This window comes from Nymphaea colorata, chromosome 6 (genome assembly GCF_008831285.2).
Source record: "Nymphaea colorata isolate Beijing-Zhang1983 chromosome 6, ASM883128v2, whole genome shotgun sequence".
NCBI lineage: Eukaryota > Viridiplantae > Streptophyta > Magnoliopsida > Nymphaeales > Nymphaeaceae > Nymphaea > Nymphaea colorata.
The window spans coordinates 18,280,270-18,424,448 of record NC_045143.1 but is presented as its reverse complement, the minus strand read 5'-3'; the positions used below and the strand labels follow the sequence as shown (position 1 = coordinate 18,424,448).

The following is a 144,179-nucleotide window of genomic DNA, read 5'->3' as shown; positions in this document are numbered from 1 at the left end:
TTTGAGATGTTTTTCAGCCATCAAAATCAACAATAAGGAGGGCACGAAAGGTTGAAGATTTCCAAATTCATTTACTAGAAAAAAGAAAAAAAGAAAAAAAAAACATTTGATAAAAGGAAGTTTACGCAATGTCATTACAGTTTACTCTTGGGGGTTGTTAGAATTGAGATTGTAAATGAGTTGAGTTTGAGTTCCACCAACTGAATGACTTCGTGTATAGCTAAGGGTTTTCAATGAATCAAGCCAACTGGACTCGTAAAGATGGACCATGATCTAGTTTGGTTTTTGTAGAGCCGGATCCAAGTCCAATTGACTTGACTTTTATAACCTTGTTATCAAGCTCGAGTCATGGTAAAGTACTATCAAACTTGAGCACTTAAGTTTTAGTTAGTTCACTTGAGTTTAATGCAAGTAATTTATCGAGTCGAGCTCAAGCTCTGGCACAATTTACTGAGTCTAGACAGCTCAATCGCGACTCAGCTCTGGGACAACCCTAAACTCACTTTGCTGAAAAACAAAACCTGACACCATCCGGTCTCTTTCGATGGCCCATATTATTCACACCTGGTCTAGTATGTGTTTATATATATATATATGTATAATTTTACATGAAATAGTTTGGAAGGTCTTCCGTACTCTAAGTTCACCATTTGTAGTGCTCTTAGAGTTTGGCCTGCTAAAGAGCTTTGAGCATTAGTCCACTCAAGATGTGGATCAAGTTCATGCTTTTCACTAGCTCTTTTTGAATGCCAGAGCTTGTGCATTCACTCATTATGCCCAACTCTAACTATTAGAGGTATATCTAAAATTCAACTGTTATATATTTCTTTCTTAATCCCTTATGGAATATGTATGACATGCCTTAATTATCAGAAGTTCATGAGGTTCATTTCGTTTGAAGATAAAATTTGTATTTTCTAAAATTCCATGTCCATTGTAGTTACAAATACTTTAATTGCTGAATAACTACGTACAAGACCAATTAATGTAACAAGTATGATGTTTTATTGTGATCCATATTTAATATGCATTAACCATATGTACCTGAAAAACCACTAATTTCAACTGGTAATTAAATACTATCTTCAGGCCGTTCTACGGTTCTCCACAAGTGACCTACTGTGCATGGATCAGCATCAGTTGACTTAAAGGTATTGAAGGAGAATTATGAGTCCTGGGAGTTTCTGTTTTGTAATATAAATTGAGTCCACATTTTCTCCCCTTCCTTTAAATTTGGAAACTTGTGGCCTCTCCTTTCAAAGACGGAAACACATGTAGCTAGTCCTGCTTACATTTGAAAATTGATAGAGAAAACAAAATGTCATTTAGGTAGTGCTTGATAGCTGCTAATCCTAGATTTGACCACGGATTCAGATCTGTCATAAGATTCACGGCGCTACCAAACCAAGAAACAGAAATCCATAGATTTGAAATCCTTGACAGGCTTGAAAGGGGTCCAACCTTTTGAGCGGATCTCAGTTCTGCAGGAGGATGCCGAGGCCGGAATAACCTACCATGCCTGCTCAGCTCCTTCTACTGCACGACCCTCTCCCTGTGACAAACCCTTGGCCATAGCAGCCAAGCAGTGGTGGAGCCAAAGAGGGGTATAGGGGCCCCCCTCTCTCTCAATTTTTTTAAAAAATTTACATGTAAATTTTGGAGAATTTTACTTATTCTGTATAAAAATTTTGAAAAATGATATCTCAACTCAACTCCTGTCAAAATTTTAAAACTTTAGTTCGGCTCTCATCATAAAAAAAATTTTAGCTCTGCTTCTTCAGCAGTGGGTTTAGTTTTTTTCCCTCTCATGACTAAATTGGAGGGGCCAAAACCTTGTTTCACCGGAAATGGGAGGACTTTGAAAGGGTTCTTTTTCCTGTGAAAGTAAGGGCTTCTCGTCCTTTGTTTCACCCGAAAAAAAGGCGTTGTAGAGCGCTCTATTTTGCCAGCAAATTGAGGGCTTTTACTGGCAGTACAAGGACTTTGAAGCCCTCTCCGGTTGGGTGGAAAGGAGGCTGTAGGCGAAAAAAGGGGGAGACTGGCCAAAGGGCCACTGGAGGCCACCCAGTGACTTCTGGCCATCGTGAACATGGTGAGTGCATCTACAAAGAAGAAAAGACAAAATGAAAATGAAAACCTCGACGACCATGGCAGTGAAGGGTGGAGAGACAGAGCCTGTAGGTTTTAATACCCTTGGTTCTCAAATCCAAAGATCTTAGATCCGTGGATCTCAGAACCCGTTGAATCTCAATCCAAGGGTTATCAAACACGGCCTTAGTGAGTTCTCGAATTCTCAGCATCCATATCTTCATGGTGACTTGATGGTGAGCTAGACTCCTTGACTTGACTTGACTTGCTTTTCAGTCGTTGACAAGCACTCTTGCTCGATCGATTTATCCATCATTCACAAGACATTCTTGCTTATATTGATGAAAGCAGCCAAATAAGGCTTGCAGACTTGTCCTCTGCTCGATTCCGTAAAAAATCTAATGTACTAATAATTTCCTTAAACAAACATGAAATGACAGACTGATGGGTCGTGAAACACCTTTTGCAGTTCAACTTTATCTAGAGTGCAAGCTATAATGAGTGCACACAACAAATATATACCAAAAACAGAAGGAAGGGACGTAGAGATATTTTAGATTTTTTTAATAAAGTTATGTACATTTTAGTCTTAATATTTTTGTAATTCCCTTTTTGTCTTTTTAAAAATTTCTATTTTTACTTTAATGGGAGCACCTTAATCATTACACACCCCCATGCATGCACAAGAATGTGCGTGTAATGCTTTGATAATAGCACACTAACGGTAGAACATGATATATGTTAGGCTCCTAAAATGAGACTGTGTGTTACAAACCCTAAATGACACAAATACGATTGATTGTAAAACAGAATACGTCCCCATTATGAGGGTAAAAACGAAATTCAAAACAATGAATTTTTATGGAAAAAAAGAAAAATAGCCCTCTAGTGAAATGATAGAACACAGGTTCCTGTGATAACTACCTGCCTGTGTTAACTACCTGACGCAGGAATTGACCTCCTATAGGATTAAGGTGTTGGAACCAGTCTGGAGTTGTCCCAAAACATTGGTAATAAACCCTTCTATATCTCTCTCTCTATAGCTGTCTGGGCCAATATTGGAAACTCAAAGTTTGTCAATTGAATATGATCAATGTAGATGATGGCGAGACCACCAATATTTTTTTAGGTTAATTTCGTGCTTTGTTCCATTGTACTTTTGTTGGTCAAGGCCTGTGTACTGTTATTTTTTTCCAAAAAAGCTATTTATTGTCTTGCGTGTATTCCCATGCACAGGCATATTAACAAAGTCCGTCCTGATATTCATCTTAATTTAACCAAACCATTTTCTACTGGACTGCTGGAGGGGATCACATGACTTCTCCATCCCAGTTCTACTATCACCTAAGCACACCTAGACTTCAGAATTCTAATGAGATCTGGTGCATTAGTGCTGGTGCGTTACTTCAAAGATAGTACCAACCAACCACAAGATGTTAAATCGCTTCAGCAACAGTTTCAGCACCACCTGTCTATGTATGATGAGAGCAAAAGCGATTGTCAAAGTAAATAATGAGGCTGTTAAGGATATATATATATATATAGTCAAGTTGGAAACACTTCCACTATATATATATATATGTGTGTATTTGACAGCAACGTACTTGTCCCAGCTCCGATAAGGGTTATTTTGTCCATCGATCAACAATGGGCAAATATTTTCCATTAGAAGCAAAATAAAAATCTTATTGCAGCATCATTTCATAGACTAATAGTCACCTGCTTTTTGTGTGTGTGTGTGTATTTGACAGCAACGTACTTGTCCCAGCTCCGATAAGGGTTAGTTTGTCCATCGATCAACAATGGGCAAATATTTTCCATTAGAAGCAAAATAAAAATCTTATTGCAGCATCATTTCATCAACTAATAGTCACCTGCTTCATCATGATCTCAAGATATAATGCCCCTTTATCTAACAATTTTTTAAATGACCACATTCTCTCTCCCCAAAGGAGGGAAGCAGCAATCAACTAAAATTGGTCAGGCTTCGACAATTGCTCCGTCACAATCTATTAACCAAACGTTTACAAATTATTCCACGAATCATACACTGCTTCCTCTACCACAAGTATGATAAAGTGCATTAAGCACCTATTTATTAAGTGGGTTGGATGAAATTGGGAAGCCAGTAGATGCAGTACTAGTCTACCACCATGACGTTTATAGGCTCAATTTCCAACCTTCGCTAGTGATATTTCACCCGAGTTGCATCTTCTACATATGCATCACTTAGAACTAGATGTGTCTCACGAGCAACATTTTAATTTTCCACCTAAAAGTAGAGAAAGCAGCTTAATTCTAGTTTTACAAGGGTGTGCAAGGTCGTCGTTTTAATTATAAAATAAAAAATGTCATTCATATACATAAGTGATGGGATTAATTTGACATGTAGTCCGATTGATATGAAGCAAGGAATCTGCTTCAATAAGTTAACCCATGCATAAGTTTAGAATAGGTCTAAATCAAGTGCAGGCTGATGCTGGTTCTACCCAGTACTTATCAGGCTGCAAGCTACCACGGGGATCTCAAAGTGCCTATGATATTTGAAGAAGGGCAACAGTTCACCTAGCCGCTTTGCCATATTCTGAAGTAAGAAATATTTCTTCATCTTCTCTTGTGCCCTTAAGATTTGAACACAAGCCAACAGCCACTTGGAAAATTCGAATATTTCGTTCTGCCCCGTTTCTACTTTTTTGTGAAGTTATAGACTGTTCTTTAATGCCCATTCTTCTCTTGTAAAACATCATGTTCTTAATTTATAATTTTTTCCCTTTTCTTTAGTCTGGTGATTTGTCTTTCTAACCTTCCATGATCAATCAACGTTCATAACTATATGTATCATATCCACTTCATTCACCAAATAATGAAGACCTCCAAAGAGAGGTACTTGATTAATCAAGGTTTTGTTTTGTTTTATTCGATCTACCAAATTTCCATTACAAAAATAAAAGTGAGCACTAATTCAGATATTTTATTAAAAGAAGGTTTTCAAGATATGGATAAAAACAAAAGAAAGGGAATTATAAAAAGTTATATCACTTGGGTTTTGGCTAAATGACCTTAATAAGCACGTAAAGAAAGTTGGTTTTCCTACGAAACAAGAAATGGTGCTCCGGATTGGTCCTTTCGCTGACAACCCTTGGCGGGGGGGGATTGCCTCCATCATTTATTAACAGAAAAATGAAGAGATATATGATAAGCTTACAAAAAGGAAACATGGTAGAAAGGTGCCCAAGCAATCAGGATGGGCATCCCAAACTGCCATGTATCAAAAGAACAAGGGAACCATGTTAGCTGCAGGATTATTGATGTCACAATGCCATTAAGAACTACACTCATTAACAAATTATAGTGCAACAGATGTGAATCATACATAGTACACAAATTTGCCTTCACAATTAGTGAAAAGGATGACATGTTCTATGACATAGTATAATAACTTCCAGCATAATTGGCATATAGCTCAACTTGTCCTAAGCATATATGTACTTTATTTTATAGTAATGGTGCATAGGTGAGTGCACATCATAACTAATGGGTAATGCCCCATATATATATATACATATATATATATATATATATATATATATATATATATATATATATATATGTGTGTGTGTGTGTGTGTATGACACACACGCAGTATCTACACAAACAAGCATTGGCTTACATAATCAAAATATATTGAAACTAGGCCCTGGCAAGAATGACTTAAATCATGGTGCCCAGCAATTACCCACTATCTTGATAGCATCTAAATTGATAAACATTACCTTCAGCTGAGCAAGTACAAGAAAACAAACATCAACACGCCTGATATAAACTCTGAGTATGGCATACCTTGGGCATGCAATGCGTAATCCAAACAAACCATAACACACAAATAACATGTGTTAACACACAATATATGAACACATTAATTTTTTCAAAAATATCTGAATAGGAAAAAGTACAGAGGGCCAAAATTATGGAGATAATATGATGAGTTCGCCGAGGTCTATGGCGAATCTCATACAACTAGGAAAGACGCAGTCACATTGAACCGCACGCTACATGATGACACTAAACCACTATCTACACTTGCATCTCAGTCGACTCCTTTGTACATGCAACCTGATAGTGAACAATCATTCACACATATTCTTAATGATGATAGTCCCCTACAATCGTCAGTACCTCCAACTCCTACAACTGAAAATCCGACAAACAATACAACTACACGTAGGTCAAAAAGGAACAGGTCAACCAATGATAACATATATTACAATTTGTTGAACAGTATAGCTCAGAATGTGGACACCCTCACCCATATTTGTAGAGGGTTTCAATATGTCAAATGTTGTGAAATTTTTCAAGAGATGGTGGACACTGGGCTCCTAGATAGTCATACGCGACTGATGAGTATGGACCTGTTAGCGAAGGGCACCAATTCCATAATCTTTGTCAACATTCCACCTTCAGACCGGGTGACATGGTTGACGCGTAGACTTGCTGATTTGTAGGTAAGAGTTGATTGTTATACATTCAATTATTTGTATAATTCATGTCATGCAAAACATTTCTTGTGTGTTATTAGTATAATTCCATGATCTTTGATGTTGTTTAAAATTGTTGTTGTTCATGTACAATTAACTGTTCTTGTTCTTGTACTGAACACATGTTCAAAATTATGTTATTCAATAAATTACCTTAGATGTACATGCAGTTTAGACGAAATGATTGATCTTGACATGTTCGATGATGATGATGAACGAGTGGTTTTCATCATTCGGCTAGTTTTCGTCTTCATCTTCTTTTGGTTAAGACGCCAACCATCATATAAGAGGATTGTTCATCCATTTAGAGATGTTGGTACATATTTTGTTCAACTTATGCTTCAAGGTCATCCTAGAAATTGTTTGGACTTACTCCGTATGAATGGGCATACATCTATGAGATTGTGTAACATTCTAAAAAATAGAAATTTTTTGGAGGATGCTCCTGACATCACCATAGTTCAAAATACGTTTCAACATTATGGACAAACAAGTAAATATGTCAGCCTTGTCCTATGAACGATATGTATACTGGGTAGAGATTACGTTCGGCAGCCCGATGATGAGATGCCAGCACATATTCAACAACCTAAACGATTTTTTCCATATTTTCAGGTAATTTCATCATCGTAAACTCAACATGACACGTACAACATGACTAACTTGTATATATGCATTAAGAATTGTTTAGGAGCAATAGATGGAACCCATGTACCTGCATGGGTCCCAGCTTCAGATCAAGCAAAGTTTCGTAATAGAAAAGGATTTGTTTCTCAAAACGTCATGGCTGTAGTTGGATTCGACACTCGATTCCACTATGTTTTGGCTGGATGGGAAGGAAGTGCAACAGGCTCAAGAGTATTGTACAATGCACTTGATCATCGAATAGACCCGTTTGTTGTCCCAGAAGGTACGTAGTTCCACTAACCAATGCACTCTTTTAACAAGCATGTAACAGTGTATAAATAAATTGTGTTCAATTGTAGGCAAATATTATCTTGCTGATTGAGGATATCCAAACATTGTCGGTTTGCTAACACCTTATCGAAGGCATCGTTATCATATGTCTGAGTTTAACACTCGGGGAGCACGCTCACCTAGAACTGAAGAAGAATTATTCAACCATAGGCATTCATCACTCCAAAATACAGTTGAAAGAACTTTAGGCTTGTTGAAGGGTCGTTTTCCAATATTGAAAATGCAAGTGCAGTATCTATTCCAAAAACAAGCTCAAATTGTTCTTGCTACATGCGTATTGCACAACTTCATAATTGAACACAATCCAAATGCCGATCAATTTGATGATGAAGATGCACATTCAAATGACAACTTTGTCTTAAGCAAACCGGAAAATGCAAGCCAAACACATCAGCAAGGAAGCAACAATTCTTTGAGAGCAGCTATATCATCTCAAATGTTTACAGATTATCAATTGAATAGTAAGTTTGTTTATGAATTTTGACTATTGTTTCATTTGATTATTTGACATTTGTTTTGTTTTGAATAGGACAAGGAAAATGATGTCTCGCCAAAAGTACTATGTGATTTCGAAGGTCGTGAGCGAGGCATATATAACAGTTGGGAGCGGTGCCCACCATTAGTCTATCGGTACAAGAGTGGCCTCCTCAGATCATTTGGTCCATTCGAAGTAGCTGAGTATCACATGCATGAGTATGTCCACAACAAGTATGGTGTTCTAGTACGTAGGCCTCCACTCATTGAAGATGTCATGGCAAAGCAAGATATAGAAGACACGAAGTTTGTTGAACAGAAGTGCAGCCACAAATGTTGGATTATTTGTTTTGTGATTACATGTTTTCTTTGTTGGATATGTACTCATTAAACTTCTTCTTTTCTGGATAGTAGGGAATACACCCTTTTATGGATTTATACTCATTAAACTTTTGTAGACATGTACTCATTACATAGTTAAACCTGTATGGGTTAGCTAACTTTGTTATCGTTATAAATTTTATTTCTCAACTGTATTGCACTGTTGGATGTTATGGTTTTAACTATGTTCTTTTTTTTTTACATAAAACTGTTGTTGTACCCTGTGCATCTTGTTGTTTTTTGGATAGTAGGGAATACACCCTCAACATTTTGTTGTTTTGGAAGATCATCTTCCAATTTATTCCCACGTCAAATTGGGGAGGAGAAGAAAAAAAAAAACAACTACTAACAGAAATAAAAAAAGCCTCTTCATTTTTCTACCCTATGCATCAAACAGGGTTAAATTTACCACATTAAATTTTTCATGTGCATCAAACAGGTTTAAATTTACTACGTTAAATTCTTCTTGTGCATCAAACAGGGCCTCAGGTTGGAAGAGAGAGAAATTTCATCCTGTAAATTTTTTCAAAAAAATTTACCATAGTAAATTTACCACGTTAAATTCTTTCTGTGCATCAAACTGACCCTAAAGGTGTTTTTTAATCCTAACAATAGACAAAGAATGTACTCTATAAAAGTTGTGGTACTGGCTTGTCATTGAGAGTGAAATCCCTTTGCTTTCTTGTAAAAACGGCATCCCATCTCTCCCTATATGTGGCGAAGCACTTTGGCATGAGTATAAAGATGTGCTCCCGTGCCCTGATAGTTAAAGGAAGTATTTGGTGTAGATTAAGGAAAAGGAATTAGAAGAAAATTACATGGAAAGACTTGTCTACATCTTCCAAATTTAGGTGGCACCACCCATTCCAGTGGTTGAGAATGCGACACCAATTCCTTTCAGTAGTTGCGAAAGCAGGAAGGACTTGTTCAAGCTTTCAAGAATTAGATTTCTATCACACATTTGAAACCAGTTAGAGAAGGCGTCATGTGCACCAGATAGGGATGCCGAAATTGGAGATCTTGGTGACGAATCACGCATGAACTGATGTTGAAGCTCGCCAAAGTCAAGAATGATTTAAGTACTTCCATCAAGTGCTGCCTTTCTTGTGATTATTCATTATGCACATGTATACGTATGTGTGGGTTAGGGGAAGCTGTCGTTTAAAACAGCGGCTAGGTGAAAGCATAAGGTGAAATTCTCAAGCGTCTTGCCATCACATTTTACTTCATATGAAGAAATGTTTTTCATATCTTTCCTTCCCATGTGCCCCACCTATCAATAAGTGGCGACGCGTTGCCTAGTGACTCGATGTGACTCACTAGCAATTTATTAATTTTCCCAATTCCCAGTAAAAGTAGAGGCAAAATGTGATGGCAAGGCCTTATGTTTTAATTATAAAATCAAAAGTATCGTCGATATGAATGATGGGATTCGTTTGATATTTAGTCTGATTGATATGAAGCAAGAAATCTGCTTGAATATTTCAGCCTGCTCCGTTTCTACTCCCTTTTCGCTGTTACAAGTACTTTAAAGTAACTTCAATAAAGAATCTCTTTTACTGCCCATTGTTCTCTTGTAAACCATCATGTTCTAAGTTTATAATTTATCTTTCTTTTCTTTAGCCTGGTGATTGGTTTTTCTCACCTTCCATTATCAATCAACTGCCATGCATAACTATATATATTAATCCACTTCATTGACCAAATAATGAAGACCTCCAAGAGAGGTACTTAATTAATCAACGTTTTGTCTTATTCAACCTACCAAATTTCTACAAGAATAAAAGCGAGCATTATTTGAGATATTTATTAAAAGGATGTTTTGGAGATACGGATCAACACTAAAGAAAGGGAAGCATAAAAAACATTACGTCACTTGGGTTGGGCTAAGTGTGCTTTATAAGTACGTAAAGCAAGTTGGTTTTCCTACCTAGGTGGGAAAGATGCTCTGAATTGGTTCTTGAGTGCTTCCATCAACAAAACGGCACTTCTAAATATTATGCAAGCAACATGCATAAACAAAAAAAAATGACAACTGCAACGGTAATAATAAAAAACTGATATGCCCAATACACCTATGATATGCACATAAAAAGTGTATCTTAGGCACATATTACAGGTCACCTTAACAGACATGATATGTATTCTACGATGTGAGAGGAACAAGAAAAAGGAAAAGAAGTAGAAAAAATAATCATGGCCTCCTTTCCATATTTAGTTTTCTTATTCTTATTCTTAATTGATGACTCTATCTGTCCTTACCATGGATTCCTTTTTAAAAATATCGCTGGTTATTAGATAATTCAGTTTGCCATGTATGCAAAATAAACTATGACAGAAAAATAAATTGTTTCTATTTTGTCTTCATACTACAGAACCCACATTTCTCTCAAAAACCAACAAAAACCACCACCCAAAACTCTTAGAAACACTAGAAATTGTGTGTGTGTGTGTGTTTTGGGAGTGGGTGGGGGTGGTGCGGGAAAGGTGAGGAAGCAGTTTTCAAATGAAATGTCGAAAGAAAGATCCAAAGTGTTTGATTTTTAACCCATAACCCTATATCGTAAAACGAGTTGTGGCATTCTTTGATTTTTTTAACATCCTCTTACATGTATTTTGCAAGGATGACCAAGTGTAGCAGTGCTCTCCAAGCACAAGCATGGTGACACAAGAATTCATGTCAAGACTTGAGTGAGCAATCGATTAGCAATTAAGAATGACAAAAAAACCATGGAAAGGAAGATGATAGTAATCTATCTCATTTTCTTGTTTTTCATCTTACATTGGCCATTATTTAAAAAACCTATACCAGTGAGTCACCGGTATATGCAAGATATACGGTGGTCAAAATCATAGCTGAAGTCAGTGCTATAGATAACATTGCAATAACCTATAGTGGTGATTTGATATCATGCATAGCTAACAACGGTCATACCGGTGAATTGATTTCCATTTCTATTATCACCTGTACAAGCCTCACCATCAACTGTTACAACGGAAAAGGAAGCCGTCGATACATAGATTTATACTGGTGGTTGTTTTCATTGTCATTGTGACCAGTTTAATTTACCATTGATGTAGTGACAACTGAGTTCGTCTAATGTGGTGAAACTGGACACCATTATGTCCATCATTTACGAAAAAATACCATTTTCAATGTGAACTTTTATAGAGGTATTACATAAAAAACTGCAAAAATCTTATCAAAGTACTAAAGCAAAAAAAACAAATAGTTAGTTGTTGATATTAACCAATTAAAAATATTAAATTCAACTGCAATGAAGGAAATGCGAGAAAATAAGGGCTGAAAATAAATACAAGAAAGGAAAGCTATAAATAAAGTAGGAAGCAAAGGAGATAACTAAGAAAATTTCTCATTTCAAACTTCTTATACTCCCTTAAAATGAGCCCAAGTGTTTTTAAATAGAAAAAAAAAATCTCTAGATGTGTTCTATAAATGTGTACGTACATCTTAGAGTTTGCTTACCTAAAGGAACAAGGTACCCCATGAGTCATTACCTCCATTTACACAAGTTTTTCCCTAGGTATCAAGTTTTCCTTACATCCATTCCCAATCACCATGAGCCGTCAACTTTCCAAGCAGCAATGCAACATCAAGAATAGAGAGACGGTATGGCTATTGAACTTTGGGCATTAGAAGCAAACTTAACTTGGGATGTGGTTTCTCTCCTACCAGGAAAACACCCTATTGCTTGCCCGATGAGTATATAAAATCAAATATCATGTAGATGGTACCATCGAGCGTTATAAGGCTCGCCTTGTTGCTAAGGGGTATACTCAAACAGAAGGCATTGATTAAACAGAAACCTTCTCTTTGGTCGCTAAATTACCACCATTCGATGTCTTTTATCTGTTGCAGCCATCAAAGGTTGGAGTCTTTTTCAAATTGATGTCAACAATGCATTTCTCCATGGTGATCTACATGAAGAAGTCTACATGGCGCTTCCTCCTAGATTTACCCGATAGGAGGAGAATAAGGTGTGTCGGCTAGACAAATCCTTATATGGTTTCAAACAGTCATCTCACAACTGGTTTTTTAAATTAACAGAGACCCTCAAACAACTTGGCTTCTCTCAACTGGTTTTTTAAATAACAGAGACCCTCAAACAACTTGGTTTCTCTCAATCTAAGGCAGATTATTCATTGTTTTCCAATATCAATAAACAAGGCAGTGTTTTCATCATTGTGTATGTTGAGGACATAATCATCATGGGAGATAATTGTGATGCTGTCGAGAAAATGAAAGTCATTCCCAATAGTAAATTTCAGTTGAAAGATTTAGGAGAATTAAAATATTTTTTGGGCATTGAAATAGCTCGATCCAAGAAAATGATATTTTTATCCCAAAAGAAGTACATGCTGGATGTCTTACATGAAGCTGGATACAGTGGTGCAAAACCTAGTGAAACACCCATAGAGCAGCATTTAAAATTGGATGATGAAAGAGGGCAACCATTAGAAGATCCCACTTTTTTTGAGAAAATAATTGGTCGTTTGGTCTATCTAACCATTACACGATCCGATATTTTGCACAGTATTCACATGTTGAGACAGTCCATGTCGCAGCCAAGAACAACATACTTAGGGGCAGCTTTCAAGATCCGTTGATACATCAAGTTTATAGCAAGTTATGGGGTTCTGTTGTCATTCCCTAGTGACATGATAATCAAAGCCTTTTGCAATTTGAATTGGGCATCTTGCACAATGATAAGGAGATCTACTTCAGGTTTTTTCATTTTCATTGGAGAAAGTCCAATATCTTGGAAAGTTAAGAAACAAACAACTGTTTCGAGGTCTTCAGCGGAAGCCGAATATAGAGCAATGACATTGATGTCTTGCGAGATGACTTGGATAAGGCATATTTTTAACGATATTGGAATTACTCATCACCAAACAAATGGAATTGCATTGTGACAATCAAGCAGCAATCCACATTTCTGCAAGTCCGGTGTTTCACGAAAGAACGAAAAATATTGAAATTGACTACCATGTTGTTCGAGAGAAGATCCAAAGAAAGGAGATTTGTACTAAGCAAATCGACACTGAAAATCAAATTGCAGACATATGTACTACGGCGCTGCGAAAGGACTCATTTGTAAAATTCAGATGCAAGTTGGGTCTCATCGATCCTACAGCACCAACTTGAGGGGGAGTATTGGACGTTACAATATGTAACAGATCAGGAGATCACACCAAATTAGGAACGATGAGGTGTTGGACGTTACAGATTAGGAGATCGCACAAAATTAGGAACGATGAGTTTATTTCTGGTATGATGTTTTAATAGCAAAAAATCAGGGATATGAACATTGCTGGTTCTTATCCATCGACTCTATATATTACCTTGTAAATCATTCATAGAATAAAAAAAAAGCATAATACTCTTTTCTTCCATATTCCTCTCGTTGTCCCTGTTCCTCTCGTTACATTTTATCAAAAAATCAATGTGCTATGATCCAAGGTAGATCTCGGAAGCACATACACTGAAAAGGAGCACCCTGAATCCTGTAACCACCTTCGATGTACTATGGTTCAATTGAGTTTGCATTCCACCCTATCTTCCCCATATTTTTTTTGCATCTTGTAAATTTGTCGGTGGATCAATAATCATAAGGTCGTTGCCATGGATGAACCCACTGAAGTCAAGCAGGAGGACATATTAGGGGCATGGATTGTTTTGTCTTGCGGCCCTCTAAGAGAGTTGAAATCGTCAATGATAGTGGTAGGTGGACTGCCAACCTGCAAGTTGTTCAAAATAGCTTGGAACGACTGTCTAAGGATCAGGCTTTTTGGATACAGGTAAACCCCAATGACCGAGTGGTTAGAGCTATTACCTCTGGGAGAGTAGTTTGCTTTGATCCTGTAAAGGTCCGAGGAGGTCACTGTGAGGCTTATGTTGGACAGGTTCCACCCCATATGATCCTAACATGCTCATCTCAGCTATTTGTATTAGGAAAATAGCATAACCTTTAAGTTTGAATGGGATCATCAGCAGATTGCCTCGTGATCATGGGGTCCAAAATGAAGAAGATCTCTGGTCTTTGTTCCTGAATAGTCAGCAACAGGTCTCTCTAGGCTGCTTCACGGGTAGAGAAAGTGACTTTAAAAGAAAATTGTATATATATATATATATATATATATATATATATATTAAGATCGAGAGATAATTTTGAAGATTTTTTACTTCAATTTTAGTGTTGGCCAGAGAGGAACTTGGGCTGAAATTCTTTTCTAAAAAAAAGAAACAAAGACAATAGTCATTTTTACTTGCTTTTTTTACTATAATAAAATTTATTTCTCGCATCATTGGGTATGAGAGAAAACGCTACAACGAACATTACTTTTGGCAATGACTCTTGCCCTGGAAATGGCCACAAAGCCGTTGTCGATGTTCACCCTAAGGGATAAACCAGGATGCCCTTGCCCTTTGTGATGTTGGGAAAGGCCACTCCTTAGGGTGTCAGCTGTTGCCATTAATCTTATTGGCAATGCCTCCCCCATTATTGGCAATGATGGAAGTTATTGCCAATATGGTCTATAGACTATAGTAGCGGAAGCATCATCTTTAGTAGTGATTGTTGTCACTACTAGCGTCATCTTTAGTAGTGATTGTTGTCACTGCTAGGCCCTTCCATTTTAAAAAATGTTGTTTATTCAGTAGGTACACCTCTTTTTTGCATTTAAACATACAAGAATTTACATAAGAATTTACACAGGTTAATATCTAAATTGCAATAACGAAATAAATGCATCCCACAAGCAAAAACTAGACAATGATCAGTTTAAAGAAAATGTCACTTCATGACAATCTCACAAGTCAAAGCAGTTCGAATCAAGTAAACCATTGACAATATGAAGCAGCATGTGTGCATCAAGAAAAATAAGAATAAGTTTCCATCAACGAGAATGATTATGCAACTTACATGGTAACATTTCGTAAATCGCTCGTGGAGGTTCCCATCCAGCAACTTTTGCCTTGAAAAAACATGATCAGTCTTTCATTAAATCAAAAATTCATTCACTCCACAAGGAAACCCAACTAAACTGAAACATACATATCTCACTTATGAGCCTTATATGCATATATATGTAACAATTAACAAGCAGAAGAGACTTGCATAGACATGTAGCACACATAAAAATGATTAAGAGATAATCTAATTGATGCTCACAACAATTCTATTTATGTTGGTGTACCATTGATTTAGGGAATCCTGACGAATTTTGTTCAACATATCCTGGAGTCACAAGTCAATGATTGGTCCACCCTAGGACAGGAGGACTTCTAGGTGATGAAGCTTTACACACTTGAACAGATAATACGAGGAGCGTGATGTATCGATTGGCTAAAGAAATATACAGGCATGTGATCGTTATAGAAAGTTCATTGGCCCCTGCTCCAGAATTTGTGAAGAAAAGGACCTGCAGAACAGCACATTGCATCACTGATATGCAAGAGGAAGCAAGACAGCTGCTCAAGCATGGCAATGGTGTAAGCCAATGAAAAACTAGACAGCTGCTCAAGCATGGCATGGTACAACGAATGGAACTAGTCAGCTAGTCCAAGGGAAGAAAATTAGAGTAGAAGGACACCCAAAGAAGCTTTTGTTATGTTGACTGTTTTATGAAAGATTGGAACTGGTTCTTTTGGATCTGCTCTATGGAAGAAAACCCTAAAGCTATAGTTGACAAATCTTTTTGGAACTTGGCTGAGGGCTTGAAAAGACGTCCCAACTCAATTTTATTGAATCCCAGTAAAAGGTGCATCCAAAGATTAGAATTCTCATGTCGGTCATTAGACCAGCAAAAGGAAATTTGGCAAAATTAGAGACTCGTGATTGTGAAGGCAAGAGTTTGAAGACCAAAAAAAAAAAGACTCATCACAAGAGGCTCTTTAATAAACCCGACCAAATGAAAATACTCAAAATTTAAAATTTTCATTTTGGTTTTCAAAAAATTCTAATAAAAAATTTGTAAGAAACAAGGACTGGTGAAAGATCTAGTCCATGTTGTCTCCCTAAATTCCAAAAACAAAAAAAAGAGAATGAATGATTTACAAATCTTGAAAGATCCATTCCATGATGTCTCACCAAATTCCAAAAAAAAAGCTTACAAGTCTTTCAAGCACAGTATTTCTGGTTATTTCTTCCATTAAAAACTGATTTTGCCTAAGATGATACCAAAAAATCCTAGATGAAAAAAAAAGGGTTGACTGAATGATCAAAAGCAAAGAGGAGGCTCAAAATCCAACAGCTACTAAAGGGTTCAAGAGATTTGAACGTTATAGCAGAAAAAAAAAAAAATTTGATTAAAAAACTGAAACTAGATGAAATGAGTAAACTAGCAGAGAAGATAAGTAAAATGCAAAAGGAATGAATTCAGATGGAGACACAAATTCAAGACATCATGGTCGAGAATTGGCCAGAATAGACATTTTCTCCATTATGAAATGCAAGACAAAAATTGATAATGTCAACTGAGGTTAAATTTGCATTGATACACTCCGCTTCCTCCAGGAAATTAAGAAAATACAAACATAAAATTGTGGAAATTAAGAAAATGCAACCTAAAACCAGCGAAGAAGAGACATATGAACATCAGTTATTTTCAAACCCTAGTTTTGATATAACATTCCTAGAGCCTTAAACCCATAGTTTTTTGGCAAGTGTTCTTATGAAGACATCAAATTAAAACACCATCCTTTTTAAGGAGATCATATTTGAACCCCCGTTTTGAGTTAGAGATCATCACGACCATATGAAAAACAAAATCAAAGGTTCGTCTAGGCTTTCTTACAAGGAAATTCCAACTTAAACCCTTATATTAAGCTTACATTCATCACCGCAGCATCAAATTAAAATTCCTCGACTCCTCCCAGTACAGCAGATAACATTTTTGGCAACAGCTCATACCTTAGTGATTGCTATAGGCTGCCCTTTCCAAAGGCCTTCAAATTAAAGGAAAAGAAAAAGGAAGAAATACAGCTGAACACATGCCAAAGTTAGGTTGTTTTAGCAACTGGATAAGACCAGCAACACCAGCAAAATACAAGGAGATGATATTCAGAACTATGATAGTAAACTATTAAGGAAAACATATTCATTCCCTGAGTTTACACCAATGTAACTAGGCAAGGAATCAAAATCAATTTTGCAAGTAAAACGAAAAAAATTAGGGAATATGTGCCAAAAGATGAAGAAATAGCTTAAGGTTATTTTTTACCTGTATAAATAAGTATCTTTTACACTGAACAACTTGTGCCGGAGTCCAAGGAGATATATACACACCACCAACCAAATTCACAGAAATCTTTACTGGCTACCATCTGCATAACTATCAAACTCAAAAGATCAGATTAGGAAACAGTAAAAAAAAAAATCTCAAATTCAAACATGAGTAAATTCGAATTCAAACAAGAACAGAGAAACAGAAAATTTTAAATGCAAAATAGTTAAACCCTGGCCCATGTGCTGTTTTAAGTATGCTTATATTCCTGGGATACTCTGTTGCCTCAATCACACTGCATGAATCATGTGTATTATCTATTTATTTATTTTGTTTGTTTAATTATATTGTTATTAGTCTACCTACTTAAAAACTCTTATTTTGCATGGGAAATAATTTAAAGTTCCTTTTAAAGGTGTGTACGTGAACATAGAGAAGACCAGTCTAAACAGTGTACTTGTGTATGCATCCATATATACAGGGTGTTCATCTGAGACCAAGATTTGTCCACCAAGATAGGTTCCTATAAGGCCATCCACTAGTATAGAGTTAATGGAGAATCTCCCATGGATAAGAACTTTTAAATGTCAAGTGATCCATGAGAGATCCAATCCATGAAAGAAAAAATTGAGATTAAGGATTGATCAAAAGATCATAACAAGAAAAATCTTGAAGGAAATCAAGAACATGGAAAGCCAAGACCTGATGGATGATCAGCTTGTACTCCATGATCATCTGCTTGTCAATGATATTCAATGCAATTCCAACTTGCTGTCGGTTCTATACGTACCTGCGATTTTGTGAAATAAAAACTTGGTTCTTAAGTTTGTGAAATCATGTGCAAGGTCTGAATCATTGTCACAAAAAACACGTTTTATTCAAAAAAAAATGTATGAAAAACATCAGTCGTATAAAACTTGAAAAAAATGTATTTTTTATAAAAGGCACAAAAAATAAAAAAAAAGGGTATAATACGCGTATAATATGTGTATTATACATGTTTTTCTCATTTTTTTGTATTTTTTATTTTTTATAATTTTCAAGATTTATTAAATGTTTTAAATTTTTAAAAATTCACCAAGATTTTCCCAAGATATTCCTGAGATATATAACTTTCTCGTATTATACCCGAGAAATTCTTTGCTGTATAATACTTGTACATGTTTTTTGTGACAATGCTGAATATATTTTATAATTCGCTTTCTTGAAAAGACACAGAAGCATTCATACAATATTCCAACTTTTTTGAAAGACTACCAGCTACAAATAAAAAAACAGAACCAGATTTTTGACAAACTTATCTTGCAAACATAAAGCAAATCATATCACCATTAGTGGTGATGGAGGCTCATACCTGTGGAATGGCCAGTCTCTAGGTTGGCTGCAGTAGGCATGGGTACATCAACTCCACACACTTTGTATACCATTGCATTGGGGTAATTGAAATACTCCTCCATCATTGATTGACTGTTTGAGAGAAATGGGAGTTATAACAGTCACTACATCGAAGAATCGTATCAATTAATTTTCAAAAAGGAACAAGTCAACAAGTACATAGATAATGTATACCAGCATGGGCATATCTCTCCCTCACAGAGTTTTGCTGGTGAAAAATCAAGAAACAATTAAAATTCATTGGACAATGTCACTTTTGAACAAATGCAAAATGGTAAAACAAATTTATTCTGAATTGCAAGAATTAGGAAAATATCTGCTGGGATTGAAGATGGCTAAAGACTGGATCTCCCTTTTGGCAACAGAAAGTTTTGACAAATATTACAAGCTTGGATGAAACTACTAGAGGCATCTTATCAGTTTGATGCTGCATTGTTAACACCCCAAATTTTTTTAAATGTTTTTCAATGGCAATTTAGGAAATTTTGTCAACACATTGTCCCTCAATTCAATCCTAAACTTGAGTGAATCAATTACAATCTGGGTTCTAAATTAACTTAGAATTGTAAATCACAAAATCAAAACTCCTATTCAATTTGATACAAGATTTAAAATTCAATTTCAACCCAACCTAAAATAGAACTCTACAAATCAATTGGGACCAAAACCAATGAGTTAAATCTAAATTCAATTTCAGTTAAGATTTAAAATCCTAATGTCAACTAAGTTAAGAATTTAAAATGTTAATTCATAGTACGTGATTGTATGATTTGATTCATACAAGCCAAAAGAATTTAATTTATTAGGCAATTGAGTTACTGTAATGACCCTACCCACTCCTGAGCTCAGACACCTAGTATGGGAAATTCTAACACACCGTTTAGTACTTTTGGTTTCAGCCCTCAAAAGGCTAGAAACTTAGACAACCAACTAGTTTACAACTCTCTTTATAACCTCTTGAAGATCCTTCATAATCTTCAATACGAGACTAAAATTTTGGGATGTTACAATTCAATCCTCTGAAGGCACACGCATCTGCACATGTGGGGCCCAAGGTCCGAGTGTTGAACTATGCTTAAATACTACTGTAACAACTTGATCTACTTTCTGACTCGGGCCCCTGGTCCGTCTATTCCCAACCAACCCTTTAGCAGTTTTGGTTCCAGCCCCAAAAAGGTAAAGACCAGGACAATCAACTATTTAACAACCAAAGCTCTTGAAAATCGCTCACAATCTTTAATAAGGGACTAAATTTTTGAGATGTTACAACTATGCTCTATAAAAATTCAGTTAGATTGATGCATCGTTCATCAAAAGAGTGTTCAAAATCGGTAAAATACTAAGAATGTGATTCAAACTAAGATCAAATAGAAATCTATGTTCTGGAATGAAAACTATAAAAAATTGAAATCTAGTCAAAGCCATGGTGGACTTTGACTGATGCCAAACTCAACTAGCTCATGTGTGACTAGGAAGGTCAATGAATTTCAAAATTTTAAGGAGAATCTAATTCTCTTGCTATGTCATTAATCAAGAAATTTCAAGGTGGAAATTAGAATTTTCCTTAGTATGATCAAATTCCAACTAGGAAAATAATTAAGAGAGAAGTTAAAGTTGATTCTCTAAAAAGGGTTTCACTTAAAATGAAGCCAATTCAATTGGAGAGGACATCACTTGGGCATCTCTCTCTCTCTCCATTAGGATAATTTTAAGTGATTAACCAATGCAATTTAAAATAGAATCCAAATTTTGTGTGTGGCTCTCTCTTGCATTTCTTTAAAACCAATTTGAATGATTTTGATTCAAACACAAAACCAATCTAGTTAAAGTTGAAATGTTTCAAAATTCATTCAAGGATAGCTCACTTGGCTATATTTCTATTCATCTCATTTTCCAAATCATTTTGAAAATTATCGAAATCCCAAAACCGGCTTCATTATGTTGTAATATTTTCAAAATACTGAAGAGAGCAGCTTCCTTTTGGATGCATCCCTCTTTTCAAATCATTCACAATGATTTCCAAACCAGCTTAGTTAATGCTGGCATTTTCTCCAAAAAAGAAAAAAAAGAAAGACTAGAAGCCCATTTAGACGTGCTCTCTTTTATCATTTCAAATAATTTTCAAAGGTTGCAAATTAAAAACATGATCAGTTGAATTAAAGCTCATCTATTTTCAAACTGCAGTGAAGGAGCAGTCGATTTCAGCATTCTCTCCTTTGCTCTCCCTTGTGAAAATACTCTTGAATAAATTAAACGACAAATCAAAGGAAACTCAATTTCGAAAAACACTTGCGGAGGGTTAGGCCCTCAACCTTTATTGATAAGAAATGATATATTTACAGCAAAAATTATAGGATCCCAAGAAGGGGATGGAGACTCATTAAACATTTGCAACTGCAATTACATCCCAATCTGTTGGGAGGTCCTTCCACTCTTGAAAGTGGTTACCTTCATCTGCCAAGAAAAATAGACCAATTGTGCCACTGGCTGGGTACATGTTGTCAATCTGTAAAGATTCATGATTATGTCCAATCATGATCTATTTAGCAATAAACCTAGGGTATCTTCTTGCAGCTCTGTTGATCCATTGCAGCCATCACTTGTTATTGGCTTGGAGAACAATCGGCTTATGCTCTTGAGTGGCCACCTCTAGACAAAAATTCAACAGCCAATTTTCACCCATAGAGGTTGAGGGCTTGAACCACTTGACTACTGTAAGAGGAATGGAAACATTTCTCAATTTAACCATAGCAGCAAACTCCATATTGTTTTTCCTCTCCCATGTGATAATCTGAATTATCACACGACTATCCCTCTTCTGGCTCCAACCTTCCATCCATATTCTTGTAAGAGACCACATTCTCAGACATTTCATAAATCCATGCACCTTTCTCATACCCATTTTGCAATAGATTCTCTGATTCTTTGGGTGTCATGCCTTAACTGGTTTCTCAGTTGTCACACACACCAAACCAAAATGTGGAAGACAATTAATCTGCATTTATGTAGTTGCTTGTAACATTTCCTCTTCTTCCCCCAAGACTAGAAGGATTCTTTAGTGGATCCTCTAGGGAGAGGCCATGACCCACATTGGAAAGCCAAAAACTTATATACACTCTTCACCACTTTGCAACCAGTAATCGAATGGGTGATTGATTCCCTTGCATCTCAACAGAGGGAGCACATGGATGCCAAAGTAATTCCCCTCTTCTGCAGGTTATCATCTGTCAGCAACTTCTCTTCGCATGCTAGATATAGCGACCAACTCTTGGAGGCCCAAACCCGACCCAAATGGTCTTCCTCCAATGTTCAACCTGACCTTTGGAGCGTAGATATTGCCAGATTTCATGCCTAAAAGTAACGACCTTTCCTTGCCCTTCCCAAACATAATTATGTACTAGTACTACGTAGATTGTTCTACTTAAATGAATACTCATAGGAGCTATAAAGCAAGATACCTGGTAAGCAACGGTACCCTTTGGTAGCAGACAAACAAAGCAAGAGTAGAATAACCCCTTGGAGGCCTTCTCTCCCAGCAACAAATGTTGACTGAACATGCAATTAAACAGCTGCATACAACTGCTTCTCAACAATAAACTTCTTTAATTCATTAATTCCACACAAAAAAAAAAAGACAAGGAAATCATAAGAAATACATGCAACTTACCTTCAAAACATTCTCTGTTTGATCTAGAAGAGAGATGAATAGATCTGTACCACAGCTGAAGCAATTGCTTATTTCTAGACCCTAGAGGCTTCTTTGCTTCAGCAAAACAATAGTCTTTGTTATTTAGTTGCTCACAATTCATGCGTTGGTTTAAAATGTCCAAGGCCATCATTTGGGAGTCAACTTTAACATGTGAAAAAAGTAAACTTATCATGCTAAAAAAAGGATGTCAATCTTGACCCTTTTTGCTTAGAGAATAGACCCACACATATCAACAGTGCATCACAAGAAGTTATAATGACTCTATAGAACAGATTCAACTAACCACCGAATGTTGACCGCAGTTATATGTCATATGTTATTACCATGATTTATTCAGCATGCTATCAAGTTCCATCACCTCCCATGTGGCATGAGTTTCAACACTCGAGTGAACACCTGATCCTTCACAATTCACAAATATGAAGATGGTTTAAGTATGCCTAAAACACATGCGTTGAAACCATTTAAAACCTAGTAATTTTAATGCTAAACATGATCTGAAGGCTACTATTTTACCTTCAGAGTTTAAACGTATGCGATCATACCTTCCACCACCAAAAGTGAAGAAGCTTAGTGACATACTAGTACCCTAAGTTTGTATACGTGCCTAAATGTGCATATATTTTTAAGAACAGTATCTCACCAAAGGCAAACTGAACTGATACATAAGATATTTATCTTGTAGAAATCTCAGAACATAGTATTTAACACACACACACACACATATATATATATATATACATATCTTTTTTTTTTTAAATGAGAAAGAATTTGAGGTTTAGGAAACAACAACATTATTTTACAAAAACTTGACCTAGATCTTCTTCAATAGCCCTTTGAGGTATGCCCTTTACCATGAATGTTGCTGAAGAAGCCTGCTAGGAATAGAACCATGGCATCGATTTCTTCCAAAAAATGCAAGAGAAAAAAAAAATACAAGATCATGGAAAATACAAAAGGTCAAGATCTGATAATGACTCTCAGGTGCATAACTTCCAGTTCCTATCCATAGAAACCAAGAACTTTTTCAAAAGAAAATGTTTGTTTTTTTTTTTTTTGCCCGTAAAACCAGATTATTGGATGCTGCAAATTTATTCTAATACCAAAAATAAATTTTGTGACCAGCCAGGTAGAATGGAACTCAATATAAATAATAGTCAATTTTAAACTCTACTGAGCAAGCAAAAAAAACACTATGCATCATGTAGTCGAACAATGTAAATTGATATGAGAGAGATGATATTTACCTGATTTAGTTGGAATTTTGCTTGAGCAGTTTGAAGAGAGATTGAAATTACTTGACCTATGGTTCTGAAGTTGACCAGAACGAGAACATAATCTAGCTAGTTAGTGCAGGCAAAAAGGATGAGAGACATCCTTTTGCTCGATTGCTTCTCTAACACCTAATGAAGCGTATACAGACACTTTAGTGCCTATGGCAGTCTGTGCGTCCCTGCAGCAGCAAGTCATAAGCAGGCAAGGCGCAATCAATGGCTTCACCAATCAATCGATGTTGAGCAAGAGAGATTGACAAAGATCTACAAAAAGGGGTAAGGAAAAGAATGTGAGACCAAGAAAGAGAGAGGCAACGGGAGAACACGAGGGAAGTGTAGAGGAGGTCATAGATTCAATGACTGAGGGATTTGTTTTTATAAGTTTTAGGGGAGGAAGGCATATAGGAAAACTTGAAATGTAGGAACTGTTTGCCAAACTAGGGCTAGGAGCCGATTTCTAAATCAAGGTATCGTTGTAGTGACAATATGACTACAGTAATGAGTTTGAAAGGAAACTAATACTAACTTTTTTATTTTTTATTCAAAATTATAATTCTGCTTTCATCAAACACGTTATTGTTAATTCTAGAATTAAAATTCTATGCTATCATATGACCAAAGACACTCATAAAGTGAAATTTTCATTTCAATTCCAGTTTGAAGTGCAACTTTCGTTCAAGAATGAGAATCAAAATTCTCTCACTTCAATTCCCTTTAGTTTTAACCAATTTCTCTTATGACCCAATCATCAACTCTAGTTGTGACATATTTGGATCTAATTTCAAACTTTGGATGCAAAGCCGAACCCCAATTTAGACTTATTTTATAATTCAAGTCTGGATCCAGACAAAAACTCATAAAAACACCTAAAACAAATAACAATATCTAAATATGGATCCAAGTCCCAGATCCATATCCACAAATAGATCCCTAGATCCATGTCCAAGTCCACATTCCAGCTCTAGAACCAAAACAGATATGTAGATCTATATCTGAATTCAAATTCCAGATGTATAACCAAAACAGATCCTTAGATCCATATCTGAATCCAAATCTAAGCTCTAGATCCAAAAAAGATCCCTAGATCCATATCTAAATCCCAGATCTCAAGATCCAAAACAGATCCCTTGTTCCATATCCCAACTTAAATGCCAGCTCTAGATCCAAAACATATCCCCAACTCCATCCTTGAATCCAAATCCCAACTCAGATCCAAAACGAAGACCGAGATCTACTATTAGATCCAAATTGCAATTGTGATCCAAAACAGGTTTTTGAATCCAAAACCAGACCCAAAACTGAACTTCAGATCCAGATATAGATCCAGATTTCAATTTTAACTCATTTGATCGAAATTTGAGCCTTGGGTCTAATTTAGATCCAATCCAGATCCAAGATCTAAAATTTAGACCGTATCCTTTCTTGTTTCCATATTCTTAATTCAAATCCAAATTTGAATCCAATTCCATGTTTCTATCACAATCTAGATCCAAATCTAAGATTCGGATCCAAATTTAAATTTGAGATCCAAATCTAAATATATTATTCTAGATGCATTCCAAGTTTTTTATCTAGATCTACCTCCAAAATTGAGACTTGGATCCATTTTTAGATCAAAATCCATGTTCAAGTTCCAAATCAATACTTGTATCAACTTTTGGCTTAAAATTCAACTTGCCTTGGTATGTGGACTTGGTTTCAAATCCAAATCCAAGTCACAAACCCTTTCCAGTTGATTGATATAATGTGTTCTGATCATTTTCCAAATTACCGTTGATTTCTTGTTCAAAATTTCCAGATATCTTTGAATTTTCCAAAATGGCCATCGTATTATCTAAAGATCGCTCAATTTCCCAAAAATGGCATCATTTTTTCCAAAAATATCAAAAATACCCTCCATAAGCCTTTGAGGCTGCTGACCAGGCATGACCACTGGTCGACCAGCTATGTTCCTGGCAGGTTAGGCATATTGCCTGCTTGTAGCTGGTCAAGCCCAAGCTGACATCTAGGACAGGGTAGAATAGGCATGTAGCCGACCAACAGGACCCTTTTAGGCCTACCCTTTGAGGGGCAAACTGTCCCTTGGCTTGGTCAAACCAACAAGGTTCTCATTTTTGGACTGATTTGCCCCTCTTTTTAAGCCAATAATGACTAATTATACTTAAAAAATGACCTAACCTTAGACGTCTTCCCTCTATAAACATTCCACCACTTCTAGCTTACCTCATCCACAAACACTTGAGTCTTCTCTCTCCTCTTCAAGTCTTCTTCCTTTTCTTGTTCAACCTTTTTCTTTTATTTGCTCTTTTTTTCTTCATTTTCTTCCGCTCCAAGCCAACAATTCTAGCAAATGGAGACTAGGAAGGGGCTAATGATAAACTTTTGAAGAGAATTTCAACCCATTTGAATCACCATCAATGAGGTCTTTTTGCCCAGAAGAGCCATGGAGCCATCTCACTTTTAATCTTTTCTAATGTAAATTTTGTAGTTTCTAAATTTTTCTTCTCTCTCTATTCTATGGCAAATCAATGAAGGTCTAGGATTCTCTTTAAAGCTAAGTATCTTCCTTAATGCTTTGGGAGCGTGACCAAGGCAAGCATTGTCCTTTTATATCTCTTTCTTTAAGCTTCTAACATGTATCTTTTTTTTTAATTTCACTCTCTTCTTCATTTTCTTTACCTTATTATTTTTTCTTTATCTTGTACATATATAATCTATAACTATATAACATATATACAAACACATAATATAGTTTGTAGGTATGTATATATTACATATAGTGCATTGTATGTATATGTATTATGTAACATATATACGTTGATTATATGCATATGTGTACATGTATATGACATAAGTGTATAACTATATAACATATATGTGTGATATAAAATATGTATGTGTATATATATGTAGACATATTGTTATATATACTATATACATATACAACATATGTGTATATTATATACAAGTATAACATATAATATACAATATTACATATATAATATTTATATTATAATACCAGATATGTCTGTGTTTATATACATATATACAGAGAACATAATAGATAGCTTATATACATTATATGTATATATACATAGTATATATATATGTATTGTAATATATATGTTGTAATACATGAAGTTATGTTGTAACACAACGTTATATATGTTATGTTATTCATGGAACATATAGCATAATGAATAATAACATATATACATATATTATAGACACGTTATATACATAATATTATATGTTATACATATCACATATTATATGTATATTCTACATATATATACATGTATTGTAATATTGTATGATATATGTATTACTATACATATATGTATAGTAATATATATGTATGCATTAATAAATGTATATCATACAATGTGTAACATGTAATATATATACATATATCACATAAATTGTATATATACATTATATGTATAAATGTGATACATTATGCACAGATATATATACTGTATTAACACACACACACACACACACACACACACACACACATATATATATATATATATATATATATATATATATATGTATGTATGTATGTCTGTATACTATACAAGTACATAATATATTATATGTACTTATATTAATACCATTTGTTCCTTTAATTTCTGTCTCTTTTAAAAGACTTTTTCTCTTGAACTCCCTCTCTTTTCATTCTCTCCCTTTTTTATTTACTTTTCTCTCTTTTAAATCTTTCTCGATCTATTATTAATCTCTCTCTCTCTCGCCCTTGTTTTCTTTTTCCCTTTCTATCTACTTTTCCCTCTTTATATCTCTCTTTGGCTCATTTCTTTTTAATTTCTTTCTGCCTCTATCTCTTTCCATTTCTCCTTTAAAGTCTCTTCTCTCTCTTTTATTAATCTTATTCTCTCTTCGATTTCTCTTTAAAATCTCTACTTTTTTATTTTCAATTCTCTTTTTCTTTCTCCTTCAATTCTCTCTCTTTTTAATTTCTCTTTCTTTTTTGCTAATTTATCTCTTTATTTTTCTACTTTACATTCTCTATGTGTCTCTCTTTAAATCTTTCTTTTAAATTCCTTCATCTCTCTCCTTTTCTCTTTCATTTTACTCTTCCTTTTACTCGTGACTATTTTCTTTATCATTTTTTTCTCTCTGTTTATTGGTCAACATCTCTTGCTTTTTCATCTCCATTTTTTTGCACTTTATTTCTATGATTCTATCTCTCTTTCTCTCTTTTGTTCTCTCTGTATCTATTTCTGACTCTTGTCATACACTTATCTTTTCCTCTCTCTTTTTACTCTCTTTATTTATCTCTTTCTCTCTATTGTAATGGCTTGTGAATGAGGATTACAAGGGTTTGAGAATGAAAATTTTCTTTCTTTATATTTTGTTGAAGTTGAGACATATCCAATTCAAGAAAACATTAAACATAGACTTGATGTACATATTAATTTGCTATAAGCATGTCATTTTTTATTTTTCAAAGTGCAAATCTATCCTCTAACATATTTCAATCCTTCATTTCTTTATAGTCATCATGTGGCCTATCTATATTTTTAATATATCTTTGGATGATTCGCTACATGAAGATTTACACAATTATTTTTCAACAAGTTTTTCTTTCTCCTCGCTCTGTAGATGTATATTATGGTAGCAATGGTTTATCTCTTTGTTAAGCATATTGAAAAATCAGTTTAGCATGCACACACAATGCATTTTTGTATTTTACATTCACAAGCACACATTTTAGAAGTTTAAGACAAGATGAAGTCAACCTTAGTTGATAATCTAATTAAGGCAAAATCTTGAAAACTTCCTTAAGTTTCTAAGAGAAACTCTCACAAATCATAAGATTTTGTCTTTTGAATATCAAACCATTACTCTTTTCCAATATATTAATTAATTTTCAAACTTTTTGCAGTATTGCAATATCTGATTCTTTTGGCTCTATGATGAATTAAACTATAGTCATCACCCTCTAATGCAATATTTTAATTTCCAAAGCAAAGCAGAGAAAACTTATTTTTTATAAAGCATGACAAGTTGAGCCTATGTTGTGCAAAACAAGTAATTTACAAATATGTTTCAATCTCAATTTTCTAAAGTTACTATCATTTGAAGTTCATTAAATACCCCTAACACCAAAGTTCTATCTTGAGGGTGTTGTATTTTAAAGCAAACCCTATTTAAATTTCTTCAAAATCTCTGTCAATTCTTAAAATTTTAACTTAACTTGAACATATGCATATAGAATTTTAGGATGACACTTTAAAATATTGAAATGTGCAAAGCAAAGGGTTAGTTCTTAATCGAGTTATTTCCAATAAATGCATTGAAATCGACTAGACCTCGTACTGATAGGATATGAATTAAAATCACACTCTAGGGTTTTATGCAAAGGTGGAAGAGGGGGTTGGCGAGGATAATGTCTCCCTCAAATTTTGAGCAAATAAAATTTGACAGTTAAAATTTAAAAAATTTTCATTTGGCCCTTGTAAAATTTTTTAAAAACGTAATTCGGCCCCATAAAAGTTTTAAGAATATAATTTGACGTCTCTCAAACAAAATTTTTTGCTCTAACTATCCTTACAAGCTGGAGCATTTTACCAAGCTAAAACTGTACGATCTCCACATAGGCCTCGAAGTAATCCTAGACCTAGGTAGGAGGATCAGGACAAAAATGTATATCCTTGTATATACTTTGTACTTTGTACCATAAGAAATGTCAAACCCATATTTATTTGAGTGCCTCCAGTATGAATACATTTCCAGTATTGTTTAGTGGATGATATCACCACAAATCTTATTATGGTATTTGTGCATTAATAGATAGAGAGTATCAACACTTTTGTTATAGTTATACAAGTCGCCAATAGCTAGGCAGGAACTCTCAGTCTCAGTACCAGTAGGAAAAAAACCTTGAGATACCACTTGAGTCCATCTCGTAATCAATTGACAACAAACCTTATTATGACATTACTGCTGTAACAATTATAAGGACTTGCACCATCGTTATAACTAGGAATGAAGAAACTTCTGCAACCAGTAGGCAGAATGCTTGGGATGTCTTTGCAGTCCATTGTTATAGTCAATGAAGACGAGTCCAAACCTAATGGAGTAGCCATCTGCCCACTCAAAATTGTCAAGGAGTGACCATGCAAAATATCCCCTCACATCAACTCCTTCCCTGCCAAAGTAGAAGTAGATTACGCTGGTAGTGTTGACCAATGTTTACATATTGAGAGAGTAATATTTAGGCATGAAAGAATTAGTTGTTGTTGAGCAAAAGAAAAAAGCTAATAGGCCTCAACATGGCATAACTCAATAAGAACAATGTACCTAATTAGTTTAGCATGCTTATTGTGTTGCAACATCAACAAGAAGAGTTTGAGTACTTCAAGAAAATTGATGAACAAAGTACTTAAAGAAAGCCACACGTGGCAGCTAGGATTGTTATATCCTACATTTCTTTGAAGCCTGCCAACTTTAATTTGAGAAATAGAATTCATTAATCCGCGTGTTTCTGCTCTAGTTTTCTAATTCATTAATCCACTAATGTAAATTAAAGTATTGACTTGTTGGTTTAACTTTCCTTCTTTTTTTACTATAATTAGCTACCTCTCTAATTAACCAACTTACTGAACTTGACATTATTATTTACTTCATCAACAAAATATGAAAAATATACTTAGAAAGTGGTCCATAATCAATGAAGCTTTTGTTTATTAATGTTGCCAATTGCCCAATTTTTTTATTAGGAAAAAAAGGATAGTGTTGAATCAAAATAAAAGGAAGCATTGGAAATTAACCGAATGAGTGTCCATGCAAAGATACTTGGTATGGTTTTTTCTGCTTTGTAAGCAAATAAAAGGAGTTGGCTTTGGTACCGTATAGCCTCATGTAGGTAGTAAAGATGCCCAGAATAGTACTTCATTCTCCATGGATCCTTAAGTGCTTCCACTAATGAAAGTGTACTATTGATGGACTCTGAATATCCTGTAACAATGCATCCAGAAATTTCAAAATCAATAATTGGCATGAGCTACACATTCTCAAATTCACATAACTTGAGCACTAGAGATTAGAGAAAGAAGAGGCACCATTTTCTGTAATAAATATTTTTGGATTATTATATTTCTCCTTGATGTACAGCAACAGATCCTTTATTCCCTTAGGGTACATATATAACCAAGATGAAGCTGCCTGTGGATCAACAATTAAATTGTCATAAAAACTTGTGAAATTGAACCTCAAAAACATAAGAATACTTCAATTTATTGGCTAATTCCATGTCAAATCCTAAAAATATTGCACAAATTAAATTATAGTGGAATGTTGTTTGTGAATGAACCAAGCTGGTCATACTCAAGACTCAAGACTCAGGTGGTAGTAAATTAGAGGAATATTGTTTCCACTTTGGTGCAGGATTGAACCCTAAAGGGATGGCGAAGGGGGCTCAACTTTCATCAAGACAATTGGTTTCCTCCCACTCATGACTCCCAAAAATGTTCAAGATTCAAGTGGTTGCACTAACAAACCTTCAACTGAGAAATTTAATGTGGTCTTATTAAGAAATCTAGTGAATTATAGAGAAGAAAATTTTGGGACATCATCAAAATGTCAACCAATTAATATAAGGGGCCATTTGGCAAAATTAATAAACTATTACTGTCTCGTGAACCTACCCAAAAAATTGAGGTGGATTCATAGAGCATGCTTCAATAGTGTTCGATGAACTTGCTCCAATTTTTGTGGCATGTTCATGGGACAATAACAATTTGTTATTGTTACCAAACTGGCCTTAGGAGTCAATTCCCAATATTGTATGATCACTAGTTAACAGGATGTATATTTATCCGACATTCACTCGGTTAAGATAAGGGGAAATTATCAATATGATGGGTCCACATGTTGGCATAATCTTGTCCAAATCTAAGTAAACCCAGCATGACTCTAAAAGAAGTGTTTTCTCCACATATATTCAAGTTAAAGCAGTCAAACATTGACCTTGTGAATGTACGTTGAGCCATTTGCTAAACAAAATCAAGCCAACATGAAATTATAGACTTGAGAGCTTGCTTTCATTTTTTTTCTTCAATTAACATTCATGGTAAAAAATGTGGTGCTGGATTGGCATGAAATAGAAACATTTGAACTCACCATGCGACCAATAAGCTTGCCATTCCTTTTTCCTGCCATTGAAATTAATGCAAAGTTGGCGCGTATTAGTAGAAGATACATATAAAATATTTCTAGCTAGCTACCATTCAAATAGTAACTTCTCAACTTTAAAATTAAAATGACATATGCTTCCTACGTGGCACATCTTCAAGAGATATTATATGAAGAATACATTGGCTCAAATCTCTCTCATTCATATGGATGGCAAGGACATGTCACTTGGTCAAAAGAACTCATAAGGATATACATGTAGTCTATCAATGATGATAAACTATGATATGGGTTGAGAACCACACTATGGCAAAGCCCCTAGCTAACTGGCACAACAAGGCAGACTTTGCTCCAACAATTTCATTAAATTGAGTATGTTTGAATGTATAATAGCATCCTACTCAAATCAATAACTAGAACTACAATTATAGTTGAAGCAATCGTAGAAAGCCGAAAGACTATACTAGAATAGAGTTATGCACATTTTCATTATGTTATAAGAGGGAGTCATTTAACATGGTTTGACATGAGACTCGAGTTCATTTAATTTTTATTTAAAAACATGCAAGCCAATGCAGGTGGCTGTGCCCATGGGTCCACATGTAAATCTACCAATAGTACCACAACAATTTTAGGAAAGATGCATATATATGTGTGTGAGAGTTAAGTGAACGCTAAGATTAACTATTAATTACCTCACTAATTTGATTAAGAATTTTAAAGGTGTTGCATGCAAGTTATCAATTCAAAGTCAAATTATGATTTGTCGTTCTATCTTCTTAAAAAAGTGATTTTACAGATAGCACATTACAAATGGCCACCCATCAAATTCATTTGATCTACATGCTCAAGTAATGTACCATCAATGTCCTCCATCTTAGTTTCTAGTGAAAATGATGTCAAGGAGTTCAAGGCTGTTAAGGGTGAAATGGAAATGATCACTTTGAAGGATAATTAAGACCTTTGATATTTCAAACTATTGTATTCATTATTCATACAAAGAACTATTATATATATCTAATGAGGTCTGCTCAATCCCCTAAGACAAGTGGCCTCTATCTAGTGGATGTTTGAGGAAATAAGACCATCATTTTTTCTACGAATTGAGACATGTTTGAAAAGTAATTTTTTGCTCTAAAAAGTCTCCAAATGCCTAAATATTATCAATAATACATCATGCACTAAACAAATCAAGATCAAACACGAAATGCCATGAAACACCTTTGCAGATGACTAAAGCACTCTATCTTCTTTTTCTCATGAACAATTTAAAGAAAGAGGAGAAAAGGTTATGCATTAATGTTAGATAACTAAAATGCCCTATCTTCTTTTTCATATGGATGACAGTGAAAAAAGCAATAAAAGATTGTCAGTAACACCAAGATGACTAAAATGACTTATCTTTCTTTTCTCACTTTTTTTCTTCCAACTGTCTATGAGAACTAAATGAACAGCTAAAGAATATATATATATATATATAATGCATCTGTACACAAGAAGATATATTCTTGCAGCATGATCTATGTTAGGAATGAAAAAATCTAAAATTAAATAAAAATTATGAAAAACTAGAGTAGTTCACAAGAAAATCAATTGACCAAGCAAAATAAGAGATGAAAGATAGAAAAGTAGAATGTATAATTTAATATTCATCAAGATGAAATGTCAAAGTATATAGAAAAGGTACAGGAGTTCTGGTCAAATCAAACTCAATACGAGCAGTACCTTGTACTTCAAAAGTACTCCTAGCCAAAGCTAGAAGTTGTTTGCCATGATTAAGGGAAAAAAAAAAAAAACCATATATCTTGTGTTGGCAAGTTTATAGTTTATGCCAAGTAAGTCATGAACCTAAAGCAATTTTGAGCTCACACCTCTGCCAATTGGTTGAATGCCTTAGGGCATATTTGCTAATAGTAATAGTATATAACTGTTCTATTAATATATCTTACAGATTGAGGCAAATTCATGTGACACTATAATACAATGTTTCATAAATCTGTCTTAATTTGTACGGCAGATTCTTGGAATGTTAACAAAATATTCTCATTGCCAAACTGCCTCTTGGGTATGACCTTAACAACTGTGTAGGTAGAAGCCATCTAAGCTGGCTAAGGTAATTTATTTCTACACAAAACTTTACCTATCACCGTTGCTTTGGCACCCCTATTGTTGATTATAGTTATATCCAATATTGAACATTTGTAGCTATCCATGATGAGTGGTGATGTCGAAAGACATGGAAATTGTGCTTACTTGGTGTATGACTTCCTCAAGGGAAGCGATACTTGAGAAATTGAATACCTGAAGTGTTAGCCCTGGAATCTGTGGCATAGCTGGGAGCAATGACTTTGTAGCCTGCAGGATAATTTGATGCATAGTAGGTAGTGTAGTAGTTGAGTCCAAGAAAATCGAAGGACCCTTTTACAAGCTGTGTTTCCACCTTTGTGAATCTTGGGAGGCGGCTCCCCACAAGTGATCTCATGCTTGGTGGATAATTACCCTTTGTCAACGGATCCATGAACCTGCATACGTATATGAAGGCATTTTCATCCTTAAGAAAAAACAGAGGAACCTAATTTCCCTTTTTCTGTTTCCATTTCGTCCTTACAATTACAAAAGAGAGATCTAGCTTTTCCTAATGAAAGGTGTTCCGTCATTCGGGACCCCAGGCAACAATTCACATGTTCGGGCCCGAACAGACGACTGCTTCAACATTGATTATGTTTTCTCTATTGCAGACGCTGGATGGGCTTTTTTCCTTTTTTTTCAAGGGTATTTATTTTTTCTTGAGGTTATTTTCATCGTTTTAAAATGTATTTTTTAACTTTAGGTTTTTGTCTTTACAAGGGAGGCACCTTTTTGTTTTCCCCTTTTTGAGGGGTATTTCGGTCTTTTGTCTTCAAGCATTCGCTTCAATGTGTGTAGCCCGCATGACTTCTCGGCCTATTTGCATGGAAAAGGACAGAAGGAAAAAGAGAGCATGATAAAGTTAATTACCATCCGAACATGAAATCAAGTGCCCGTTGTGCTGCCATGTGGTTGGATTCCGACGCTGTGTATGGAATGAACCAGTGGGTCACCAATGTTATGCCTATTTCTCCCTTCTGTTCTCCCTGCTTGTGGCCATGTACATACATCAAATTTGAATCTGATTTTAAGATTAATGTAAACCATATTATAAAAATTGAGTATAGAATATTTATTTAAAACTCTATTCAGTCTGAATCCAAATCCATTAATATTTACTTAAGTCTGAAACTAGAATCTGAGTCCGATCCTGGGTCATTACTTATAACCCAATCCAATTTGAATTCTTAATAGGATGTCAAAATATTTTCCACATCCTATTTTTTTAATTGTAGTTCAATCAGATATTGGACCTAAATTAGATTTATTGACATCTCTAAAGACCACAGCCAGCCAGCCCTAGCAAGGTGATGTGACGGCTTATGAGTGGGCGAACACATCAATATAGTATTTAACCCCTAACACTAATCACCATCCCCTACACTTAAATAGGCACTCCTTAATTCCTAATTGACCCCATGTTGCTCTCCCATTCTTTTATTTTCTGTACGTTCATTCTTTATCTCTTTAGTGGAAAGAAATCCCCAGCCTGACTTGATCGGCATGGACAATTTATTATACGTACAAATCCATTGTTCTAGAAACAAGTTATATTTTTCCTTTTCATATTGAAAAACCTTATAAAAATAAATTACTTATACATTTAATCTTCAAGTTATAATTGCAGAAATATAGATATGTAAGGAAGTTTAGGCGAATGAATAAGTGACATGGAAGGACCGTGAAATTAATTACCTGGTATTTCTCCTTGTACAACTTGACTGCACTAGCATGGGAAAGCAGAAGGTTATGGGCAACAACATAGGGCTCCGTCCCTGAATTTCCGGCAGTGCAGTTCCCCAAAACCTTGGTGCACCGGCCAGGTGCAAAAATGCCCAGCGCGTATCCGGCGTCAGCGTATGAGTAAGGCTCGTTGAGTGTAATCCAATGTTTCACTCTATCTCCAAATTCCTTGAAACACACATCCGCAAAATTTGTGAAATCTTCGCTGCAAATTATCACGATAGAATTCTGTTACATACAATTTATTTTCACAAATTCACAAAGCTGTTAGGAGTGTCTTCTTTTCTTTGTTGGGGAATAGTAGGAGCATTTCATCCTAAGCCGAAGCTCTTTTCCTTCTCCCAAACTCTTAGGGTACCAGGTTGGCAAGGGTCTTCCTTCTTTTATTAACAAAAAAAAAAAAAAAACAACTAACTGTATAAATTTTCAACATAAGTATGATACAGTTATTTTCTCTAGCTGTTCAAGGTAATCAAATCGCCCTTAATCGTTATCGGGTGGGTGTGAGCAAATCGGGTTCAGTTGCAGCTACCATCTCCATATCAGAATAGCACACTTACATGATTTGTTTGCTCAGAAATCCGTCGTACTCGCTTTCTAGGGCTTGAGGAAGATCCCAGTGAAAAAGAGTGACGAATGGCTTCAAACCTGTTCATACACAAGAGCATTTTCATACACAGGTACACACACACACATGCAGACACAGCCAAAACCAAGGTCTGTGAGGAGAAAGCAGTTCAAGAAATGCTGATGTGTATTTGTATAATGGAACCAAATTTGAGTAATATTGTTATTACAAGTTATTCCTTATAATATTGGTATTAGAATTTATAGAAATTAAAAAGAAACTTGATTTTTGGTTGATTAAATAGTTGATAGTCTTATATTTAATTAATTTTTTTATTAATCATATCTGTAAAAGGGGCCTGCATTTCAAAACATATGACTAAAACAAAAGGTTTTTTTTGTATAAGTATGTCAATATAATTTCATTGGTGATATCTAAAAATCATGGTTTTATATCTAAAACAATGCTAATTTTTCCTTAGCATTCCCAGTGCATCTTTGGTTATATTTGTTTTAAATAAATAAAAGACAAAAAAAAAAACCAAGAATGCCAAAGAGAGAGAGAGAGAGAGAGAGACCTTTGGACAGAAGTTCGTTGATGAGATTGTTGTAGTAGGCGACTCCCACTTTGTTGATTCCTCCACTTACTTTGCCAGCTTTGTACAAGAAAACAACAATGGAAGCAAATAAGCAGCCAAACATCAAGCTAGCAGCAGTAATACATTGTTACCAGCCCATGAAATTGCCATAAAAAATGACTCAGATTGATCAAACACTATCATTAATGTTTCGTTAATCTACGCCACTTTTTAGGGCAGATTGATGGGACAGGAACAATGTATTAGGCTTCTTACCAAATGTATCCTATAAAACTCACTAAACAAATTCATAAATCCAGGTTTTCTTCAAGGCTGAAGATAACATCTAGGAAAAAAATAGATAGAGCAAGATCAAGATATCAAGCAGTGGGCCCTAGCGACATCAGAACATGGTATGTATAACACTGACCTACTATCATAAATGTGATGTACAAATGACTTCAAGCAGTAGGATATCCCTATTCATAAAGAGCGCAAAACTTGTGATTGAAGATTATATTGCATATAATATTCCTGAAAATTTGGGATCATATTATTTCATTTTCAGGCAAGGTAAAAGTAGTGAACGTCACATCTTATCCTCGGCTGAAACTAAAAATCAGAAGGAGAAGTCCAAAGCAGCTCCCTTAAAATATTAGCTGGCGTCCTTATCTGCTTCCATTTAAATAAGATGAAAATGAAAAGTAAGTTTTTGTGAAATTAAAATTTTGTATAAACGTAATTAAAAGTGTAATGGGATATGTACAAGCCTACGAAGTATTTGACCGACGAATCCATTTTGAAGGCGAAACTCAACCTTTTATAAGGATTTTAAGCCCAATATAAGATCGTTAGTTTGATGAATGATAGGTTTTACGATGGAAAATTTGAAATATTAAAATATTAGCAAAAACATGCTAAAGTGTGAATCCGATGCATGTATTTGAAAATTGAAATTTCAAGTAATGATGTAACTCAAGGAAAGGAGAAGCCACCAAAAGTGGTGCATCGGCTTCCAAGTTTACTGAAATACCCTCTCTTTCTCTTTCTCTTCCCTGTGAGTCCTGGCAAGTATCGGTGGTTGATTGTGTGGGAATTATGCGTCATGCACCTTGAAAGGCCGCACATGGTGATGGGCGAGACAACTAAAAAAATGAATATATATATTGATTGGTAGGAACCAAACCAATAGATCAAGGATAAAAACTAGACTCTTTAAATATGATATTTAAAGTGTTTTTTTTTTTTAATCTAAACCCACCAATATGAATTAATGACAGATTCATGCCAAATATATATTTAAGTTTATCATTTTTGGGGTTTTAATAATGTTTTTATGGTAAGCAAAGATGAATGGCTCTCGTAGCATCAACATTTTTATAATAGGAAAATCATCTTTTACATAAACACAACAGGATTCAAAACAGGTTTTATATCAAAATAGTTTTTATAAATATATTAGAATGTTTATGTTTCATTTAAAATAATTTTCCAAGTTTCATTCACAACCTCAAATTTGAAGTTTCATACAAGGATTCATCATTTACACAGCGGTAAATCTGGTATTTGGATCTCACACAGTAAAGCCTAAAGGGGACGTTTGATTCCCTTGAATTCAAGAATGAAATCAAATCATTATTCTCATGCTTTACATTTGAGAATTGTATCAGTAAATAAAGAATTTTGGTTCTATTATTGATAAACTTATGACCTCGGGTGATTTAGAATTCTAAAGTTTTTGTTGTCTCTCTTTAAAGCAAAAGACATGAAGTCTTTAAATATTCATGCACTCTAAAATTTTAATTTTCCTTCGGTCAACTAGGTCATTTTAAATTTTAAGTCAAATTTACATATTATCATAATTAAAGGAAAAATGAAAGTAAAATTTTCGTGAAAATTTTGATCCATTTTAAGCCATCGAAACTGACCACTCCAAGTCGGCCATGGAAAGTAGACATCTTTTTTGACTTGACCAACTGAAACTATAGATTCGAGCGACACAGCTTTGGCGCTATCTTATTGCTTCAACATTCTATTCATTCATTTAATTGGGCCTATGTACAGACAGGAGGCGCGCCAGTAAAAAAAAAAAAAGTAATATTTGGGAAAAAATCACCAAACGGTGAATATGTGAAGAATATATAACCTGCAAAAAGCTGGACTTTATTTTTTTAATTTGTTCATCTCTCTCTTCCAAGCCGGTAGCCGGTAGAAGTGACGTTCACAAACAAACATATTTTGTATTTCTTTATTTAAATACAAAATAATAACTTTTAAATATAAAATATATTTTTTAATAATAAAATACATATCATTATTAAATAAAAATATTATAAAAAATAAACCACACCGAATCTAGCTTTGTGTCGGGTACCTAAGCCCAATGCTCAGGTCTATTGCCCAATGCATGTCACCAGTCCAATACACTGCAACTTTTTTTACATGTGTGAGGCTGTGGTGTGGTGCACACCATATAGATGGACATTTTATATGTTAATATACAAAAAATTCAACGTTAACCAATAAATTTTTTTTATCGAGATGTATGTACGTGTAGATGTGCCCCATGGCCCACACTAGTGGAAGGTTTTGTGAAGCGAGTACGATTACCTTATGGTAAATGACAAAAAATGAAAAGCTATAATAAAAACAAAAATACCATCGTCACAAGTGGTAGCTTCTAAAGGAGGACTTGACGCTAACTCGCTCGGTTGCGTTTCACTCGAGACCGACTCGTTACACTAAGTTTGTGAATGAGTTGAGTTTGGGTTCCACCAACTGAATAGGTACGCATACAGCTAAGGGCCAACTAGACTCGTACAGATCTAGTTTGGCCTTTATAGAGCTGGATCCGAGTCCAATGGACTTGACTTTCATAAGCTTGTTATCACGCTCGAGTCGTGATAAAGTATTACCAAACTTGTGTACTTCAAGTTTAAGCGAGCTCGGTTTGGTTTCATGCAAACAACTTTAGCAAGTCGAGCTCAAGCTCGGACCCAATCTGCTAATAGAAGCCCATAGTATTCATTTAAAGGAAACTGAATTCGTTCTGCCCAAATTGCCAAGAAAGATAGAACACTGTGTGTTTTTTCATAGTTATCGGACCAATGTTTGTCAATTTTGTCGGTGATTTTTGTTTGGTTACGACGGATTCACCAACATTTAATTTAAAACTGAGCGCTTTTGTTTGTGTCGCTTCATGTAATAAATGTTTTTGCCTAGAGATTCTGACATGAGACACTGGCAACACGGATTCAAAGGGGATAAAAAGAAGGAAATCAAAAATAAATCTCACACTGACAATACTGATTCGAAAAGGACCTGTAATAACAATTTAAGAAAAAAAAAAAGACGCTTGGGTTGTGAAAGCGACAATGGAGACAGAAGGAATCCGAGAAAACCAATAATACTGACAACACATGGGTAGCCCAAAATTTTTAATAAATCACGCCAAAATCCATTGGTTCGCAGTCAGCCGGCGGGTTTAGAAAACAATGAAACGGCTCGTTTTTCCGGCGCTGTATTGTTTATAAATTAAAAGGAAATGGCACAAACTTAAACCGATGGAAGCGGCTTTCTTGGGATCATCACAAAGAATTAATTATTTAAAGATAGGATACGTACTAGGCAGAATTCTGCTCCAAGATATGGAAAAGCGGTAGGCGTCCAATCCCAAGTCTCTCATGAGCCTTACGTCCTCCTGAAAACCCACATGAAGCATTCAGAAGACAAAGTTGATTGCGAAATTCCTTTAAACATCACCCAACTTACTACTTTTTCATTAAGTAACAAGTCACGGCAAAAGGATGGCGACTGCTCGTTCATCAGAATTTCGAGAACTCTGGTTAATTACGCAGTTGATCAATCAATCATGTGGGCGTGGTATATAAATTAGTGCCGTGAAACCAATAATACTTGCAACTAAAAAAAAAACATTAAAAGCAAGCCAGCCAGCCAAATAAAACGGGAAAAATATATTTTTCTGAAATTTTCTTTAAAAACATTTGTTATATTTTTTTTCGTATTTTGTGTCTTTTTTACGTCTTTTCATGTTTTTCATATCATTGTTTAATTTCTTTTTTAAAGTTTGCAAAGATTTTCCAAAAGAAGAAAAAACACTTTACCATATTATATAAAGAAAACTTGACTGTTTCATGCCAAAAAACTGTGCGTGTGATAATGCCTAGCAGATAACAACACCAGGCATTTGGTTTATAATTCTGTGAAGTTGACGACTAGGAAACTAAGGCTAAAATTAAGTTAAGATCTATTTCTTGTATACACCACGAACCTTGTAACGATGATATTGATCTACAGCTACATCACCATTCGCTCCTCCTTTGATTTTGTCTGCGGCAAGCACACGAGTTAGCTTCTTTATGATCATAGAAATAATCTATCAACCGGGAAAAGGAATTTATAAGAAGGAAGAAGCACGCAGCAGCATAATCTGAGATACTGTGAGGATCGATGCGTGTGGGAATACTGCTCTTACTTGGATGCTGATGAGTAAAGGTGTCCCAAATGCTAGGCCCTCTCCCACCTTCTTTTGCAGCACCTTCGTACTGCAGAACCAACCATTGATTTTCTTTCGTTTAGTAGCATAAACGGTGTACTTATAATTTCAACGAGAAGAAGGTTAACCTGGTAGGATGCAGAGGCGGTGCCAAAAACGAAGCCATGGGGGAAGCTCTTCCTGCCAAGTGAAGAAACGACTGCTGCGTCCTCTTGTGAAACGGGATCCGCGCATAGGAAGGAAAAGAAGCAGCAGCAGAAGAAGAAGAGAAAGAAGTTGGTAGCCATTTTTAGGAACGTATTGTAGAAAAATGGTGCTTCGTATTGATTTATAGCCTTCTCCGGTAGATGGTAGCAGTAGATGGTTACGCCACAAATTTGAAGTCAGAGAACTGTTACGGTCAAAACACCCCTCGGACAACCCTTAGGCCTGAACCTATCCTTTCTTCTCTTTTTTTTTTTTTTTTTTTTTTTTTTTTTTTTTTTTTTTCCGCTGAAGAACAACTTAAAAATCTAAAATGTGGGAAAAAATCAAAGCAATCTTGCTCGCATCCCGACAAACTTAATTATCGCAGCGCAATCCAAAAGAAATTCAACATTCGGAATTCATGTCCTTTGTATGAATCGGAACATGAAAGAAGTTGACACACTAATAGCATTATATATTCTTCCCACTAATTAATACGGCTCTTACACATATGGCTCGTGTGAAAATGGGTTCATCGAGTGAGAACAACAATGAAAAAACTTGTGAGAACAGCAAGTGTATCAAAAATCGTATTGAAAAACTTCTATTTAAGCATTTTCCAAATACCTCCACGAGTCACAATCTTATTCAAGGAAGAGAGTACTCTCCTTTCATCCATGAACATCAATAATCCATCAGAACACCCTCTCGTCATCTACAAGGAACGGCAGTGAAATTTGCTGTCTGTGGTCGTGAATGTTGATATCTTCCTAGGGACTAAACCAGAGGCGGAACAAGGTGGTGAGAGTCCAGCAGAGGACACGGCCCCCTCTCCCTTAAGTTTCAAAAAATAAAAATTTACCATAAAAGTTTTAACAAAGTTTTCATTTGTTCTTGATCAAGACAACCAAACATAACCGTTAATCTTCAATATTATTTCTTTGGCACCTAGGCGTCCAGCTTCTATTGAGCTGAATCTTGTCGTCTCTTTTTAAATCATTTCATAGTTTGGTGGTGGGCCATAAAACGTGTTTCATCTCGTAATCTTTGTGCTACAAGTCTCGTTCTGCTCACTCTTGTGCACTAATAATTCAATTGAAAGGAAAGCTGCAACGAAGATGCAACGATATTGTCTGCCACCTTGTATGGCACCTTCGTATGAAAGCATTCCATCATATGAAATCATATGGCCGCAGACTTTAAGGAGATTGGATGGTTTAAAAAGAATGGAAACCAAACTGTATTTTCAAGAAAGACTAAATACCCGGAAAAAAGACAAGGGATCTTAATTAAGAAAACTTATTTATTTCCTCATATGTGGGGTATTGGAATCATTTGAAAATACAGCCTGCTTTCTACCCTTTTAGGGATGTTTTCCATTATCCAATCTCCCTAAAATCGATACACCATATTATTCCCAGCCACTCTAGCATATAAGAGTTTGATTTCTACTAATTTTCCATATGGATATAATTATAATAACGATGGTAATTAATCATAATAATTGCATTTTCATTTCCTTATAGGAAATAGTTTGGAAGCACTTGAATCTAAGTTCACCATTTATTATGCTGCTACATTGGTCTGCTAAAGAAGTTTGAGCGTTAATCCACTCAAGGGGTGGATCATGTTCATGCTTTTCACTGTTAAAGTTCAACTGCTAAATATATTTATTTCTTAATCTCTTTTGAGATAGGTGTGAAATGTCTTATCAGAAGTTCATGCGGTTCATTTCGTTTGAAGGTAAAATTTGTATTTTCTAAATTTCCAGGCGATGCTAGTTACAAATACTTTAATCGCTGAGAATAACTACGTACAAGACCAATTAATGTAACAAGTATGATGTTTTATTCTGATCCATATTTAGTATGCATTAGCCATATGTACCCAAGAAAAAGCCGTTTTTTAACTACTGGTAGTTAAATACTATTTTCAGGCCGTTCTACTTGCTGAACTATGGTTCCCCACAAGTTATCATAGTGGGCATGGATAAGCATCAATTGACTTAAAGGTATGGAAGAAGAATTGCAAGTCCTAGTATTTTTTTTTTTTTTGGATAAGTCCTCAAATTATCTCCTTCCTAGTCATGAGGGCGAGCTTCCCTTTGAATTTGGGAACTTGTGGCCTTCCTTTTCAAAGACGGAAACTGTAGCTCGTCCTCCATTTATTTGAAAATTTATGCGTATAAAAAAATGTCATTTAATGAGTCCTCAAATTCTCAGCATCCATGCATTGATGGTGAGATGGTGCTTGACTTGACTTGCTTGCTTTTCAGTCGTTACAAGGCACCCGGGCTATATTTCTCATGAAAGCCGCCAAATAATGACTTGGAGAGTTGTCGTTTGCTTCATTCTATTTTTTTTTTTAAAAAAAAAAATTAACGTACTAATAATTTCCTTAAACAAGCGTGAAGTGGTAAATGTTGAAGGAACATGAAACGTTCAACTCTCTGCCTAGAAAAGTAGAGTGCGGACTTTAATAAGACACGATATATGTTAGCCTCCTAAATTAATGAGACATTGTGTTGGGGACCCTAAATGACAAAAACACCGTTGATTGTTAAAAAGAAGACTCCCCTCTACAAGGATAAAAATGAAATTCAAAAGAGCTACTTCTCCTAGTTCTTATACGAAAAAAAAAATTCCCCTCTATTGAAATAGCAAAACCTGTGAGTTCAGGTACCCTATTATTAATATGCATATTTTTTTATGCCCAAATATTGCATATGCATGTGCATGAGATAACAAATAAGTATGAAATAACAAATAAGTATGAGATAATAATAGATTTATGAGATAATGAGATAACAAACAGATATATGAGATAATGCTAAACATAAGTACAAGATAATGAGGTAATGGACTGATGTATGAGGTAATGTTTATGATATAATAAAGTATTTATGAATAGTGAGTTAACGGATGGACGTATGAGATAATGCTAAACATAAGATAATGTTTATGAAATAATAAAATATTTATGAACAATGAGTTAACAGGTGGATGTATGAGATAACTCTAAACATAAGATAATGTTTATGAGATAATAAAATATGTATGAAATAATGAGATAACGTTATGAGCAAAATAAAAAAAATGAAAACATTTTTTTACTGTATATTAAATATAACGATAGGTATAATTTTACTTTTATCGATTCTTTTTGTCATTTTATTCTTTTTGTATTAATCATGAGCATTTTTTGTCATTATTAAAATGGTGAATGAAATTTCGTACATGAATGAGCATTTTTGGTTATTATTAAAATGGTGCATGAAATTTCGTACATGAATGAACATTTTATTTTTTGTTATTATTAAAATGGTGCATGAAATTTCGTGCATGAGGATGACGTATATAACCAGCTTCACTCATGTCCCTCTATTGACCACGTCACCCAGAAATCGGCCTCTCTCTCTCTCTCAAGCTGGCATCATTAGAAACTTTAAGTTGTCAACTGGATATGACCAATGTAGGACGTGACGAAACCCAACCAATGTATGTTTTAGTTTAATTGGAATGAGTGCTTTGTTCCATTTTACTTTTGTTGGCCACGGCCGTCCACATTTTTTTTTTTTTTTCAAGCAAGCTAATAATTTCTTGTCTTGCTTGTGCGCCCACAAGTGTATTAACAATGTCAGTCCTGACGAGGACGATATTGATCTTAATTTTAACTACAATGAAACAACCATTTATTGGGTGTAAATTAACTTCTGGCGGATCATAAGACTTCCAAAAAGGTCACCCCACTCCAGCTGTTCTCACTACATGCTTATCTTGGGAGTTCTAATGAGATCTAGTGCACTTGTCATGGTGCTCTGCTTCAACATTAATAGTACCAACCAACAATTGTTGTCAAATCGCTTCAGCAACAGTTTCAGCACTACATGCATATATATATATGTATTTGAAAAACAGGACTGCATGGACTAAGGGTAATATGATTGGGGTTATATAATTGCCAGCAACGTACCTGTTCCAGCAGTCTTCCCATAAGGATTAGTTTGTCAATCCATCTCCAATGGGACAAACACGTTCCATAAGAAGCCAAGAAAAAAAAAAAAAATCTTATTGCAACACCTTTTCATCAACTAATAGTAACCTGCTTCATGAACAGATTGGCAGGATAATCCTCAAATTGATGGATTATGTTCCCGAGATATAATGCCCCTTTATCCTGTTGCTTGGTAATGGTTATTGCGCTTCCTTTGTCCAGTGCTTCCTTCACTCTGGGTAGATCAAAATTGCGAATTTCTTGTTCAATTTCTTTGATTGATGTCCCTCCTAAAAAGTGAAGTTTCGCAAAAAACTTGATCTGGTTCTAGTGCTGGAGCTCTTGCAATTGTTCCTTTAAATATTGGGTGACACGATCACCTGACGGAGTGCAACATGGTTTTTCCTTTTTCTTCAAATTCATGGTCATCATTGTCTCTCCCCCCAGAAGCGGGAAGCAGCAATCACTTGCAATAGGTCAGACTTCCACAATTGCTCCGTCACAATCTATTAACCAAACGTTTTCAAATTATTCCACGAATCAAACACTGTTTCCTCTACCACAAGCATAAAGTGTTTGGTAGCTAGAGAGTGATGTAGGTGGGAGCCATTAAGCACCTATTTAATAAGTGGGTTGGATGAAGTTGGGAAGCCAGTAGATGTAATACCACCATGACGTTTATAGATCAATTAGGTGGGTCCAACAAACTGGGCTCAATTTCCAACCTTGGCTAGTGATATTTCACCCCAGTTGCATCATCTAGCTTGTCATTGAGGGCGAAAGTTATGAAACTTTTTAATTTGCCACTTAAAAGTAGTGAAAATAGTTTATTGTGAAATTGTCATTAACCTTTTTATTGTGAAATTGTCGTGGATTTTGACCGTATCATTTTTTGCAAGCAATCAAATAAATAATATCAATTATATTCAAGACCAAAATGGGAAGAGTTATCACCAGACTTAATCAATTATTAACTGCTAATTGAGGAACATTTAATCTTGAACTTCTTTATTCTATCATTCTTTGTAGTTAAATGACCGTTGATCCAGTTTAGTTTCATTAGCAAACTACTAGTCTACCTTGACTTTATAATTAAATTTCTCCCACGTCCTCCACCTTATTACACTTTTGGCCTCAGTCTTTGGGGGATTACCAAATAGAGCCTCCTTTTTTACTTTATTCATACTTTTTTTTTTTACAAAAAAGGATTCCACTGCAATGCACTGTATATAGTATCTTTATAGATCAAATCAATCAAATCAATCACTTTTTTTCCCAAAATAATTTTGCCTTCCTTTTTGCTCATCGTGTCATCTGATTAATAAAGTTTCATCTTCAACTACCAATATATTTCTTTCCTTCTTATTCTTCTTCTTTTTTTCTCTTTCTTTTTACTGTCATGGAGACCACGAATTCACAAGGTGCAGAATGATATGGACGGTTACCGTTTTTAGCCACTTTGAAGGCGTTTTCTTGTTTCTAACAATAGACAAAGAAGGCTAAAATTGTGAAAGTTATGGTACTGGCTTGTCATTGAGGGCGAAATCCCTTTGCTTTCTTGTGAAAACGGCATCCCATCTCTCCCTATATGTGGCGAAGCACTTTGGCATGAGTATAAAGATGTGCTCCCGTGGCCTGACATCCTAACATCTGTGAAAGGAAAAAGGAATTGGAAGAAAATTACACGGAAAAATGCGTCCTAACATCCAAAAAGAAAAGGGGAGATCATTCTTGCTTGCATAATTAATACGAGCCAAACACTTTGATAAAACTGCCAATCCAGCGGCCTTGAAGCACATGTATACATACGTCTGTGTGGAAGCATAAGGTGAAATTCTCAAACATATTGCCATCACATCTTACTTCATATGAAGAAATGTTTTTCATAGCTTTCCTTCCCACGTGCCCCACCTATTAATAAGGGGTGACGCGTTGTTATAATTATCTTCCTTTTCTTTAGTCTGGTGTTTGGTTTTTTCTCACCTTCCTTGATCAATCAAATGCCATGCATAACTATATATATCGTATCCACTTCATTGTCCAAATAATGAAGACCTCCAAAGAGAGGCACTTAATTAATCAAGGTTTTGTTTTGTTTTATTCAACCTACCAAATTTCTACAAGAATAAAAGCGAGCATTATTTGAGATATTTTATTAAAAGGATGTTTTGGAGATACGGATGACCACTAAAGAAAGGGAATTATAAAAAACATTACATCACTTGGGTTGGGCTAATTGTCCTTTATAAGTACGTAAAGCAAGTTGGTTTTCCTACCTAGGTAGCAAAGATGCTCTGAATTGGTCCTTGAGTGCTTCCATCAACAGAAACGCACTTCTAGATATCATGCAAGCAACATGCATAAACCAAAAAAAAAAAAGACAACTGCAACGGTAATAATAAAAAACTGATATGCCCAATACACTTATGATATGCACATAAAAAGTGTATCTTAGGCATATATTATAGGTCACCTTAACATACATGATATGTATTATACGATGTGAGAGGAACAAGAAAAAGGAAAAGAAGTAGAAAAAATAATCATGGCCCTCCTTCCCATATTTAGTTTTCTTATTCTTATTCTTAATTGACGACTCTATCTGTTCTTACGATAAATTCCTTTTTAACAATATCGCTGGTTATTGGATAATTCTGTTTTGCCATGTATGCAAAATAAACTGTGAAAGAAAAATAAATTGTTTCTATTTTGTCTTCATACTACAGAACCCACATTTCTCTCAAAAACCAACAAAAACCCTCATCAAAAGCTCTTAGAAATACTAGAAATTGTGTGTGTGTGTGTGTTTTTTTTAGGAGGGGGTGGGGGTGGTGCGGGGAAGGTGGGGAAGCAGTTTTCAAATGAAACGTCCAAAGAAAGATGCGTCACACCCTTTTTAACCCATAACCCTGTTCCGTAAAATGAGCTGTGGTATTCTTTGATTTTTTAACATCCTCTTACATGTATTTTGCAAGGATGACAAAGTGCAGCAGTGCCCTCCAAGTAAAAACAAGGTGACACAAGAATTCATGTCAAGACTAGAGTGAGCAATCGATTAACAATTAAGAATTGCAAAAAAACCATGGATAGGAAGACGATAATAATCTATCTCGTTTTCTTGTTTTTCATCTTACATTGGCCATTATTTAAAGAACCTATACCGGTGATCGATTTTCACCGGTATACGCAAGATATACAGTGGTGTGAAATCATTGCTGAAGTCACTGCTATAGATAATATTGCAAGAACCTATAGTGGTGATTTGATATCATGTATAGCTAACAGCGGTCGTACCGGTGAATTAATTTCCATTGCTATTTTCACCTGTACAAGCCTCACCTACTGTTAAATCGGAGAAGGAAGCCGTCGATATAAACTGGTGGTCGTTTTCACTGTCATTGAGACCAGTTTAATTTACCAGTTCATCTAATGTGGTGAAACTGGTCACCATTATGTCCGTCATTTATGAAAAAAGACCATTTTCAATGTGAACTTTTATAGAGGTATTTACATAAAAAACTGCAAAAATCTAATCAAAGTACTGAAACAAAAAGTTTGTTGTTGATATTAACTAATTAAAAATATTAAATTCAACTGCAATGAAGGAAAAGCGAGAAAATAAGGGCTGAAAATAAGTGACAAGAAACGAAAGCTATAAATAAAGCAGGAAACAAAGGAAATAAGTAAGAAAATATCTCATTTCAAACTTCTTATACTCCCTTAAAATGAGCCCAAGTGTTTTTAAATAGCAAAAAAGCTAATATTCTCTAGATATGTTCTATAAACGTGTATGCACATCTTAGAGTCTGCTGGTACTTAAATCAATTCTTACAAGCCGCACTCTACAAATAACTTCAGGGACTAAATGCCAAAAAACAGTTTTACCATCTAAAGACACAGAATAAAAAGTTCTTTGATGAGTGTTAAGTGATATCTTAGAGAAATGCCAAAAAGACAAACAAGTTGAACCAATTATCATTGTCAAACTCATATCCTCAATATTTCCCACTTGATCTTACCCAAAAGACAGAGAGATGTACATAGACAGTTTTATAATTCCCAAACAAGGATGTGACTAATGAACTATTATAAAAGAATAGAATGAAAATTATCATATTTATTTTACACATCTGACCATTTTTGTTTGTCAATGTTTCTATGCAACTTTTCTCATATTAGTCCATTGAATCATCACATGATTCAACCAAATTGAATTTAAACTTACATTCTAGCAACATAGGGATTCAATGTCAATAATGAGATTGGCACATGATAGCCGTGACATTGAACATCTGAACAATGAAACATATCACTAAAAATTCTACTGACCACTAGGGAAACCATACTACTTTGCTGAATCAATAGAGGCATCTTATCAGTTTGATGCTACATTGTTAACACCCCAAACTTTTTTAAAAAAATTTCAATGGCAATTTAGGAAATTTTGCAGCACAATGTCCCTCAATTCAATCCTGAACTTGAGTGAATCAATTACGATTACAAGAGTTAAAATTCAATTTCAACCCAAGCTAAAATAGAACTCTAAAAATCAATTGGGACCAAAACCAAGGAGTTAAATCTAAATTCAATTTCAGTTGAGATTTAAAATCCTAATCTCAACTAAGTTAAGAATTTAAAACGTTAATTCATAGTACGTGATTGCATTATCTGATTCATACAAGCCAAAAGAATTGGATTTATTAAGCAAATGAACTATTGTAATGACCTGACCCACTCCTAAGCTTGGACCCTTGGTCCGACAGATCCCAATCCACCCTCTAACAGTTTCACTTCTAGCCCCAAAAAGGTTAGAAACTAAGGCAACCAACTATTTAACAACTCCCTTTATAAGCTCTTGAAGATCTCTCATAATCTTCAATATGAAACCAAATTTTTGAGATGTTACAGTCTACTCATCTGAAGGCACACACGTTCGGGCGTGTGAGACCCAAGGTTTGAGTGTTGAACCATGTTCTGATATCACTGTAACGACCGAACCCACTCTCTGACTAAGGCCCTTGGTCTAGTAGATCTGAACCCAACCTCTCGTAGTTGCAGCTCCAGCTCCAAGAAGGCTAAATACCAGGACAATCAACTATTTAATAACCTCATTTATAAGTCTTCAAAGATCCCTCACAATCTTTAATAAGGGGATAATTTTTTAGATGTTACAACTACGCTCTATAAAAAGTCAACTAGATTAATGCACATCCATCAAAGGAGTATTCAAAATTGGAAAAATACCAAGAATGCGATTCCAACTATAATTAAATAGAAATCTATGTTCTAGAATGAAAATTATAAAAAATTGAAATCTAGTCAAAGCCATGGGGGACTTTGACTGATGCCAAACTCAACTAGCTCATGTGTGACTAGGAAGGTCAATGAATTTCAAAATTTTAAAGAGAATCTAATTCTCTTGCTAAATCATTAATCAAGAAATTTCAAGGTGGAAATTAGAATTTTATTTAGTATGATCAAATTCCAACTAAGAAAATAATTAAGAGAGAAGCTAAAGTTGAGTCTACAAAAAGGGTTTCACTTAAAAATGAAGCCAATTCAATTAGAGAGGACATCACTTGGGCATCTATCTCTCTCTCTTCTTTAGAATCATTTTAAGTGATTATAATTAAGAACCAAAGCAATTTAAAAGAGAAACCACATTTTATGTGTGGCTCTCTCTTGCTTTCCTTTAAAACCAATTTGAATGATTTTAATTGAAACACAGAACCAATATAGTTAAAGTTGAAATGTTTTCAAAATTCAATCAAGGAGTAGCTCACTTGCCTCTAACTCTATTCATCTCATTTTCAAAATCATTTGTGAAAATTATCAAAATCCCAAAACCAGCTTCATTAAGCTGTAATATTTTCAAAATACTAAAGAGAGCAGCTTCCTTTTGGATGCAGCCCTCTTTTCAAATAATTCACAATGATTTCCAAACGAGCTTGGTTAATGCTGCATTTTCTCAAAAAAAGAAAAAGAAAAAAAGATTAGAGCAGCACATTTAGGCGTGCTTTCTTTGATCATTTCAAATAATTTTCAAAGATTGCAAATTAAAACAAGATCAGTTGAATTAAAGTTAATCTATTTTTAAAATGCAGTTAAGGAGCATTCCATTTTAGCATTCTCTCCTTTGCTCCACCTCCTGAAAATACTCTTGAATAAATTCAAGAATAAATCAAAGGTAACTCAATTCCGGAAAGTGCATGCAGAGGGTTAGGCCCTCAACCTTTATTGATAAGAAATGATATATTTACAGCAAAAATTATAGTATCCCAAGAAGGGGATGGAGACTCATTAAACATTTGCAAACTGCAACTACATCCCAATCTGCAGGGAGGTCCTTCCACTCTTGAAAGTGGTTACCTTCATCTGCCAAGAAAAATGGGCCAACCCAATTGGCTGGGTACATGTTGTCAATCTGTAATGATTCAAGATTATGTCCAATCATGTTGTATTTAGCAATCAACCTAAGGTATCTTCTTGCAGCTCTGTTGATCCCTTGCAGCCATCGCATGTTATTGGCCTGGACAACAGTCGGCTTATGCTCTTGAGTGACCACCTCAAGACAAAAATTCAACAGCCAAGTTTCACCCATAGAGGTTGAGGGCTTGGACCACTTGACTACTGCAAGAGGAATGGAACCATTTCTCAATTTAACCATAGCAGCTAACCCCATAGTGTTGTTCCTCTCCCACATGATAATCAGAATTATCGCACAACTGTCCCTCTTATGGCTCGAACCTTCCATCCATATTCCTATAAGAGACCACATTTTCTAACATTTCATAGAGTGACCATCTACCTCCATGTTGAAAACAAAATCCATGCACCGTTCCCATACCCATTTTGCAATAGATCCTCTGATTGTTTGGTGTCATGCCTTAACTGCTTTCTCAGTTGCCACATACACCAAACCAAAATATGGAAGACAATTAATCTGCATTTATGTAGAAGCTTGTAACATTTCTTCTTCTTCCCCCAAACCTTGAAGGCTTCTTGAGTGGATCCTCTAGGGAGAGGCCATGAGCCACATCGAGAAGCCAAAACCTTACACACACTCTTCACCACTTCGCAACCAGTAATCAAATGGGTGACTGATTCCCCTGCATCTTGACAAAGGGAGCACATGGATGCCAAAGTAATTCCCCTCTTCTGCAGGTTATTATCTGTTAGCAACTTCTCTTTGATGCTAGATATAGCGAGGAGGCCCAAACCCGACCCAAATGGTCTTCCTCGAATGGTCAACCTGACTTTTGGAGTATAGATATTGCTAGATTTCGTGCCTAGAAGCAACAACATTTCCTTTCCCTTTCCAAACAATTTCATCTGCTACTTCTTCAACCAAAGATTCAGGGGAAGGAAAGTGTGTGTCGGGAAACATACACTGTATTAAAGCTTCCACTTGATTGTACAATGTGGTCACCATTTGGTAGACCATAACATTAGGCCGAGCCACTTGCATGTTCACCGCAAGTAAATTAGGACTTCTGTTAAGTGGGCGTTCCAACCATTGGTCTTTCCAAAACTTGACTATTGATCCACTCTTGACTTTTCAGCCAACATCCTCCCTAATGAGTTTTCATACTCTAAACATACCCTTCCAACAATTAGATACAAAGCGTTTGTGTTTATGTCCCATAAAATTGAGTTGTTAAGATACTTACCCTTGACATAAGTACCCCATGCCAAATCAGTAGATAGATAGCGCTCGAACAACTGTGAATGCTAAAAGGCCACATAATTGACTTTCCTGTGGCATCTAATGGCCAAGCCACCTTCAGATTTCGTAAAGCAAGCTTTGGACCATCAGATTAGATGGAAGTGTCTCTTCTGAACATCATCACCCACAAAAATTTGGAGCATAAGCATTCAATCTGTTTGATAGTGCTACTAAATATTCGGAGAACCATACTCTAGTAGTTGCAAATCATAGACAAGATGCTTTTAACAATGCACAATCAACCCGAATAAGATAAGATTTTTTGCTTCCAGGCAGCTAGTTTGCTTTCCATCTTAATCAGCAAGACATGACACTGGCTAGTGGAAAGATTCTCCACTTGATGTGGTAAACCCAACTACTTGAGCTGCGTAGGTCCAACTGCTCACTGTAACTCATTTGGCACTTGTTGGGTCTCTAATTTACTAACATTAAACCCCACCATCTGGCTTTTTTCTGGGCTAACTACCAACCCCAAATTAACTTCGGTCTCCCAAGGCAGCTTTTTGAATTTACGGATGGCCAATGATATGCTGAAAAAAACAAGAAGTCAACAACAAACATGATAGATGAAATGGGGTTTCTCAATTTTCCTGCTTGTGGCAATCTAACTTGCTTACATAGGACAGCTTACTTGAAGCTCCTACTAATCATCTTTGCTAACACTAAAAAAAAGTATGGAGAGAGCGGGACACCCTGTCGAAGCTCCCTTTTCACTTGAAACCAGGGTCCTTCCCTACCATTAACCAATACTGCCATGGACACAAAACTAACAATATTCATAATCCTGTCAATCTACTTGTTGTCAAACCCAAGTTGGTGAAGAGCTAATTCTAGGAAATTCAAACTAACTTTATCATAAGCTTCACTTAGATCAAGATTATAACACAAAGCCTTTCCTTCCCTAGTGGCAAGGGAATGAATGACTTCATTGGCCCAATAAAAAACATTCTTGAATGTTGCAACCTTTAAGGAATGCATGTTGGTCGGCTGAAATCATCCTCCCAAGGATCAGTTGTATCTTGTTGACCGTCACCCTATTAATAATTTTAACCAAGCAATTACTCAAAAAGAAATAGGCTTGAAATTTGAAATATGGGAATTTCTTGGCGTCGTGGGGACGAGTACCAAGTGCGTCTGGTTAGCTTTATGGACCAGCCTGCGTTTTACAATGAAATCCCTAACAACATTTCAAATGTCTCCTTTGACCACTTCCTAGTTAGACTGGTAAAATCTGAAATTAAAGCCATCCGGCCTTGGAGCCGAATCACCATCAGCACCCATGACAGCTTCTTTAATTTCATCCTCTATTATAGACTCCAATAGACCTTTGTTTTCATCTTCCATAACCATAGGTCCATCAATATGGATACATGGTGCAAAAACTTGTACTAGAATAGAGAAGGCAAGATTTAACATGGTTCAACCTTTAGGTCTATATCCACAGAAGAATTTGTTCTCTTGCTTGTTATTTTCACAAGTCAGGAGATTTCATTATATACTCAGTTTACACATTTATTAACACCCCAATTCTTGGGATTCACTTGATTTACACAATCGTGGGTTTCCTCATTTTGTGGAATAATTACGAAACTGAGATTGTTTTTATCATCGTCAATCTTTCCTTCAATGGCACGAACGTTATCTTCAACGACACTGTTGGATCTGATTTTGTTGTCGCCGAGTTAGTTGTTGTGTGTCTTATTATCCCCCTGCAAGATGAACGCTCGAGAGAGAGTGTTTAGTTTGAAGCGGAGGCTTTCAAAAGCAATTTGAGTGAGAGGCTTTGTAAGAATGTCAACCAATTGATCAGTGCCAGGAATATAGTGAACTTCAAGATGATTCTTCGCAATATGATCCAAAAAAAAATGGACGTCGATCTCAATGTGCTTGCTTCTATTATGAAACATAGGATTAGCAGAGAGGGTGGATGCACTTATATTATCACACCATAAATGTGGAACATGCGGCATGGTGATGTGCAATTCCTGAAGTAAATAGGTGAGCATTACACCTCAAAGGAACAAGAAGCTAAAGCACGATATTCTGCCTCGATACTAGATCGAGCAATAGTAGGCTGTTTGTGAGCAGACCATGAGATAAGAGACGAACCCATGAAGATAGCAAATCCTCTAGTAGACTTTCGATCATCAACATCCCAATCTGCATTAGTGTAAGCATGAATTTGAAAATTGGTGGCTGGTTGTAAGAAAAGACCAGAGGATAATGTTTCCTTAACATAACGTAAAATACGTTTGACCATAGTCATGTGGACTATAGTGGGATGCTGCACATATTGACAAACTTTGTTAACAGCAAAGGAGAGCTCAGGTCGTGTAAGAGTGAGATACTGTAATGCACCACCAAGTTCCTAATAGGGAGTAGGATCTAGTAAGGGTTCCCCAGCATGTTTGGACAGTTTGAAGGAAGTCGACGTACGCGTCAAGTGTGGCTTTGCATCAACCATGTTAGCTTTCCTGAGGAGATCAAGAATGTATTTTTCTAGAGAAGGAAACAACCTTTGGAAGAGAACAACACCTGTATACCCAAAAAATAGTGAAGGAGTCCAAGATCTTTGATGCCGAATTCTTGATCTAGAATATGAATAATGGACTCAATCATAGTAGCATGGTTGCACGTAATAATGATGTCATCAATGTAAATCAAAATATGTAGCATAGAATCTTGCCAAAACCGCATAAAGAGAGAAGGATCAACCTTAGACCCAACGAAACCCAAAGAGACCAAAAAAGTGGTGAGGCGATGGAACCAGACACAAGGAGACTGTTTTAAACCATAAATGGCCTTATGCAACTGACAAACGTGGTGGGGAAATTTGTCATTAATGAAGTCAGGGGGTTGAGCCATATATACCTTCTCAATGAGAACTCCATGAAGGAATGCACTGTAAACATCAAGTTGACGAACAGTCCATCCATAGGTGATGACAATCGTGAGGAGGGCTCGTATAGATGTGTGTTTGACTACTAGACTGAAGGTTTTGAAGTAGTCAATACCATGCTCTTGGGTGTAGCCCTTGGCGACTAAGCGAGCCTTGTACCGTTCAAGTGTGCCATTAGCTTTCCTCTTAATACGAAAGACACATTTGGAACCAATGATGTTAGCAGAGGACGGCTTCAGGACAAGAGTCCATGTTTTATTGTTGGTGAGAGTTACAAGTTCTGTTTTCATGGCGTTGACCCACTGAATATGTTTCAAAGCTTGAGACACACTATGAGGTTCGGTTTCAAGGTTTAGATGAGTGAGATGGATTTCAGGAATAGGATATTTGGAGATGGTATATGTTTTGGGCTTCAGAGAACCAGTTTGGGAACGAGTGAGCATGGTGTGGGAGCGGTGTGGTTGTGAAGGGACGATAGAAGGGTCAGGTGCTATTGGTAGTGTAGGTTCTATTGGTGGATCATGGGTACAGGGGAAGGTGGGATATGAGGAAGGAATGGGAGAAGTTGGTTGGGTTGAAAGACGAGTCAAGTTGGGTGGATCTGGCACGGCTTGGGTTGGCATAGTTATGACCAAGGGTAGTCTAGGTGTAAGTTCATTGTGGGTGGGTTTGGCTATTGATGTCGTGGTTTTGAAGGGATATAAATTTTCATCAAATACCACAAGTTTACTAATAGGAAGTTTGCTTGTGCCCAGATCAAAGAAAATATACCCTTTGTGCTGGTTGCTGTACCCAAAAAAGACATATTGCTTGCTGCAAAACTGCAATTTATGAGAGTTGAAATCACGTAGACATGGACAGCAGGCACATCCAAAGACCTTTAAAAATTTATAATATGGGGATTTGTTGAACATGACTTGATATGGTGACTTCATATGAAGAACCCAAGTTGGCATTCTCTTAATCAGGAACACAACAATTTTAAAAGCAAAATCCTGATATGTATAAGGTAAATTAGCATATGTGACAAGCACCAGCCCTGTGTCAACTATGTGCCTATTTTTGCTTTCTATGATACCATTTTGTTGATTAGCAGGTGGACAAATAACTCTATGAACAATGCCAATCTGTTTGAGATAGTTAGAAACAATTTCATACTCTCCTCCCCAATCACCTGAACGGCCTTAATTTTTCTATCAAATTGCCCGCTCTACCATGACTTGAAAAGTTTTAAAAATAGAGAGCACGTCTGATCTATTTTTGATAATATATATCCAAGAAAATCAAGAGAATGCAACTATAAAATTGACATAGTAACTATAACCATGTAAAGATGAAGTAGTTGATGGTCCCCAAACATCAGTAAAAATGAAATCAAGTAGAGCATCAATCTTATTTTGTGTCGGTGCAAAAGTAAGAGCATGCTTTTCCTTTTTTGACATGCATCGCATATCTTATTGCAAGCCTTGCTGCCAATGGTAAGTCAAATTTATTTAACACATGCATCACAATTCTAAAGTCAAGTTGTCTCATCAGGTTATGCCAATCATCAACTGAGGCCCATTCTCCTATAAGTGCTGCTTTCTGACGAGTTTCATCACACTGCTTAACTTGTTGTAACTTTAGGTGATATAAACGTTCTTTATTTGCTCCTTCCAGAAGTTTCTCTCTTGTTGTTCGATTCTTAACATAGCAACGATTTGCATCAAATTCAAAGACAACATTATTATCATGGGCAAATTTATGCACAGATAGTAGATTCTTGGAAATAGTAGGAACATGCAGCACATTATTTATAAAATTTTTTGAGTCTGAGCTATAGATAAAAAAATTACCAACATTCTTGATTTGAAGGCCAACACCATTTCCAACTCTCAACTGATCTTACCCATGATATTCTGAGTGCATGGATAAATTGTTTAGGTCTGTAGTCACATGATGGGTAGAACCGGTGTCTAGACACCAAAATCCTTCATCAGTTTGAGGCATATTCCATGTGATAAGCCTCTGGAGAAGATGGTTCCTTTTGACATTTGTATATTTTGTAGTTCAATGCACCATATCGTGTTTTCCTACAAGCTTGACATACAGTTCGACATTGAGAAGCAAAGTGTCAACGATTGTCACAAGCATGACAAGTAAGCATTTTATCCTGAAGACGGCTTCCTAAATGCCCTCTTTGCTGCTCAATGTTTCCCTGGTAGTTGTGATCTCGAAATTCTGTTGATGCACTATATTGGCTGATGGATCTTCTAAACTTTCAGATTTTTATCATCACATTGTTGCAGCCACTATGTCCTTAATGTTTACAGTCATATACAAATTACTCGATTTGTTTCCTCTTGTTATAATAATCGTACCTATAGATATCATTCAACATCCTCCAGGAAACGTGGTGACATACCCCTCATCATCAACCTGACCTACAGAAATCAGATTTCTTCTCAAAACCAATCCCGAGTCCGGGTACCCGTCGACCTGGGCCCGATGCCCAGGCTTAGTGGCAGTTAAGGGTGGGCATTGGGCTGGGCCAGGTAGGGATGGTCTAATTTGAAGTCAGGCCCAGGCCAGCCACGAAGCCCATTTTGGTGGCCTAGGCTCGGCCCCGGCCCCAACCCCAGCTTGGCTCCAACTCGGCCTGATTCTACCTACGGTAGGCCTGGGCCAGCGTGAGGTGATTCAACCTAGGCCAGGGCCCAGCTGGATGGGCGCCCAGCCCTAGATCCACCCTTAGTCACAAGTTCACCCCAACTCTCAGGCAATGATGACAAAAGAACCAAGGCTCTAACTTCATCATCAAATATAATGTTCACAGGACTCAATTAAGATGTAATATAATTAAACTCATTTATATGATCAGTAGAAGAAGCCCCTTCAGCCATTTTCAAATTAAATAAACACCACATCAAATAAACTTTATTTGAGGTGGAGTGTCTTTCATATATATCTTTTAGTGCCTTCATCAGGTTTGTAGTTTTCTTATCATTGACGAGAAGGGATGTTCTTGACTAGTGTCAAAACAACAACTCTGAGTGCCTGTCCATCTAGCAACTGCCAATCTTTTGCTGTTAGCTTCACTCCAATCTAGGGTTGATGCAGTTTCTTCTTATGCATATAGTCTTCGATCTGCATCCTTCAAAATCCAAAAAGCATTGCCATCGGACTTCTTGATCAAACATTTCCTTTTTCCATTGTCATTGCTCCCATTGTTCCTCTCGAGCATAAACTAAACTCTGATACCAATTGTAAGGAATGTGATTCTTTCACATTCTTTTAATGCACTAAGAGAATAAGAAAACAAAAGAAGAAAAAGATGAAGAACACACAAAGATTTAATTGGTCTAGAAACAATGTTCTCCTATGTCCATGGGCTGCTACACAAAGCACTGTTTCACTATCACATTAGAATTCATAATACAAGCTAAAATAGCGCCTCATAAACATGAGATTAGGATAAAACCAGAAAAATATCATAAATGCCCTTATAGAAAATGACCTCGAAAATTAGGGTTGAGTAGGAAGTATGGATTAGGCTCCACACTCCAACACCTTCAACTGAAGCAGCTCTAATCTATGGTTCTTCATCAACCAGCATTTGGTCCAGTCACTTTCCTACTCAGGTTAGCCCTCCTTTCCTAGCCACAATATTTATTTTTAATAGATTGTCATTTTCATGACAACAACCCAAGTTGCTCATTCTTTGTTTCATAAGCCTTGCTGCTTCTAGTCGATGGCTATCTATCGTCAATTCTTAGAACAACAATCATGTCATTTCCCTAATTCTAGACACAATGGCCTATGGTACTGGTTATCCCTAACTGTAGCTTCAATGTTTAACTGGTCGTTAATGGCTTGAGTAAACTTGGTAACAGAAATAACTGTTGTTCCCTGCCAATTCAAAAGGGTTCGTCCCTACAATTTTGTGTCAAAGAAAATAGTGGCCCTGCTGCCAGTACAATGGGGATGACATTTAGTGGCACAAATGGTGAGTGACTAAAACTTTTCATTGAAAAAATTGGTGCACCACTAAGCAAGTTATTGCAGGTCCTGCCATTGAAAAAAAAAGTGACAGAAAGTTTATGTGTCATCTACAGTTATTAGTGATGTTACATATGTGCTGTTGAATATTTTTTGTAGCGCTCTAGTTTCGTCACTGAAAATCTTTCAGTCAAGTTCTTTTGCACTGTGGAAGATCATAATCTCACCACTAAAGTGGTCAAGGAACCAGACATAACTGTTAAAATATAAATCCTTCACCAGCACGTTGAAGAGGAGTCTCTTAGGATTCCACCTCCTTGTAGAATGTGTTAAGATATTTAATGTCTTTGTAACATGTGAAGAGTCTCCTAGGATTCTATGTTGTAGTTAATATCTTTGTTATATGAGAAGTCTCCTAGGATTTTATGTTGTAGTTAATATCCTTGTAATATGTGAAGTCTCTTAGGTTTCTATGATGTAATTAATGTCCTTGGAGCTTGTGAAATCTCTTAGGATTCTACGATTGGAGACTCTTAGAATTCTGGAAATGGGATTATAAATAGAGGCCGTGCAAACCATTTTGGCTACGGCTTCTTCTCCTCACTTTCTTCTTGTTTTTATTTTTTTTTTCTCTCTCTCTTTCTCTCTCTATCTTCCTGCGTGAGTGCTGTTTTCTGGTTATAGATATTGGTGCTAGATTTCTATCATGGTATCAGAGCACCAGGTTACGTTATCTCTACCAAACGAAATGCCCAAACAGGTCTGATCTGGTTAGAACTCTTTTCTCATCTTGTCTCTATCCTGAATTTACTTTTCTCTTGCGCAATTCTTGTTCCTTTTTCTTCTTGCTTACCCAAGGACACATCTTGTTATATCGTGTCTTCTTTCCCTCTCATCTTCTACCTATATACCATTCCTTTCTGCTATCATGGAAAACCTTTCGCATTCTGGCATGTCCTCAAGTTTTCTTCCTCACCTTATTACCGAAAAACTCAACCATGAGAATTATCTGATCTGGAAAAGGCAAATCATGCCTTTCATAAGAAGTCAAGGCCTCTTTGGACATCTCGATGGTTCAACAAAGGCTCCACCAATATCCGTCTTACAGGAAATAAAAAATGAGGCAGGAGAAGTTACTGCTGTTCATGAAGACAACAATCCTGAACATGCTATGTGGATGAGACGTGATCAAAGTCTGGTTGCATATATTTTGTCAATTTTATCTCAACAAGTGTTACTTTCAGTTTCTGATGATTGTACTGCAGAAGAATTATGGGAAACCCTTGCTGATACCTTTTCCCAAATATCAGAAGCTCGAATTATGTACTTAAAGAAAGAATTTCAGAATTTGAACAAAGGTTCAACGTCTATCATGGATTATTTGGGGCGTATTAAGGCCGTCGCAGACCAACTTGCAGCCTCATGGAATAACATTTCTGATAAGGAAAAGGTGCAGCAAACCTTGAATGGACTTGGGCATGATTATCATGCTTTTATTACAGCTCTTGAGGTCCTTCCTGTTCTGCCTTCCTTCAACGAACTACAAGGTAAACTTCTCCAACATGAAATGAATATGAAAAGAGTCATTGAAATGACTGATCAAGGGAACTCCCAAAATGTGTTGGCTATGAATGCAAAGTTTGGTAAGAGCCATGGGAACTCCAACCATGGTGGTCGTGGCATTCTACCAACACCACATAACCAAGGTATGTCTCCTTTGGATACTTCAAGAAAAATACCAATTTGTTTTCAGTGCAACATGAAAGGACACATGAAGGCACAATGTTGGTTTAATCCTCAAAATAAAAACAAAGGGGTAAGACATGATTATAAACAAGGAGGACAAAGTTCTAAATCCACCGCTGAAGATATGCAACAGCTATTGATGACCGCATTCTCAAAGATGACTATAAAGCAAAATGAGCAGGGAGAATGGTTCTTGGATTCAGGTGCAGCTACCCATGTGACAGGAAATGCAGGTAAATTGACTAACTTATCCCCTCATTACGGTAGAAGTTGCATTATAACAGGTGATGGAAAATCTCATCCTATTACACATATTGGAAATGCACATATTCCATTGTCATCCTCGTCTCTATCGCTGTCTAATGTTGTTCTTGCTCCCAATATCAAAAAGAACATCATATCCATTTCTAAACTCATTGATGATACAAGCTCTTCTGTTGAATTCACACTTATTCTGTCTATGCCAAGGATCTCCAAACGAAGAAAATGTTCGCTAGAGAGGAGCGTCAAGGGAATATGTATTTCCTCAAGAAATGTCTACCCAAGAATTCATCCACTTTTGATATAGGATTGAAGACATTTTATCTTTCTCATAATGCGTCATCAGTGCCAAGTTCTTGCCATTTTCAATCAAAAGTAAGGGGCCCTAACCAATTTTTGGAGTCTGATTTGTGTCATAGTTGGCTAGGACACTGTGGTCGACATTTCATTGAAAAACTTGTCACAGATAGTCTCATTCCAAGATCAAGTTTACCTCTTACTTCAAGTGTCAAAAAATGTTCAAGTTGTGGACTTTGTAAGAGTCATGTTTTACCTTTCCATAATATAAATCAAAGGGCTTCCAAACCTTTTGAAACTATTTTTTCTGATGTATGGGGGCCAGCCCCTATTGATTCCATGTCTGGGTCAAGATATTATGTCTTATTCATTGACTCTTACTCACGTTTCACCTGGATTTACTTCATGAAACACAAATCAGAAGTACCTCACATATTTCGAAACTTCTATGCCATGATTCAAACTAAATTTTCATTCAATGTGGTGTATTTTCAATGTGATGGAGGGGGAGAATATTCCTCGCTTGATTTTATTGAATTTCTACGTGAAAAAGGGATAACTAGACAAATTTCCTGCCCTTACACACCACAACAAAATGGTGTAGTTGAGCGGAAACATCGACATATAGTTGAAAGCGCCATGAGCATGATGCATGATACTAATGTGCCCATTTCCTTGTGGACTGAAGCCTTCCATACTGCTGTATACATAATAAATTGTTTGCCTATGACACTCTTGATGTCTAAATCGCCATATTTTACACTCTTAGGCAAACAACCTGATTACAAGAACTTGAAGGTTTTTGGTTATGTATGCTATGTTCACGTTGATGCTGCCTTGAGGAACAAGTTTCAAGACAAAGCTATTCAATGTAGATTCGTTGGATATGTTGATGAATATAAAGGTTTTTGATGCTATGATCCAACAACTAAACGTATCAAAACTTCAAGAAATGTCATTTTTGATGAACATAGTTTTGATAATACAAATGAAATGCCTATGACCATTGAATCTTATGATCCCTGGACCAGTACACAGTTATTCAATGCAGATCCTGTTATAGAAAATGATGTGCCTCAAAGTGAAGACTCAGAGAGAGCAATACAACCGTCAGATATGGCTCAAAGTGAAAATCAAGAAGATCCAACACAGTCATCAAGTCATCACGAAAACAATAATGAAGAACAGAGCAACGATGCACATCGGTATTCGGGTCTTATCTACAGTCGACGACTAAGGGACAAAGATGCTCACAGTGAAGAAGACAACATGCCCCACCTTAGAAGATCCCAACGCATTCGTCATCCCATTCACAGGTGGGTTAGCTATGATTCTTTATCACTTGATTTTCAGTTATTCATGGCAAAAGTTGGCAAGGAGGAAGAACCTACTTCATTTGATCAAGCATCAAAATCACATCATTGGAGAAAGGCTATGAAAGAAGAAATGGATGCCTTGCATGAATGTGGAACATGGGAGATCGTTCCGAGGCCACACGAAAAGAACGTAGTGGGCTCCAAATGGGTATACAAAATTAAATACAAACCTGACGGCAGCATAGAAAGACACAAAGCAAGGTTAGTAGCAAAAGGGTTTACACAACAATATGGAGAAGATTATGATGAGACATTCAGCCCTGTGATCAAAATGGGAACAATTTGCGTGATTATATCATTGGCAGTTGAATATGGATGGAGACTACATCAAATGGACGTGAAGAATGCTTTTCTTCATGGTGATTTAAGGGAGGAAGTATATATGGAACAACCTCCAAGATACACGAAAGGAGACTCTCATGCATGGGTTTGCAAACTAATAAAATCTATTTATGGACTTAAACAGGCCTCACGTTCATGGTTTGACAGTTTCTCTTGCAAGATTCAAGAATGTGGTTTTCGGAGATGTCCTCTAGATCACTCCCTTTTCATTTATCGAAAGGAAAATATATTTACTTTACTTCTTATATATGTTGATGATATTGTTATCACAGGCAATTCAGAAAAACATATAGAAGAAGCTAAAGTTTTGATGATGCAAAACTTCAAAATGAAAGAGCTTGGTGATTTACGATTCTTTCTTGGAGTGGAGATTGATAGGCACAATAATCGCCTCACATTGACACAACAGAAATACACGTTGGATCTGCTGAAAAAGTCAGGTATGTCTGATTGTAAGCCTGTTGGAACTCCTAGTGTTCTAAATCAAAGACTAAGTGCTCAAGATGGGGAGTTATATGAAGATCCTACGCAATATCGAAGTATTGTTGGGGCACTTCAATATCTTACATTTACTAGACCATATATTATATATGCTGTGAATCAAGTATCTCAATTTATGTATGCACCTAGAGATACTCACATGGATGCTGTTAAAAGAATATTAAGATATCTCAAAGGGACAGCAGGAGATGGCTTAGTTTATGGTAAGAGTAAAAATATAACTACTGGACATCAACTTATGACATTCACAGATGCAGATTGGGCTGGAGATCCCGATCAAAGAAAGTCCATTTCTGGTTTTTGTATTTTCATTGGACGTAATCTTGTGTCTTGGAGTTGTCGAAAGCAAAAGGGAGTAGCAAGATCCAGCACTGAAGCTGAATACAGATGCATGGCTGCAGGTACTGCTGAAGTTACATGGGTTAGATATTTGCTAGAAGACATTGGAGAAAAGATTAAAACATCAATGTTAATGTGCGATAATCAAAGCGCTATTAACATTGCCTTTAATCCCGTACAACGTGGTCGAACAAAGCACATTGAGATTGATCAACACTTTGTTAGACAAAAGGTGGAAGACAAGGAGATTCAGCCTATTTATGTTCGTACAGATAACAAGTTGCAAACTTATTTACAAAAGGATTAACAAAGAAACGATTCTGGTTTCTAAAAGGCAAGTTGTACATGGTGCAAAACCATGCACAACTTGAGGGAGGGTGTTAAAATATAAATCCTTCACCAACACGTTGAAGAGGAGTCTCTTAGGATTCCACCTCCTTGTAAAATGTGTTAAGATATTTAATGTCCTTGTAACATGTGAAGAGTCTCCTAGGATTCTATATTGTAGTTAATATCCTTGTTATATGAGAAGTCTCATAGGATTCTATGTTGTAGTTAATATCCTTGTAATATGTGAAGTCTCTTAGGTTTCTATGATGTAATTAATGTCCTTGGAGCTTGTGAAATCTCCTAGGATTCTACGATTGGAGACTCTTAGAATTCCGGAAATGGGATTATAAATAGAGGCCGTGCAAAGCATTTTGGCTACGGCTTCTTCTCCTCAGTTTCTTCTTGTTTTCATTCTCTCTCTCCCTCTCTCTCTCTCTCTATCTCTATCTTCCTGTGTGAGTGCTGTTTTCTGGTTACAGATATTGGTGCTAGATTTTTATCAATAACCAGTTTAATAGTGACCAAAGACGGGCACTACTAATTGCTTCGGTATCAGTAGTGCAATATTTACACCATTGACTCTGTTTTTTTTTAATTACACTAAAATTATTTGCAGCTAAATATTTTTATAAAGACTCAACTTTAATAATATGCCAAATAAAGACTATCGACTTTATAAAGAAAAACACACAAGGAGATAGTTCTGTTTGTCCTTTACATGAGTAAAACAGATGACTAGCACCTAGTTTCAGAAATGACAGTAACCTATAACTCAGAAGTGACCATGAACAAGAAATCAAGCTCCAAGTGCACTTTCCATTTACAGTTCTCATTACAGGACAATAAGTCTCTGTGCGTCACAACTGGTGATGCCAATACTCTACAAAGAGCGGTAAATGCATGATCAGGTCAACGTAGGTACATTCCGATGTGTGTCAGCAAGGTTTTTGATTATATGCTTTAGTCTTTTTCCTCCTTTACCTTGTTTGTGCCCATGGATTTTTTTCCCGGCAAAAGAGGTTATATTCTAAATATAGTCTGATGCTGCACTTGCAAGAGCATTCAACCACGAAGGCACCAAAATTTCTACTTCCCCTGGCTTCAAGTATTCAAATGGCAAAGCTTGCACCTAAATTTGCAAAGGCATCTAATATAACTTTACTGTAGAAACATCACTACACACACGTGCAGATGAGCATAGAGAGAGAGAGAGAGAGAGAGAGAGAGAGAGAGAGACCATGCTGGATAAGAGAAATGAGTCCAAAATTTTGATCATATCAGATAACAACCTAACATAAGTGCAAAGGAACTAAACATGGTATTCATCTGCTTCTTAAGGCAATCAAAGCACCAATACATCAACTTTATTGTTTCAACATTATGGAAGCAAGCAACAGGTGACATACTAATGATTTTCCATAATGCCGTCAATATTTACTTCATTCACAACTCTTTTTTTGCAGAAACAGAACTACATGAATTTATGTTGACATATGAAAAGTTATTAAGTTAAAGTAAACTAGCATTTAACATGCTATGTTGTGCACTATAAAACTCCACAGCATGTAATAGACCTGTAAAAAAGTTTCCGTTTGGACCACCTATGAAATAGCCATGCCAAATAAACACTATCAACTTTATAAAGAAAAACACACAAGGAGATGGTTCTAAGCTACAACAAGATGAAAAATCCAAATTCATTTGCTTGAGAACAAGATGTATTCCGTCAACACACTCTGCAAACTTCCTTTCATTAAGAAAAAAAAATCTTCCAAGGATTGACAAGTAATTGCCACTATATTCTAAAGTAGCTGGTAAAAACTGGCGGAGAGTATTTGCTCTTGAGGCAGACTTGGCAAATTTTTCTGCATCTGCATAGCAAATGACAATACATGTCCTCTAATGGGATTCTTTTTCCCTGAAAACTATAATCAATCTGTCTGCATATTGTCATTTTAATTTTGTGTTCTCTTGAGCAGCATGAATTCTGTTATGAATCAGCTAGAAAAGGGGTTTTACTTCCTCAGTCATGGGTTTTAGCATTTGCAACATGTCATATCATTGCTCGAAGGAAAAACACACAACAAAATGGCTTATCCGCAAGGTACCCTGTCTGTGGCATGGGTTGTTGCGGATGATGAATCGACTAGCGCGCGAAATTTGTTTCGCCGCAAAATTTAAAACGCGCGAAAGCTATTTCCTCAATATAACTTTGAGAAGCGTTTGGACCTCTCAAAGAGTCTCGAAGCCTCAATCGACGCTGTTGGAAGCATCTGATTGAGACGGAAAGGCTCTCAAAGCTTCAATCAATGCCACTGTGAGCATCTGATAGAGGCAGAGAGTGTAGCGGCATCTCACTGTTGGAAGCATCTGATTGAGATCGCTACAGGGAGTATAGAGGCGGAGAAGCGTGATTTCTTCGGTCGATTTGTGAAAGTGGAGAAGCATCTGCTTGATCAGGATAATTGAAGACATGGCTGATTCCGCTCGATCTGGACAAAATCAATTGTAGGGGCCTTGGTTTGAGAAGATTTGTTCTCAAAAATAAAATGGGGTGGAATCTCCATTCATTGCTACCGTTGTAGACAGGAAGAGGCACTACCTAATCCTCTTCCTTGATCCTCCTACTCACCAATTATTCTCAATCCTCTTTCCATTTATGTAAGTGTTCTCTTTCTCTCTCTCTCTTCTGTGTGGTCCTTTTCCTTTTGATCGGTTTCTGAGAAGCATTCAAGGGACGGTCGATTTTATCGTTTCTATTCTTTGTGTCTAGGGCTTCAGAGTGCCTAGGTAGAAGAAGCATACAAGCGAGCTGCACATTTGGTGAACTCAGAGTAGGGGTTTTAGATATAACGTGGTTTTCTATTCTATTTTATATGGATACATAAGGATACCTGATATCAAATGTGTTGCTTGTCATCTTTATGAATATTACTTGCCAACGATTGATATATATTAAGATTATCAGGAAGAGCAGGAAAAAGAAGATTGCAGCTATTGCTTTGTTTCTACAGTCATTTATTTATTTCTCCAAAATTTTCAGGTTAGATTTAGGCAGAACAACCCTTTTTCTTTCTTGGAGTGGTTCTTCTACATCTTGTACAACATTTCTCCTGCAATTAACACCATTGTGAATATGTAATTCTTTTCACTGCTTCTATGCAATTTCATCAGCGGCTTTTCTTGTGCATCTGAATTAACTGATGCATATCGTTGATTATCTATGATAGAGAGACGTAATGATTCCAGCAACTGCCCGACACTGATTATCTGTGATAGAGATGCCGAAGGTGATTTTGCAACAGAGCGAGGAAGCTCACATGTAGATGATTCACTTACAACATGATCCTCAATCAATGCATGTGTAGGCAAGTACTGCAAAGAACACGTACTCAACTAAAAGGGACTAAAATCTTTCTGTATAATTGAGGATGCATAAAGAATTATGCTTACATGTCCAAGGCACATAATTCAACGAAGAACAACAGCTATACACATAAGACCACGGGAAGCAATTATTGTTCCATGTACACGCATAACCACAGGAAGCAGGGACATTACTTGACCAAAAATCTAGACTTATTGCTGGAATTTCTGCTTAAATTCGAGGCCCTGGTTGCTTAGAGCATGCTAACATGCTTGGTGACCATTGCTAATAGGAAATTTTAGTCCCACAATATGCTAAAAATTGTTGCCAAGCATATATCATTATAATTTTATTGGATGTCTCCGAAGAGACACTGCCATAGCATGTAATGCACACCTCGTTTAGCTTGTACATAGTGCACATTTAGATGAATTGTAGAGCTGCAACTTTAGAAAAGGTTACTGCTTTTTCATCGCTTCATGTTTGAGTTTCCAAAGAGATGCCGGCTTCTTGTTTAAACGGAAAGCTATTTGTCCCAGTTCAAGTAAGAGAGGTTCTTTCTGACAGTCCCTTGCAAAAGCCAAAAAAAGGCTGGTTTCTATTCTTTTTGTTGCATTTGATGTGCCTAAAACCACGGTTTTGTGGGCAATAGTTGGCAATGTAGCTAACTTGAGATTGTTTGAAACCACGTTCTATCAAAAGTTGCACAGACGTGCATTGAATTAACCAGGTCCATCGACTTGTTTGTGGTGGGATAAGTTCTGAATCATGGAGTCATGGTACCATGTTGCTTTTTCCTATGGTTAGGTAGAGCCAGAAACTATGGAAGAAAGCAAAGATTGACCAAACGAGGCTTTTCTACCTTTCACAATGTTGATTTTCGTCCAGTTTTCCAGCTGGACTATGTCTTTAGTACCTTAAAGCGCTTTGGATCATTTTGTTGATCCTGGCTCTTCTCAAAACCAACTATGCAGGTCAATGAGGTGGTTTTCTGGATGCTTGCTGAACCTGCACCTACATGACGCAGTCATATTCTGTTCATTACTCTACCAGAAGCGGTTTTTCCTATGCAGAAGTTCCTTGCGGTAAGATAAATAAATTCAGTTCAGACTGATCAGTATGGATGGAACAAACCCAAGTCATGCATTCAATAGACTTGAGAGTGCGAATATATTGGAAAGTTACCTTTAGTTTCAATTAGGCATTTGACCTTTTAGTTAATGATCTTGGTTTGCAGCTTTCTTTATTAGTTAAGGTTGTCTTTTGTGCTAGTCTTTTTAATTCTGTAGAAGTCTGATTTGGAGCATGTACACAATCTTATTCCAAAAAATTTTTATGTAGTCCGTTTTTGTTACATAATATGCCATTTTCTTCGAGGAATATTTCAGATGCCTTTATTACGATCTGCAACTTAATTATCTAACAGAAATTTGCATGAAAACATATTAGTGAGGCAAATCTCTTGGAGACAAGGTGACTTCATTCAATAATTTCTGTTGAATTTGAAATAATAAGAAATTTCTTACTATTTCTTCCTTTGGAACCTTTTGATACATCACATTGCTTAATGAATGATGTTCACGTAAGCATTGGTTGAAGAAGTGTACATGAAGATGGTTCATGTTGTTGTGGGAACTCTAGCATGTGGCATATGTTGCGTAAGTAATCTCTTTGACCTAATAAGGTCAGAATTTTTTTATTTGATGAAGCTGATGAAATACTTTCTCATAGCTTTAGAGACACACGTGCAGAAATGGATATTTGACAAGAAAGGCAAACTATGGTTCTTGGGCTCATCACCTATGAATGAAATCCAAGGGATGAAATTACTCTAAATATCTGAGCAGCTGATCAGAACAATCAAAGTTAAAATTGTTACTCCTTGTTCCTGTCTGAGCTCTGGCGTGGGCACTGTATGTGGCTGAACCTCGGTCCAACTTCATCATGGTGAATGTGTGATGTCCTAGCGAAAGCCCTGGTTTCTTTTTAATAGCAAGCATTTTGTTTTGTATGTCTGAACTATGATTTTGATAAAGCACATTGATTATACATGTGATTTGTTTACTTTCCTTGGCTTAAAGGTTTTTATGCATTTTTTTACTTCTATGGACGGGAAATAACTGTGGATGCTGGTTTTCTACTTTTGAGGATAGTTTGGTTGGGTATCCCCACCCTGAAGAGTGTCCAAGTGTTAATTTTTATTACCGTTAACTTTTATTATTTTAATCATTTTCACACGTTTAACCATGGTACAACCTGTACTATCTAGGATCTTAGTTCTAAACTTTGTTGACCTTTATCTCTTGAGTGTGTTTGCACTGTTCTATTGTTCTAAACGAAGAACGTTAGTCTAGGCAGTGTTGTATCTATCATATGATATGGTACGTATCGTATCATTTACAAAATACGATATGAGACACCACTTGTATCATAAACAGGTGATATATTGTGCCTGTATCACACGTATACTGTGATACATGCCCCGTACCATACGATACGGTGGGATATGCCCCGTATCACATGATACTGGCTGATTTCAAAAAAGGGAGTTATGAACCCCCTTTTCCACGTTCCCTTTATAAAAACCACCCCTTCTTCGTTTCTAACCCTAGACATTGTGCCGCCTTGGAGGGAAATCATCGACCTTCACCATGAAATCATCGATTTTCATCGTGATATCTCGATTAAACCATGGATTTGTGGGTGGGTGGATAATTCAACATAGGCAAGAAAGGGGCTTTTTTGATTTCTTCTCTATAAGGTATAAAATCTATTGTTTTTACCATACATTCATATATGTTTACTGTAAATTGAAAGATTTCGATTGTTTTTTGTTTACTGTAGGTTTTTGTTTTTGTGTGAAGATATGGCTTTGTCTGATCATACATGGCAATGGTTGGAAAGGGTGAAGGAGAATGACCGGATAAGAAACAAATGTAGCTTTTGTGGGAACACATTTTTAGAAGGGATTATTAGCATGAAACACTATTTCGTAGGGACACGTTCTGATGTAGCTCCATGCAGTGCTAGGAATTGGAGTGTTTTCCAACATATCCACAATAATAAAGGAATAGGCTCGAACATAAAAGGTTGAAGCAAAGGTAACACAACTTAATATTTACATTTGTTTTATAATATATTTATATATAATTATCTATTAACAAGCTTTTTCTTATTTAACATAGACAATTACAAAAAAATAAGCAAGAAAGCACACATCTCAGTTTGATCCTATCAGCTTAGAAAACTTTGAAGATCTAGAACCATGGATTGAAGAAGAACTAACTATAATATTTGATCATGATGATCTTCAATGCTTCAACCTTGAAGCTGAAGCAACAGAAAGCACTGATGAAGGAGAGCATGCAGGGTATGTTGGTGAGGATCTTCAAATTCATGAAGATGAAGATGAAGAAGAAGATGGAGATGAGGATGAGAATTAAGATGATGAAGACTATGAATGAGAGTCGAGAGTGCTTTCATTATATATATATATATATATATGAAGATGAAGAAGAAGATGGAGATGAGGATGAGAATTAAGATGATGAAGACTATGAATGAGAATCGAGAGTGCTTTCATTATATATATATATATATATATATATATATATATATATAGAGAGAGAGAGAGAGAGAGAGAGATTAATGTCAGTGCCCATGTGATTTCTTAGTGCAGATATCTGACTGTGGGCAAGCAAAATAGCTACCTCATCAAGGGACACATCATATAATATCACATGTTGAAGGCACATTTGGTTTGTATCTCATTTCCCATTTGATTTCCCCTTAGCTACACTAGTTGAGTAATATTTGAAAGTTGAAATCTCACTTGTTCTCCCATATAAGACTAAGGGCACCTGATATAGGTAATTGGCACCAGAGTACTTCACGAATGTTATCACTAATGATTAAATTGATGTGTTTGCTTTTGGAGTTCTGCTCTTTTGTCCTACAGATAAGATAGGTAACATGAAAGCCAATCAATTTTACCAGCTTCTTAATAATTCAATAAGCTGCTTCATCCATTAATACTTATTACGCATGTTGCGTCCAATAAACCTTGTGGTTTGTTGCTTTAAGGTAGACCAAATTTTAGAGAAGCTTCAATCCTAAAAGTTCACTTGCCAGTTTTTTTTATGCTCTCTGATAAGCCAGCTCCATAACTGAGTGACTGGTGGTTGGAACAAATTTCATTGTAAAAGTAGAATATACATGTGAATATTTTTTTATTGCACATTAATCCATGTTTTGGTTAAAAATTTGATCTTGGGGTGCCAAATGCCCATATTAGTTGATCATATTACAGTGTTACGAATCCCCACCTTGATTCTTTTAAGCAGCTTTTGCCTCCCCAAACTTCTTCTTCATGTGTTCAGGGCACAGTTCTGTGATTCATTGCTCTGCGTTAGATTCTTTTTAAGATATCAAACAAAATACTGAAGAGAACAAAGTGTGTTTGATCTTGGGGTCTTACTATTATACATAACCAAGAGATCTTTAGGTTTGGATTACAAAGTCATCTCAAAGAAAAAAGAAAATGTATCTGGTCGATTGATTTGAAGTTTCAAACAGTTGCCTGGACTGCAATGCAGGTTTGTATCACACAAAGCATAAATATCAGGGAATAGAAGAACTCGATGGAGCTACCACCAATCAAGTTGAAGAAGGAATGGCTGTTTTAGGAGTTTTAATGAATCCCGCATGTCAAGTTATTAATCGTTCTTGGTAATTTAAATTGAACATAAAGTAGTGTAGAATTTAGATTATTGTTTAGCAACTGAATGTTACCTTTCATTGTTATGATAAAGTTTGGTGGCCTGACCTTGTTTTCTTTTTGTCTTTTAATATTGCAAGATGTCCATGGCAGAGAATTAGAAATAAAACAGTTCAAGAACCATGTTTTGAGTGTACTGTTCCTGCAAATTTTTTGTCAAGAAAAGGTCGAAAAAAGGAAATTCGAGACAGTGTATATTTTATTGTTGTGGTTTGAGGTGTACTTGAAACTTAGAAATGATGTCAATGTCGATCTTTGTCTGTCAATGTATTTCTGAAAAATTGTGTACAACGTTTGTCTCCTTATGTGATTTTGTTTATTTGCGATATGATCAAACACAATCTATTTTTTCCAAGTCTTTAACAATGAAATTTTGGTTGTGAGTATTTTTTATTCAATTAAATATATATATATATATATATATATATATATATATATATATATATATATATATATATATATAGAGAGAGAGAGAGAGAGAGAGAGAGAGAGAGAGAGAGAGATAGAGAGGTCTCTTCAGCTATTGGCAACGGTAATAGCGGTTGCCAATAGCATCATTGGGAACAAGCATTACCGTTCCCACTGGTAGTAGCCAATCCAAGCTTGCATCTCTCTATCTCTATCTCTCTCTCACCGTTCCCACTGGTAGTAGCCAATCCAAGCTTGCATCTCTCTATCTCTATCTCTCTCTGAGAGAGAGATAGAGATAGAGAGATGCAAGCTTGGATTGGCTACTACCAGTGGGAACGGTAATGCTTGTTCCCAATGATGCTATTGGCAACCGCTATTACCGTTGCCAATAGCTGAAGAGACCATAGCTAATGAAGCAATTGGTAATGGTCCTCACCCTCGCATCAAGTCAATACGGACACTGCAAAAGGCAACGGCTGGCCCAATCTATCCACTAGGGTGGAGGGCGTTGCCAGTAGCATCATTAGCAACGGCTGAACCTTTTGTTGGCAATGGGAAAGGCCGTTGTTAATAATACATTTTGTTGTTGTGACATGCGAATGATATATGGTTATATGACAAATACATGCATATAAAGCTAGGCAAACCATCAGAAAAATCTATATTCTCCAGTGAAGCAATTGAAGGGAACTAAATTAAATCAAAGATTAATATCATACCACAAATGGGGGTGAACCTAAACGAAGTCTGTATTCAAGCTGCTACGCGTGTCATACATCTTCCATGAGGTCAGTGAGGTGTTTGACATGTTAATGGCTTTACATTTTTCATAAAAGTATCTAAAGCAACACTCTCAACACTCTCATCTGAACTTAGAATGCTTCCTTTGGACAAAGGCCTCTCAGGGCCACTGAATCTTGTTTAGATGGAGCCAGTAGCGCAGGTGCAGCCATTTTAGTGCTTTCTAGCTCAAACTTCTCCAACCAAGATATTTGAATTATAATCAGCACAAATTATAGAAATTGGAGAGGTAATAAAAAGTAAAAATAAACAACTAACATCACTGATTAGCTATGGCAAACCTCATACATAATTGAGCCAATTCCTTTTCAGTACAAGCTGGACCTAGATTTGCAACAAAGAGAGTTGGGCAAGGTGGGTTATCAGCTGCCCTTTGCCTCTTGCACATATACAAGTAATTTTGTGTACCCATCGGATGACAGCCCTTTCGTTTACCAACGAAAGAATTATTCAGTAGGTCTAGAATGAATGGTGTACAAAGAAAGCTTTTACACAAATAACAATACCATTATAACAAAAATTAATAAGATCACTTATCTTAACAGCAGATATTATATCGTAGTTAGCATCTTTAACATAAAGTCCTTCCATATCATATATGGAAGCAACCATCCTCATCAACAGCTATAACGAGTTCCTCATTAAATAAACAACTTATAAATGAAGTAAATATATATAATTATTTCAAATTAAAGATTACATTAAATTGGTATCTTACTAAAGATATGGTGCCACTAAGGTCTGGCAGAACAAAATATATGTAGGTACTTATTGGAGCTTTTGGTTGTCTAAAGTAATCAATTCATATGCTCCCAAAATACGACTTCTCTGCAAGAATGTGAAATATTGTTATGACATCTTCATAACTTTTTTCATGCCTATTGAAGTGTGTTTCTATACTGCTCAAGTTCTTGGAGCAAAAAGTTAGACTTTCATATGCTAAATACCTTTTGGCTATACTCCATTCTAGTTGACTTTTATTACATGCATATGATTTTACATGTCCTAAATTGAAATAACATAAATTATTGTTTGTGCTCACCTTTCAATTGGATACATCTAATGATACTTTACATGTCCACCAGTAGAACTTTGTGAGCCAAGTGAACGGTTAGATGAAGCATGATGTTGAATAATGTTGGAGGAAATTTTTTTGCAAGCAACATAGAGTCAATACAAATTTTTCTTGTAAATTCTTCAATACATCATGTTTTCCAACTTTAGTACATAATGCTTTGAAGAAGATATACAACTTAATCAACACTGCACTTATTTTTTTTAGTAAAGATCTTCGTACAGCCCTCTCAATGCATATGGCTTGAGATATTTGATGCATAACCATATGGAACCTTTAAATTCTTTAAAATTTTACAGAATATGGTTTTTTCTTTTTTGCTCATGGTAAAACATATTGTAGGTAATAATATCTTACCGGTTCTATTTCATTCTACGGATGAAGTCCTTGCCTTATATTCATTGATTCCAATTCTATACGAGAATGATAGTAATCTATTTTCTTTCCTTCCAGTTCAACAATGTATCAATCATGTTGTAACACAATTTTTTCTATATGCTTTACATCAAGGTTGTGATGTAATATGTTGTGCTTTTGGTATGGCAAAGTGAAAAATATGTTTTTTTTCCAATTTTATGGTAGTTATCATTGTTCCATTTCTTCCATTACATTGACTCCAAAAAGAGGTGTTGGAGCACTTCTCATTTCTTCAGTTCCATGAAATGAATGTTATCCAGTCTATATGTATGATTAATGGGCAAAAATCTTCACAGACCCATGTAACATTCTTCACTATTATTTTTTAGTTGACAAGAACATGTATCCATATGACATGTGAGACATGCTAACTTCTCTTTTGACTCCATTCTGATAAGTCACCATATGCCAGAAAATCATTAATTGTCAACAACAATGCAGAATGCGTTTGAAAACACTGATTTCTATTTGCATTCTAGGTTTTTATACCAACATCTTGCAATAACTTCAATTTATCAATTAGCAGCTGCAAATAGTCATCTATTTTTTTCAAAGAGAATTTGGCCCAAAAATTAAGAACAACAAGATCATATAGGGTTGGTTCGTACACATTCATGGTGGTAGGTTATATATAACAATCACAACTGGTCATATATTGTACGACGTATTTAAAGTACAAAAAGGGTTGAACCCATCGCTTCCCAAACCATGACAACATTACAATTATCTAATGAAAAAATTGAATGTAATTTATCAAATGATCTCTAAGCCAGTGAATCAGTAGGTTGCCTTAGTATACTATCTTTAATGCACCCTTCATCATGCCATCTCATGTCTGAAGCAATCTTCGAAGATAAGTATATTCCCTGAAGTCTTGGTATTACTGAAAAGTGGCGCACAATCCTGGCAGGATTCTTTCGAGTTTTTCCACATTTCTCCATCTTGAACCACCACAAATATGACATTGTTCTTTATCAAAAGATTCCTTCCAAAATAACATGCAATTATGAGGACATGCGTCTATCTTATCATAAGTCATACCCAATTTAGCAACAACTTTCTTTGTCTCATAAAATGACTTTAGGATCTATACACCCTCAAGAAATGCTTCATGTAATAATTCCAATAGCATATTAAATGATTTGTTGCTCCATCCACACATGCACTTTATACAAAATTAGCTTTGAGAATTTGAGATTTCCAGGATATAGTTCTTATGCAGCTTTTTTTTTAGCAACTTCATGCATTCATTACTTCATCTTCATGTGGCACATCTTCTGAATGTACTTCAAATGCATCTCTAAGTAACTCATACATATCACCTTCATCATCTTCTATAACTTCATCGTCATCACTTTGTTATGGCGATAATGGCTCACCATGGTAATGCCAATGAGTATAATTTTGGACGGAACCAAAGCATACACAGTTATCTGAAACATCTTTGGTTGGTTAAAATACATAGTTGTTGCACTTTACGCAAGTGCACATTATTTTCCCATTGATTACCACACTATTTGACATGGCAAAAATCTCTTGTCACATATTCGACACTTATAAAAATAATAACAATAAATTATCAAGAATATTAAATCTAATTACATAGTACCATACTGTAGTAAGATGAAGGAAAAGGTTACCTATCTTTATTTGTCCAATTTTGATCTTCTATAGTCAACAATAATTTTTCTTTTTTATATATTATCTAACTAATAAAATTAAACATATTAATATACAAAGCACCATACATAAATAATTTCTGAAAAAAGTTGAGAGGCTCATACCACACATAACAATGAAAACATCAAAATTTATCACTAAAGCCAAATCAATCATACTGAGCAGTATCCTTTTGTGTTAAATGTGTGTGTGTGTGTGCATGTGTGTGTAATCAAACCCACTGCTAGCAAAGTAAAATCAAATCAAGATGATTAGCTGATATATATGTGAATGTCATCCTGATACGTAAAGTGAGAGACAATCCTAAATAGTTTGCATATGTAGAAGTACAAATCTTTTACAATGGATTAAAGAGACAACCACTCTCAACTTGTGTTCTTCCCAATTTCATAGTGCAAATCTACGAAATCACTTTTCTTTCATCTGAAAATTGTTTAATTCCAGCAACTCTTACGTAAAGTGTATGCAAGTTGCTGAAATTAGATCATACTTTGCAAGAGATAATTTAAGAATTTCAAAGTTTACAAGATTTACTAATGTTCAGCCATAAAGTGGCTATGTCTTGTAGAACAAAAAAAAAAATTCTAATCCTACCTAATCAGCTCTCTAAAAGCCTTTTAGAAATTTTTGATTTCATTCATCAATTTTTAGATTCACAAAAGTCTCAAGAACAATTTAAGATCATACTTAAGACCCTAATCTTTGTATCCCCTAAAAAAACAAGATCAAAAGTGTTTTAATAGTCCAAGAAATAAATGGATCTTTTAGCACAAGAATCTGGAATTTAGTTTGATTTTGAAGAGAAAGAAAGGTTCTTAGAACTCTATGACATGAATGAGAGCACATAACACATTCTTTTTTCCGATTTAGGTGTTATGTAGACAAACCATGACATGAATGAAAGTATATGGCACATGCTTTTTGCCGACTTGGATATTTAGTTCATATGGAGTCAAACCAAATGTCATCATTTTCTAAGAGTCAAACACTCTTAGAATCAATATTTTAATTTTAAACCATTAAATCAGAATAAAATCGATTTTTATGGTAATTTTGAGACAAAAGTGGATGTCATCCACGTCTCCCATCTATTTTAAAACTGATTTTGACATCATTTATATATTTTTCATCATTTTGATAATTTTATGTTAAGTCTCAAGCTTATGGACCGCATCTCTAATTCATGTGCTTAATAGTATGCTACGGACATTTAGAGAAAGTCCTACATTTTAATTAAAATCAATCTTTATGTATAGTTTCTATGATGTGTAATGAACTTTGAGAGATCATAAGAGAGTTAAGCATAAATGTTCCAAGTGAATGAATTTGAGAGACTATGAGAGAGTGAAGCATGTATGTATCGTCTAGTTTTCTTTCTCACTTCATACATTCACACTCACTCAAAGCCAATAGCACCACATGCACTTTCTCAAGAAATTAAGTGATCTAAATTTGAGTTGCAAAAAGTAAGTCATATTTCAACAAGAATTTATAAACTTCACTTAACTTCCAAAGAAAAAACAAACAATGCACTCATAATCATCGCCAAAATATGTTTAGAAAACAACATATTTTCTAACAATTTGAAAAAAATGTTTCATGAAAAGAATGAACTCTACTTAATCAAATCTCAAGTTTATAATATCTTAGACCAAATCATATGATTTGGCAAAGGAGAATTCAAAATCAATTTTGCTTGCTAAGGTAACTTAGCCATTTTCCAAAAAATTGATCATCACCATTTTAACTCAAAAATCATCTTGAGTTGACAACAAAAAACTCAATTTCAATCTTCAAAATTCCTAATCATGGATTTCAAAACAAGTGACAAAACAAAGGTTTTCAAATCAATTTGAAAACCCTCCAATCTTCAAATAACTTTTCAAATCATTTTCCAAGGAATTTATTTTCAAGAACAAGTCACTTATTCAAGATGAAATGTGATTCTTGAATCCAAAACCTCAATGCACAAGCATATAGGATTTGCATCAATAACTCGTACATGATCCAAATGATCCTTAGTCATTGGTCCAATTACTCCTGTTAATGGTGGCATGAATGGTTGGTCCTCGTACCGACGGGTGGATCCCTTTCTCTTGAAAATTTTCCTCAAAATCCTAATTTAAAAAAATCTTTTACTTATTCGCATTCGACGCCCCCGAGGACGGGGTGGGGTGCAAACATAAAGGTTGCATTTCTTATACTGTGTTCCTATTATGGCTGTCCAAAGCTACTTTGGGTCCACAGCCAAGTTCTTTCCAACCCACGGCTACTTGACCAACTGCTCCTATTGTTGTAGCCGATTTGCTCGTCTTAACCCATAGCAGCTGATCTGCTGCCCATTTCATCCGTGGCACTCAAATTAGATGTTCCTAGCATGCAGCCACCTGTGCTAACCCCAATGAGTATCCATAGCTGCCAGTCACAACCAGCTGCTCTTATTGCAGCACTCGACCAGCTGTTCTTAGATTGTGGCTGCCAGGGTTGCTTCCAATCCATAGCAGCTTGCGGCCTATGGCTGCAGTATCTAGCCACATCCATTTGGATCAAAGCAGTGACTTTACTACTCACTGTTATAATAGCCTTCCCACTCACAGATTATAGCAGTTAGAACCACAAAAACAGTGGTCTCACAGCAACCAATTGGTAGTTACCACCCAATCAAACTATGTATCTACCTTGGATTCACTTAGTTATCTTTGCTCGAGTGACCGTTCATGGCAGTTTCATGGATTGTGCATTAATGTTGTCACCCAGCTTGCTTGACTTCACGTAGAGTAGGCACTACAATCAATTTTATGTCATTCCTTTCATGAGATGAATATGAATAGAAGAGCCCACGCAGGGGTGGAATTTTAAATTATTTTATTAATGCTGAGAATGATGTCCAACCTGGTTGCTGACATGAAAATATACATGTTAAGGCCTTGATGTATGCATGTAAGTGATTTCAGCACAACACCCATCCAAAGCTCATTTTTTAAACAAGAAAAATGGCATTTTTCAAATGGCCTATCTACGGACTCAAAAAATATATTTTAAAAAGTCATAAATTGTGTGAAACCATGGTGAGAGAATCTCTATATCAAGAGAGAATGTTTTGTACAATTACATAAGTGCAAATATTCTCTCTTCAATTTTATATTGATGTGATGCATAGGGGAGGGGGTGAGAGATGAATGCCTGATATTCCCGCCCCAATGGTGTCGCGAGCCAAATGGAATATTCAATCAACTAATTTTGGTCCACCCAAGATTGGATTTGCTCAAACAAGGAGCCCAGTCCATCTTGTATGTGGCTAAAAAAAAATCAAACTAAGGTTGCTTTAAATTCCCATTCTTTTTGAATTTTTTAGAAATTACTCCAATTTTGCAAAATAAATTTGCTGAAATGAATAGCCAAATGTGTTCAAAATTACACTTTCAAAATCACAATAAGCCGCTTCAAGAAAAGGCAAGACCACCAAAGCTTGGATGCTGGAACACCGGATCATCTAAAATGAGATTTGTCAAGAAATTTTTCAAAAACAATGAAATCTAAAAATCCAGATTTCAAACTCATGTCTTCAAGTTCAAAATATTCAAATGAAGTATTCAACCACTTAGTACAAACCCAAAGTGCCCAAAACACTTCAAAGTTTTCAAAACTTAGCTTTAAGCAATATTAATGTTTAGTTCAACTGAAATCCGGCAACCTTTCAGCTTAAAAATCTGAAATAAACTTTTCTGGACAAACAAAAAGCTTGTCAAATCAACCAGATTTTCAATATCAAAACATCAACTTGATCAAGTCAATCCCAAGAGTTTTAAACTGTGCAAATTATTTCAAGTTAAAGATTTCAAAATGTCAAACACTTTGATCTCCAAAATCAAACCAAGTTCATGGATTGTGCTTCTTGATCCAGAATATCAAGAGTGAGCCTAGAAGTTGTCCTACTTTATAAAACCATTCCACCATGACTTCATGAACGACATACAATAAATTACACATGGTGAGGTGAAAGTAGTTTGCTTTCGTCAAACATGCATTCACTCCCTACAAGAAACACACAAAAACAATAACTGCTAAGATCAAGGTAAATCAATTCAAAGTAGCAATCAGGACCAAGCCATATTGCAACGAAGATTTGGGTCATTCACTTATGTCAAAGTGATAAACATTCAATCATATTTCAAAATGATCTTCAAGACTTGAAATTCTCAAATCCAAGATTTTACAAAGGGCTTGAATTTTATTTTTTTGAGTCTCTTCTTTTGAAAGTTGCTCAGTATTTCATGTCATTCAACAATAGCTCGCCATTGACTTACATTTCTGTAACACAATACCATTGTCAAAGACATTATCATACATGCTCTAGTACAATAGATGCATTATATTCAATGTCACATATTATCAAACACAGAACTTTTGTACGTTATATCAAAACGTATTATCGTCTATGCTCTTTTCATAATGACAAACTATTGAATAAACATCCATTATCGAACAACAAGGAAAACATCATAAATTACTTACCTCGATGTCACACATTTGCTGCCATTTCTTCCCACCTTCGTCACCCACTTCATTAATGGGCTGCTTCATTTTCCTTTGCCTGACACCTCTAATTTTTTGTGCAAATGGCTTTTGGACATCTCTGTCATGTTGCTCTCCCGCAACTTCTTCTCCATCTACTCCCTCTCTCCTCACGATTGCATTGCTAAGGAGAGGAGGATATCCTCCACCCCTTCCCCCTCCGGCTGGATATTTTCTTCATCTTCTACCTCTGACGACCCTCTGTTCTCATTGCTATGACTCCTCCTTGCATTTTATCTTCCCCTTCTTCCAACTCTTCAAACAATCACTTGTCCTCTACGATTTCATGTTCTGCCTCCTCCTCCATACCTTCTCGATTGCTTCCATGATTTGCTTCTTCTCATTTTTCATTATTCTCCTTCCCACCTCTACCGCAACAGTAGGTTTACCTATCCTACCCACTATCAGTTCTCCTGACTGATTGTGGACAGTTATCAATACATCTCTTACCAGGCTCTCTCTATTTGGTCCTAGTAGTATTCAACTTCACACCAATAAGTGTGGTACAACAAATGCTTGGTGTGATACTTTGCCATATGGCTTGATGAAGTAGACATGGTTGACTTGCAGCAAGCAAAAGAATCATGCTATAATATCTAATTGTCTTCAATAATGGGTGATATAGCTGTAAGATAATGAAAGGGGCGAAAAAACCTAACTTGCTGAAATTGCCTGCTATACCATCTTTGATCATGGGTGTTGTAGTGTGTAAGATAACAAAATGGATAGAAAATCTACCTTGCTGAAACCGTGTATACTGTATTCGATAATGGATGATATACTGCGTAAGATAATGAAGGGGTGGAAAACCAACCTGGTTGAAACCGCATTACAATATTTCATGCTATACCATGTTGGATAACATGTGTTATACCATGATAATAAAAGGGGCAGAACACGAATCTAACTTAAACCGCCTTAATCTATCACAATCAATGCTTTTTCCAGTTGGTGGACTCCACCTATCCACACTTTTAACTGATTACCTTCACTAGCACCGCGTCCACTCTTTTTTCTAAGATGATGTCATTGATGAATCCATTCGCCTTGCCCAAACTGACAACCTTTACCACCTCCACTCCCTCTTTTCTGACTAATGATGTCTGTATCAACTCGCTCTCCCTATTCTCCAATGGATTACTTTCACAGTGCGTCTATTTGAAATCCAACAGATGCTTCTTTACCACTCAGAGGGGTATATTAGTTATAATGACCTTCCACATGGACTGGCACCAATAGTCTCACCTTTCTTTTTAGGGCATTCTTGTTTATCAACTCTGAACACTGATTCGGCTTTCACATGATTGACCCAGACTTCTATGTCGATTGGACACGTGATAGATAGGTGGCCAACATGTATTTCTTTTTCCTGCACTAAGGGTGTGTATATAACCAGCTTCAGATTATAGAAATGCCTATGCAACATAAGAACATTTATCCAACAACCATAATTACGTACTACTACCTAGATTGTACTATGTTTAAATGTTTACTCATAAAAGCTATAAAGCAAGATGCCTGTAAGTGAACGAACGCTTTTGTGAAAAACAACCAAAGCAAGAGTGGAATAACCCCTTGGAGGCATTCTCTCTCAAACATCAACGTTGACTGCACAAGCAATTAAACAGCTGTAGACAACTGCTTTTCACCAATAAACTTTTGTTTTTGAGAAGAACCCTAACACAAATAACCAACCAGAAATTCCTTAATTCAGCATAAAAGACAAAAGGAAAGCATAAGAAATATATGCAACTTACCTTCGAAACATTCCTTATTTGATCTACAAGAGAAAATTAATATACCATAGCTGATGTAATTGCTTGTTTTGAGATCCTAGAGACTTCTTCGCTTCAGCCAAATCAACTTTTAAGTATTAAAAGTGTGTAACATTCAAGAATAGTCTATGTTACTTCGTACCTCACAACTCATGAATTGGTTAAACATGGCCCAGGCCATCATTGGGGAGTCAAACATGTAAAATAGTAAACTTATCATGCTAAAAAATTATATCAACCTTGACCCTTTCTGGTTGTTGAATAAACACATGCATGTCATAGTGCATCACTAGAAGTTATAATGGCTCTCTATAACGGATTCAATTAAGCACCAAAAGTTGACCCCAGTTCTATGTCATATTTGATTAATATGATTTACTCTGCATGTTAGCTAGTTTCACCACCTCCCATGTGTCATGAGTTTCAACATTCAAGATAGTGAACATTTGGTCCTTCATAGTTCATAAATATGAAGATGGTTTAAATATGCCTAAAACATCTATGTGGAGACCTTTAAAACATAATAACATTAATGCTAAACTATGATATGAAGCCATTTTACCTTTGGAGTTTAAACTTACATGATCAAGCTTCCACCAATAAAAGTTAAGAAGCTTAGTGACATACTAGTTACCTTAAGTTTGTATGCATGAAATATAGTTTTAAGAATAGTCTCTGACCTGATACAGAGGATATTTAACATATGTGTGTGTGTGTGTGTATTCAAGTTATATTTGCTGTTGAGAAAAACACAATTAGAAACTTTAAAACATAAAAAACAATATTTTCACATTGCAGGTTTCAAATGAGAAAGAAATTGAGGTTTAGGAAACAAAAAGATTTTTACAAAAATCTTATCTATATCTTCTTCAGTGGCCTTCCAAGGTAAGCCCTTCACATGGAATGTTGCTAAAGGAAACTTCTAGAAATAGCACCATAGCAACAACTTCTTCTAAAAACTGCAAGAATAAAAAAAAAAGAATAGAAGATCATGGAGAATACAAAAGGTTAAGATCTGTTGATGACTCTTAGGTAACTTCTAGTTCCTGTGCATAGAAACTAAGAAGTACCTTTTCAAAAGAAATGTTTGTCCTTTTTTGTTTGCCCTTAGAACCAGACTGTTACCCTAGAAACCTCTCTTATCCTTTTTCAAAAGGAAATTTTTGCTTGTAGAACCAGATTGATGAATGCTGAAAATTTATTGTAAGACCACAAATAAATCTTGTGACCAGCCAAGTAGAAAAGAAACCAACATAAATAATAAACAAATTTAACTTTACTAAGCAAGTAAAAAAAGCAGTAAGTGTCATGTGGTTCAATAGTGTAAACTGAGTTGAGGGAGAGAATATTTACCTAATTTAGTTAGAATTTTGCTTGAGTAGTTTGAAGAGAGACTAAATTTCCTTGACCTACACTTCTATAGTTGGTCGAATGGAGAACATACTCTAGTTAGGGCAAGCAACAACAAGAACGAGAGAGACTTTTTGCTCAATCTCTTCTCCATCACCTGATGAGGTGGAGATAGACACTTTAGTGCCTATGGCTGAGTGTGAGTGCCTACAACAGCAAGTTATAAACAAGTAAGGCATGGGGCAATGACTTAACCAATGTATCAGGATGAGGAAGAGAGCCATAAAGAGACTGATACAGATCAACAGAAATGGGTAAAGGGAAAGAGAGACCGAGAAAGACAGAGGTAGCAAGAGAATGCAATGGAAGTGAAGAGAGAGCAGCCTGAAGGTGGAGGTCATAGAGCCGATGACTGGGGGATGCTTGATGGTGGTTGGTGCCAGAGACATCAGTCGACGATGGTCGCTGTTGTCTAGTATTTATGCAGAAAGAAAGAAGAGGGATAGTCAGATAGAGGGTTTGATGGTTGCTTTTCAAAGAAGAAATTCGCTCAAGTTTGTGTTTGTAAGTTTCAGGGAGAAGAAGGTATATAGGAAAACCGGAAGTAGGATTAGTTCGACAAACCAGGGGACCATTTCCTAAACAAGATATTGTTGTAGTGACAGCAAGGCTATAGTTATGAGTTTGAAAGGAATCTAATAGTAACTTTATTTTAATTCAAAAATTCTAATTCTCCTTTCGTCGTACATGTTATTGGTAATTCTAAAATTGAAATTCCATGCTTTCAAATGGCACAAGAAACTAGAAGTGAAATTTTCATTCCAATTCCAGTTTGTGGTGGAATTTTGATTCCAAAATGAGAAACGAAATTCTCTCATGATTAACTCTCTATCCTTATGAATAGGTTGTGTTGTACAATTACCCAAACATCAAGACCGAGTGTTACACTAAGTCTGATCCTTCCCATCTATCAAAAAATTAGGAGATCCTGCACAAGGAGACTGTTTGGCACTAGAAACAACATGTGAGTGTTTCATGTAACTACCACAACACTGTTGTAAATTCACAGGACAATTATTTGAGTATTTCACAAATATACCACAATTTTAAGGCATATGCATGAAACAGCTGCACATTGTTCCTAATACCGAAGGGCCTTAAAGGTGCTTGTGACTAGCCTTGAATTAATGGTGGACCCTCAACAATTGTAACATTTTTTTATGCATGTCTTAAAACTAGATTGCATGGAACAACTGCATTTTAGGGATGTGTAATTGATTGGTTTTATTGAATATGCACAAAAATGTGCTTCATTTTATTGTTGACTTTGTTGTGATTTTCAACAAACATCTGGCGTTTCTACATATTTAAGCTTTCATTACTACCTTAAACAATAGAGGAAAACGCCAGTTTTTTTATTGGTTATTAAGGTTGAGCAAGCTTCTTTTGTTATTTCAAACATTCCATAAAAGTCGTCCTTGTTTGACTAATATAGCAACTTACACATTGTCTGCCATGAGTCATGGGTAGTGCAACCCAATTCTTACAAATTAAGCACCACTATGTTTGACAAAGGGTAAACAACCTTATGGGGAGGGAGCATGCCACCAAGCTAAAGGTGTACCATCTCCACATAGGCCTCAAATCAACCTCGGATCTAGGTGGGAGGTTCAGGACAAAATTGTATATCCTTGTATACCCTTTGTGCTTGGTACCATAAGAAATTGTCAACCCAGATTTATTTGAGTACCTCCAGCATAAATACATTTTCAAGATTGTTTATTGAATGATAGCACTACAGATCTTATTATGGTATTAGAGTAGTAGATAGAGAGTATCAACACTATTGCTACAGTTATATAAGTAGCCAATAGCTTGGCATGAACTCTCACTCTCAGTACCGGTAGGTAGAATGCTTGAGGTATGTACCGGTAGGTAAAATACTTGAGATAGCACAAGAGTCCATTCTCGTAATCAATTAAAAACAAACCTTATTATGACATTGCTGCAGTAACAGCCAAAGGGAATCTGCACTATCACTACAATTGTACTAGCTAGCAGCTAATTATAGCTAGGCATGAAGGAACTTCTGCAACCAGTAGGCAGAATGCTTCGGATGTCTTCTCAGTCCATTACTGTAGTCGATGAAGACAAGCCCAAACCTAATAGAATAGCCATCTGCCCACTCAAAATTATCAAGGAGCGACCATGCAAAATATCCCCTCACATCAACTCCTTCCCTGTCAAAATAGAAGCAGATTAAGCTGGTAACGTTGACATGTGTGTACACATTGAGATGGTATTGCAAAGACGATACTTTTAGGCATGAAAGAGTTAGCCCATGTTGGGCAAAAAAAGAAGCTAATAGGCTTCAACATGGCATAATTCACTGAGGACAAGGTATACTTAGTTAATTTAGAAAGGTTATTGCATCGTAAGATCAACAAAAAGAGTTTGAGCACTTCAAGGAAAATACACAAAGTACTTTAAGAAAGCTGTGTGTGGCAGTTAGATTGCTACGTCCTATGTTTCTTTGAATCCTACTAACTTTAGTTCGAGAATGGAATTCATTAATCCACTGTATTTCCACCTTAGCTTTCTAATTCATTAATCTATTGATGTAAATTAAAATATCAACTCATTGGTGTAATTTTTCTTCTTTTCGACTCAAAATTGGTTGCCTGTTTGACCAACCAACTTACTAGACTTCACTTTATTATTCACTTCATTGATAAAATATTTAAAAGTATACTTAGAAAGTGGTTCATGATCAATCAAGTTCTTGTTTATTAATGTAGCCAATTGCCCAAAATTTTATTAAAAAGAAGTATCAGAAATATTGATTAATAGAATGAGTGACCATGCAAAGATACTTGGTATGGCTTTTTCGCCTTTGTAAGCAGATAAAGGAAGTTGGCTTTGCTACCGTATAGACTCATGTAGGTAGTAAAGATGCCCATAATAGTATTCCACTCTCCATGGGTCCTTAAGTGATTCCATTAATGAAAGTGTGCCGTTGTTGTACTCTGAATATCCTGTAACAATGCATCCAAAAATCTCAAGACTAATAATTGAAATCAGCTATATATTACCATTTTTACAAAGCTAAAGCACTAGGGATTGAGAAAGGAGATGCACCATTTTCTGTAATGAATACTTTTGGATTATTATATTTCTCCTTGATGTACAGCAACAGATTCTTTAGTCCCTTAGGGTACATATATAGCCAAGATGAGGCTGCCTGTGGATCACCAATTAGATTTTCATAAATAACTTATGCAATTTAACCCCAAAAACATAGTAATACTTTAATTTCTTGTCTAATTCCATGTCAAAATCATAAAAATATGGCACAAATTAAATCATAGTTGAATTAGGTGTCTAAATGAACGAAGCTTATCATACTCAAGATTCAAGTGGTATCAAGATGAAGGTATACTGTTCCACTCTCATTGAACGCTAAAGGCATGGGGAAGTGGGGTTCAACTTTCATATAGGCAGTGGGTTTCCTCCCACTCATGACTCCCAAAGGAAACTCAAGACCCAAGTGGCTGCAAGAACAAACCTTCAACTAAAAAATTTAGTGGGGTTTCATCAAGAAACCTAGTTGAATATAGATAAGGAAATTTGGGACATCAAGAAAATGTCAAATACTCTAAGGGGCCATTTGGCAACAGTAAGAAACTATTACTATCTCATCAACTTCTAAAAATTGAGGTGGATTCATAGAACACTCTTACATAGTATTCAATGAATCTGTTCTAATTTTTGTGGTAGGTTTATAGGACAATAATAATTTGTTAATGTTTCCAGACTAGCGTTAAGAGTCGTCCTAATGTTGTAGGATCACTAATTAACACGATGTATATTTATCTGACATTCACTTGGCTACAGAAGATAAGGACAAGCTATCAACATTGTTTGTCCATATGTTGACATAATTTGGTCCAAATTTAAATAACTACGGCATGAATTTAAAAGAATGGTTTGTTTCTCCACATATATCCAAATTCAAATAGGTTGAGCATTGACCTTTTGAGTGGACATTGAGTCATTTTCTAAACTAAATCAAGCCAACATGGAATTATGGACTTGGGATCTAGCTTTGCAATTTTTTTCTCCAGTTAAGGTTGATGGTAAAAAATGAGGTACTCGATTGGCATGAAATAAAAACACTTGAACTCACCGGAAAACCAATAAGCTTGCCATTCCTTTCCGCTGCCATTGAAATTAATGCAAAGTTGGCACATATTAGTAGAAGATACATACAAAATATTTCTAACTAGCTACCACTCAAATAATAAGATCTCAACTTTAAAATTAAAATGACATTTGTTTTCTACAAGGCACATCTTCAAGAGCAATTATATAAAGCATATAGTAGTTCTTATCTCTCTCTCATTCACATGGATGGAAAGGACATATCAACTGGTCAAAAGAACTCATATGCATTTGTAGTCTATCAATGATGATAAACTATGATATGGGTTGAGAGTCACATAGTGGCAAAGCCCGAAAATTCTGGCTAACTAGCATAGTAAAGCATACTTGGGTCCAACAATACCACTGAATTGAGTATGTTTGAATGTATAATAGTATCTTGCTTAGACCAATAAAGAGTGCCAGGGCAATAGTTGATGCAATCAATTGAAAACCAAAAGACCAGACCAGAATAGGATTATGTATATTCTCATTGTGTTATGAGAGGGGGTCATCCGAATATATATGAATAGATATAGATGCAGATCCTAAGGTAGTTCATATGGCTGGACCTAGGACCCAAGTTCATTTAATTTTTACTTGAAAACATGCAGGCCCTATGCAGGCTTCTGTCCACATGGGCCCACATCTAGCTCTACCAATATTACCACAATAATTTTAGGAATGATGCATATACATGTGCATGTGAATTAAGTAAACAGTAAGATTAACTATTAATTACATAATAAATTTGATTAAGAGCTCTTAAGGTGTTGCATGCAAGTTATCAGTTCAAATTCAAATTATGATTTTTCATTTTATCTTCTTAAAAAGTGATTTTACACATATCATATTATAAATGGTCATCCATCAAATTTATTTGACCTATATGATCAGTATTTAATCTACAAACCAAATCACAAGGTCAAGATCCCATTAGGTTTAAAATAGAACTAACATTGTCTGCAACTAAGCAACAAAGATATCATCAATGGCCTCCATCTTAGTTTCAATAGTGACAAAGACGTCAAGGTGTTCAAGGCTTGTAAAGGTGCGAAAGAAACAATACCTTTGAGTGATAATTAAGACCTTTGATATTTCAAACTACTGTATTCATTATTCATACAAAGAACTATTTTATATATATATATATATATATATTATGATGGCTGCTCAAGCTACCAAGTCAAGTGGCTGCTTCAGGAACGTAGTTTGCATTCCTTAGACTGCCTTCCTCTATCTAGTGGGCGTTTGAGGAAACACGACCATGAAATTTTTCCATGAAGTAAGTCATGTTTGATAAAGTAATTTTTTGTTCTAAAAAGTCTCCAAATGCTTGAATGTCAATAAGACAACATGCACTAAACAAATTAGGGTCGAACATGAAATGCCACAAAACAACTTTATAGATGACTAAAATGGCTCATCTTCTTTTTTCTCATGAACAGTCTAAAGAAAAAGGAGAAAAATATTATGAATTAATGTTAGATAACTAAATTGCCCTATCTTCTTTTTCATATGGATGGCTGTGAGAAAAGGTTGTCAATAATGCCAAGATGGCTAAAATGACTTATCATCAAATTCTCGTTGTTTTTCTTCCAACTGTTTATATGAACTCAATAAATGGTCAACTATTAGATATATATAGATCAAATTGTAGGAATATATCTTCTTGTGTGTGTGTGTATATATATATATACACATAATGCACCTATACACAAGAAGATATCTTCTTGCAGCCTGAACTCCGTTAGGAATTAAAAGATATAAAACTAAATACTAAAAATTATGAAAACTGGAATAGATCTCAAGAAAATCAATGCAACAAGCAAATCGAAAAGATGCAGGATTTCTGGTCAATTCAGACCCAATACTGGCAGTACCTTGTGCTCCAAAAGTACTTGTATTCAAAGCTAGAAGTGGTTTGGCATGGATAGGGAAAATAAATCTTATCTTGGGTTGGCAAGCCGCATACAATACTTGTAGATTATGCCAACTAAATCACTAATCTTAAGCAATGTTGAGTTACACCTCTACCAATTATTTGAAGCCCTTAGGAGGTGTTTGGCAATAGTAACAGAACTAACTATTCTATGAATATGCCCCAATGATTGGGTCCAATTCATAGAACAATATAACAAAATGTTCCATAAATGTGTCTTAATTTGTGCTGCAGATTGTTGGAATAGCAACAAAATATTCTCATTGCCAAACTGCCTGTTAGGTACGACCTTAACAACTATGCACGTAGAAGCCATCTAAGCCGGCTAAGGAAATTTATTTCTACAAAACATTTTACCTATCTCTGTTGCTTTAGCACCCTTATTGTCGATTATAGTTATCTCTAATGTTGAACATTTGTAGCTAACAAATAATGAGTGGTGATGTCAAAGGACCTGGAAACTACTCTTGCTTCATGTATGACTTCCCCAAGGAAAGGGATAATTTTGAAATTTAATACCTGAAGTGTTAGCCCTCGAATCTGTGGCGTAACTAGGAGCAATGACTTTGTATCCTGCTGGATAGTTTGATGCATAGTAGGTAGTGTAATAGTTCAGTCCAAGAAAATCGAAGGACCCTTTTACAAGTTGTGTTTCCTCCTTTGTGAATCTTGGGAGGCGGCTCCCCACAAGTGACCTCATGCTCGGTGGATAATCACCCTTGGTCAATGGATCCATGAACCTGCATGCATATATAATCGCAACAAGGTCCTTAGAACCATGAAAGTTTTATTGGCATTCTTTTGGCTTGCATGTCTCTAGATAAGCAATGGCCTGAAGCTCAAGAAAATTTTCATAATCATATCAAGTTGCCACTTTGAACTTTCCGTGCACCCCTCACATTGTGCATGTGAGGGTATTTTCATCTGTCTCAAAAAAAAAAAAAAAAAAAAAAATCCCTTTCGATTTTGTCCTTACAAAGGAGAGATCTAGCTTTTCCTAGTGAATGGTGTTTTGTCATTTGGGGCCCCAAGCAACAACTTAATGTTTGGACCCGAACATAAAACTGCTTCAACATTGAGTAGGCTTTCACTGCCGCGGTCGATGCATAGCCTTGTGCATTATCATTTATTGAGGGTATGTTCATCATTTTAAAAAATGTAATTTTTAACTTTACGGCTATGTCCTTACAAGGGAGTCGCTTTTTGTTCTTGCTTTTTTTTTTGTGAAAGGGTAGTTTGGTCTTTTGCACCCAACTATTCCCTTCAATATGTGGCGCCCGCACGGCTTCTCCACCTATTTGCAAGGGAAAATGGAGAAAGATGGATATAGTTAATTACCATCCGAACATGAAATCCAGTGCCCGTTGTGCTGCCATGCGGTTGGATGCAGAAGTTGAGTATGGAATGAACCAGTTGCTCACCAATGTTATTCCTATTTCTCCCTTCTGTTCTCCCTGCTTGCAGCCATGTACATCCATCAAACAAAAAATTATATATTTGCATCTGCAGGTTCACAATGAAGAAAAAGAGTAGCCCGCCTAGAAAGTTTATATATTTGACAATCAGATGCATATAATCAGGTGACTTGCATTCACCGTAGTGAGTGTTCTACATATGTCCCAGAACTTGTCAAGTTTCCCTGCATTAAGATCCGAGCAGATTACGTGTTGGGGGTCGAACACATTAACAGAAGCACTGTTTTGGTTCTCAAAGTTACAAACATAGCCCTACTATAGGCACAAAATGCATGCATGTACAGTACAAAAAAGACTTTCCGACGAGGGACAAGATGTGAAAAGCAAAAGGTGACTTTTTGCATTTTCCTCATTTTCTCTTCCAAGAGGACAGACAACGTGCTGCACAGGGTGAGCATGCCAAGGTTTTTTTCTTAGGGGTGCTTACTGTATTTTTCAAATTTTACAAGGGCTAAATTAGTTTTCATAAGTAAAATTTTAATTTCCAAAATCTCGCCAGGTGAGTGGGGACTACTGGGATGTCAAGATTCGAATCGCATATATAATTGGCTGTATCCACTTTTTCTGAAATCTAGATATTCAGATTTGAATTTATATTCAAATTTGGATGCAGAAAAATCATAACATATCTGAATCTGAAATTCGAATCCAAATTTTAGATTAACATCCGAATTTGAATCTGATTAATGTAATCCATATTATAAAAAATGAGTATAGGATATTTAGCCAAAACTATAGCTGATCTAAATGCAAATCCATCAATATTTACTTAAATCTGAAGTAGAATCTAAATTTGATCGGATGTTATTGCTTATATCCCATTCCGATCCGATTTATTGACATCCCAAAGGCTTGTGAGTGGACAAACACATGAATACTATGTTCGACCCCAAACACGAGTCACCATGATCTACACTTACATAGGCACTCCTTAATTCCAAATTCACCCATGCATTATTTTATTTTTTATATGTTCATTCTTTATCTATTTAGTGAAAAGGAATTCCATTGGATCGGCATGAACATGATCACATGGATCCCTCATTATTATTATTATTATCATTACAAACCCATTTTTTGAAAAAGTTATATTTTTTTCATATGAGAAAACTTGAGAAAAATAAATTAAATATATATTTTCTCTTCAAGTAACAATTGAGGAAATATATATAAAAAGAAGTTTAGGTGAACGAAGAAGTGATGTCAAAGGGCCGTGTGAAATTAATTACCTGATATTTGTCCTTGTACAACTTGACTGCACTAGCATGGGAGAGCAGAAAGTTATGGGCAACAACATAGGGCTCCGTCCCTGAATTTCCGGCAGTGCAGTTCCCCAAAACCTTGGTGCACCGGCCAGGTGGGAAAGTGCCACTAACGTATCCACCGTAAGCGTATGCATATGGCTCGTTGAGTGTGATCCAATGTTTCACTCTATCTCCAAACTCTTTGAAGCATACATCCACAAAATTTGTGAAATCTTCGCTGCAAGTGATCACAATACAATTCTGTTAAACTAAAACTTTTAACTTTTTGTTGTTTTAATTTGACTCTACAAATCTTCCAACAACAAAGCTGTTACGAGACGAACTTCCTTCGTTTGTAGAGTGAAAAAGAGAAGTATTTTATCCTACGGTCCTACTTTCTAACAAAAGAACTCAAGCTGCTACCTTTCTTCCTATCTCCCATGGTATCAGGCCCGCAATAGTCTTTATTCCTTTATTAACAAAGAATAGAAGAATTGACTGTACAAATCTTCAACATGAAAATTTATAAGGATGAAACGGTTATTTTCTCAAGGTGTTCAAGGGAATCGAACCCTATTGGGAGCCATATTGAATAGTAAACCCTAATATGACATTGTGCCCTTGCAAGAAGTTGGACAGCTACAAATTTTTGAGTGAAGGACACTAATTTAAAAAATGATGAACCTTTCAAAATATACATCAAAATGATTGAGGGGCACCATATATAAATAAAGAAACACTTGATAGGCACCTTGTACATAAATATGCAAGTGTTTGGAGTTAATATGTAAATAAAAAATTGCAAGTTTGTGTGAGCAAACTGTCTGCACAGCACATATGTGGGTTCCCCTTCACTGAAGCCACGTGCCATCTGATGGGGCCGTTGTAGATCAAGTTTTGGAATATTAGAAGTATTTCTTAGGGCCCGTTTGATGGCCACAAACAAAAGTTCATGAACAAAAATCAAATGGATTCAAACCCATCGATTGGTTATTAAGAAGTAAATGTTCATGGATAAAATTTTTTTGTCCTATGACGGGCGGGGATTAAAATCTCTGAAATAACGTCCACCGTGTGATGGAACTGGATAAAAATCCATATGGAAAAAAAAAAAAAAAGTGGCAAAATGGAATGTCCAAAATCCAAGAGCTAACGCGGCAACAATTTCGCTAACTGATCAAATTCCATCGCCCCAGCCAAACCCTCGCAAATCCTCCATTACTTTCTCACTCAGTCACGCAGTCATGGAATTTGAACAATGACTAGCTACTTCTGTGGAAATCAATGCTCATCCTACTATGTATATAGTACGATTTGCTTATCTATAGATCTTTTATGAATTCATTAATTTCAAAATGAACTATATGCATGTGTTTCTTTTAGCTCATATGTGATTTCTTATAGACCAGTAGACAGACTCAAAAGCCAACTTGACAATCAAAGAAAAAACAAAAAAATATTGGGTCATTAAGTTCATGATTCTTTAATCCAAATCCTTAGGCTGCTTTCATATACGGCAAGATTGTTTTGGGTGAATAGGAGGAGCTTCCCCATTGCTCGAATGAGAGCTGAAACGCCGAAGGAATCTGGATTTTTTTGGTTAAGGGCCACTTGATGGTGTGGGTACCATATATGATTTTGAGTCATCTCGACCTAAATTTGAATCGTCTTAACGAAATTTTTGATGGGCTGGTGTGAGCTTACCACCACCAGGTGAGCAAACATGCCCTGGCAAAACTAATGATTTATGTATGGACTCGAGTGGGTGTGAGCAAATTGGGTTCAGTCGAGGCTTATCATCTCCACATCAGATTAGCACACTCACATGATTTGTTTGCTCAGAAATCCGCCATACTCGCTTTCTAGGGCTTGAGGAAGATCCCAGTGGAAAAGAGTGACGAATGGCTTCAAACCTGCACAAAATTAGAAAGAACATGCTTCTGTAGATATAGCCAAAACTAATTAGGTTGTATATCTTTATGTGAGGAAAACAGTTCAAGAAAAATGCTGGTTTTCCAATAACTTTTATTAGTATAATGGAATCAAATTTGAGTTATATTGTTATTGCCATTTATATATTACTCATAATATTGGTAGTATAATTTCTAGAAATTAAGACGAACCTTGATTTCTGTTTTGTTAAATAGTTGACAGTCAAGATGTGGGGCGCCTATCTTCCAGCGGATTTGAAAAGGAAATAGTTGATAGTCTCATATTTAATGAACTTTTTTTTTTTGCTAATTATATATGTAAATGGGGTCTATATCTCAAAACATAGGATTCCAAAAAAAGTGATTTTTTTTTTATATACGTATGTAAGTATGATTTTATTAGAGATATCTAAAAATCGATGATCTTGCCTTTATGGAAGAAAAAAATTCATCTACACATGAAAAATCAGGTTTCTTACATTCCTACAATTTTTACTTAGTATTTCGAGTACATCCGTTTTGCATAGAGAGAGAGAGAGAGAGAGAGAGAGAGAGTGACCTTTGGACAGAAGTTCGTTAATGAGATTGTTGTAGTAGGCAATTCCCACTTTGTTGATTCCTCCACTTACTTTGCCAGCTTTGTACAATAAAACAACAACGGAAGCAAATAAGCAGCCAATTTGCAAGATTGTATGTGATATTACTAATGCCAAACAACTAGCATGCCCTTTAGAGACAGATAAGCGAGTGATTAATTTCCTAAATTTCTTACTTATATCTCAATACCTTTACTTATTTACACATAAGTTGCCCCTTGGGGACCATTTGGCATTATGAACAACTAGCGTTAGAACTTCGTATATACTAAAAAATTATGGGTTTTTTAGTACACCAAGTTCTAATGTTGTAAACATTCATTCATTGATTGGTATGGGGATGGGAGTCCTCTCTCCCAGCTGGGTTGCAGTGGAGGTTCTAATATATATTGTAAATCAATATGTCTCTAATAAGTCTCTATGGTTTAACTTTTCTTCCCCTTACACGTTGTAAAGCTGAATAATATCATTCAAAAGTTTTCATTTTCAAAAATCTAAATTGTAAATTATATTTATGAATTTATGATCCATTATAAAACAAATTAGTTTGAGATAAAGAACATCGGGGCACATGAAAATTGGGGTTATAGCATTCAATCATGAAGCAAATAGAAAATAGGTCTACCTAGAAGATGAATAGGGGTGTCAATGGATCATATTCAAATCAGATATGTTATTACATCCGTTTTGTATCTTTACGTACTCAGATTTGAAAAGTCGCATCTGAATCTGAATCTAAATCGAAAATTCGATTTCACAATCTGAATTTTATGTTGCAATCATTTCGGAAACTGAATCCAAATTTTGAACCTAATCTGGCCAATTTTCAAAATGCAAGAGTTTTGGATATATGATATTTATTTAAAACTAAATTTGAACTGAATCTGAATACAATCAGATATTTATATATATCTGAATCTGGATCCAGTCGGTTGTCATTTCTTAAGTTTGAATCCAATCAAATTTCTATTAAATGGATATTTAATTTTTCTTGTTGATATTTGATTTTTGCGGATGGATTCCCTCCGATAACAGATCCAAATCAAATATATTCCCATCCCTAAAGATGAGATAAGAACACCATCCTAAAAGGGGCGGACAATAGAAAAAGATAGCTAGCAACCAAGTTTGTAGCTAGGTAGTGGCCCATCTTAAATGCTAGACCACAATGACTTCAAGGAATAGGACGTTTACTCTCCTTTTTTTTTTTTTTTTTTTTTTTTTTTGCGGGACACAAACATTTTTAGCATTAACTTTCATAGCAGTTGGAACAATAATAACTTCAAACATTGAAGTAAAAAACTTGAAGTCATTTCTAACCATTCAATCGCTAATCAATTAAACCAAGTCTTAACTCCTTGTGGGTGAATAATTTCTTGAAAGCAGTAGGCATAGAAAAAGTAATTAGAAAATATTGTACATAAGCAGTGGCCTATCACAAATATAATGTACAAATGAGTTCAAGCAGTGGGCACTTATTTATAAAGTGCGCAAAACTTGCGGCTGAAGATTACGCATATAATAATCCTGGAAATTTTGGGCCGTATGATTTCATTTTCAGTAAAGGTAAAAGTAGTGGGTATGACATCTTGTCCTTGGCGGATACTAAAAGTAAGTAGAAGAAGGAGTCCAAAACAGGTCACTTGAAACATTAGCTGACGTCTATATCTGCGTCCACTTCAATAAGAAGAGAAAGAAAAATAAAGTTTTTTGGAATTAAATTTTTGTAGAAAAGTAATTAAATATAACGGGATATGTAGAAGCCTATGAAGTATTTGGCTGAACAAATCCAATCTTATTGCCAAGGGTATTAAAGTATGCAAGGAGGTGTTTGATAGTCCCAGATTTAAAATCTTCAGAATTAGAGAACCTTGGATATAATATCTGACTTCTCCCTTTGATATGAAATCCAACCCTTTTTCAATATAAATAACTAAAGTAAGGATTTTAAGTGCTAATCTTATGTTCGATCTAAGATTCTTAGTTTAATGAACTATGGGTTTTATAATTGATCTTTTGAAATATCAGAAAAAGACATGCCACGTCAGATCAGTGTATTTCAAACCTAAAGTAATCAAACATCTCCCAAAATATTCAACCATCTATAAGCACGAAGCAGATTTTCATGTATCTTTAGTAGCGCAACTACCAGTGGCAGTAATGTCAACTCAAGGAATAGGAGAAGCGATCATAAGGTACATCCATTTTCACCATGTTTACTGCTCTTTCTCATGCCTGCGAACCTCGCAAGTTTCGGTGGAAGTCGAACTTACCATCGATTGTGTGGGAACTATGTAGCACATGACAAGGTCAGACAGCTACAAAATGATCAATGTTATTGAACAGTTAGCATGTTATATATATGAGTGATTTATTTAAAATCCTTTGTAACACGAATTTATAAGAGCTTTGGTTTTTGTAAAGTCTGGTATCTACAAATCAATATATATATATATATATATATATATTATATATATACAAATCAATATATATATATATAGCATTTTATATATATGAGTGATTTATTTAAAATCCTTTGTAACACGAATTTATAAGAGCTTTGGTTTTTGTAAAGTCTGGTATCTACAATATAATATATATATATATATATATATATATATAATGTTGTTCGTGCATGTCATCTTTCATCGCCCCATCCACAACCTCAAATTTGATGTTTTGGCTTTATAGAGAGGATTCTGCTTTTACGTAGTGGCAAAATGTGGTATTTATTTGTTCAGTGAATCTCACATTCTAAGGGGCCTTTGATTCCCTTGAAATTAATAAAATTTTAGAATAATTTTTCTTATTCTTTTAAAAGACAATTGTGCTATTAAAATAAAAAATTTTAATTCTAGAATTATAAACTCATGATCTCATCCTAAAAAGTGATTAATTATGATTTTAGCATTATGAAGTTTTTCATCTCTTTTTGGAGCACACCTTAATTCGAGCATTCTAAAATTTTAATTCTCCTTTCATCAAACAGGTTATTCTTAATTCTAAAATCAAAAGGAAAATTTAAACTGAAAAGTGAAATTTTCATTCGCAAATTCAAGTGAAATTTTGATCCCTCTTAAGCTAGAAACTGACCACTCCAAGTAGGCCTTTGCAAAGTAGAAATCTTTTTGACTTGACCAACTGAAGCCTATAGATTCGTGTGACGCAGTTTTGGCACTATTTTATTGATTCAACATCCTGTCCATTTTGATTGGGCCCAAGTAGAGTAGACAAGAAGCGCGCCAGCAAAACCAGTAGTATTTGGAGCAAAGCCCGGCAAAATATGCCAAACAAAAGGTCCCTGCAAAAAGCCGGCCTTTTTTTTTTAATTTGTTTATTTCTCTTCCAAGCTGGTAGACGTGATTCTCAATCCACGTTCACCAAGAAACATATTCTAACTCAGATTACATTACATTATTAAAGACGGTAATTTTTTGTTTTCTTAATCTTTGAATTTTTACGCAGACAAAGCCTAAGGAAAAATGTATATTTGCCAGTAAAAAAAATGTATACTTGTCATAGTAGCAGACCTAATATATTTTGAATAGACCCACCAGTTTGACATAGCTAGTCTGGCAAACAAGCAGCTATAAGATGGGCTGCTTGTTTGGTTTTCGTGGGTGCTACATTTTTGAACTATGTAAAGTGAAATAGTAACACTCAAGTTAAATGGTGTATTGTATCCATGTAGATCTCAATGCAACCTTACACTATCAACAAGCCCAAGGAACAGTGACGGAGCTAATTCTAACTGAGGGGCATTGATCGATCTTATTATTACAGTTGATTGGGTGTATGTAGAGCTATAAGGCATTGACATATGGGTCTGGTGCAGGTACCTTATATGACTAGGCCTAAGTCTAAATAAAAATTTTATAAAAGATTACACAGAGGCTAAGGTGCACATGGAATAAAAGAGCTTTGAAGGACAGCCTGACAAAACATGGCCAGTACACATGGTCACCAGTTATGATTTGACTTTTATAAGCTTGTTGTCAAACTCCAGTCATGGTAAAGTATTATCAAATTTGCGTGCTTCAAGTTGAAGTTAGTTCAGTTTGGGTTTAATACAGGAACTTTAGCGCTTAGAGTTCAAGCTCTAACACAATCGATTGAGTCTACCACTAGTTGGGCCAGCTCAATCTCTACTCAGCTTTCGTACTACCCTAGACTCACTATGCTGATGAAAAAAAAAGCCTGATTTACCATACCACTAATGAGGCTCAGGCCAATATCCTCCAGTTGTATCGTGAACACCACCAGGTCCGTCGAAAAAGTTTCTTTTTGGCAGGAGAGCAAGAGCCTCAAAATTTTTTTCTTGGAAAAGCCAACAGAGTCTAGACATTTTCTCTTTTTCAAAAATATTTTAAAGGTTGTTTTGATAAAAGGCCATTGTATTCTTTTTATAAAAAAAACTGAGGCCGTTGCCGTTCTGCCCAAATGGCTAAGAAAGTTATCAACTATATGCTTTTGGGAAGTTGTTGGTTCCAGTGTCTGTCAATTTTTCCGGTGATTTTTTATTAGATTACGACTGATTCATCATGAGGTAACATTTAAAAAATAGTGCTTTTGTTTGTGTCGCTTCTATCTGTTAGCTTTTAGTTTTTTTAAATGTATGAACATGCGATATGCCTATTACAATATATGTTTTTGCCTAGAGATTATAACAAGAGAAGGAATCGGATACTGACAACATGGATTCAAAGGTAAACTTAAACCGATGCAAGCGCCTTTCTTGGGATCATTACAAAGAATTTATTATTTAGAGATAGCGTACGTACTAGGCAGAATTCTGCTCCAGGATATTGAAAAGCGGTAGGCGTCCAATCCCAAGTATTTCATGAGCCTTACGTCCTCCTGAAACTCACCAGAAGCACTTGTATGACAAACGCGATTACAGAATTCCTTTAAACATCACCAACTTCTGCTTTTTCATTCAGTAACTAGAAAAGATGGTGACTGCTCGGGAAAATTCGTCCCGCTTACTTTTTCCTAGCTCTAACTGTGGCATATATAAGTCCAGCAAGTAATTCCAACTTCGTCAGAATGTCGAGAAGAATTCTGCTTAATTAAGCAGTTGATCCATTAATAATATGGTTATATTTTGGTTTTTCATTCTGTACACCAAACGTTGATGGCTAGGAAATTAATGCTAAAATTAAGTTTAGACAATTCGAACCTTGTAACGATGATATTGATCTACAGCTACATCACCATTCCCACCTCCTTTGATTTTGTCTGCAGCATGCACACGAGTTAGCTTCTTTATGATCAGAAAAATAATCTATTTATTACAAGTTTATCGAAAGGGAAAAGGAATTTATAAATAGGAAGAAGCACGTAGCGGCGTATTCAAGGATGCTATGTGGATCAATGCGCTTGGGAATACTGCTCTTACTTGGATACTGATGAGTAAAGATGTCCCAAATGCTAGGCCCTCTCCCGCCTTCGTTTGCAGCACCTTCGTACTGCATGCAGAAGCAACCATTAAGTTTCTCTCCTTTAGTAGCAAAGAGATGTGCTTATAATTTCAACGAGAACAAGGTTCCTAATAAGCTAGTGGTCGAGAAATTAACCTGGTAGGATGAAGATGCGGTGCCAAAAACGAAGCCAGGGGGGAAGCTCTTCCTGCCAAGTGAAGAAACGACTACAGCGTCCTCAGTTAAAACGGGATCCGCGCATAGCAATGAAAAGCAGCAGCAGCAGAAGAAGATGAACAGAGAGAAGCTGGTAGCCATTTTAGGAACATGTTGTAGAAAACCGGTGTTTCGTATTGATTTATAGCCTTCTCCGGTAGATGGTAGCAGTAAATGGTTACGCCACGCTTTCCAGCCAGACATCTGTGACGGTCAAGATACCTATCAGACAACTCTTAGGTCTCATTTTTTTTTTTTTTCCCTTTTCTTTTGTTTCGGCTGAAGGACAACTTCCTCATCTAAAATATGAGAAATGCTAAAAATAAAGGATGAAAAAGAAATATGCACTTCCTGACAAAAATAAAATCGTCCCAATGGAAATACTCGTGAGAACAGCCAGTACATCAAAAATCAAATTGAAAAGCTTCTATTAAGCCATTACAAATATATACCTCCATGAGTTACAACCTTATTCAAGGAGAAAGAGTACTTTCCTTCCATCCATGTAATCCATGACCATCAATAAATTCGTCAGAGCACCATCTCGTCATCTACAAGGAACGCCGTGCAATTGGGTGCGTGACGTCATGAATGTAGATATCTCCCCTAAGTTTCAAAAAGTAAAAAAATTACCTTATCAAACTTGAAAAAATTTTCATTTGGACTTGATCGGGACAACAAAACTATATACATTAAAATTCAATATTATATCTGTGGCACAGATGAGTCCAGCTTCTATTTAGCTGGATCTTGCCGTCTCTTTTTGAACCAGTCCATAGTTACTGAAACATGAATAATGAATCATCTGATAATCTTTTGCACTACGTCTTATTCTGCTCAGTCATGTGCCCTAATAATTCAATTAAAAGGAAATTCGTCGAAATAAAGATGCAATAATGTTTCTTTTGTAGGTGCTGCCACCTTATATGACACCTGAATATGAAAGCATTCCAATACAAATCCTCTAGCTAGGAACCCTTCTATAGCAGGTTGGATAGGAATCATATGGGCTGTTGCAGATTTTATGGAGATTGAATGGTAGATACTATGTTAAAAAAAAAATAGAAATCAAGCAATATTTTGATCTTTTCAAGGGAGACCAAAAACCCCTCAAAGAAAACAAAGGGATCTCCATTAAGGCAACTTCTTTATCTCCTTGTATGTACAGTATTTTAGTCTTTTGAAAATACAACGTGCTTTGTATTTTTTTAAGGTTATATTCCATCATCCGATCTCCCTTCGCAGCTTCGGTGGCCCATATTATTCACACTCTGTCTAGCATGTAAGAGTTTGATGGCTACCTGTTTCCATATATATATATATATATATATATATATATATATATACATACATACATATATGTGTATATGAAGAGGTTTCATTTCCTTATAGGAAATAGTTTTGAAGCTCTTCGGTATTCTAAGTTCACCATTTGCTGTTCTGCTAGATTTGGTCTGTTAAAGAGCTTTGAGCATTAATCCACTCGAGGTGGATCAATTTCATGCTTTTCACTAGCGCTATTTGCTTGCCAGAGCTTGTGCATTCTCTCATTATGTCCAACTGTTATGTATTTCTTTCCACTCAAGAGGTCTGTTAAATTCAACTGTTATGCATTTCTTTCTTCGTCCCTTTTGAGATAGGTATGAGACGCCTTATCAGAAGTTCATGAGGTTCATTTCGTTTGAAGATCAAATTTGTATTTTCTAAAATTCCCTGGGGATGGTTGTTACATGTACTTTAATTGCTCAATAACTACGTACATGACCAATTAATGTAATAAGTATGATGTTTTATTCCGATCCATATTAATATGCATTAAACACAAGTACCCAATAAACAACTAATTTCAACTGGTAATTAAAAGCTATTTTCAGGTCGTTCTAACTTAATGGTTCTCCGCAAGTTATCCTACTGGGCATGGATAAGCATCAATTGACTTAAAGACATCGAAGAAGAATTATGAGTCCTGGGATTTCTTGAATGCTTATATTCTCTCCTTTCTTATCTTGAGGGTTAGCTTCCCTTTAAGTTTGGGAACTTGTGGCCTTCCTTTTGAAAGACGGAAACATGTAGCTAGTCCTCCTACATTTGAAAATTTATAGGGAAAAAATAGAGAATGTCATTTAGTGATTCCTCAAATTCTCGGCATCCATATCTTGATGGGAAGCTACACTGCATCACTTGACTTGATCGCTTGCTTTTCAGTCGTTAACAAGCACTCTTACTCGGTCTGTTGACCTATAATTCACATATTATTCTTGCTTATATTTATCATGAAAGCTGCCAAGTAAGGGCTAGGAGAGCTCTCGTGTGCTTGATTCCATAAAAAATCTAATGTACTAATAATTTCCTTAAGCAAACATGAAATGGTAGATATTGATAAAGGAACATGAAACACCTTTTGCCTTCAACTCTCTACCTAAAAAGTAGAGTGCAGGCTATAATAGCACCCTAGCGGTAACGTTTTGTATGTTAGGCTCCTAAAATGAGACTGCAAGTTACAAACCCGAAATGACACAAATACGATTGATTGTAAAACAGAAGACTCCCCCATTATAAGGGTAAATATGAAATTCAAAACGATGACTTATAGAAAAAGGAAAAAAACCACTCTACTGAAAATGGCAGAACAATGGTTCCTATGTTAATCCTCTCACTTATAAATCTCTCTCTCTCTCTCTTTCTCTTTCTCTCTCTTTCTTTTTGTATTTAGGGGACCTCTTGTCCCCAGATTTTGTTATATATTTCCATTTTATCGGCTCTCTCTTTTTTTTTCTCTCTCTCTCTCTCTCTCTCTCTCTATAGCTCTCTGTGACAATATTAGAAAACATTAAGTTCTCAAGTGAATATGATCAATGTAGATCGTGACGGAACCCCATCAACATTTTTTTAGGTTAATTTGAATTTACTTTTGTTGGTCACGACCTGTGACGGTTCTTTTCAGCAAAAAAGCTATTTCTTGCCTTGCGTGTGTTCCCGTGCACAGGTATATTAACAAAGTCCGTCCGGACCAACCTGATATTCATCTTAATTTAACCAATTGAAGAACCATGTTTCGGTGTAGACTGGTCGAGGCCACATGACTTCCCAAAAGTACAAATAACTTCAGAGTGATTCCTAAAAAGTCACCATCCTAGTTTTATTATAACCCAAGTACTCTTAATTTCAAGTGCTTCTGCATTATTTTAAAAATAGTACCGACCAACCAAAAGATGTTAAATCGCTTCAGCAGCAGTATCAGCACTACTTGTCTATGTACGAGAGCAAAAGCAGATTGTCAAAGTCAAGTAAGATGGGCACACGCAAATTAAAAATTACTTACTGGTAAGGATCTATATATGTATTTGAAAAACAAGACTTCATAGATTGACGGCTATATGAATGCCAGCAGCTTACTTGTTCTAGCAATCTTCCGATACGGATTAGTTTGTCAATCCATCAAAAATGGGCAAACATTTTCCATTAGAAGCAAAATAAAAATCTTATTGCAGTACCTTTTCATCAATTAATAGTCACCTGTTTGATGAACACATTGGCAAGATGATTCTCAAATTCATGAATTATGCTATCAAGACATATACAAATGAGTCTTGACCTTTCAAAACAGTCTTCATCTTTCAAGAAGAATCAGTCCTGACCTTTAAAGAAAGTATTTATCTTTTTGGTAAGGTAAGTACTGATTTCAAGACAGTCTTGACCTTTCAAGAAGAATCGACCTTTCAAGACAGTCTTTATCTTTTTGGTAATGTCAGTCCTGACCTTTAAATACAGTAAATCTGAGATTCTCAAGGATTTTGGCATTCTCTTGACCACTGGGTGGATGACTCAATGTTGGAAGATGACTTTCCATCTTGTCATCTGGCAACTGTGGACCATCCGCAACAGGTGTGTGTTCCAAGAAGAGTGTGACAAGAATTTTTTAAAGGAAAGCAATACTTCAATTTGTTGCACCTGCTTGCATGAAATTTTGGACCTTTTGCAAGATAAATTTCACTTCTACGATCGGGTCAGCCAAACTTCTTGTTGCTGCTTTAGCTGTAGAATGGCGGGAGTACCCCTTTTAAATTGGTTGAGGACTTATAAACCCTAATTTGTTTCCTTTTTTTCGTGGGTTCCTGTTGCTCGCTAGATTGGTACCTGGTTTTGTGCTTCCTTTGTCCAGTACTTCGTCCACTCTGGTTGGATCAAAATTTAAGAACTTATTTCTCAATTTCATGATTGATGTCCCTCCTATAAAGTAAAGCCTCACAAAGACTTGATTGGTTCCAGTGCTCGAACTTTGCAATTTTTCCTTTTAAGTATTGGGCGACATGATCACCTGATAGAGTACATCATAGTTCTTTCTTTTCTTTTCTTTTTTTCCCAAATTCATGACCACATTCTCTGCCTCCAAAAGCGGGAAGCAGCAATCACTTGCAATAGGTCGGGCTTCCACATTGCTCCATCATAATCTGTTAACCAAACGTTTTCAAATTATTCCACGAATCAAACGCTGTTTCCTCTACCACAAGTATAAAGTGTTTGGTAGCTAGAGAGAGATGTAGGTGGGAGCCATTAGGCACCTATTTATTAAGTGGGTTGGATGAAGTTAGGAAGCCAGTAGATGTAGTACTAGTCTACCACCATGACGTTTATAGATCAATTACGTGCGTCCAAACCCAACTGGGCTCAATTTCCAACCTTGGCTAGTGATATTTCACCCAATTGGTTGCATCATCTACATATGCGTCACTAAGAACTAGATGTGACTCATTAGCAACCTTTCACTTCGCCAACTAAAAGTAGAGAAAAAAGCCCAATTCGAGTTTTACAAGGATGTGCAAGGTCTTCTGTTTTAATTATAAAATAAAAAATGTCATTGATATGTATATGAGTGATGTAGTCCGATTGATATGAAGCAAGGAATCTGGTTCAATAAATTAAGCGATGCATAAGTTTAGAATAGGTCTAAATCAAATGCAGGCTGATGCTGGTTCCACCAACTGCTTATCAGGCTGCAAGCTACCACCGGGATCTCAAAGTGCCTATGCTATTTGAAGAAGAGCAACAGTTCACCTCGTTGCTATGGCGCCTTCTGAAGTAAGCAACATTTCTTCAACTTTTCTTGTGCTCTTAAGATTTGAACACAGGCCAACAGCCACTTGAAAATTTCGAATATTTCATTCTGCCCTGTTTTTACATTTTTCGCTGTTATTGGCAGTTCTTTACTGCCCATTCTTCTGTTGTAAACCATCATGTTCTTAATTTATAATTCCTTTTTCTTTAGTCTGGTGATTGGTCTTTCTGACCTTTTATGATCAATCAAATGCCATAATTATATATATCGTATCCACTTCATTGACCAAATATTAAGGACCTCCAAATAGAGGTACTTGACTAATCAAGGTTTTGTTTTATTCAATCTACAAAATTTCCATTACAAAAAATTAAAGCAATCACTAATTCAGATATTTTATTTAAAGAAGGCTTTGGAGATACAGATGAACACTAAAGAAAGGGAAGTATAAAAAATCTATTTCACTTGGGTTTGGCTAATTGACCTTCATAAGTACATAAAGGAAGTTGGTTTTCCTACCAAGGTAGCAAAAATGCTCTGAATTGGTCCTGCTGCAAACCTGCCAGGGGATTTGCCCCATCATTTGTTAACAAAACATGAAGAGATATACAATAAGCTTGAGAAAAGGAATTGTGGTAGGAATGTGCACTAAGAATTAGGAAGGGCCTCCCAAAACCACCAGGCATCGAAGGAGCATGGGAACAAGGGCTACCATGCTAGCAGCAGGATTACTGTTGTAACAATGGAATTAACAACTATATTCGTTAACAATCCAGAGTGCAAAAAATGTGAATCATATATAGTGCACAAATTTGTCTTCATAATTGGTGCAGAGCACAACATGTCCTCCGATACAGTATAATAATTGCGTACATAACTGGTGCATAGTGCGTTAGTGAGTGCACATTATAAGTAACACATGACACACCCATACTCTTATATATATATATATATATATATATACATACATATATATATATATATATACATACATATATATATATATATACATACATATATATATATATATATATATATATATATATATATATATATATATATATATATATATATATATATATATATAGAGAGAGAGAGAGAGAGAGAGAGAGAGAGAGAGGAGAGAGAGATAGAGAGAAAAAAAAACTGAACCATGGCTGACGTATATTTGTCAAAATGACATTGATTAGAGCTGTTTGATCTTTAGATTGGATAACCCAGATGTTGTCTAGTTTTTCTTTATTAATCATTTTTTCTACACTTTCTCTCTCCCCGGCCTTCCCTCTTACCCGATTTTCTCAAGTCTCTCCCTCCCTGTCCTTATTTATCCACCATCAATGGTAGCTGCCGGCACCTTTCCCAGCTCCATATATAGATCAGACTGCTCAGATCAGCTGTCATTTTGATCAATAAATGCTAGTCATGGTTTCGTTTATATATATATATACTAATACTAAAAGATATGAAACTTTTACAGGATGAGAAATTTGCTCATAAATCTAGGATTTCTAGGCAAAGTAACTAATAATAGTGCAACGAAATACAAAAGCAATGATTGAAGCCACGACAAGTAAGGGTATAAGAATGATTAAATCCATGGCTATTGATCCTCAAGAATTAGAAGGATTAGACTGCAATATTAGTAAAAATTTAGAGATAAACAGCAATATTAAAATCCTAGAAGAAAGCCTAATGTTTAAAAGTTTTAATGGTAGCTACACCGTAAGGTTAGTAGACTATAGGGAAAGACAGCCAAGTGATGAAAATAATTTAGAAGAATTCTGTAGCCAAATAGAGGAATAATGGATAAAATAGAATATAATTGTATCTTACTTCCTAATGGATTTAACGTATCAGAAAATGATGTTCATAGATTAGAAATTAAATTAATCCAAGAAGGTAAAATCCATGAAGATAATTTATATGTAGACACAAGGGGAAACGTTATGGTAAATGTCAGTTGAGATAACCAGATGACAATTACGTAGAAGAAGATGAGCCAAGTATAATAGGCATATCTAAAACTCTTATGGAATCAGAATCCTCCATGACCCCATGACTCCAAAATCCAATAATTTATTCACCAAACAACTGCCTAGAACGGCATATACCAAATACAAAGAAATAATTAACTATAAGTCTCAAGGAAAACGTATGCCATTAGAAACAATAGATAGAAAAACTTTACCAGATGAAGGCAGAATATTTAATGTAAGTGCCCACGATCCCCAATGGGAAGCATACAAATGGGAACACCCTCAAGACATACAAAGAGAACTATTACTGAGAAAAAACATTTATAATTTTACAAATAAAATATAGTTACTCTGTTAGGATATCAGCCAAATGTTGGTTTTGATAAACAAGAACAAGATTATATTAGAAAATTAGAACAAGTTCAAATTAAAGATTGGAGATACATAAAACTATGCTTACAAGATTTCTTTTAATATAGCTCTTTGGCTTGATGTTTTTATAATAAAGAGATAGGAGAAAACTTATGTCTCAAGTTACAAGAACCTTTACGGTTTAAAATCGATAAAAAATACAAAGAAAAGGTAGTGCCACAGTTAGATAACATTAGTATAAGCATCCAAATCATTATTGAAGAATTGGTAAGAAAGTTTACCAAAATTACCATTTATCGAGAATTAAAAGGAGAATATAGTTTTTGTATACAAATATACACACCCCAAATATATGATAAAGAACCTAGACATACAAAAACATATAAGAAAAACAAAACAAAAGATAAGGGCAAGAAATATTGTCTTAGAAAAGCTAATGCTAGACAGCCCTACATTGGCAAGCATAAACATGTTAGAAAATGCAATACTCAAATAGATTATAAAAACTTGATAACTTGTTTAACTTGTGGTAGCCTTTAGCATTGAGCTAGAGATTGTTCAAAATAATATATATATATATATATATATATATATATATATATAACAAGGCATCAGTCCATGTTGGTTGTGTAAATGAAGGCTTGCTGGCAATAGATGAATATATTAATGATAGTAAAAGTATCTACAACATTATTTTTATACATGAACCATCCTATGAAAATAGTTCTTCCGATGAGGAAATCTATGCTTTTAGTCACAACATACTTGAATCTAGTAAAAAAATATGGAGAAAAATTTCAACAAAAAATGTCTATGTCAAATGTTTTGTAATACATGTTGGATAATATTAATAATGATTAATAATTCTTTTACAGCATATCAAGCTCTCAGCAATTGAAAAAACAATAGGGATGTGGCCCCATTAATGTGGGAGCAACAATCTAAACACTTTCCTTTAGGAAAAGAAAAATCATCATATAGGATATATTTAAATTTTCCTATAAGTAGCGATTAGTCACAGTAGCTAGAATAGAATGCAGAATGCATTGTTTTATCTAACATAAATTTACAGTACTGGAATCATGGCCTCTACGAGCCAAACACGGTTTGTCTAGATCGACAAAGATCTTAGCTTACCTATATTTCTAGCTAACTGTAGTCTTTCTTTTTAAACATTGCCCGGTCTTGCCCTTGACCACAAGGACCATATTTTGTTGGATAAACTCTGAAAAAATAGAAAGAATCCAACATTTTTCAAAGACACTGAGCCTTATTGCAACCTATTTAAACATAAAGAATATACAGAACCAAATTTGACTCTTTACAAACCCCTCGTTGACCAAACCCTTTCTTTCATTGAGCTTAGTCAAAATTTGGAAGATACCCTAAAGGAACTAGCATTGTGTAGGAAAAATTAGAAGTAATGACTGAACAATTAAAACAATCAACAACAGAAGTGGAAGTATTAGAAAAACAATTGAAAAAAGAGATAAAGAGATAGTGAAAGGAAAGAGAGAAATCTTTCACCCTAAAATAGATGTTGCAAAAGAAGAGATATACAAAATAGTACTCTAAGAAAAGAAGTTAGAGCAAATGCAGATTCAGGAGATACTCAGGTTTGTGGCGATAAATCCCAGACTAAGAAAAAGAGGACTATGTTTTGTTTAGTTTGGTTCCAACAAAAAGGCATATAGGCAATTCCTTTTACGAATGCAATAAAGGTTTTGGAATCATCTTGGCAAGTATCAACCTGAAGACATGGACAAACATGAAAATTTTTTATATGAAGATTTTACTACAAAAGCTAATAGAACAAGGATATGTGAAAAGAATTATTGTAACTGCGGTAGAACAAACTCATATGCTACGATTTAATTGGAGGTTAACCCATATAGTAGAACCAATATTCAGAAACAATTGGGTTTTAGAAGACTTAATAAATTTAGATATTGATGCAGTACCACCAACATTTGATTATACATGTGACACAAAGCAAGAAACTGTCATCAGGGTTTACTCTTTTACTGTTCCTTTACAGGCCTAGGTATCTTTGAATGAATTTCCAAAGGCCTCTCCAAATGATTGGTATGAAGAAATTACAGTGTGGAGAGAATTTAATATATAGAGACTTTGTTTGTGTCTACATAGATGATATTCCGGTTCATAGTAAAACATATTCAGAACATATAGGACACCCTAAAATAGTTTTAGAAGAGTTTGTAAGAAATGAAATTATAATTAGCAGTAAAAAGGTACAATTCTTTCAAAAACATATAGAATATTTAGTTGTAGGGATTGATGAAAGTAAGTATAAGTTACTACATGTACCCACAAAAGCCTTAGAATTTAAGATACCTAATACAAAATATCTACAACAGGATTAGTTACTTATGCTAGACCATTCATTAAAGATTTAAGGAAAAATGGTGGGCCTCTTATATAGCAAACTAAGCCAAATAGGAGTTAAAAATTTCAATATAGAAGATATATAAAACAAATAGGTAAAGTTAAATAAGCCATCAAACATTTATCCGAAATGTATCTTCCCTTAGGTTGAGATTTCTTTATAATCAAAGCAGATGGATGCTTCGATGGGTGGGGAACAGTGTTAAAAAGAAAACCTAATAAATATGTATTAAAAACAACAAAAGTTGTTTGTAGATATAGTAGTGGCCCATATAAAGAAATGGACTTACTAGTAGAATGGGTCAAGAAATCTTAATTGTAATATATGACTTAAACAGTTTTCGACTATTTTTGTTCAACAAAAAGGAAATTTTAGTAAGGACAAACTATGATGCTGTAGTAAAATTATATGAAAATAAAAACTCAAACATAATAAGCCAAAGAAGGTGTATGGCTTTTAATGACACTCTATTAAACCAAAACTATAAAGTTACATTTGAACATATTAAGGGAGAGGATAACAGGTTACCTGATATTTTTAATAGATTTTTAAAAGATGAATAGAGATATTAACATTTATGAATCAGAAATTAGAAGATTGAATAAAATTATAGGATACTTAGAAAAATCTAGAGGACACTTACATGATATTGATCCTTCTATATCCATCGAAATAAGAAAAACTAGTGACAATTTATTAAATATTGTACTAAGCATGCAACAACTGGTTGCTGCCATGAAACAATTCAAAGTTCGGACGTCTCCATCAAACTCTTCCATCAGTCCCAGGTAGTGATGAATCGAGATGTCTCAAACTCTTCCATCAATGCCTAGATGCTTATTTTACTTTGGAAAGAAGCTTCAAGACAACACAAGCAGAAATTAGCTGGAGGAAAAAAAAAAAGAAGAATTGAAAGAAAAAATAGAAAGGTTAGAAGCAAAAAATAAAGCTTTGAAAGAATATTCCAAAGAAGAGGTGAAGAAATTGAGAGAAAAAAGAAAATCAATTCCTCCAAACATTCCATTAGTAAAAGGCCATATCTACCGCCTAGTCTTGAGGGGGAAAAGACAAGAACAAGTCAATATGAAAGACCTACTAAGCATTATGGCAAGAAGTCCCAGCATGTGGAAGCATGGTCTAGACTTTAGTTTAATCAAGTATCAATATGAACATCATGAAAACAATTCTTTTTTGTGAATGCAAAAAAATGACTCTCCATAGTACCGGCAACCCTTAACCATAAAAGATGGCAGGACCAAGAAATTCAAGGAATAAATCTCTCTTCCAAGAGTTTAGTGGATGGGGGGTTTTTAAAAAGAATTGTGGTAACCAAGGAGGAACAGGCTAAACGACTTGAATTCAATTGGCGATTAGCATATTTTGTATGACATCTATTCAAAGGAAATTGGTAAACCTCTATTTTGAATATCTATGCAAAGCCAAGCAATAAATTCTGATAAAATTTGTAGTGGATTATATCCCATACATACTAAAACCCCTACAACCTCTCTCAGAGCTTCTTTTATGGATGATAATGTTTATTCCTAGCTTAAAAGATGGAGGGCATTCACAATAGCCGGAGACCAGACTGCCATTTGGAATAGAACCAATTGGATGATCTCCAAAGACTGGCATACACACATTTATCTATAGATAACAGAGTTACTGTGAGTTTTTTTATTCCTTATCAAAGTAATATGTTGATAAACCTCGGTCTCTATAAACATTTTTTTCCAGATCGAGGCCAGCCAAGTGGACAAGTGATACCTAGAATATAGGAAAAATTCTCCAAAGAGAAGAAGAAGGTGAATGGGACAACAAAGAAGACTGGGATAATAATGAGTAATATGAATAAAATGTTGTAGAAAATATGGACAACAACTAGCATCGTAGGGATGAAGTTGCTAGGTCATTAACTCTGCAGCCTAATGTTCATCAAGATAAGAAAAAATTTGACTCTTGTAAGTTACGGTTAAACTTCTCATGGGTATAGTATTTCCTATGTAAAATTTAAGTATTATCCATTTGAGGAGGTACGTAATAAACTTCTCCTTGAAAAAATCTCCCAAGTCAAAATATGGATTTGCATTGTAGGTCATCACCCTAACTTTTCACTGTGATTATCCCATGAAATAAACTTTGGGTTACCACCTGAGGGAAATCATCTCGAGGAGCCTCTAAAAGATTGTCATAGTTGCTGACAAGCCTGTGTAAAATAAAGCAACATTGTGTGGAGCCAAAGGGAGTAAAGGCAAATGAAATCTTACACATGTCGAAAGTGTGCATGTAACGACAAGCCATGTGGTTTCTTTTTTAGAAAAAGCAAAGGTGGCTACTATAGTAGTTACTGTAGCACTATGGCAAACACTGTTTAGTAGTGTAGCAAACAATGTTTGGCATTGTATCACATTTGGCTTTCAAAGATGTTTGACAGTAACCTCATTGCCTATAATGACTTTTATTTGTTTGTGCTTTGTTTGTTGGGAAAGGAATGTACTTCCTTTTTCAATTTGTCGTTTTGTTTGGAGTCTGGTGCATATATAAGCACCACTCCGAAGTCTATAAATATCATCTCTCATCCCTCATCCCCTCGGCTATCCCATCCTTGGCTAGTATCCCATCCTTCATTCAGCTGTTTGGTTCTAAGTCCTTCCATCTTAGTTTCCATTCCATACCTCCTTCCCTTCTTCTCTGTCCCCATGTCCGTCTTCCTGTAGGAAAAGGGAGTTGGTGCTTTCATGTGTATCTTAAATTTGGCCACTTGTTTAAATATTCATTTGATAAAAATTTTTACAAAAATTCTTAGAAAGCAGGAATTGCTAACAATAGTAATATAACAATTATAGTAATTAAGAAGAAAATACTCAATTATCTAACAATATAACAACATAGTTTTAGTATGTCAGAAATACCTATAGCCTACTTGGTACTTGTCTCCCTTTGTCCCACAGTCTTATGTATCCTTCATACAATTCCACACTCTATTTATGAGCCCTTGTTTTGAACTAAATTTTTTTTTTCACGGGAATAGGGTTCCACGAACAAGTAACACATATGTCACAAAAAAAAACATTGATCATACTTGGCTTATGGTATTGTTCTCCTTGATTTGAAAACTTTTAGGATTCCTTTTTCATAGAACACCACGTGTAACAACATTCATCATCCCATTTGAACATCACTGTTTGTATATTGTTTTTCCCCTAAACGGCCTTCTTGACTCGGCGGGTACTTCTTTTCTATAATAGCCTTTTGATCCTTAAGGATTTACATGGCGGCTCGCCCAAGAAACCAAGAATTCAAAAACATAGGAACAATATCATAAACAAATCATGTTCAAACATATTCTCTTCTACAACTCATAGTTTCTACGCATAGATCCTGGCTAGGCCAAAACTTCTAGTGCAAAACACAGATTCGTAATACAGATTATACAAGTGTTTGCAGTGATACATGCTTTTGAGGAAGAGACTTTCCATTTCGGCTTATAAGCTAACCATAAATCAAACACTTAAACACACATAAAAACTTTCATTAATAACAAAACATACTTGGAACACTAAGTGGTGTCATTTGTTTTCTAATTTCATTTATTTGATATTTTCATATGTATCCCTCATCCCCTTGGCTATCCCACAATCAGCGTATGTTTCCTTCGGCTCCATGCAGTGTTGCTTTATTTTTCACAAGCTTGTTGGCAACTACTCCATTTAATGTTGTTTTATATTAGAAAATACCTCTAGATGTGTCATTACTACGACTAGCCTTTTTTTCCTCTATACTAAACAAATCCATAGAGGTTTACCTAGTTTCCTTTAAACAAATCTCTTACTGCATATGTTAATCGCCAATTGAATTCAAGTTGTTTGTCTGTTCTTCCATGGTTACCATAATTCTTTTTAAAAACCTTTGATCCATTAAACTCATGGGAGAGAGCTTTATTCCTTGAATTTCTTGGTTCTACCATCTTTTAAGGTTAAGAGTAGTCTATACTATAGAGAATCCTTTCTTGAATTCACAAAAGAAGAATTGTTTTCATGATGATCATGTTGATATTTGGTTAAAGTAAAACCTAGACCAGACTTCCACATGTTGGTCAAAGGGATATATCTTCCATGGGGACATCTGGAAGAGTTTTGTATTGGATATATCTATTTTTTAAGTTTAGATGGGTTGCCATTAGAGAAATGATCTTTGGATAAGTGAGATTCCTTTTTTTTTGTCACATGTTGTCTAATAGAATGTGGACTTTCAGGTCTAAAATAACGTGGGGATGTACAAAAGATTAGGTTTGAATGGGGAGGAAAGACACATAATCCTAAGTTTGGGTCTGGAGACTATAACTAGCTATTGGAGGCCATGGTTCCTGCACATGTATATTTATGTTAGATAAAACAATGCTTTTTATCTTGGCTATCGTGACTAATAGCAACAACCAATTGTTGTATGTTTAGTACAATATCAAATAAATTGTCACTAGTTTTTCTTATTTCAATGGACATAGGCAGATCAATATCTTGTAAGCGACTTTTGAATTGTTCTAAGCATCCTATAATTTTATTCAATCTTCTAATTCATGATTCATCAATATCCCTATTCATCTTTTAAAAATCTACTTAAAATGTCGATAACCTGTTATCCTATTCCTTAATACGTTCAAATGTAAATTTATCATTTTGGTTTGTTAGGGTGGCTTTAAGAGCTATCCACCTTCTTTGGCTTATTTTTTTGAGTTTTTATTCGCATAAAATTTTACTATAGCCTCACAATTTGTCCTTACTAAAATTTCTTTTTTGTTGAGAAAAGATAGTCGAAAACTATTTAACCCATATACTATGGCTAAGATTTCTTGATCTATGCTATTAGTAAGTCCTTTTTCTTTATATTGGCAACTAGTATATCTATAAACAACTTCTATTCTAATGCATATTTATTAGGTTTTCTTTTTAACACGGCTCCCTACCCATTGAAACATCCATCTGTTTTGATTATTAAGAAATGTGAATCTAAGGGAAGATACATTTAAGGTAAATGTTTGTTGGCTTCTTTAACTTTATATATTAGTATCGTATCTTCCATATTGAAATTTTAAACTCCTGTTTGGCCAAGTTTTCTATATAAGAGGACAACCAATTTCCCTAAATCTTTAATGAATGGTCTAGCATAATTAATCAATCCTAAAAAACACTGTAGACTTTTTATATTATGTATTTCAAATACTAAGGCTTTTGTGGCTATATGTGGTTGTGACTTAATTTTACCTTCACCAATCTCTACACCCAAATGTCCTATATTTTTTAAAACAATTGAGCCTTTTTACTGCTAATTAGAATTTCATTTCTTAGAAACTCTTTTAAAACTATTTTAAGGTGTCCTATATGTTGTAATTATGTTTTACTATGAACCAGAATATCATCTATGTAGACACAAACAAAGTCTCTATATTGTATGAATACTACATCCATTTTTTGTTAAAATATAGCAGGGGCATTTTTCAAACCAAAATGCATGACCAACCATTCAAAACTTCTCAAAGGACAAGTAAACGTAATCCACTGAGTACTACCTCTATAAATTTTTATTTGCCAAAAGCCAGACTTACAATCAAACTTATTGAATATTTTACTGTCATATGCTATTAGTTGATTCAGTTTTGTCAGGGATATCATATGTCATCTATAGTATTATCATTAAGCTGTCTATAGTCTATGACAATCCTAGCTTTTATCATTAACAATAAAAGCTAGACTTCTATGGGGACTTACACTTCTTCTTACAACTCTTAATTTCTAAAGGTTATTTATATGTATTTGAAAGTCCTTGATATTCTCATTTGTTGCACTTTTATTGGAAATAGTGAATCTTGGGTCTTTGATTTCTAATATGCATTCTATTTTATTATGATCCCAATGCTTAGTAGGTATTTCTCCTATAGTTTCTTCTTTTTCTAGTATCGGGATTAAGTTGTCTATTTCTATACAACCTATTTCTAGCTTATTATATATTTTTTGTATATTGATAAGCTTATAATTTAAGTTTATCTCTAGATCTTTTAGATCTTCTTATTCTGAGTAGACCAGGTCTATTTCTTCTTTACAAGCTTCAAAGGATCTTGTATTGGCTATCTTTTGGGGGTTTTTCCTTCACATACCCCAACTATATGCTCTGGTGCCCAAGGGATTTGTTTATTATGGAGGAAAGAAAGGCTTGTCCCAGTAATGAAAAATCCAAAGATATTTTCTAATATAAGTTTAGTCCTATAATGCATGTTGTGCTATCATGTAGTTACATGTGTCTAATAAATGTCTTAGGCCTGGGTTGGTAGGCCGTATGTTCTCCTTCTGAGATTCTAAAAGGAATTTTGTATTTACATATTTCTTCATCATACCTATGTAATGGTCCATCCATTTGTTCTGCCTGTAGTTGGTAAGCAGCATGTAGATGCCTATGGTATTTTGGGGGTACAAGTGCTTTATCTAATATCGAACGTTGTTGTATCAGCTAAGGTATTTATTTGTAATTTTCAGTCATCTGTTTTTAATATGCAAGGGATTCGTATAGCAATTTTTATTGCACTTTATTCTTTATGATTTGGCTTCATAATAGAAAGATTTGTGGTGGTTACCATTCTTTCACCTTTTTTTATTATTATTATCCCTTTGCCTTTGTTGTTGGTATTCAATACTTCTGGCGCTATTTTGTCTTCTAAGTTGTCTATCCTAACTTTTATTATTTCAAGTATTCCCATTTTCTTTTCTAGAACATCTAATAGGTTTCCATTTTACTCATAAGTTTTTGAAAATTATCTATCCTATTTTTTGTTACTAAAATTCTCCTTTCTACGGTATCATCTTTTCATCCTACCTTATTTTCTATATTGAATCAATAGTGCTTTTCTTCTAAATAAATCTTACAAGCTTCAATTTGTGCATATTTTGCATTGGGACTTAAATTTTATGCTTAGGTAGCCATTACATTATGTGCATAGGTGGTCACTACTTTGTGATCTATGTTTCCATTCGTGCTCGTGTTTGTAACTTAATTTAGCTAAGGTTTTTGATATGTAGTCCATATTCATCGCAAACTTATTTGTTTGATTTCATTTAATATCTTAACTACTTCGATATAGTTTTGGTCCACATATCATGAGTGCTTTTCCAAACTTTGTTTTTGTATGACCTCAATATTGTCTTTATATTCCTTCAAGATTCTTAACTTACTTAGGATAGTGGTTAATTGATCTTTCAAATATTTTTGGTTTTCTAATCTTACTTTTAAAGTATTATTTCTTATAGATAATGTATCATATACTGGCTGCCAAAGATTTTGATTTGTTTTATTCTTAGATTCTAAGTTTAGAGCTAAAGTAATATGTAGGTCAGTTATACTATTTAATTGTTGAAACATAGAATTATTGTCTTCACCATGAAGTAAATGTTTTTCATTTTGACAATAACAGGTATGGGTGAACTGATTTTTTTTTTTTTAACATTTTTAGATTTTTGATACAATATTCTAATCTATTCATACGATAAAATTTCTAGGAGCATTAATTTCATATGATAAAATTTCTAACAGTGGTAATATCTATAGCAACTATAGTAATCAATACTCAAAGAAGATACTCAACTATGTAACAATATAACAACACAGTTTTAGTAGATCGAATATATCTATAGCCTACTTGGCACTCGTCTCTCTTAGTCTCACAATCTGATGTATCCTTCATACAACTCCACACTTTGTTTCTGACTCTTTGTTTTGAACTAAAAAAACTCCTTTCATAGGAACAAGTTTCCACGAATAGGTAACACATCTGTTACAAAAAAAAAAAAAAAAAACTAAAGAATACTCGGCTTATGGTATTGTTCCCATGGATTTGAAAACTTTTTTGGGTTCTTTTTTCATAGAACACCATGCGCAACAACATTTGTCATCCCATTCAGACCTCAACATTTGTATACTATTTTTTTTTCCTAAATGCCCTCCCTACCTTGATGGGTACTTCTTTTCCACAATAACATTTTGGTCCTTAAGGATTTACGTGATAGCTCAACCAAAGAATCAAGAACTCAGAAACATAGGAACAATATCATAAACAAATCATGTTCTAACATGTTCTCTTCTATAACTCATAGTTACTATGCATAGATCCTGGCTAGGCCAGAACTTCTGGTACAAAACATAGATTCATAATATAGATTATATAGGTATCTACAGTGATACATGCTTTTGAGGAAGAGACCTTCCATTTCAGCTTATAAGCTAAACTCTTAAGCACACATAAAAACTTTCATTAATAACAAAACATACTTACAACACCATGAGCAGACTTACCTCTGATACCACTTTAAACAAGAGGCTGGATTTAAGACACACGCAAAAACGCCGGTTTGCTTTTCCAACAGCATGACAGACATGGGGACAGAGAAGAAGGGAAGTGAGCTGGAATGGAAACTAAGATGGAAGGGCTCAGAACCAAACAGACGAAGGAAGGAAGGGATGCTTGCCAAGGATGGGGTAGCCAAGGGGATGAGGGATGGGATGCTATCCAAGGATGACATAGCCGAGGGGATGAGGCATGATATTAGTAGACTATGGGGTGGAACATATAAGCACTAGACTCCAAACAACACTACAAATTGGAAAAGGAATTACATTCCCTCCTGAACAAATAAAGCAAAAATAAACAAAAGCCGTTACAGGAATCATAGTTGTCGGATTTAAGCTTTGAGAGGGGCTGAATTTAAGCTCACGCAATAGCATTGGTTTGCTTTGCCTACAACATGACGGACATGGGGACAGAGAAGAAGGGAAGAGAGTTGGAATGGAAACTAAGATGGAAGGGCTCAGAACCAAACATGTGAAGGAAGGATGGGATGCTATCCAAGGATGAGATAGTCCAGGGGATGAGGGATGATGAATAATGGATGAGGGATGAGAGATGATGGATGAGGAATGATAGCATCCCATCATTCTGATCCCCTTTGCTTCTATGTCTGGATTGACAAATCCATAAGGGGTTTACCTAGTTTCCTTTAAACAGCCATCTTATGCATATGCTAGTTGCCAATTGAATTCAAGGTGTTCTGTTTGTTCTTCCTTGGTTATGATAATTCTTTTTTAAAACCCATGATCCATTAAACTCTTGGGAGAAAGCTTTATTACTTGAATTTCTTGGTCTTGCCATCTTTTTAAGGTTAAAAGTAGCCTATACTAGGGAGAATCCCATTTCGCATTCACAAAAAGGATTATTTTCATGATTATCATGCTCATACTTGATTAAAGTAAAGCCTAGACCAGGCTTCTGCACGTTGGGACTTCTTGCCATAATCCTTAGCAAGTCTTGCATATTGACTTGTTCTTTTCTTTTTCCCCTCTGGACTAGTCGGTAGATATGGTCTTTTACTAATTGAATGTTTGGAAGAATTGTTTCTCTTTTTTCTCCCAATGTCTTCATCTCTTCTTCAGCATATTGTTTCAAAGTTTTATTTTCTACTTCTGGCCTTTTCATTTTTTTCTTTCATTTTTTTTTCTTTTTCCTCCAGCTAATTGCTGCTAGAATTGTTTTGAAGTTTCTTTCCCAAGATAAAGATCTAGGCTTTAAGGTCTAAGGGATATATGTTCCATGAGTACATCTGGAAGAGTTTTTAATTGAATCTGTCTATTTTTTAGGTTTAGATGGGTCGCCATTAAAGAAAGGACCTTTCGATAAATGAGATTCCTTTTAATTTGTCACAGGTTGTCCAATAGAATGTGGTCTTTAAGGTCTAAAATATGGCCTGGGCATATATGAAAGGTTAGGTTTGAATGGGGAGGAATGATATGTAATCCTAAGTCTAGGTCTAGAGACTATATCTACATGATTCCTGCAAATTTAAATTTATGTTAAATAAAACAATGCATTCTATCTTGGCTACCGTGACTAATACTTATAGAGAAATTTAAATAATTTAAATCTATCCTATATGATGTTTTTCCTTTCCCTAAGAGATTGTTGCACCCATATCCACATTAATGGGGCCACATCTCTACTCATCGCTACTTGGGACTGATAGAAGGGTCTGATGGAGACGTTTGTACTCTGAAGTGTGCGTACAATATCTAATAAATTGTCACTAGTTGTTCTTATTTCAATGGTATCCTATAATTTATTCAATCTTGTAATTTTTTATTCATAAATGTCAATATCTCTATTCATCTTTTAAAAATCTACTTAAACTATCGGCTAACTTGTAATCCTCTCCCTTAATATGTTGAATGTAACTTTATCATTTTGGTTTGTTAGGGTATCTTTAAAAGCTATTCACCTTCCTTGGCATTTTTTTTTTGAAATTCTACTCTCATAGAATTTTACTATAGCACCACAGCTTGTCCAAACTAAAATTTCTTTTTTGTTAAGCAAAAGTAGTCAAAAACTATTTAACCCATATACTACGGCTAAGATTCTTGATCTATGCTATTAATAAGTCCTTTTTCTTTATATTGGCCATTGCTATATCTACAAACAACTTCTGTTATTTTTAATACATGTTTATAAGGTTTTCTTTTTAATACGGCTCCCCATCCATCGAAGCATCCATTTGTTTCGATTACTAAGAAATTTGAATCTAAGGGAAGATACATTTCGGGTAAATGTTTGATGGCTTCTTTAATTTTACGTATTTATTTCATGTCTTCTACATTGAAATTTTAAACTCTTGTTTGGCCAAGTTTGCTATATAAGGGGCCAACCATTTTCCCTAAATCTTTAAGAAATAATCTAGCATAATTAAACAATCCTAAAATTGTTGTGGACTTTTTATAACATGTATCTCAAATTCTAAGGCTTTTGTGGCTATATGTGATTGTAACTTAATTTTACCCTCACCAATCGCTACACCTATATTCTATATGTTTTCGAAAGAATTGTGCCTTTTCATTGCTGATTATAATTCCATTTCTTAGGAACTCTCCTAAAACTATTTTAAGGTGTCTTATAAGTTCTGACTATGTTTTACTATGAACCAGAATATCATCTATATACACACAAACAAAGTCTCCATATTGTTCGAATATTAAATCCATTTTTCATTGAAATAGGGTAGGGGCATTTTTCAAACGAAAAATCATGACTAAACATGAAAAACTTCTCAAAGGACAAGTAAATGCACTCCACTACGTACTATCTCTATGCATTTTTATTTGCCAAAAGCGAGACTTACAATCAAACTTACTAAATATTTTACTATGTAGTATGACATTAATTAATTTAGTTTTGTCAAGGATATCATATGAGTTATCTATGGTATTATCATTAAGCCGTCTATAGTCTATGACCATCCTGGATTTTCCTCACACTTTTCACCATGTTTATAATAGTAAAAGTGAGACTGCTATGGGACTTATGCTTCTTCTTATAACTCTTAATTTGAAAATGTTGTTTATATGTATTTCAAAGTCATTGATATTTTCATTTGTTGCGCTTATCTTTTTATTGGAAATAGTGAATCTTGTGTCTTTGATTTCTAATATACATTCTATTTTATTACGATCCCAATGTCTAGTACATACTTCTCCTATGATTTCTTCTTTTTCTAGTATCTGGATTAAGGTTTCTATTTATATACAACCCTAGCTTATTATATATTTTGTGTATGTTGATAAGGTTATAATTTAACTTTATCTCTAGATCTTTTAGATCTTCTTCTTATTTTGGGTAGACCAGTTCTATTTCTTCTTTATAAGCTTCAAGTGGTCTTGCATTGGCAATCTTTTGGGGTTTTTTCCTTCACATACCCCAACTATATGCTTTGGTGCCCAAGGGATTTGTTTGATATGGAGGAAAGAAAGGCCTGTCCTATTAATGACACATGCAGAGGTGTTTTCTAATGTAAAGTTTAGTTATATAATGCACTTTGTGCTATCATGTAGTTACATGTGTTTGATAAATGTTTTAGGCCTGGGTTGGTTGGCTGTAGGTTCACCTTTTGAGATTCTAAAAGCTATTTTCTATTTGCATATTTCTTCATCATACCTATGTAATGACCCATCCATTTGTTCTACCCATAGTTGGTAGGCAGGATCTAAATGGTATTTTATGGGTACAAGTGCTTTATCTAATATCAATAGAGTTGCATCCTGTATCAACTAAGGCATTTATTTTTAATTTCCAGTTGTGTATACTGAATATGCATGGGATTTTTATATTAGTTTTTCATGCACTTTGTTCTTTATGATTAGGCTTCATACTAGGAAGATTTGTGACAGTTAGTGTTCTTTCACCTTTTTCTATTATTATCTCTTTATCTTTGTTGTTGGTATTCAATACTTCTAGGTCTATTTTGTCTTCTAAGTTGTCTATCTTAACTTCCATTGTTTCAAGTCTTTCCATTTTCTTTTCTAGAACATCTAATCTCGTTTCCATTTCATTCATAAGTTTTTCAAAATTATCTACCCTATTTTCTGTTACTAAAATTCTCCTTTCTACAGTATCATATTCTTGTCCTACCTTATTTTCTTTGTTAATTGGTGATGCTTTTCTTCTAAACAAATCTTACAAGCTTCAACTGTACATATTTTGCATTGGAATCTAAGTTATATGCTTGGGTAGGCATTACAATATATGCATGGGTAATGACTACAATTTAGCTATAAGTCTAAATCTTGCTTGGGTAGCCATTATAATTAGCTATAAGTCTGAATATGCTTAATTAGTAAGTTCTATGCTTGGGTAGCCATCATAATTTAGCTATAAGTTTGAGTCCTGCTGAATTATGCTAATTAGTCGATTAACAAATTACTAATTCTCTAGTTGACTTTCAGCTAAATCTTTGAAGAGAGCTCAGTAATTTCAGTTGAGCAGTTCATTAATATTCCTAACCCGCACATAGGTTTTAAAGGATTTTCTAAAGAACTCGAACTTCAACTGAATGTTCACTGCCATGTCTTATCAGAATTCCACTCAATTAGCATCAGTGGAAAGCTGACAATGAACCCTACATAATTGTGACAATTTTATATGACGACTCCAAGTCATTATAAAGTAGTACACATACACATATAAAACACAAAAGTCACATTAAGCAAATGAAGAAATTGATTTTACATTTCTATCCCCTTATTTCATCATTGAAATTTCTTAAGGGTGAGCAAATAATTGACAATATCTCATTCCCATTTGAGCTTTGAGCTTCCATGTACCTTTTGTAGGTCCATAGTGTTGCCACTCCACCTTGATGATAGAAATGGTCTTCATTTGCGACACTCACTCCTACTCATCAATCATCAATGACTTTTCACCTTACAAGAGATCATCATACTTCTCCAACTTCTCATTGCTGATTACGTAGTTGAGAAGAATATGATATATATCACCAGTGTTACATGTTAATCTCACTATCCTTTTATGCAAAGAAACAAGCTTTGTGGATATCTTCTAAAGTTACTATCATCCTCTTGGTCTGCCCATCTGTCTCAAGGTGGAAAGCTAAACTCACACAACTATTTTCTCAAGGCTCTCTGTAATGACTTCTAAAACCACAATGTGAATCAAGAATCTTGACCTGAAATAATGGTGTGTGGCACACCTTACAGTCTGACAATCTCGTCTATGTACAAATTTGAAAGGGAATCCACTAGCCATGTTTTATGGATTAGCAAAAAGTGGAATAGTTAGCCTAGGCTTAGTTAGCCGGTCAACTACTACCGAAATAGCATTTTGTTGTCACCTCATCTTTGGCAAGCTCACAATGATATCCATAGCCACATCCTCCCATTAAAACTATGTGGTCTCGAGAGACTGCAAAAATCCACCTAGTCTCTAGTGTTCCGCTTGTGGGGCCTCAACTGATGCAAAGTGTAGGTTATCAGTTGTTTATGTTGTATCAACACTCTTACCATATGCAAATTTGAAAACTTATGTACAAATTGCAAGCCCTCTCCTCCTTCTAATTTAAAGTGTAAAACTCCTTTCATATGTTTCAGACTAAATAAACTTCACTTTTTGTGAGAATCCCTAGATAAAATGCCTGTAATAAACTGTCAAACCAAGGAAAGCTTTCACATCAAGAGGAGCCATGAGAGTCTTCCACTGCTGCGCTGCCTTGACTATAATTGGATCTACTACCATGCCATGCCCAAAGATGATATGCCTCAAGAACTGATTTCCACTCATGGCATATATATTTGTACATATGTACAAATATATATGCCCGTTTCCACTACATTTATATTTCAAATATAAATTGGAGACAGATGGTTTTTTTAAATTCAAATTTCATTATTAGTTAGACAAAATTTACTTATAAAAGAAATTAAATTACAAGAAAATCAATGTCATTCAAGGCTCCCATCTTAACTTTTTCTTTAATGCAGAAAAAAACTGAAATTGGAATTACTATTGTGACCGGGGGCCATTGCACTACAAAATCTAATATTGGATTCTCTACAACCTAACAAGAGAAAAAACAACTTTAAAGCTGCTCTGGAGTAGTTTCTATAAGCTTGAAACAGGGTTCCATATGTTAGCTTGCAGCTCATCAGAAAGGCCTCCTAAAACATCCATGATTATCAACTTTCCTTGACCACTGGCTGCATGCTACCAGCAAATGCATTCCATTTGCAGATTATTACAGATTTATAATTGAATAAGAAAATAACAAATACAAAACTTATATTTGTCACATATTCAGCACTAAATAATAAGAATTCTACTTATTTATCTGAAATTATTGCATCAACTTATTGGGGACTATTGTCAGATCTTCAACACAATTCTAAAAAATAAAAACTTGAGATAAAACAGCTAAATTCCAAAGTTGTGAATCAAGCTTTACGAAAAAAAACTCATTAAGGCCCAGCCATTTTTGGTAGGAGACAAAGGTAAACCAAGAAACCACTAGATAATATATTTAGGAATCTCATTCCAATGAGGCACTTCATGCAAGTAACCGTTCTGGTGGAAGTTTGAGTGCTGAACCCGACAATCTTCATTTCTAGTGCCCAATAGAGTCCTAGAATCATAATTGAGCTTGCACCATAAGAAAGAAGTGTATATCTTACAACTGAGCTTCTAGTGAGAGAACAAATATACATAAGCAAAATAGTCAAGGCACCATTTGCTTGTATACCATGTTAAGATACTATTGAGAGAAACTTGGACTTGATGTTTCATTTGTTTTGACCATCAAAAATAAGAAGATTCAAAGAGCGAAAGTGCCAAAACGGCATAACATCCCACGTGGCCAATAAGCTGCTACCATTTGAAGACGATCCTTTATTGGCATTCATCCTCTTCAACGCTTTCATTCTTTCAACCCTTGCCTTCTTCAGCATTGCAAGCTCAGGGATCTGCTTGACCAACTTCTGACTACCTTGTGAATGAACAAACCTATTGAAGAGAGAAAAACTTGCATAATTTAGCATCAAGAATTAAAAGCTATTCCAATAGTAGCATAATACAAAACCTTTTTTTTATGTAAGACTGGAAGCCATACCTTTCTAGGAGTAGGAGAAGAGACTGCAACCAGAATAAGCTTGTACTCTTTGTTCTCACTTTCTTTGAAAGAGAAATCATATGTGAAAGGTTCCACATGCTATGTCTAACTGAGTGTTTCTAGACATTTCATGCCCATTCTATTTTTGTAGCATATTCACTATTACCTTTTCTCAATAAGTACTCATGACATATTGTCTTAAATACACTGCCAAGAATGCACCTTGATACGGGTAACCTTCTGCTTTTAGTAAGGAGAAAATCATGTTATACTGGTGAAAAAGATGAATACAATTGATCATACACCTACCTGTTTGCTTCAACACCCAGGAATATCATCGTAGATCTTTTTAACCATGCATGTGAAAATATTGCTGGAAACATTAGCATCAATGAGCTAGATGCCCAAAAATGCTGAAGGGACATAGATTAATCAACCCTTATACTTGCAGCAAGGATTTGTTGGCAAAGTCCTTATAAATCATCACAGGTATCTCGTATTTCTTCTACATACCCATTGCCTTATTGCAATCTTTCACCATAAGCTTACACTAAAAAACAATTAAAAAAAAAAGAACTTATCTAATTTTGAAACCATGCACATGTGTGAAAGCACTGTCAGACATGTAAGTACTTGCAAGAGTGTTTGTATTAGCAATTACTTCAGCAAGCACAACTAATAACAATGTCCCTATCTCGAATTTGTTTTGAATGTCAAACTAAGATTGGATTCTAATTTGCTCTCTCTCTCTCTCTCTCTCTCTCTTTCTCTCTTGCTCCCTCATTTGCTTTCAAGCTGAAACCAGAAAATATAGACAATTTATAATCACTAAAATATACAAAATAATAACCTAAAGGTTAATGCACAAATTCTTTTTTTTTTCTTGAAATAATCAGTTATAAAGATTATAAGTTATCTATTTTCTGAACATCTTTTTTCTTTGGTGCTGCACAATTCCAAAAAAATGTTTTTGCAATAGTCCACGAGGAAAAAAACAAACCAAATGCTAAAAAAAACTTAGCCATCATTAATGTGGTATTGGAAGCAGCATGTCACAAATTGTCAAACCAAATGAAATACACAATCATGAATGCAGAACGTGCTTGCAGGACCCAGGAAAAACAGTTATTATTCACATCAATAATGCACACTACAGTGAAAATTGTGAAATATACAAGGGGTATTATAAGTACCCTAATGAAATCATCTGCCTCTAGGCAGTGCGAGAAATAATCGTTGAAAGATTAGTAAGCTTCACATACACAAGGGAAAACACTTCGACAAACAAAGTATGACAACTTAAAGAGAACATGATAAGGAAAAAGAAAGAACCATTACTAGAACCTCCATAAAGTAGTACAAAAATTGCAAGTGGCTGATCCCATCATGCTGCATAACATAATTTGGTACTGCAAGTACATTTCACATCTGGCATATTTTGATCAATTTCACTTAAAAAAGACCAAGTAAATTGCTTAGCTTTAAGCAACACAACTTTAAAAAAAATATCTGATTTTAAGCATGTGCACGTGCATAGCGGATAACCATTGTGCAGAGCTCAAGTGGCAAAGATAAAGACACCAAATAGATAAATAAGTGCTCGTGCCTCCAAAAAAGAAGTAATTAAAGACATTGAAACTCAAAAAAAGAGAAAATAGGTCAAGATTCTATAATAAGCAATTTTTTCATAGAAGAAGGTTTACTTGAACAATGCTTTTTAGAGACATCAGATCAAGGTCATTTCCAATAATTTGTGAGACTTCTTGATAATCTGACCATAAACTACTTAACAAGTTGCCAACCATTTCATTATCAAAAAATAATATATCCTGAAGATGATCTCACAAAATTACAAAAAGGAGGAATTTTAGATGTAAAATCTGCAATGAATCATGCAATACACTGTAAATGAGCAACAAAAAAGCAAAAACCTGAAAAAGAAGGGTCAAGTATAACTTCTTATGCACAAACCTGACCTGTCATGGAAGAATTACCAAGCAAGTAGAGGATCTCTCCAGCCGTAAGAACGTGCCAACTTTCATTTAAAAAGGTGAAAATAGGATGACATAGCTAAAGTTACTTTTCTTCTCATACTACTTACCTATATGAAATTTGCAACGCTGAAATAACAGCCTTGCAAGCCACAAAATGCCAAAAAAATAGTTAATATCAACAACATGATTCCATGCATGTGTCTAAATAGGTTTAACCATCAAGCAGGTTCACATCTAGTCTAAATAACTAGTGATTCTCAGCTTAAACAAAGCATACTTGTTGTAAAATATGTCACTATTCTAACTCCCAATATATATGCAACTGCATATATACCCACATGCACAGTCCTGAGCACTGAGCAACAAACTATTTCCCACTGAGAAGTACACAAGACAGCTATGCAGCTTATGGTCGTCACACATAAACCGAGTCATCGAGGACAAAAGAATACTGAGTAACCCCAACTATAACTCCAAACTAGGTTGGGCACAACTATCACTGTTGTTGCAGTGGCATCCCACCCTCTACATGGGGACAGGCTCCTTGCTAGTACCCGAGTGAGATGCACTTCACAATATAGTCTATTTGGGGAACTCAGGCTTCTGCGCCATGCACCTAACCCCTTTTATAATGGGCTTGACTAACGTCCATTTGATAAAGTTCTGTTCACAGTAAAACCAGTCTTTGGCCTTTATACTAGGTTTGTCTCGTGTTCATGCTCACAACACAATATCTACATGCCACACAGGTTCATATTACAATATTCAATAAAGTACACTACCTAATACAATGATTGTATAATATCATATAATAAGATTCATAAACCTGAAATCATATTCATGCAAGCATTGGTCTAACACCGGTTTGTCAGCATCCCAGTCATAATACAACTCCTCTCAAAGAGGTCCATTTACATGCATAGCACGCTCCAAGTGTCTGTGATCCTCACATTAGATCATCATACCTTAGTAGGTATAATCGTATAGAAGGACTAAAAGATGCATGTGCAATGTTGCTAGTATTCATCAGAAACTATCTCACACTGTTTGGCACATGCAATGATCAATTAACGGCTCACAGGTCATGGAAACAGGAGAACTCGATTTCTCCCAACATCAGAGGGAATTGACATAGTGCCTCATGACAACAAGTCTTAAGAGTAAACTGCGTCCATTAGCTCGATCACCGGTCACATAAGGTTGCCCATTCACATGTAACTAATGGTCTAATTGTCTTATAACTAAATTCCTTAAGAGTGCTTAGTAATTTTCGTTAAGCAGTTTATTAGTTTTCCAACACTGCACATAGGTTTTAAAGGATTCTTTTAAGAAAAACTCTAACTTCAACTGATTGGTTCATTGCTATGCTTTATTAGAATTCCATTCAGTTAGTGTCATAGGAAAGCTGACGTTGAACTCTACACAATATGTCAATTTCGTATGATGACGGTAAACCATTAGAAAGTAATATGCATACATATACAAAGCACCAAAGTGATACTAAGGAAGCGAAGAAACTGGTTTTGTTTGTACCTATCCGAGATGTACAAATACAATCTAGAATCAACAAGAAATTGCACCATGAGTGCATGATAGAGTTTCTGTACAAAGCATTTGGAGGCCTGTGAATATGGCATTTGAGTCAATCCTTTCATACGTTTGATCTTAGAACTAAATAGATCTTCCCTAGAAAATTTGGCATCATCATGATCTTATCTTCCACAAGTTGTAGCTCAACCACGTCACCCAATCGAGTTCTGAATGAGACCATACTTTATAAATTGCCCATCATTTGCGAGTGATGGAGAATGCTAATTTTAGGCCAGTTTTGCTCCCAAGGGTTGCTATTTGGACCATGAAAAGTGCAGTGGTTACATTTGGCCCATCTCCTAGGATGATTGATGTAGCAAGTCAAAATTGTATTTATTTCCAATGTGCAGACTATCCAGCTATTTCTTCACCAAGTTGACATAGATCCTCCCATAGAATGTCACACAGTTGTTGGGCTGGGGTTCAGTTGTCTCCATGTCTAATCTTGTTTATGAGTTTCCGTATCTTGCCCACAATCAATGAAGGTATGATTTGCCCAAATTCAGATTTGCCACCCTCTCCTAAAAGTAGTAGACGTCCACTTGGAGATCCTACCTTTGAGATCAAGATGGTTGCCTACGACCATGTCAAACTTAATGCTAAAAAGGTTTCATACCTGATTGGTACAACTAAATGAGTGAAGAGGTGACTACATGTTTTCTCATCCTTTTCGCAAAGGGCATGGTGTAAGACCCGTGATTTTTCTTTTGTTTCCTTAAATAATTGAAACGTTATTTTGGAGAGGAATCATAGATAGTAGATTAAATGATTAATAGGAATAGCTGAAAAACTGTCAAGAGAACAGTTATGGAAAGAATGGAGGATTTCCTAACTGAAAAGAATTAAAGAAATCAGAAAGGAAATCAAGAGGCCGTTTCCTTTCTTGTGAAAAACTGAAAAGAAGAAAACGTATGACAATTAGGAAGGATCGTAGAGGGTTATTTAACCCCATTTTTCAGAAAATAACCATTCTTTTACTGCGGCATTATTTTTCAGAAAATAACCATTCTTTTACTGCGGCATTAGAGGAGCACGTCCCGCAAAGAAAGAAAAACTGATTTGAGAGAAAGAAAGGGAAAAAAAAAAAACTGACGGGTTATTCATTCCCTTGGGAGAGGTTGAAAAATAATCATCCCTTATTGCTACAGCCATCGACTAGAGAGTCCAGCAACAAGAGGATTCTAGAGAAAGAGAGAGAGAGACATCCTCATTCTTGTTTTCTTTCTCGTTGAGATTGAAGTGGGTGGTTGCTGGAAAAGAATCAGAAGATAGAGAAAAGAAGATCAAGAAAAGGGACTGCGAAAGAGGAACAAGAAGGTTGTGACGGACTTTGACAGGTATGGGAATGTTCAGCTTTGGTTGGATCATGTAGCCTTTGTATTTTTCTGTTTTCTGGTGGATAGATATTTATATGCATATTATACTAGTTGATCTATGCATGTTATACCAGTGTTCTTCGGTTCTAACTATCACTGAATTTCTGAAAATGAACATCGATAAGCATGTATGGGGAATATTCAGTTGTGAATAGATCATGAAGCCCTTGTATTTTTGACTGGTCAGAGATAAATATGCATGTGAATCTATATATTTTCACGCCTAGATAGCAATAGACGTGGGAGGTGTTGTATGTTAGAATGAGACTCGTACTCTGGTTCTAGTATTTCTGATTTCTTAGATATAAAGCATGCTATATTTTGATTTGAAGTGTGAAGCGTGTTAATCCATGATGGCTGTTGAAACTCTCTGGTGTTTATATTATCTGAAGTTGTTTCTCATTCCACCTGTGAGAAACCTAGACTAGAGTAACATAGCAGATATCTCTGAGATGAATTAGACGTTAGAGAAATCAAACCAACTTCAACAAAATTTATATACAGAACCCTCACGGAGGGTTTGACCATGGAATTTGATATATAGAATGTCAGTGGGAAGACTCTATTGTCCAGAACGACGTCAACAGAGGGCAACGCCTGCTCTGCTCGACATACAGCAAGGGAAAAACCAACATACAGAAATGAGGAAAGGAAGGAAACACAATGGGTTTGCCAACGAATAGAGGCAATCGCCCAACCAATTGGAAAACCAGCCATTGTTCCTCACGCTGGTTGAGTAAAGGTGAAACGCAGCGTCCTCCTCCTACCGTTTCTCTTCGTTGATGGTTCATCCCCGTCGCAGCGAAGGTGGAGACTAAGAGAGACGCCATTGAAGCATCGGCTTTTGGGTAGACTGCCTTCCCCACGCTGGTGCAAAATGAGAGGGCAGAGGAAGCGGCGATTGGGGGAGGGAAATGTCGGACGGTCGGTGGGCGGCGCCATAGGACCCGAGTGTTGGAGCTCGCGAGAGGAAGGCGCTCCTCTCTCTCTGGTTTGCTTCCCCCTTTTGAACAAGGAGGAAGATCCACCGTCGGGCGAGGAAGGTGCTGTTGTGAAGAGAGAAAGCCAACGAGAAAAAAAAAAGAAGCTCCTTTACGAAGAGAGAGAAAACGAGGGTGAGAAATGAAGAAAACGGTGAGAAATGAAGAAAACGAGTGGGTTTCGCTTTTATATCAAAACTCAAAAATTACAAAGCGGGTCCACGTCTTAAGCAGAATTCATGAAAAGGCTGTTAAAATTTTTAATCATTCATGCCGCAACGTTTTTGCTAAAAAGATCTTCAAAAAAGGGGTCCGCAAAAGTTATTTTCTATAAGAACCAAAGAACTCTCGAAATTGTGAATCAGTACCCTTTGAATTCTTAAAATTGTCAAAAGAGGGTTTTTATAAATTGGTTTGCAATTTCGATGGAAAAACCGTAATTTTATGTATTATTGCTCTGTGGTACCTTTTGTATTATTTAAATTTCAGGAAAATGGTGTTGAACCCCCTTGTTTTGAAATAGTGATTATTGTGTTAATTTTGGATGTGATATGCTTTGTACCGTTGCAAGTCTATTTGACTTTGTTCTGTTGCCATTAAATCAAGATATGAAATGGCTTATTTTTGTGGTCTGGGAAACCGAGCCTAAGGGCGGTTTTTGTGAGAGGTACTAGACGATGTCTAGCATTGGCAAACCCTCACTTTTGAAATTCGAATGCGAAACGTGGACTTTGTGCGATGGTTTATGCGAGTGCGAGCTTTCTGTTTTGCCCAGTGTTTGGTTTCGTCCCGGGAGGTAGTAGTCACACTCCTCTGGCTGTACTGGAGGGCCCACAGGGTATTGGGCGGCACAAGGGCCCGGGGTACTGCTGCTGTGTTGGGAGAGAGACATCTCCTGGTCCCTCAAACCGGGTTCCTAGAGGGGCCATGCTGCTGCAGCGGCGATCTAGGATATCTCTGGAGGCTTCACTTCAGGTACCATCGATCCGTTGGATCGCCTGGTGATGATATGTTCTGTTCTGCCCGTGAGTTGTGCCCACGGGGATTTCTGTTGTTCGGCACGATGACCATGGCATTGTCAGAGAACCACGGTTGGAAGCCTACGAAATTTTGGAGGTTGTGCACACCTCGTTCTGTCTTTGATGATGTGATGTAATTCTGATATGTGTTAAGTTTTGGAAAACTTATGGTTGTAGTTCATAAGGACTTTTTAGAATCGTTTTACGAGACTAAATATTATTTTGGGCCATGTTCCATTCATGGCTGGATTTTCTCATACTCAGAGGAATTCCGACCCTTCTTTCTATCTCTACAGGTAGTCCTTGATAGATTTTGGCTTTGGAACAACGACCTCAGTCTTCTGATGGACGGGCATTGGCATTCTGGACACTGCGTCGGTTTTGGGGACTTGTGTTTATTTTTATTTGGGTCCAAGTATTTTATTATTGAAATAAAATAATGTCTGATTTCTTTATGTTCTGGTCATGACTCAATATTGCTTCCGCTATTATAGAAATGAAAAGAAAATTTTTGGTGTCAAAAAATTGGGTCGTGACAACTTTGGTATCAGATAACAGTGTCTAGAGTCAATGTCCAACAGAGGAAGGTCATCCAAACCTGTTAAAGAAGGGCGTTTAGATTTTGATGTGAATATTGAGTTTCATATTTTTGTGGTAGTTCTAATGAATTGCTTTACGTATTCATATTTGCTTCCTCTGTGCGGTGTAGTTCAATGGCACGCACTAGAGGAGGGAGTGTTAGTGGAGGAGGGAGAACTCCTCGCAACGACGGAAATCGGAACACGGAGGCTCATCCTACTAAACCTAGGACGCCTGGTAGAAACATCCAACAACAACAGACATTCATCATGAACACTTTGCAGATGATGACAGAATTGATGTATGGCCTGACGCAGAATACTTCTTCAAGAGGAACAAGCACGGATACAAACAGAACGATAAATGTTGAGGCAAGGGAAGTAACTCACCAACAATTTATGAGCTTGCACCCTCCGAAGTTTCATGGTAAAGGCACTGCTGACGATGCTGAACAGTGGATAATAGAAACTGAAGAGATCTTTACCACCCTGGAAATGCCTGACAACAAGAAGGTTCGGTATGGAACCTTTATGCAAAAAGGAGATGCTAAGGAACGGTGGCAGACGCAAAGTGAAGTGAAGTTCGCAAATCACGAAGCGACCTGGGGAGAATTCAAGGAAGCCTTCACACATGCCTACATCCCAACCTTCACACGGGAGAAACGCATGCAAGAATTCTTGGAGCTTCAGCAAGGGAGTTTGAGTCTGCACGAATACGTCGTCAAATTCAGACATCTGAAAAAATATTGCCCCCATGTGTATACTGTTGATGCGGACCGAGCAAACAAGTTCGTCAGAGGACTTAAAGACGGGTTGCAGAACCAAGTAATTAGTAGTCGTCCGAGAGATCTAGATGATGCTATCGACATGGCCACACGTCTTGAGGAGGGCTGGAATAGGATGCATGGGACAGATAGGAAGAGTGAATCTCTACGACCCAAGTCGAGGCCAGACATGCGCAGTGACAAGGTGAACCAAGGGGATAGATTCAAGAGACAGAGGCCATCAACATCCAGGCAGGACGATAAATGTCCCACATGTCATCGCCAACACCGGGCAAACCATGTTACAGAGAGGTCGGGGCATGTCTCTATTGTGGAAGGCGAGGACATTTTATTCGTGAGTGCCCGAAGAAGAAAGAGGCAGAACAGGAGCGAGGTGTAGCCAACCAACCAGCAGAGAAGAAGGTACCTGGGAGATTTTACGCGACCACGGTTGAAGATTTGAGATCCACTGATGTGAATGCAGGTACCCTTCTTTTCTGAAAAAAGTTGGAGAGGTTGCATATTGAATTGCACTTCCACCACAATATAGTCATGTTCATCCAGTAATTCACGTGTCGATGTTAAGGAAGTATATATCTGATCCTTCGCAGGTGATAGACTACGAAGAAGTTGATTTACAAGAGGACATGACAACCGATGAAAAATCACTTCGGATCATAGACCGAAAGGAGCATGTATTGTGAAATATGACAATCCCACAAGTTCAAGTGGATGGCAGCATCATGGCATCAAAGAATGTACATGGGAGCCAAAACAAGACATGAGAAAGAGTTATCCCCAGTTGTTTCAATAAGGTACGCTCAAATTTCGAGGACGAAATTTCTTTTTAGGGGGGAAGGATGTAAGACCTGTGATTTTTCTTTTGTTTCCTTAAATAATTGAAACGTTATTTTGGAGAGGAATCATAGATAGTAGATTAAATGATTAATAGGAACAACTGAAAAACTGTCAAGAGAACAGTTATGGAAAGAATGGAGGATTTCCTAACTAAAAAGATTTAAAGAAATGAGAAAGGAAATCAAGAGGCCGTTTCCTTTCTTGTGAGAAACTGAAAAGAAGAAAACGTATGACAATTAGGAAGGCTCCTAGAGGGTTATTTAACCCCATTTTTCAGAAAATAACCATTCTTTTACTGCGGCATTAGAGGAGCACGTCCCGCAAAGAAAGAAAAACTGATTTGAGAGAAAGAAAGGGAAAAAAAACACTGACGGGTTATTCATTCCCTTGGGAGAGGTTGAAAAATAATCATCCCTTATTGCTACAGCCATCGACTAGAGAGTCCAGCAACAAGAGGATTCTAGAGAAAGAGAGAGAGAGACATCCTCATTCTTGTTTTCTTTCTCGTTGAGATTGAAGTGGGTGGTTGCTGGAAAAGAATCAGAAGATCAGGAAAAGGGACTGCGAAAGAGGAACAAGAAGGTTGTGAAGGACTTTGACAGGTATGGGAATGTTCAGCTTTGGTTGGATCATGTAGCCTTTGTATTTTTCTGTTTTCTGGTGGATAGATATTTATATGCATATTATACTAGTTGATCTATGCATATGTTATACCAGTGTTCTTGGGTTCTAACTATCACTGAAATTCTGAAAATGAACACACATAAGCATGTATGGGGAATATTCAGTTGTGAATAGCTCATGAAGCCCTTGTATTTTTGACTGGTCAGAGATAAATATGCATGTGAATCTATATATTTTCACGCCTAGATAGCAATAGACATGGGAGGTGTTGTATGTTAGAATGAGACTCGTACTCTGGTTCTAGTATTTCTGATTTCTTAGATATAAAGCATGCTATATTTTGATTTGAAAGTGTGAAGCGTGTTAATCCATGATGGCTGTTGAAACTCTCTGGTGTTTATATTATCTGAAGTTGTTTCTCATTCCACCTGTGAGAAACCTAGACTAGAGTAACATAGCAGATATCTCTGAGATGAAGGAGACGTTAGAGAAATCAAACCAACTTCAAAAAAATTTATATACAGAACCCTCACGGAGGGTTTGACCATGGAATTTGATATATAGAATGTCAGTGGGAAGACTATATTGTCCAGAACGACGTCGACAAAGGGCAATGCCTGCTCTGCTCGACATACAGCAAGGGAAAAACCAACATACAGAAATGAGGAAAGGAAGGAAACACAATGGGTTTGCCAACGAATAGAGGAAATCGCCCAACCAATTGGAAAACCAGCCATTGTTCCTCACGCTGGTTGAGTAAAGGTGAAACGCAGCGCCCTCCTCCTACCGTTTCTCTTCGTTGATGGTTCATCCCCGTCGCAGCGAAGGTGGAGGCTAAGAGCGACGCCATTGAAGCATCGGCTTTTGGGTAGACTGCCTTCCCCACGCTGGTGCAAAATGAGGGCAGAGGAAGCGGCGATTGGGGGAGGGAAATGTCGGACGGTCGGTGGGCGGCGCCATAGGACCCGAGCGTTGGAGCTCGCGAGAGGAAGGCGCTCCTCTCTCTCTGGTTTGTTTCCCCCTTTTGAACAAGGAGGAAGATCCACCGCCGGGCGAGGAAGGTGCTGTTGTGAAGAGAGAAAGCCAACGAGAAAAAAAAAAAGAAGCTCCTTTACGAAGAGAGAGAAAACGAGGGTGAGAAATGAAGAAAACGAGTGGGTTTCGCTTTTATATCAAAACTCAAAAATTACAAAGCGGGTCCACCTCTTAAGCAGAATTCACGAAAAGGCTGTTGAAATTTTTAATCATTCATGCCGCAACATTTTTGCTAAAAATATCTTCAAAAAAGGGTTCCGCAAACGTTATTTTCTATAAGAACCAAAGAACTCTTTCAAAATTGTGAATCAGTACCTTTTGAATTCTTAAAATTGTCAAAAGAGGGTTTTTATAAATTGGTTTGCAATTTCGATGGAAAAACCGTAATTTTATGCATTATTGCTCCGTGGTACCTTTTGTATTATTTAAATTTCAGGAAAAGGGTGTTGAACCCCCTTGTTTTGAAATAGTGATTATTGTGTTAATTTTGGATGTGATATGCTTTGTACCGTTGCAAGTCTATTTGACTTTGTTCTGTTGCCATTAAATCAAGATATGAAATTGCTTATTTTTGTGGTCTAGGAAACCGAGCCTAAGGGCGGTTTTTGTGAGAGGTACTAGACGATGTCTAGCATTGGCAAACCCTCACTTTTGAAATTCGAATGCGAAACGTGGACTTTGTGTGATGGTTTATGCGAGTGTGAGCTTTCTGTTTTGCCCAGTGTTTAGTTTCGTCCCGGGAGGTAGTAGTCACACTCCTCTGGCTGTACTGGAGGGCCCACAGGGTATTGGGCGGCACAAGGGCCCGGGGTACTGCTGCTGTGTTGGGAGAGAGACATCTCCTGGTCCCTCAAACCGGGTTCCTAGAGGGGCCATGCTGCTGCAGCGGTGATCTAGGATATCTCTGGAGGCTTCACTTCAGGTACCATCGATCCGTTGGATCGCCTGGTGATGATATGTTCTGTTCTGCCCGTGAGTTGTGCCCACGGGGATTTCTGTTGCTCGGCACGATGACCATGGCATTGTCAGAGAACCACGGTTGGAAGCCTACGAAATTTTGGAGGTTGTGCACACCTCGTTCTGTCTTTGATGATGTGATGTAATTCTGATATGTGTTAAGCTTTGGAAAACTTATGGTTGTAGTTCATAAGGCCTTTTTGGAATCGTTTTACGAGACTAAATATTATTTTGGGCCATGTTCCATTCATGGCTGGATTTTTTCATACTCAGAGGAATTCTGACCCTTCTTTCTATCTCTACAGGTAGTCCTTGATAGATTTTGGCTTTGGAGCAACGACCTCAGTCTTCTGATGGACGGGCATTGGCATTCTGGACACTGCGTCGGTTTTGGGGACTTGTGTTTATTTTTGTTTGGGTCCAAGTATTTTATTATTGAAATAAAATAATGTCTGATTTCTTTATGTTCTGGTCATGACTCAATATTGCGTCCGCTATTATAGAAATGAAAAGAAAATTTTTGGTGTCAAAAAATTGGGTCGTGACACATGGTGGTTGGCAAGCTGAACACCCACCCTTTTCAGACGATCAATGGCCAAAAGTTCATTCTTAATAGCTAAGAACATGAACCAATTAGTATTGGGAGGCGCTCTGTTTTTTCATACATATTTCCTTTAATGTTTGCTTAGGACTTTTCATTCTGATCTTCTCATAAATCTATTGACTAGTAAGTGTGGCAGCAGCTTCCGAGCACCATGTTAGGACATCCTCTCCACCTTGAGTATCCATACTCTAGATCAAGTGACGAGATCCAAGGGGAGTTGGTTCTTTCCAACGGTTGGTTACAAGCTGATGAATCTACAAGCAGGTAAGATGAATATAATTCTCCATCATGCTAAGAAGGAAGACGGTAATAGCAAAACCCCATTCATCATGCCAAAAATGGGTGCTCCCACCATCACATATTCTCTAATGTATAAGATGGCTAACTTCGTCCTAGCCTCACAACATCCCTTCCAAGCTGCTGAGTGCTTCCCATTGGATTCAATAGTCCAGAGATTGTTCCTAGTAAGGTATTTACTTTGGACTAAGGTAGCCCAAGTTGAATTATCTGTGCATGCCTTTACAGCCCATTGTATCGTAAATGCTTCTATTTGTACACTCTATAACTTTCTTGTTGGCACCCCTTCTACATAAGGTGAGTGGAGGGACTCCTAGTTTATAAGATGACAATGACTCCACCTTTGTTTCACTCCAAAGAAATTGTCTTTCAATTTTTTCCATTGTTTCGTATTGAGAATCTTGAAAGCTTTTGCTCAATAATTTAAAAGTTGGTAAGTAATCACCCCTTGGATGAGGCACAGTCGACCGGCATAAGAGAGGAACTTCCTTCTCCAACCATTAAGCCTCATGCTTATCTTATACAGAAAGAGACTACAGGAATACTTCCATCAGATTTCATATAAAATGTGAAAGACCAAGATATATAGGTCAGTGGCATGGCCTTGGTTTCCCAATTTGTGATTCTTTGTAACTCATCATCACACCTTCACTAGAGTGGAAGGGTGTAAGGAAAGGCTTGCTGTGGTGACCTTTAAACAAGCTCTATCTTCAATATTCTAGAGAATTATTGTGATATTGTAAACACTTTTCTGATTTTCTAGACAAAAGAGAACAAAATCATCAGCCTAAGTGAGAACAGGCAGCAAGTCAATTAAACCTCTCAGTTGAGGACATTGAACATGTCCTCTCAGCTTAAGCTTCCTAATAATCTTCTCTACCAAAACTAGAAATAGATATGTGAGAATCCCACTACCTCAAACCCCTATGCCCTACAAAAATCTACCTTCTCTTCCATTTAGAACTTTCTAGGGCCAAAGAGACACAACTCTTGATTTGGTTGAACCACCTTTGCGAGAACCCTAGAGTAAGAAATGCATTATTCAAGAACAACCAATTTACTCTATCACATGTGTTCAAGAGATCAAGCTTCATAATTGCTGAGGCACCATTGAGGTTTTTTATGCTGTTATCAACACAACACTTCTGACTATCATGAAAGCAATACGAATAAAAAATAATAACTGCAATGCTAATAACAAAAAACGATATGCACAATCTACCTATGATATGCACATAAAAAGTGTCTTAGGCATGTATTATGGTTCACATTAACATACAGGAAATGTATTGTTCAACATGAAACCACATTGTATGATACAAATAATATTCGCTACATGCCTGATGCCTAATCGAACATAAAAAATGTGTTGCCTGCATTTTTTTTAAAATTGATAAAATGGAACAATAAAAATAAACGAAGAAAGACGAATACTTGTAGCCCTTCTTTCCATATTTAGCTATGTCACATGGGTGCGGGTACAGTACGAGTACGGGTACCGCGATACGGGTTCGCGTACGGTGATTTCGAAAATTGTGGGTACGCGGATATGGCAAATTTTTAAACTCTCAAAATGATAAAATGAAAAAAAAACATTAATAGTCTTATAATCTACAAAAAAAACTCAAAATTAAATAAAAATGTGGAGGTAAACCTTTCCTGTGAGGTACTGTTAAATTAAAGAAAAATCTTAAAATTAAAACCCAGCCATACCCCGTACCCGTGTTGCTGTACCCACGTGTCGACAAGGGTACGTGGGCAAAACTGGCATACCGGTGTCACATAGATATTTAGTTTTCTTGTACTTAATTCTTAATTGATGATTCTGTATATTCTTGTAATAAATTCCTTTTTAATATTGCTGCTACTTAGACAATCCCATTTGCCATGCATGCAACATAAACTATGAAAGGAAAAATGACTTGTTTGTGTTTTGTCTTCGTATTACATAACCCATATTTCTCTCAAAAACCAGCAAAAACTCCCCAGCGCAGAACTCTTAGAAACATTTGAAATGAGGGGGAAGGGGGAGCTTTTAAATAAAATGTCAAAAGGAAGAGGCGTGACAACCGTTTTGGCCCCATAGCCCTGTGTTAAGCGGTCCCCAAGAACAAGCAAGATGAAACAAGAATACATGGCAAGACTTAAGCGAGTAATTAATAAACAATTAGAGAATGACAAAACAGAACCTGAAAAGGAAGGCGGTAACAATTTATCTCCTCCTGTCGTTTTTCTTCTTATCTCACTAGTCAATTCTGTTTTTAAAAAAAAAAGTGAAAATATTTCTCAAGTTTGAGCAGGGTGTCATTCACTCCGGACAATGAGAATCTAGCAGTTAATTAAAGTAAAAAGATCTTTTAGGTTTCTTTTGCCCCTCATGTTGTCTCTCTCTCATTCATGATGTTCATTTCCTTGTTTGACCTGAGTGGCATCATATGGTAGATCAAATGAACCATTAGTGAGTCCTCAACTCTGAGCATCCTTATCTTCATGGTCACCTAGATTTCTTGACTTAACTTGATTTGCAGTCCTATCCACTCACATCTCACTAAAATGTTTTTGGTTTATATTTCTTAAATGATGTCCAAAGGCCAACTCAAATTCTCTCCCTTTGCCTTTCTCAATCGAAACCTGTTTGACTTGATTTATCATTTGAACGATGAATGTTTTTTCTTTCTGTGATGTTGGATTAAACAAAAAAAATTAAAGCTGCCCATGCTTTGCTCAAATTACAAAGCAAAATTTTCATTTATAATACTACGTTTGACCCATAGAAAGTTGTGGAATAGTGCCATATTTTTTTTCTTCTTCCTTTCTACAAAAAAGTTAGTATTTTACTCACAGCCAAAAAAACATCAGTGAAGGAGGAACAAACATTGACAAAAAATTTATCATAGTTTACTTCAGACATTGGTGAGCAAAATATCAGTGAAAACTATCGCTGACATTTTCGCTACACATGTCGGTGTAAATATCTTCACCAACATGCCACTAATGATGCAACCCCTCTAGGTCCCCCACGGGCCTCCACTTGCAATGTCTTGCTAAGGCACCTAGCTGTATATGGTGCCGTTTGTGGGAACCCAAACCCTAATTGAATACAACGGAAGCCCCGGGCCAAACAACACTCTGGCACAAAAATCCACTTGCAAGTTAAGTACAAATGGTCCCAAACCCCACTCATATACAAATACAAAGGTTTCCAATTATAACGGAAAT

At 35.8% G+C, this 144,179-nt stretch overlaps 2 protein-coding genes across 4 annotated transcripts; both read right to left on the bottom strand.

Annotated features, from left to right (window-relative positions):
• Positions 1 to 29,857: 29,857 nt before the first annotated feature.
• Positions 29,858 to 102,586, bottom strand: LOC116255773 (beta-glucosidase 12-like). 2 transcript variants are annotated; one of them, XM_031631764.2, is made up of 13 exons: positions 41,900 to 42,090; positions 41,751 to 41,820; positions 41,547 to 41,605; positions 40,880 to 40,955; positions 37,256 to 37,333; positions 36,671 to 36,758; positions 36,063 to 36,315; positions 35,238 to 35,353; positions 34,542 to 34,762; positions 32,229 to 32,260; positions 31,169 to 31,271; positions 30,956 to 31,064; positions 29,858 to 30,255 (listed from the first exon to the last, which is right to left on the bottom strand). In XM_031631764.2, the coding sequence occupies exons 1-13, from the start codon at positions 42,056 to 42,058 to the stop codon at positions 30,087 to 30,089; spliced, it is 1,533 nt and encodes a 510-aa protein (XP_031487624.1). In that variant the 5' UTR covers positions 42,059 to 42,090; the 3' UTR covers positions 29,858 to 30,086. The 2 variants fall into 2 exon arrangements, with proteins under 2 accessions (XP_031487624.1, XP_049934172.1); XM_050078215.1 differs by lacking the exons at positions 41,547 to 41,605; positions 41,751 to 41,820; positions 41,900 to 42,090 and adding an exon at positions 102,541 to 102,586.
• Positions 87,838 to 102,997, bottom strand: LOC116255826 (beta-glucosidase 12-like). Of its 2 annotated transcripts, XM_031631865.2 has the most exons (13): positions 102,938 to 102,997; positions 102,760 to 102,829; positions 102,541 to 102,599; positions 102,143 to 102,218; positions 97,325 to 97,402; positions 96,660 to 96,747; positions 94,820 to 95,072; positions 93,454 to 93,569; positions 92,635 to 92,855; positions 90,160 to 90,191; positions 89,112 to 89,214; positions 88,900 to 89,008; positions 87,838 to 88,213 (listed from the first exon to the last, which is right to left on the bottom strand). In XM_031631865.2, the coding sequence occupies exons 4-13, from the start codon at positions 102,201 to 102,203 to the stop codon at positions 88,045 to 88,047; spliced, it is 1,230 nt and encodes a 409-aa protein (XP_031487725.1). In that variant the 5' UTR covers positions 102,204 to 102,218; positions 102,541 to 102,599; positions 102,760 to 102,829; positions 102,938 to 102,997; the 3' UTR covers positions 87,838 to 88,044. The 2 variants fall into 2 exon arrangements, with proteins under 2 accessions (XP_031487725.1, XP_049934173.1); XM_050078216.1 differs by lacking the exon at positions 102,938 to 102,997 and having other exon boundaries at positions 102,760 to 102,835.
• Between the last annotated feature and the right edge of the window lie 41,182 nt (positions 102,998 to 144,179).

What these genes read in the sequence shown, in the direction of transcription:
- LOC116255773 (XM_031631764.2), bottom strand. Translation starts at nt 42,058, where the DNA reads ATGGCTACCAACTTCTTTCTCTTCTTCTTCTGCTGCTGCTTCTTTTCC. An exon ending in TTTCTGAGCAAACAAATCAT is followed by an intron (nt 36,316 to 36,670) that starts GTAAGTGTGCTA and finishes GATAATTTGCAG; the next exon opens with CGAAGATTTCACAAATTTTG. An exon ending in TACCTACATGAGGCTATACG is followed by an intron (nt 30,256 to 30,955) that starts GTACCAAAGCCA and finishes CTACTTTGGCAG; the next exon opens with GGAAGGAGTTGATGTGAGGG.
- LOC116255826 (XM_050078216.1), bottom strand. Translation starts at nt 102,835, where the DNA reads ATGCAGTACGAAGGTGCTGCAAACGAAGGCGGGAGAGGGCCTAGCATT. An exon ending in ATCAATATCATCGTTACAAG is followed by an intron (nt 102,219 to 102,540) that starts GTTCGAATTGTC and finishes GGTGAGTTTCAG; the next exon opens with GAGGACGTAAGGCTCATGAA. An exon ending in CTGGATTTCATGTTCGGATG is followed by an intron (nt 92,856 to 93,453) that starts GTAATTAACTAT and finishes ATATGCATGCAG; the next exon opens with GTTCATGGATCCATTGACCA.